Raw genomic sequence first — 120,690 nt, forward strand, 5'->3', positions numbered from 1 at the left:
GATGGCGGGAGGCAGGCGGGCGCGCGGGGCCGGCGGCAGCGCTTTGAACAGGCATTACAGGGAAAAACTCAACAAAATGGCACAGCCGCGGCGGCTCGGCAGCGTCGTGTTTTCCCAAAGCAGGAATAAAACAGACGCGCCGACAGTACTTTGCAAACAATTTAATTTGCCTGATGCTTTGATATAGATGAGGATGCGGCGAGGCAGGCGCGGCGAGAGATGAAAAGCTCTGTCGGATGCGGGGGGGGGTGCGTGTGTGTGTGGGGGGTGTCTGCTCGGTGTTGCGATGTGGCGGTGCACGGCGTGTGTGACGTGCCGGTGTGCGATGTGGCGGTGCACGGCGTGCGGCACGGGACGGGCAGCTCCGCACATCCCCAGTGTGACACCGGGGGCGATGCCGGGGTGGCCTCAAGCTCTTGCAGGACCAGGGCTGTACCGCGGGAGGTGATGAGCATCACGTCTGGGTGCTGGGGACCCCGCTCCCGCGCCGCCTGGGGACAACATCCGTGTCACCCAGCCCTGCCCGACGCCCACACTGGGCTGGGGCTGTGGGAAACCTCCTCCCCCAGTACCCGGGGAGCTAAAGAGACAGGGCTGGGAGAGCGTGAGGAGCGCGGCTGTCAGATATGGGGCACGCTGAAATATTAATGGAACTAACATTTCAATTACCTTTTATCTGTACAGGCTCAGGCTGCGGCGAGGGGGCTGGGGCGGCCCCCCCCCCCGCGCGCTGTCACCCAGACATTCATGCTGTGCTGGTTCTTTTTATTGGTTTTCATCACTTTTGACATTGCCAACAATGAACCTTGAAGTAAATTTTCAGTAGTGACTGTGTCAGTGGAAAACCGTCTCCCCGTCATTTTTCTAAATTAGGCAATGATTCGAGTCCTTGGGGCTGGAGCGGGAGGAGAAGTGATGGGGCTGGGGAGGAGAAAGGGGGGGCCATGAGGAGACTCTTTCTGACCCCCCTCCCTGAGCCCATGCCCCAGGACCCCATCCCTGGTGGGACGAGGGGGCTGCCACCTCCCCACCACCAACCCCTGACACCCTGCACCGCGATGGGTTCGTGGTGGAGCAAAATCTGCCTTGAGCAGCGCCCAAAAGTGCCCCAGTGCCAGATGTGCTGGGGGGGACACAGCCTGGCACCGGGTCAGGCCACCGGATGCACTGGGGGTGTTTGATCCTGAACTGGGACCTGTCTCCCTTCCCAGCATCCATCGCCCTCCCACCCAGCTCGTGACGCTCCCAGCGCCTCTCCTGGGCACTCACTGGTCCTGGGAGCCCCTCGGCACTTGGGGACAGAGTCCCCCCTCTCCAGCCACACCGATCTCCATCCCACACACCGCAGTGACACCGGGATCAACCTTCCAGCATGGCAGAGCCACTCCAGTTCCCATGCGTGGTGCCGGCACGTGGGCACATCTCCACTGAACCACAGCCCCTCCTCACCCTGGGGGGAGACTAAGCAGAACTTTAATTTTAATGTTCATTGAGCATGTAAAGGGGGAAAAAAAGAAAAAAAAAAAATCAATTTAATAACCTCTCTTCACAAACAGTGCCTGGAGGCTGCTCAGCAAACGCGGCTTTGAGAACTTCAGAAAGTCTTTTGTGCTGTTATTTATCGCGGGGGGATTAAATGGAGCCGTAAGCAGGAGCAGCACCACCGTCACCGCGGCTGAGCCGGGTGTGCTCCAGCCCCACACCACCGGCACGAGGCACCGGAGCTGAAGGGCACAGAGGGGTGCGAGGGTAAATATATATAGCTGGGAAAAAAATCCTGGCTTGGCTTTTTCCAAGGGGATGCTGCTCCTCCACTACCCCCGAGAGCATCTTTGGGGGGCTCTGGGGATGCAGTGGGAGTGGGGAGCTCCAGCAGGAGACACCAGCTTCGCAGACACCCAGGGAAGAATTTACTGTTGAACTCAACGCAATTCCCAAGAGAAATTATCATCAGCAAACTTCGTTCGACGCAGGGCAGGAGATTGGCTGCCACCGCTACGATGAGTGGAAAAAGGGTCTGCTTCTCAAAAAACAGCCCCTGGGTGTCGGGAGGTGGGTGCTGCGGTGGTTGGGTGGGTGCCGTGGTGGTGTGGTGGGTGCCATGGTGGTGGGATGGGTGCCGTGGTGGTAGGATGGGTGCCGTGGTGGTGTGGTGGGTGCCGTGGTGGTGTGACGGATGCCGTGGTGGGTTCCCCTCTTCCTTTCCCCGCCAAGCGCCCGAGCAAAGCACTCAGTTCCTCTGGATATGATCTGGGATGATAACGATTTTGCATTTCAATAATTCCCCTCTCTCAGGGCTGGCTCTGCTGAGTCGGGTGGAAATGTGGCATCTTATTCCCGACTCCGGCACTGCCTCCCCTCTCTGCTCATTAACGCCACTCTCGTCACCGGCACGCTCCTCGCGGCGCGCCTGCCCCAAGCGCACAGTAACAACTGTTTGCCATCAGCTTTTGATTACATTCCTTTTTATCTTTACATTTCAATATCGTTACAAATCCTAGCGTTATTCAAATTACATCAATTATTCAATTTCTGCCGCCGGGAGGAGGGTGAAGGGAAGGCGGCGTGATGGCTGAGCAGCACCCTCCCAGCACCTTCCGAGGGATTCACAATTCCCATGGGATCCGTTGGAGCCCAGTTAACCTGTGCTTTTTGGCTTCTGTGAAACCAGTGAATTGCTCCGGTTGCTTTCAAGTTCGTTTCTTGAGACGATTTGGGGTGGGAATGATTTGAATAAACTTTCTGTTGACCCTGATGGCAATTTTTCCAGCTCGGTGCCTGCCAGCCTTGTTTTGCTGCTCCGACAGTGGGACCAAGTGATGCTTCATCTCTCCCAGGCCAGGATCCGTCCCCCAGCTGCCACCTCCAGTGCTTTCCCGTTGCTTCCATGGGGAAAACCCCACTCCCACCTCTGTCATCCCAAGGGCCTTGACCCCACGGTGCCGCCAGCAAAGGGGGCTGCCATGGATGCTGCCGCCAGCCCCCCCGCACCGCCCCCGCTGGCCCCCGTTTCTGCCCCGGCATTTCAGCACGGGTGACACGCAGATGGATGGTCCCTGTCATCGCCCCCGTCCTGCCCCAAGGAGGTGTCACCATGATTTATGGCACTATCTATGGCGGGCTGTGGTGCGCGCCGGGGGCCGGCAGCCATGCTGCGCCACGGGGTGCCCAGGGGACGCCATGGTCCCGGGGACCCCACCAGGCACTACTTGTCCCCAGGGTTGGGTCCAGGGCCACCAGTGCTGCCACCATGGGTGCTGCGGGGACCGTGGGTGCTGCCAGCTCTTCCCGAAGGGGTGGTGGGTGCTGGGGCCAAGATCCTGCTGTGGCAGGGCAAATAAATCACGTTTTTGGAGGCCTAAATTAGAGGGATCAGCCCTCCTCAGTGCTGCACCCGCCAAGACCGGGCAGTGGCTTCTCTGGTGGCTGCTATGGGGCTGAGCCCACAGCAGCCATCCCTGCGGAGAGGGACAGTCCCTGTCCTCTGTGCAGCCCCTCCATCTCCCCAGCCTTCTCCTCTGCTCTCAGGGCTGAGATTCACGATGGGCTTGAGAAGCAACGGGTGGGAATGCCCCAGGGAGCTGCCAGCTCCGGGACTCACCCAAAGGACCCACAGAGGCTGAAATGTCCCCTTGATGCTTCAGCCTGTGGCTGATCTCGGGGGCCTCACCCGCCACTGCTCTGTACACTTCCCTTTTTATTTTATTTTCAGAGCTGAAACCAGGGGCAGGTTTTGCCCGAGATCTCCGATATTGGTTCTTTCCCACTGGGAGAACATTTTGTATAAAATTCAAGAGGAACGGCTGCAGCCGGCGCTGCCAGCCGCAGACCCAGGGCTACTTAGAAATTGCCTCGCTTAAATAAAATTGAAATAAAATCAGAGACGTGTTTGACATGCAAAGGCGAGCAGCGGCGGCGGCGTGGGGGTCCCCGCTGGTCCCTTCCAGCCCTGCTCCATCCCCACCCCACCGCCCAGCCGTGGGGCAATGCCGGGGTCCCGGGGACCCCGACCCCGGTCCCCACACCTGCCGGCTGCTGCCGCCTCCCCTGCAAAGTGGAGGCCCAGATTTCTTTGCTTTCAGTGATTTTTGCCAGGCACAAGTATGATTAACACATCAAAAGGCTGTTTTGCTTTGCTTAACAATATTATATGCTTAACTGCTTCATTAATTGAATCATGGCAGTGTTTGTTTGTTCAGGTTGAGTTCATTGTAACAAATCTATCTTATTTTGACTACTTTTGTGGTTTATTAGTATTTTTTAATCCTGGCTCTGCCTTGCAGCAGGTCAGCGGGGCTGGGCAGGGAAAGCAGCCGCTGATGAACATGAAGCAGGCCCAGCTTTTTAGCTGTGAAATCCCAGCTCAGGGGTTTGCTGGGACACCTGCGGATGGGACTGGCCCAGCATGGCAGGGCCATGGGTATCCTTGAGCATCCCACTGCCCTTGATGTCCCTGAGTGTCCCACAGCACTGGGAATCCCCAAGCATCCCACTGCCCTTGGTGTCCCTGAGCATCCCACTGCCCTGGGTGTCCTTGAGCATCCCACTGTCCTGGGTGCCCCCAGTCCCACTGCCAGGGAGGTGGTGGCACCCCAGGGCAGGGAGACATTTCAGCCCCTGTGCTGGGTGACAGCGTCCTTCTTTGCCTTCACAGGTGGCAGATTCCCCTCCAGGGCTGGGAGCAGAGATTGGGAGCAATCAGATTGGGAAAATGGCCCCGGCGGTTCTTCTCAAAGCACCCACTGACATTTGCCCCCACAAGGGCACTTCAGCAGGGCCTCTGAGATGTCCCTTAACCCCCCCTCCGGCTCGTTCTCCCCCTCTTCTCCCAAGGATCCCCTCTGCAGGGCTGCGTTCCTGCCCTGAGCTGCATGAAATCAGATTAAGGGCAGCAGACAAAGCCCCGTGCAGGAACAAACACGGTGGGAGCGGGTCGGGGCCGCCGGGAAGCGGGATAGAGCCCCAGGAGTGGTGTGGCCAGAGCAGGAGCGGAGGTGGCTCAGCCCCACGTCCCCCCGTGGAGTTCCCATCCCACGCCACGCAGCACAGCGACACAAGCAGGAGATGAAGACAGCGTCTGTCTGAGTGGCTAAATCATTTCTGGAGGGTTTCTGGGCCCTTCTGCCGGTGGGAGAAGATGAAGCGATCTTGCAAGAGTGATGGGAGAGGGGGAGCACATCCCCTTGTGCAGGCACGTCCCTGCTGAGCCCCGGGGAGGGCAGCTGGGGACACAGCGTGGGGACAGTGACCCCGGGGCAGGACACAGCGAGCGGGATCACGTCCTCATGCTCCGTAGAGCCCGCAGCGATACCGACTGGATGCTTTATCGTTCTCGTTGCAACCGGTGCCGTTATGTCCCTGCTCCGGTTTTCCTCCCGCCGCTGGCGTTTCAGCCGGGTTGGGGCTGGGGACAGGCTGGGGACAAGCTGGGACGAGGCGCCCGGCCGGGCTGGGCGACCCTGGGAAGCGGGGGGAGCCCCATCCCCATCCCCGGGAGGAGACGGGATCGCTGGAGAATCCAGACGGCAAATAATCTGGATATGAAAAGAGCTGCTGATGCCTCATTAGCAACTTTGAAAAGCATCCGGTGTAAAAAAAAAAACCCTCTGTCCTTGTATTTGGTGTTTTCTGCGCATTCCTCCTCTTGTCCTTGATTAATAAGGACATTTGCATGTAAATTGGCTCCTGGCTCCTGGCTCCTTCAGAGCGGCGCCTCCCGGTCTGTCCCCACCTGAAGGTCCCCCAGCTGCCCTGCCAGGCTGGGGTGCCCGGGGCATGGGATAGGCACGGCATGGGATGGGATGGGATGGGATGGGATGGGATGGGATGGCATGGCATGGCATGGCATGGCATGGGATGGGATGGCATGGCATGGGATGGGATGGCATGGCATGGTCCAGCATGGCACTTCGAGCTGGGACCCTTTGCTCTGCAATGACCAGCTTGATGCCTGAAGGGCTAGGACACAGGACAGGAATGCAGGGCAGGGACGCAGGGCCACAGCACGGGGCTTGGGACACGGGGTAGGGACACAAGGACAGAGACACAGAGCTGGGATACGGCCCAGGGACCCAAGAACAGGGACACAGAGCTGGGATCCAGGGCAGGCACACAGGGCGGAACAAGGAGCTGGGACACGGAGCAGGGACAGGGAGCTGGGATGCGGGGCAGGGACGCGGGGCCACGGCACGGGGCTTGGGACACGGGGTAGGGACACAAGGACAGGGACACAGAGCTGGGATACGGCCCAGGGACCCAAGAACAGGGACACAGAGCTGGGATCCAGGGCAGGCACACAGGGCGGAACAAGGAGCTGGGACACGGAGCAGGGACAGGGAGCTGGGATGCAGGGCAGGGACGCGGGGCCACGGCACGGGGCTTGGGACACGGGGTAGGGACACAAGGACAGGGACACAGAGCTGGGATACGGCCCAGGGACCCAAGAACAGGGACACAGAGCTGGGATCCAGGGCAGGCACACAGGGCGGAACAAGGAGCTGGGACACGGAGCAGGGACAGGGAGCTGGGATGCGGGGCAGGGACGCGGGGCCACGGCACGGGGCTTGGGACACGGGGTAGGGACACAAGGACAGGGACACAGAGCTGGGATACGGCCCAGGGACCCAAGAACAGGGACACAGAGCTGGGATCCAGGGCAGGCACACAGGGCGGAACAAGGAGCTGGGACACGGAGCAGGGACAGGGAGCTGGGATGCGGGGCAGGGACGCGGGGCCACGGCACGGGGCTTGGGACACGGGGTAGGGACACAAGGACAGGGACACAGAGCTGGGATACGGCCCAGGGACCCAAGAACAGGGACACAGAGCTGGGATCCAGGGCAGGCACACAGGGTGGAACAAGGAGCTGGGACACGGAGCAGGGACAGGGAGCTGGGACACGGGGCACGTCGGGGAAGCCACCGGCCCCTCGGTGCCTGGCATCCGGCATGTCGCTGTCGTGTGTCGCCCGTCGGCTCCGCACCGCTACCCTGTCAGAGTGCGAGCGGCTCCGCAACGCAGGCTCCGCTGCTGTTTATCGTACAAAGGCATTTACAATTGTTTGAACAAGTTCCCTGCTCCGCGCCTGCGCTCCCCCGGGACTTCATTTTCAAAAACAAATGCATTTGCGGAATGCATATGGAAAAGTGCCTCTCAGTCGGGCAATCCGTCTGGCTGTTTGATGTCTCGTTCCCACAGCGTGTCATTTTAAAAGGTAACGTTTTTGTTAATGGAAAACATTTCGTGGCTTTTCCCACTCCTCTTTCCCAGCCTCGGCGGATGCGGGATGGGAGAGGGGACAGGCCGTGTGCCACCGCCGCTGCCCATGTGCCACCGCCGCTGCTGTCCTCACCGTCGCTAGGTGCTCTCGCCGTTCACACCGGTTTTGCCGGGTGGCGAGGTGGTGGGTATTTGTGGGGACCGGTGGCACCGTTGTCCCTGCAGGTGGTGGGACCCCTGCACCGTGCCACTTGGGGAACACTGCTCCTCCCTGTGCCCTACCTGGCAGCAAAGTGATGGGGGACAGTGAGCTTTTTAAATGTTTAACAGTGAACAGGAGCATAAATTTCCAACGAGGAGCAGCAGCGTGAGAAAGAGGAGGAGGAGGAGAGGAAGCATGGTCCTGACCATGGGTGTTGCAGGGAGCCATGCCTGTCCCCCCAGCCATGGCGGGGAAGGGGGGTAGCGTGGGCTCCCAATGGACAAGGGTGACACCTGCACCCTCCCACTGGGTAAGTACGAGCCCCCAGGGTATGTCCAGGGCACCCCAGGGTGGGAGGCTACTCCATAGAGCTGAGGGGGGGGTCCTGCACATGTTGACCCCCGCTGAAGCATGGCCAGACCCTATCTGCAGCCCAATTCAGTCTTGGGGACCCCGATACCCCCCTGGGACAACACAACCAGCTGCTGAGAAGGCAAAGCCAAGCCCGTGAGGAGCTGGAGCACCACCAACTCCGTGTCAGTGGTGACAGTAGGCACTGGAGATATTCAAACATCTCCAAACTTGAAGGAGGAGGTTATATTTAGCTGGGCACGGTGTGCCACCGCTGCCACCTGCCAGCCCCTTGCCGATGGAGGGAGCTGGCACCAGGCATGGAGCCGCTGGCCATGGGGATGACCAAGTGCTGGCACTGCCATGGCTCGGACAATGCTGATTTTAAAAACACAGCATGTAGCAGAGGGCGACGCTCTCCCAGCACAATGACTTCCCCCAGTCCCTGTTAATCAGGAGCGATTGCTTAATTGGCACATTTCTGCCTGGCTGGGGTGTCTGCCAAAGAAGGAGCCTCGCTGCTCCCAGCAGCCACGACCCAAAACCTCCCGTACCCTTGGCCGGCAGAGCAGCCTGGGGTGGGAATGGGGACACGCAGGGACAGGCAGGGTGACTGGGAGGGCTGGGGCCACCCATGCTGCCTGGCCTTGGTCACATCACTTAGCCTTGGAAGGGTCCCCATAGCAGTGTCCCCAGCGCTCACCCTCTCTGTCCCCCAAACCCACCCATCCTCAGACTGATCGATGCTGTGGATGGGGGTGCCGCTGGCGCGAGCCCCCGTTTGTGTCGTTCCCAACCTGCCACCGCGAATCAAAGGAGCTGCCACGCACGCTGCAGCCCTTTCTTCTCATATCACTCACACCACTTCCATGCTACATTGTGACAATGGGGTATAATTAAGGTGTCAGCATATCATTTAGCCTTTTCAATATAAAACCAGGAGACAGGCTGGGAAATCTGTAGTCTTCTTTAATGAGGAATGCAGGGAAAAAAATAGAGAGGAGGAGAAGAGGAGATAGTGGCTTGGCATGGGTGAGACAAAAGACCCCTTGACGGCGCGGGGCTTTGGAGGACACGGTGCCACTGCCGGGCGCTGCCACATCCCTGATCCACGGGACAGCAGGCTGGCATGTTGCTGCGGTCACCTCCACGCCACTAGGACCACCCAGTCCCATGGCTGGAGGGGAGAGGGAACCCCACTGGGACTGGGCACCCCCAAGGCTCCGGGAGCATCCTGGGGTGGCTGCAGGACCCACCAGCACTCGGAGAAGGGAGGGTGGCAGTGCCACGCAAGGCACCAGCGGTTCCTAGGAGTTCCCACCTGGAAGTCATGTTCAAACGCTACTCCCAGCCCACGAGGATCCTGCAGAGATGCGTGGGACGTGCAACGAGCTCATGGTATAATAAAGTGCAACCAGTTATATGACAAAGGACGCAGCCATGCATGCCACAAGCTCACACTGGTGCTGCTGCGGCACCACGAACACAGACGCGGCACCAAACGGTGAGAGATGCTGTGTCCACCACGTTGCCAACCATTTCCACAACAGCCGTCGTGGCCCCATTAATATTTTTCCCAAGTCCCAGCAGCTGATTCCCAGCCGTCGTTACGTGGGGTCATCCTGGCTGCATCACCGTGCCAAAAGCAGGGTGTCCCGTCTCCCCCGCACCATCCCGCGGGCACCGCACCGCACCGGGGGGACGGTTGCGACTGAGAGGGCAGCGAGGAGTTCAATGCCATCAATAATCCCTTGATGGCTATAGAAAGCGCTTTCCCGAGGAATAAATTCTTGCCGCATCAAAAGGAAGCTACAAATCAATGCGCGAGTCGCCCATTCCTAACGATGGGAACTCGTCTCGCTACAGTGGGAAGCATTAGCAGGGCGCGGGGGGGGGGGGGGGAGGGAGAGTGGGGCCAGCACTGTGCCTCCACACTCGCCCCATGGCTGTGAGCAACAGATGCCCCATAAGCCAAGGACCAAAATTAACGATGGGGTGAAACGAGAGCAGGACGAGCCGCTCTGGCCAGCACAGTGGCCACCTCACCCCGGCTGCTGTGCCAGCTCTGGGAGCCACGTGCCAGGGACACATCTGCAAACACCTTGTCCTGTGGCTAGCTGGAGCTGGGAGATGGCTAGGGGATTTTTAATTTTATTTTTATTTTCTAAATTATTTTTATTTCTTTTTCTTGTATAATGATCCCTCTCAACTTTTCTGTACGGTACATCCCTGCACAGCTGGCTGGGATGGCTGGGCCCCCTCTGGTGCCCGGCTGCCGTTCAAAGCAGGGCTGTGTCACCACGGTGCTGCCACCGCGGCGGTGGCCCCCGCGCAGCCTCCCGCCTCCATCCCGGCCTTTGTCTGCGCCGGCTCCGGCTTTCAGGGCAGTTTCGTCGAGATGGATGTGCAGCCCCGCAGAGGCAGACATGTTCCAGGCGAGATCCCGGGAAGAGGTTTCCTTAGCAACAATAATGAAGTGCAAGCAAGAGAAAAGCTCTCCTGGCTCCGCTCCCTCCTCCGGGGGGACTCCTGAGCGGGTTTGGGAACCTCCAATGGCAGAATCATAGAGTATTTATGGCTGGAAAGGACCTTTAAAGTCCATCTAGTCCAACCCCCCTGCAACAAGCAGGGACATCTTCAACTCGATCAGGTTGCTCAGAGCCCCATCCAACCTGACATGGAACGTTTCCAGGGATGGAGCATCCACCACCTCTCTGGGCAACCTGGGCCAGCGTCTCACCACCCTCAGTGTAAAAAATTTCCTTATATCTAGCCTAAATCTCCCTTCTTTTAGTTTAAAGCCATTACCCCTTGTCCTATCGCAACAGGCCCTATTAAAAACTTGTCACCATCTTTCTTATAAGTCCCCTTTAGGGACTGGAAGGGGCTCTAAGCTCTCCCCGGAGCCTTCTCTTCTCCAGGCTGAACCCCCCCAACTCTCTCAGCCTGTCCTCACAGCAGAGGGGCTCCAGCCCTCCCAGCATCTCCGTGGCCTCCTCTGGCCCCGCTCCAACAGGTCCATGTCCTTCTGATGTTGGTGGCCCCAGAGCTGCAGGCAGCACTGGGGAGCGGGGGGGGTCTCCCCAGAGCAGAGCAGAGGGGTAGAATCCCACCCCCCCTCACCCTGCTGGCCACACTACTTGTGCATTACGAGTGCCCGGGCTGAGAGCCATGTGTACCGGGCAACCAAACCACACGGAAGAGCATCCCCTGAGCATCCCTCCGGCCAGGGAGCAGCTCTTGCCTCCCAAATCTCCAAGCTGCCTCTGCTCGGGAGGATGGAAATGTGACCATCTCCAGCAGGAAACCCCAAAATGCGATGGGTGACCCCGTCCCCTGGCAACGCGATGCTAAACTGAACAAGAGCCCAAAGTGGTTGTTTTTCCTCCCAAAAGCTGGGAAGGTGCTTGAAGGGTGGGGGGGGGGGGTTAGGGGGCTGAGGGAGCGTGGTGCTAATGAGGTGCTGATTGACTTCCCTGCAGCTCCTGGCGGGATGCTCGGGAAAGGGACATGCACTGGAGCATCCCTCCGGCTTCGGGGGGGTCCAACAGCCCCCGCTGCCGGCCACCAGCATGGGATGAGCGGCTGCGATGGGGGGTGCCGGGGGGGGGGCGTCCCCGGGGAGGACGGGCCGGCAGCACACCGTGCCGCCTGTAATTGCTAATCCGAGTTTTTAATTATCTCCTTTGAATTGTATTTCTCCCCTTTCACCCCTCCCTTAATGAAATCACAGGTGAGCCGCTCTCCGACGGGATAAATCGGTGGTGGTAGGAGCTGGGAAAGGTGGGTGGGGGCCGAAGCTCCGTGCAAATCCCCCCCAACAGCCTGGGGGGGGGTGTTTAATGGGGCTCAGCCAGTGCCTGCCCCACCTCAATACTTAGTCTTGCAGGGAAGTCAATCAGCACCTCATTAGCACCTCGCTCCCTCCGTCCCCCCACCCCTCCTTGCAACACCCTCCTGGCTTTGAGGGGGAAAAAAACCAACCCAAATCGGGCACTTGTTCAGTTTGGCATCGCTGGGCCAGTGTCCATCCTCCAGGAAACCTCTGTCGGAGCGAGGGACAGGGGGTGGCTCTTCAGGGACATCCCCTACCCCTTGCCCTGGGGACGGTGGGACCCCCCCAGGATCCCTTGGGTCCCCCCCAGGATCCCTTGGGTCCCCCGGGAGCCTTACCCCCTCTGGGTTGGGGCAGTTTTCCAGCCTCGCCGCAGAGCGGTGGCGATGCCCCTTCCTCCCCGGCCCCGCCGGCACACCGGGCGATGGCACTGTGCCTCGAATCACAATTACAGTAAATAAATCCTATTAGAAGGACTTTTACTACCGCATGCGTCTCATTACAATACGCCCAAACCCCCGGCTCCTGGGATCGCCACTGTAATGAGGCCGGGATGGATGGATGCTGGAAAATTAATGCTTATACAAGTTAATTTGTTTTTATTAGCACGCGTCGGCTGGCAGAGGGGATGGAGGGGGGGGACGGGACCGGGTGCTGCCCCACCAGAGCGGCACAGGGATGGGGACATCCCCATGGCCACCTTCGTGAGAGCAGCACCCGGGCAGCGAGCTGGAGCGCTGCCTGCCAGCGTCCCCCCAAAGCCACCACCCGGCTGCCCTTGGCCTTGGGGACACCCCTGTCCCATGCCGGGGTGGGCATCCTCCCACAGATGGTGGCAAGGAACCAGCACACCGGACGAGGTCACGTCTCATTAATGAAAGCTAATTAAGAGGAAATCATCAAAAAGAGAGGACGGGAGCCACGCTAAATAATCCACGCCGGTGCTAGCTGGTAATTAACTCGTTAGGGCTGTGATGGCTCCTCCGGCTAGTGTGGCACCGAGGGGTCACCAAGAGCATCCCCATCCCCTGTCCCGTGGCCACCAAGTGTCCCCTCGCCCAGCCCCAAGGCACAAATATTGACAGCCGTACCTGCGGGAACAGCTGGGCCTTCCTCCGGCTTGGAAAATATAGATCGCACCGTTAATAATACATACATTTATTAAAATTAAAGCACCAGCAGATATTACATCCAGCGGCACTAAATTATGGATAGACCTCATCCCCAACCTTTGTTTTTAATTAAAAAGCCCCTTTCAGTAATTCCATTAAAGCAGCAGCTTATGTTTTCTTTCTCTTCCCCTCTTTCAACCGCGCGATCCGGCAGCATTCGGGTTGCGCTGATGAAACGCCTTTGAAGTTTCATGAATTGCTGATGTAATTGAATAAAAATAATATTAAGGGGAGAGCGAGAGAGAGAGAGAGAGAGAGAGAGACTTTTCTCTAAACCTAAATCCTAATGAAATCACCTTACCGTGCCGAGCAGAGTGACAGCGAGACGCTGGATTTGTGCATATTCCCATAATCCTAAACCCATTAGCCAGGAGGCTCCGTGAGAACCACATGTTGCGGATTACGGCTGGAAAAAAAAAGCTCTGACAAAAACCTGAACCTCCCTTAATTGCTGCGGGGAGGTGCAAAGACGAGGGACACCACTCCAACCTCCCCCCCCCCCCAACTTCGTGATGGCGGGAGGTGCACCGAGCACGCTGGGGCTCAGAGCCCTCGACCTCCCCCCTCGCCCTACTAACGAGCCCCTCGCAAGCACTTCGTTAGCGCTTTCCTCACGGATCATGCGGCCCGCAATTAAGGTGGAGGGCTTTCCAATTATTTTGCTGCGCGCCGTTATTAATGGAAATATTAATTTTGCATAAGTGCATCTTTCCACCCCTTAAACACCAGAAGATTATCTTAAAAGCAGCTGGAAGGCAACAGCGGGGGACGGTGACGGTGCTACTGGTTCCACCGGTCCCCGCTGCCCCCCGGACCCTCTCGGCAGCGCTGGGCTGCCTTTCCTTATCCAAGGCCAATGGATCCAGGGATCGGCTACGCTCCAAGGATGCTCCTGCTAAAAGAGAACGTGTCGGGAGGGCTGAGCTCGGTTCCCCCGTCAGGTGTAATTGCAGCTTCCATCTTGCGAGGCGACGGCCCAGCGCCTTCCTGCTCTTTAATTATAATTGCCCTTAATGCATTGTACCAGCCGCCGTTAACCAAATGATAATTGCAACATCGATCTTGCGAAAAATCACAGCAGGAAACCCAAGCGGCCGCATCTCAGCGCGGAGGTGAAGGGCAGTTCAGCCCCACGCCGGCAGCCGGGGACGGCAGTGCCGTGATGCCATCGGGACCCCCGGCCGTGCCCCTGTCTGGGCTCTGCCCTGCTCTGCCCCCCAGCCCCAAGCAGGGATGCCCGGCCGGAGGTGATGCTCGGGAAGGAGCTGGTGCTCCGGGAGTCACTGGTGGCTCCAGTCGGCAGAGCCCAGGTCCCACAGCACATGTCCCCATGCCGGGAAGGGGACCATGCTCAACGGGACTAGGAGGACCAAGTCGCCTTTCCTTTCTTCTCTCTCTCCTAATTTCTTTCTTCCCAATTTAAACTCCTCTCCAGGATAATGCAATAAAGACATGAAGCACCTAATTTTCATTGGGGGACAACAGACGCAATGGTATATTTACCCAGTCATACCATTATGAAATCCTACAATTAAGGCTTCAATCAGATAAATGCAATTACATAATACGATCTTATACGATATAATTAAAAACATCTGCAATCAAACTGAAGCCGATGGTACAGTAATCCTTAATCAGAAATTACCCACCAGCAGCTCCAGTGGAGAGGCTCCATCCTGGAATCTGGTGGGATGCGGTGGCAGCATCATGGTTCCCCTGGGGCACAGCCACTGCGGGAGGATGATGGGTGGCCATGGGTGACCCCAGGTGGCCATGCGGAGCCACTGGGACCCTCTGGGTCATCCTATCCCATCCCGTCCCATTCCATCCCAGCCTCGCTCTGCCCCCAAATCCATGCTTGTCTCCCATTTAATCCCGTGAGCCCAGAGCCACGAGGGCTCGATGTTCCCCACTCCCCAGTTGAGACCCAGACCAAAATCCCATCGGAGCTGGGCTGGGACATTGGCATAGCCAGCACCATGGCACAGAGAGGTGCAGGTTGGATGGCAGACAGGGGGGGGAGTTCACCTGCGGGTACCCCCAGCCCTGCCGGGGTCTGGGGCTGGCAGCCCCACACCTGCAAAGCGACTGGGGATGCTCCCTGGGATGTGCAGGTGGGAACGGGCCAGGCATGGTCGGCTGGTTTCGGTTGCACCGGCCACGCCAGCGCCAACGTGCCGGTGTCGGTGCCGGGACGGGCTGAGCCGTGCCGGGAGCCGCGCAGGCAGCCAGGCTGCGTGCCCGGCCCTGGCTGCATCTCCGCTTGCCGCCGGCTGGCACCAAATGAAGACAAATGGGCTGGGTGACACATTAGCATCCATTATCGGAAGCGCCGGGGAGTCGCGCCGGCGCTGGCAGGAGCAGCAGCTGCTCCCAGGCCGGTGCGCAGAGCACCCCAGCCCAGGTCTTGGCACCCCCTCCTCAGGGTTCAGGGGTGCTGGAGGGCTCTGTGGGGCTGGCACAGCCTTGGGGGTTCCAGCACCAACTCCTTGGCTCTGCCCACAGCCAGAGCCCCCCCAGGGCTCTTGGCAAAGGCAGCGGGAGACGGATGGGGTCCAGCCCCGTGCGGGGTCCCCATCCTCTCGGCTCACACCTCGGCGCCAGCATCGCTACTAAGTTTTGCTTCTGGAGGCTGAAGCGAGCATCGGCTCCCCCTTGTTATTTCGGGGCACAACACACCTCTCCCCACCCCGGGGAAGCTGCAGAAATCCCACGTTTTGCTGGGAGATGGGACCGGGGTGACAGAGCTGTCCTCAGGCGGAGAGGGAGAAGCAGGGTTTTAAAAAGCCCACAGAGCGAGTGTTGCTCCTTTGGCTTTTGCATCAGAGCGTCCCCCACACGGGAGGATGCCCACGGTCCCATCCGAGCAGCCGTGCTGGCTCCCCTCTGCTCCCCAGCAGCACCAATCCAGCAGCGTCGTGCCCAAACCAGGCTCCCACCCAGCAAAGCCGAGTCCCCGGTGGGCTGGGGGCGGCCAGGATCTGCCGTGGGTCCCCCTCATGACTCCAAGCCCCTCATCCTTCACACCTGGCTGGATGTTAGTCCAGCTAATAAAAAAGATGGAGAAAGAGCGTTAGGGCTCTTCCTGCCTTATCGCAGCATCAGGGACAGGATACTTCATACCTCCTGGGGGCATTTCCCAAGCTGCCACCCAGCTCTGCTCCCAAGGTGCCAGGCGCTGGAGGTCCCCATGACCCACCTCCGCCCCGAGACCCCACAGCACCCCCCTGGCACCCGCGCCCACCCGCTGGGTGCTATGGCCACTCGCCCACCGCCCCAGCCCCTGCCCTCCGCATCCCACAGGGATGCTTTCCAGGGGTGCTGACATGACCCCCCCCGTACATGCTGATCTATTTCTCCGGTGGCATCCCCGGGACAGCATGTGGAGCTTCCCAGCGTGCTGGCACTGGCCACCGGCAGCCGATATTCTGCTGATGCGGTGTCTGCACGGCAGCTGCCCGGGGGGGGTCAGGAGGAGCCGCGGGGCGAGGCGGGAGCACCGACCCTGCCAACCTTTTCCACCCCCTGACCTTTCCCGAGCCCCTCTCGGAAATGCCACGGAGCTCCTCGCCCGGCTGGATTAAATGTCAGGGAAGGTGCATTGAATATTTCCAGCCGCCACGCCGGGCGCTTGCGGGTGGGTTTCCCCAGCGCGACTGGCATCGGGGGCACGAGAGCCTGTCCCCGTCCCTGTCCCCATCCCCATGTCACCCTGGCAGAGGGCTGAGCCGGCCGTGCTGCCGGGACGATCCGCGCTCGGCTGGCTGCGAGCGTTTAAGCAGAATTGAGTGTGTGTTCAGGCACTTTCAAACACAAGTAATCTTCATCTGCGAGACGGAAAGTGAAATATGTTATTGCCGGCCGCAGTAAATTACCCGTGCCAGCCCTCGCGTATAAAACATTGCAGTTGCCGGCCAGTGCACTCACTCACCCGCGCTGTGCTGCCTGCCGCCCCCCATCAATTACAAAATAAATGGCTGGTGGTCAGCCCCGACGTGGTGCTGGGGTTTGCTCGGCCACCCCGGCACCGGCACCCACCCCAGCAGTGGTTCTGGCGCGTCCCGCTGGGGCAGGTGGGGACAGGGGGGACACCGGTGTCGGGGGACGGATTCCCCCTGGAAAGCACCGGGTCCTGCCGGCAAAGCCAGTGGGAGCTGGGGAGAGACCGGCAGCAGCGCAGAGCGTCGGCTGGTTTGTCTCCTACTCCCCGGGAACAGCCCCCCGTGTCTGGGCATCCTCAGCATCGCGGCGATGGTGCGTGTTCGCCTGCTTCGTCAAGGCTAACGAGCTGCAGCGGCGGAAGCGCCCGAGGAAGGCAGGAGGTGAGCACACAGCTCCTGCTCATTTTTTCCTTTTTCTTTCCGGGAAAGCCAAGCCCAAACCCGCAAAATAAATAAAATAAATTTCTGCAACTTTAACAATCATTGTGTTGGATTTGGGAGATGTTATTCCTCGTGACAGACAAGGGCAATTATCTGCTATCCGCCAGCAGTTTTAGCCTAATTTCATTACTGCAGTGCAATTCTTCCCGAGCCGCTAGTCTATCACTGTCTCACAGAAAGGATTAGCCGGCACTTTCTTCATCTTCAAATGAATTTTAGCTGTCATGCCCTTGATGAATAGAAGAGGGAGGACTGCTAACCCACGCCAGCGAGCGTGGCAGCACCGGCACCGGCGCTCACCGCCAAGCATCGCCTGTGCCGGGCACGCCGGAGCTGCTGGCAGCGGGCAGACGGGGATGCTGCTGCCAGCGTGCCGTGGCGAGCGGGGCTGTCCTCCGCGCTGGCCTGCTGCCTGCAGGAGGAACTGGCCACCGGCCGCTCTTCGGAGACCACATTTGGGAAGTGAGGAGGGCTCAAAGCCGGTGCCCAGGAGCTGCCTTTCTCCCAGCATCCGGGAGGGATTACAATGACGGCATCTGTAATACAAGGAAATAATGAACACGCCATCTTTCTCCCTCTCCAGAAGATGCTTATCTGTCAGTCCCGGCCACCGAGGAATAGAGAAAAGCAATTTAAACTTCAGAGCTGAAACCGCAGAGGATGCTGCGGGGAGAGATGTCCAGGCGACGGCATCCCACGGGGACCCGCAGCGGCCCCGCAGCCAACGGGCAAATTGATGCTTTGCTCTCCTGGCCAAGCTGGAAAAAGGCATGTGGAACCCGGCTCAACGGCCCCACGCTTGTGTGGCAGGAGGACACCTGCAGTCGGGATGTGCCGGGGGGGTCCCACCCCCACCAGAGCCCCCTCCCCAAATAACGGGGGACAGGGCTGAGCTCACCAGCGTCGAGCCCGGGCGCACCCCAGGATGCCCGGGGCAGGACAACGGGAGAGGGTCCCAGGGACCTCCCCGGGGATGTGGGATGTCACCTTGCGTAAATGAGAAGCTCCGGAGCCAATTGCCGGTGCCAGGGGCTGGCGACAGCCCAGGGGCTCCGTTATTTTTGTAAATGTTAATTCCCAACCGGCGCATGGTCCCGGCGGAATATTTTAGCACCTTTAATGCAATTTCCTACTCTCTCTGCAATACCATTTTAATACAACCCAGCCGCACCGTGTACCTGCTCCCTAATAAACCTCTGCGACTTTAATGAACTAAATAGCAAATTACTTTTTTATTCAAGAATGAAATTTCATCATATTCATAATTCATATTTTATTTCAGACATCTGCTGCTGATTACATTACATTTAACTAAAATTAGATGATGCTCAGAATGTAATTAAGCCCCTGCCAAATTCTCTGGCCCACCAATACCAGCCTCGCTCAGCGGGGGCCGCTTGGAACCTAATATGTAATTAGGAGCTATTTTCTAGCTGTTTTTAAAGTCTGAAAATTAGCTGCCTTTATTAATCACACAGACAAATATAAAGCGGAGCCAACGCTTGCTGAAATTTCTAAAAAGGATTTTTTTTTAATTATACACCACATAGCGCTGAGACTCATTTTGAATGTTGATTTGTTGTGCACTGACATTTTGACAACTAGTTCTCAATTTGTCTGTCGTAGTTAGGCAACAACAAAGCAGACGGTAATACTTAACTTTCAAAACCTTCAGCGTGCCGGGAGGGGAGCGGGAAGGGAGAGACGGGAGGGGGACAGGCTCCCCGCGGGCGCTCACCTCGCCGGGGAGCAGCCGGGCACCCCAAATTCCCACTGCCAAGCCCCGGCCAGAGCCCAGGAAGGAGGGAGCCCCAAAATCCCTATCATCGGGGCGGCAGAGGGCACGGGGAACCCTTCTGCAGCGAGAGATGCAAGAATCGTCCTTGAAATGGCACTGGGGGGGGTCCTGGCTCACCAAGACGCCCCTTGGGACACCCCCAGCCCCAGGGGTGACCCCCAGATGCCCCGAGCCCTCCAGGCTCCCTGCACAGAGCTGAGCACACAGTGCTGAGCGTTCAGGGGGGTCCCCCTGCCCCATCCCATCCCCAGGATGGACCCCAGGGAGCCCCAAGGGCCCCGAGCAGCCCCCCACCCCCTCGGTGGCTGCGCGCTGACATTTCCTCTCTCTCACTGACCCTTTTTCTGTTCTCTCTGTTATCTCAAATAATGTCACTGCCTCTTCAGCATCTATTCACCGGAGCAGAAAGAAGCCACTGCTGACATGGATTTTTTAAAAAAAATAATACCATCTGTGCCTGGCACCCAGCCGGCCCCAACCCGCAGCGAGTGGCGCTGTCTGGGGACAGGGGGGAGGACCCACTGGGTGAGGGACAGGAGACCCCCAGGGTGGTGAGAGACACCCCAGCACTGCCCACTTGCTGGGGACACCGTAGCAGCGATGCTGCCCCGTGCACCAGGAGCATCCACAGGCAGTGAAGGAAAATAAAGATTTTGAAAGTTGGGTTTTTTTTTTTCTTTTCTTTTTATACAAAACGTTTTCCTTTTTGTTGTCAAGAAAGGGCCAGTGTCCCCCGGTGGGGAGAAGTCCCCCTGTCCCTTCCTGCCAGGCCACCATAGTCCCCCACACTCCCCCATGCATCCGTGCATCCCTTTTTTCGCAAAAGGATGGAGCACAGCCTCCTCTCCCCGCTCCCGCGCTGGCTATTAGAGGCAAACCCAAGATCGTTAGTCTTTCTGCAAAGCTCATAATGTGAAAAATGAAGCTCAAGAAAAATTAGCCAAATTACCAGGCTAATCCTTCAGCAGCAATCGCTGCTCCGCTGCACATCCGTAAAACCGGAACGGAGAGAGCAGACGGGGCAATGCAGACGGAAAAGCACTCGTGTTTGTGGGGTGGCCGGAGGAGAGGAGGGGATGAGTCTGGGGGAAGAACAGGCTCGTTAGGCTTAATTTGCTCCCCACAAAACGAGCTGAAGGGAGGGACAGGGCCGTGTCCCCTCCTGCACGCACCGTGCCCCCGCGGGGCATGAGGGTCCTGGGGGAGGAGGCGCAGGGATGGGGTTCCCTACATCCGCGCTGCAAAGTGGGTGTGAGAAGCTCGAGGAATTTCAGGAGGTGGTTGCAAGTTGGTGCGACCAAAGAGGTGATTCCCCCTGCAAAAGTTGAAGCTGGACACGTGCCAAATATCCCCCCCTGGCCCCTCCCTGGTTATTACAGTGCTGGGACCCTGGGAAGAAGGCTCTGAATGAGCCAGGGAGGGAGGAATAGGGAACAGAGGGAGCGGGCACTCCCGTGCTTGCAGATGGATGTGGAATCCACGCTTCCTTCTAACAAATTGGGACTGGCTCCAGTTGCTGACTCCGGCAGTTCTGGCTCCTATGGCACAGGGAAGGCACAGCCCGGCTCTGGCAAAGCCGTGGCATCAGGGTGGGGAGCACCTTCCCGGGGGCATTTCCACTGCCCCCCTGGAGCAGGAGCTTCCCCCAGAGGGGTCTCACAGACCCCAGCCCAAACCCTCACTCAGCCTGGGAACATCACCCACCTCCGCCCCGGCAGGGAGCGGTGGGATGAGCAGAGGCTGGAGGAAACCTCGGGATGCGGCCGGAGCCTTCCCAGAAAGGGGAAGCTGCACCCACCGAACGTGCCGCAACGCTGCGTCCCACAACTCACATCACTCACACCTCAGCTGCCAGGCTCGGCCACCGCCTTTCCCCGTGTCACCTCTGCGTCTCCATCACACCACAAACCAGAGGGCAGGAGGAGAAGGCTGGACGTTTGAAGGCAAAAGCATCCCAGGCTGCAGGATCCCACGGCGAGGAGATGGAAACCAAAGCGGGACAACACTCGCCACACTCAGCTGCCCGTTGAAGGACACGGGGAGGCGGGGGGCTCAGCAGGACACCCCCCCCCGACCTGAGTTGGTCTATTTAAAATCACCGTTTTTAATTATGATTTAAACCAACAAATCAAAACATTGTGGTTTTTTTTCTTCCCTCTCCCACCCCGACTGCAGGGCTGCCTTCCGAGGGAAGCCGCTAACGAGGATCAAACCCCAGACATCTCGTTTTGAAGCGAAGTTTCTTCGCCCTGAATTTGGCATTTCTTTGTGTGAACCAGCAGAAAGTACAGACACATTTAAGCGGTTATAGAGGCAACAAACACGCTTCCAGAGACTCACATTGATTACACTGTATTAGAAAATGGTAAATTATTTATCAGGCTTTCTGACTTGTGATTAGTGTAAAGCCGTTCTTGGATGCAAATTGGAATTGTAATTAGACATGTAGGAACCCAGCATCTGAGACCTGTTTTTATTGAAGCAGTGTAAGGTACTTTTTTTTTTCCCTTTTGTACCCAGCATAATTATCAAAGAACACTTTGCACATATAAAACCATCAATTTATTAAAACCAGAGACAGTTTTACATCTGAGCAGTGATGTAAAGCTGGTCATCGTGACGCCGGGATTTCAGAGTTAGTACATCTCAACCTCTCGCACTTGATTATTGTTTTTAATTCCTGCCCTGGAAGGGGAAGGCAGGCTCCCCCCACCGCTGCCAATTTATTACTCAGCTTTGACTGAAGCAATTCTTGAACAGAGCTACACTTAAAAAAAAAAAAAAAAAGAAATAAAAATAGCCTAGACAAACAGAACAATGATAAAATCTCTTTGGCAGGTACCAAAGAGCCCACAGCCACTAAGAGTCAGCTCATTACTTCAAGACACTCTGGCCTCAGACACTTACCTGCCAATTCCCTTTAGTTTCGTGGTCCAACTCATTAAAATTTTACAAGTTAAAAAAACCCCTGCATTTACATTTGTAGTAAGTTTAAATGCATTTAAGGTTTTATAGTTTGCCAACTGTAAGTTACAGTCAGCTTTGGAGGAGGTGGGTTTTAATTTTTTTTTTTCCTACTTCCAACGAAAACAAATTTGTGTTTGCTCTGCCCCTGACCCCCCTTCAGCCCCAGTTTCTCCACCTGCCCTGGACCCTGACAGTCGTGCGTTTTACACACCCAAGGACAGGCAGGGTCAAGGCTGGGCTCGTTTAAGTGTGAGAGATCCCAGAAGAGCTATGGCAAGTAGGAATGTTAAGGCTGCCCTTGCCTCTGGCCACCCTCCTCGCAGGTGACAGTTGCTGTTTGAACCAGACCTCGAGCACGTGAACAGAAGCCAGAGTCTGGCTACAGACCCTGCTTATCAGAGATTAGAGTGAAAACAGTGATAATACCATTAAAAATGTGCTTTTTTTTTTTTTTCATTTTCGTTATCCAACTCTTAATTAGTATCAGGTAAGAGCTGTATTTAAAGGTTTCCTCTCCACCGTGAATTGCAGTCCAGGAGAAATGGAGACCTGAGTGTCAAGCCCTGAGCTGCCAAAGATGCTTTTCACCCAAAAATGTCAAAAGCTCTCTGCACATCCACCTCACCAGCCTCGCTGCCCGCCCTCGCAGGACGCCAGGGGAGAAAGGGAGAGACACCGCACGCATCTGAAGCAGCAGAACCAAGCAAAGTGTCATTATCCGCGCTGGAATCCAGCCAAGACCCTTCTCCTCCTGCCCCTTGGGATCAGCACAGCAGTTGAGTAAATAAATTCAAAACAGGATTTTGAGAGCCTGGGTCAAACTCGCACCAAGCCCAAGTCACAAGCAGTTGCTCCCGGATCCTCATCGCAGCCCCCACTCCCAGTGACACCAGACCCAAAACTGGCTCCGCAGCCGCGTCTCGAGGCCCACGGCCACACAGGAGAGCAGGAGAGAAGTTTCCAGGCACAGCGATCGCTCTGAGGACGCATTGCCAAGAGCTTGGGTCTTGCCAGAGGCAGAAGCTTAACTCTGGGAGAGCGCCTGCAGCACTTCGGCGTCTAAAGACGAGGAGGAGTGCAGGGTCACGCCGGGGGCCCCGATATTGGTCTCCCAGCATTCAAACCCACAGGCACACAAGTCTCGCTTGGCTGCTTCCACGGCCAGCGGGGAGGTGTCTGCCAAGAGGAAGGCAAGAGCGGCCAGTTAGTCGGATAGGCCACTGCAGGGAGACCGAAACGGGCCACTGCACGTTTCAACACATGTCCCCTGGAGCAGGGCCAATGCCCAGAAGATCCAACACACATAAATGAAGGCACTGCGTCACCCCTGTATGGAACGCTGCAAAAAACACACCATCCCACACTCGTGACACGGCTTCACAACACACCACAGCGGGTTGTGAACCCTCTACTTCCAAACCTGACCCCACCGGGAGGGCCACACGGAACTGGGGAAGGATGCCCAGGGCGAGCAGAGGGTTACTGACCTGGTCTCAGCAGGGTAATGCCACAGCCGCCCCCGCCAGCCCCGGTCAGCTTGCTGTGCAGGCCATGGGACGCCGTCACCCGGCACAGCCTGTCCAGGGAGGGATGGCCGACTCCAATCACGTTTAAGTGGTGTTGGTTTATATCAAAGAGTTCCTAAAAGCAATGGCACATGCATGAGATGAGCTCAGGTGGTGACAGAGGCTCTTCAAAGCCATGGCTCCCTCCCCAGCGAGGTCCAGGGGAGCTGCCCTGCCTTCCCAGTTACCCCATTTCTCCAGGGAGTTTGGCCAGCAGCACGTCTTGGGGCTGGTGGACCAAGGTCAAGGCTGGGGTCTGAGCCCTGGGCTGCTCATCTGTCCCCATCTTCCTCATGGTTTGTGCTGCTGCTGGCCACCACAGTGACAGCAGTACAACACCCTCCAGACCTCCTTGCTCAGGGAGGATGGAGAAAATCCTGGTCACTGCAAGCTGCCAACAGGCATTTATTTCAGGTGCTAAATCAGTGCTCCCTGATGCCTCCCAACTGCTTCACCTCTCCCCTGTCACAGGAGTGTTGAGCAGGAGACTGTGCAAGCCCCCTCGCTGGCCGTGGGAAGGGCACTAAGCCAGCATCCCTCATTCCTGGCTGTCACCTTGCCCTGCTCTGCAATCCATCCAGCATAACTAGATCCAGGGGACTTCTGACACAGCTGAGTTCGAAATGGCATTGCTGCAGAGGGGACATGGAGTTACCTCCCCTTGTTTGCATTGTGCAGCTCTTCTCCCTCCCCATGGGCATGGCCTGGGCTGGGAGCCAAGGGGCCTCTCACCAGCGCCTCGCTGGGAATCTGGCACCCAGCACAAAGTGGGGTCGAGAGGGTCCTCCCTTTCGGGGGAGAGCAGCACAAGCCACTCACCAAGCCAGGCTGCCCTCCAAGCAGAGCTACAACTGCCTCTCTGCCATGCTGTCCCACCCAGCCACAAATGCCACTGCTCCTGGAAAACACTGCCATGGCAGCAAAGACCAAAGGGCCCAAGCGACAGACAACACTACATAGAGGTGGGAATTACAGCTTCTCACCTCCCAGTACGAGAGGTGAGGAATTAAGGAACAGAGGGAAGGGCTTTGACTGTACTCAGAGCAAGCCTAGAGCAGGACCAGAAACTGACACCTGGCCCCCAAGGACGGCAGTGCCCTCCCAGCTCATCAGTGCCACCAGTGGAGGAAGCTCATTCTCAACAACGCTGGTCTGAGACCCCAAATCTATCACCTCCCTGATGTGTGGCTGCTGTTCCCATCACTGTCCCAGAGGGTGTCACAAGCAGGGAGCCAGCTGAGGTGGGACCAGTCCCAGAGAGGCTCCCTAATAACAGGAGCCCCGCGCTTCTCTCTCCAGTCCGTGCCACCAAATACTTCCCTCCTGCAGCTTCCTGCGAGCGGGAGGGATGCTTTGCATTGAGCCAGGAGGGATGCTGCACACAGGGAGCAGTGGGAGCCACGGTACAGCGTGGCAGGTGTCAGTCACATCACCCTCCCTCAGCTCCTGCCAATGCCACACAGGAGGGGACGATGCAGAAATAGTCCCTCTCCCCCGCCTCCGGAGCGTGTCTGTACCGCATTTAAACAAATGCGGGGAGAGGAATTAGCCAGTCGCACGCAGAGCGCATATATCACAAGTCCTGCGCTGGGCTGGACAGACATCCATCTAGAGGCCTCTTTATATGCCTGAGTGAGGGCACAGCACTGTCTATGATGATCCCAGACACCTGTCATCTCCTGATCCAAAATCTGCCAGGAATCAGATGACAGCTTATGACACACCAGACTAGTTCGATGGTTCAAATACAATGCTGTCCAGAACTGCACATTTCAGAAACAGCCAAATATATATATATATATATGCAGTGCATATAATCAACTGTGCCTCTGTGGGCTCTTCAAGCACAAGACAAACCCAACAGATTCAAGACAGAAATCTGCTCATTGCAGTGCTGCTTCCTGAGGATCGTATACAAGGCTGCTCCGGCATCTTCCACGTGAGGATCTCAAAGCACGCTTCAAATTAATCCTCCTCTTCCCTGTCCCCCGATACTTCTGACAGCCTGAGCAATGTGGAGAGGAGTCGTCTGAAGTTGTACTGCAAACAGACTCCAGATCTCCTGCAGCCCAGCCCTCGTGAGGGTCAGTTCACCCTAATGGGTGCAGAAACCCACCATCCTCTTGGTGCAAAGGGAGCAGAAGGACTTTGCTACGAATCCCATGGGAGACCCTTCCGTGCTTGCTGCTGTCCCAGTGGCAGCTCACCCACATATAGTGAGGTGCAACATGGCCTGAAGCAAAGAGAAGGCTGTACCCACCATCTGCTAACAGCGTGGCCCTGCACTGCTGCCACCATCTGAGGTGGGACAGCAGCTCTCTGTCCCATCCCAGAGCTGGGACAGCACCTCTGGAGCACACTCACAGCTGTGGTGGGGACAACCTGCCAGCGAGAGCAAGGACAAGCAGAGGTCCTCAACATGAGGGATCCAGATGCCAACAAGGAACTGCACTGTTGGTACCAAATGCTTCTTGACCATCCAAGTCACTTGGCACCCAGGGCCGGGCCAGGTTTGCCTCAGCTGGGACACTGCCACACATCCTTACCCCACGGTTGCATGAATCCGTATTACAGTGCTCTCAGCACTGCAAAAAAACCCAACTTCTTCCACTTGGAAGCGTGTTTCCCCCCACCACAGCAGCTTCTCCTACTTCGAACACAGCCAAGACAAACACAGATCTTTGTATGCACCTCATGCATCAATGTCAGGTCAGCTCTGGGCACAACTCTGTTCCTTATCCTCTGGAGCCAGGATGAGCGCAGAGCAATGGGAGCTGGCTCGTAACCAGTCCATCACAAACCAGTGGCTGCTGGGCTCCCTGCTCCTCGCTCCAGCCTTGGCAGTGACAAAGCAATCGCTTCACGGGTAGCGACTGCCAGAACGAGCGTGGCTGGCCCCCGGCACAGGGAGGCAGCGTCTCAGCCTCAACTCACTCAACGTTTCTCAGCAAAGGGAAACAAAACCTCTGAAGCTACAGGTCCAAAAAGCACCAGGCCCGCTCCCTCCCTCCCTGTGCACCCCTGGGGAGAGACACCAGCAGCATTTTCTGTCTCTCGGCTCCAGGAAGGGCATTAAAAGCAGCACACACAGACCATGGTTTCACTCGGAACTGAACATTTCCTGCTATCAAATTTTTTCTTAGACCTAATGTTCTTTAAATGACATTTTGATGTTTAACAGTAACAGTGTCTAAAAATACTGGCGAACAAGCCCCTTACCTCCAGCACAAGGTAATACTCAGGTGATGGATTTGCAGGCATCGCTTCCAGAACACTTTGGCATTCCTGAGAAATTGCATCGATGGAGTCCAGCACTGGGTTCATTATAGCAGGGAACTGAGAAGGGGGGGGGGGAAGGCAAGATATGAGAAGACTGCTCTGTAGCCTTCTAATACCACTGCGATAAAACTGGCCCCAGTCTCTTTGAGTTGGGCAATTCCTCACCCCACTCAGGGCTACTCATTTGTGGACATCTCCCCCCCGCCCCCCCCCCCCCCCACCTTGCAGGGCACCACGGGCAGAAACTGGAGGAAGAGAGTGAAACTGGTGGAAGGAACTGGTGATTTTTGTGGCAAACCCTGTTAATGCTGGAGAGAGGAAGGAGTTGAGCTGAACCCCCATTCCCAGGGCAGCTGGCTGTTAGCCACCAGCAGGTAGGAATGCAGTGACTACAGGTAGGATCCCAAGAGATCCCCAGGAGATCTGCAGTCCCACGTGAGGAGATCTGAGCTCTTGAGGGTTATCTCCCCACCCCACATCTCCATTCCTGCAACCACACAGGTGCTGCACCTTCAGGATCTTCTCCTTGACGCCAGCCACCAGGACCTTGGTGCTTCGAGGGACTTTTGTGTTGGTCAGCAAGATCCTCAGTGTCGGCACCCTGGAAGCAACAGGAGACATCCCCTCACCTCTTTCCTTCACAGTCCCCCAGCAGCTTCCAAGGCCCAGACAGATACAGTTTGTTCTGCCTCAAAAGGCCTATTTGAGCAAGACACCCAAGATAAGGAGTCTCATTAGTTTTAAAAAAAAAGTTAATTGCGTGCTTCAGTGCTAGCAGGGTTCAGGCTTGTTCCTCTTAGATTCAAGGAAGAACTGTACAAGCGCTATAAATAGGACTGTAATGTATTTACTGAAATCCATGTTTTTCAAGCAAATTTTTTCCTTTGAAATACTATCTGCGAGACTAGCCAGCAGTAGCCATTAACTGCTAATAGAGCAATTTCATGCACTGTGAAAGATTTTAATGGAGTCAGATTATACTTCATTGGCAGGAGGCAGAGGGAACACACAGGACCTGGATTTGTCTCTGCAGCTTGGTTTTCATGCCGTCCTACCACCAGGTAAGCAAAAAGTTCCCCCTCCCCTCAATGTCATTTGCTGCCAGGAGCAGATCAGTTCCTGCTGCCCATAATGCCATGAAATTAATATTGATCCTTCGTGCTGTATTCATCTAATGTCAGATAATGACCAAACATTTCATTGTTCCTGTCCACCTCAACAGCACTCGAGACAACATTCGAGCTACCCACACCCAGAGCAAAATCAGGCTACGAAGCCCTTGTGCCATGCTGGTAGTGATCTCCCATCAATCCACCCAATGCCTCTCTGACATATTCCACCCACCGTACGTAAGCGATATTTTTAAACTCGAATATTACCTCTTTAATGGTGTGATTTTTCCTGATTGGTATCTCAGGGCTCCACCTAAAGTAAAATACATGCATTGTCTCAGTACACAGTGAGCTGAGAGATAACACAGCGTCGTAAGAGACAGAAGGTCTTTCATCTTTAGAACCTCACCCAGAGCATATGACAGTAATTGCAAGAAACACCAGCTAAATGAACCATGTTCCCAGACAGCATGAATCTGCCTAACCCTGCTGACTTAATGAGAGGGTCTGGCTGGACATAGTTAACCCAATGCCTTTCCCTTTGCTCTCTTCTACTCTGGGATCACATTAAATATGTTTAAAAGGCAAAGAGTTTGGCCAGCATTAAATCTTTAATAAAAAAAAAAAAAAGAATCAAGCAATGATTCCCCAGGGCAGAGCCAAGCACGCAGGTTTCAAACTGGACTGAACGTGCACACTCATGTCAGCAGCAACCCCTCAGTGTAGAATTTCATTGTCCGGAAGGAATGTCTCACTTGGCTCCTACTTTTACAGAGGCATTGCGATTAGGTCTCATTAGAAAGATTATTAAAAGTCTCCAAGGATACTTCCAAAACACTTGGAAGTCTCTGCTAATTGAAGCTAAATGACAGCTGTCCAACTGCATTTTCTACTGCTTTATCTTTGGGACAGGATCAGGTTTCTTTGTTCACGCCAGAATGTTTAAATATCAGTTATTTGCAACACAGCCTCTGCCCCACGGCACTTGCCTGAGGGCTGCAGATCTCTGATGTTACTGCAGCGAGTCCCCAACAGCCCAGCTGGCTCCAGTCCCAGTTTACAGATGGGGCAAACCAAGATGGAAAAGGATTCCCTCCACTCAAATAAAAAAAAAGGACCTGAATTTGAGAGTTTCTTGTCCCTCTGTTGTACCTCAGTACAAGGAGACAACCTGCTCCGTCCAGTGTCCCTGCAGCAATCCCAACCAAGCCTTAGTACTTGCAGAAATGCAGCTTGTGGCATCTGCTCACCCCCTTCCCACAGCTGATGCACACTCTGCAGCGGAGAATGGAAACGTGGCTGCTGCTCTACGTCCCCATCAGCCTCTCCTCAACATCCACACTCAGTGCTGGGGAGCAGCAAACACACACGTACCCCAAGTACCGACAGCATTATCCACACCCGAGGGATTGCCATGGATCACCCGCTCTCCCTGGAAGGCCCAGCTGTTAATCAGAGTCAGCTCCTCTTCTGTCCACCTGAAAGGCAAGAAAATGACTCCAATATACATCGAAACCAGCGCACATGCAGTGACAGAGAGAAGCACCAGAGGCCACAGGAGATACAAAAGCAGCAGGAACCATACAAGGCACCCCGTTGCTGGGGGAAGCCCCATCACTGTGAAGTCCCTCTGTGCACTGCACTCTTTTGGCAGAGACCGGATATTGTCATTTACAGCACTTAACTGGGACTGGAAACACAGCCAGCCCATGAGGGAAACTGGTGCTGCTCCACAGAGACGGCACAACCACTGCCCAGCGCTCCCGCTGCAGGCCAGTGGCGAGGGAGGGAGCAGATTCAGGGAGCAGACCCTAGCCCTGGCCTAGCGAAGCTCCAGTTTAATGGAATACAAGTCCAGACCTCTCCACACCTCCCCGACACCATGTGTTACCACACGTCTTGGCCCGAGATCCTGCTCCCCAACAGGCAGGATGGTGTATTTATAGACACAGAAGGCACAACGTGAGAAGAGAATAGTAAAAGTCGCATTTCACACGTGCAGCTTCAGCCTCTAATTGCCAGCTCCTCAGCTGCAGAAGCCTCATAAATTGGGTCAAAAGGTGCAGTTCGAACTGATTTACTATCTCCAGCAAAGACTTTGATTTTTAGCGATTAACTCCTAACGCTTTGAGCTGCACCGGGTGCTGGTACTGAGAGCACAGAAGGGAACCAAATGCAGATCTAGGAGGTGTTATGCTAAACAGAAAGACCTGGGTTTGTGGTTTTGTCTTAAAAGCAGTCACATAAATTGGTAAGGCCTTTGAGAGTTTAAATGCTGGCACAAAGAGTTTGGTGCTGGGTCAGACTCAGCAAGGATCAAGGCCCCTGACTGAACATACTAATTAATGGGCTGTAGCAATACAAAAAGCAAACACAGAGCTGCCACTTACAAAGCATTTGCTGGCGGCAACCTCACCGCAATTCTACCACAGTGATGTCTCTCCCAGCACCTCTCAAAAATCCCTGGCCCTGCTTGGGGCTTGCTTCTGCAAGGCACAGACCCACACAACCACCTTCAGAACCCACCAGTCTGTTTCAAACCCACTCGCTCACCCCACACTGAAGGGCTGTCTCAAACCCGGGCACCCCAAGGGAAGCCTGACACCCCCAGGGAGCCAAATACCCCTCCTGCACCCCGCTGTAACACACTCAGACTCACAGAGGGACACAAACACACATTTCTACCCCACCCCCGGCGCACTCCAGACACACCGCACACATCCCAAGCCACGATTCCAAACAGCCTAATGCACAGCGGTATCAGACACCCCAGCACCAGTGATGCTCTGGTGAGTTCAGAGCTGGCGTTTGGTGCAGTGAGAACGTACATTCCACAGGTTTTTAGGCTATAGGGTCCAGAACAGGTATTACATGATGGAGCAGAGGCACAAACATGGATTTTGGAAAAGCATCAGTGTCTTACACGAAATAAGAAGAACCGCTAAGGCAAGGCAGAAATTCTGAGAGCCACCTGCTATCTGGAAGCCGCTTCCTTTAACTCCCCACTTCCCTGGGCCTCAGCTGAATGTCTTTATCCGGCTCCACACACCTTTCATTTCACTTGCCAATATTTAATCTGTGAAGCATTCAGGAAAACAGCTCACACCACCGCTACTCAAAATAGAAGCGCAGTTTGCTGTAAACCACTTGTTTTTAATCCTCTTTGAGAGGCTGCGATTCTTCTCTACACAGGAGTCATTATATCACGCTGTTCTTTTCTTGCGATGTTAAGCAAAAACCTTCTGAAGTCTGACACCCCCATCTCTCACTTACCCCTCTGCATGCCAGCTGGAAGGAAAAAAAATATAAAAATAAATACGCTGTATTCAAGCTGAAGCTAAGACGTGTGAGCAGAGAATGAAGACATCCTCGCTGCCTGGTTTGGAACCGGCCTTTCATTTCTCACGCCGTGTGACTATTCGGGAGATTTACCCCAGCACAGCGTACAAACTGCTCCGCTCCAGGAACACGTTTCTGGGTCAGGCTGCAAACTCTTTGTTTTTGAAGCAGAGCACAGTCCCTGTTGCTCTCTCACTTTCAGTCCCACGCAAAAACGCACAGAAGCCAAGCGTAAAAGGTTGCACCTGGCAGCGGGCGCACAATGGAGGGTTCTGCCACTCCAGCTGCGATCCGCATCTTTAAACAGAGCCTCCTCACACACACAGCAGAGCAGACCAGTTTTTCAAGACCGAACTCCAAGGGAAAGCAACCCAAGGGCAGAAGGAAAGAAACTCCCTTTCACCAGCCACTGATAAAGGGGAAGCTCAGGCAAGAGATCAGAAGGAAATGTACCACACATGGAAAAAAAATTCCTGTGAAAATGCAGAAAAACCAGAAAGTATCCTTGACTCCTTGAGGACTCAAAAGAAAAACCTGGAAGACACTCAGGGACAGAGAGGAAATAGAGGTTAAAAAAAATTCACCACATTATAGTGTGTGTTTTATTTGCTTGGTAAAATAAAGCTCTTTTTTTTTGTATGCATATCTTAGACTAGACAAGGGAAATGGTGCAAGTTTTACCAAGTCTCTGCATCCAGTTGCTTTTATCAGAAGTGAATTGCAAACACACTATTCACAGGTCAGAGCCCAGGGACAGGGCATGTCTCTGCTGCTGGGAGCACAGGGCAGCAACAGGAGAGGAAGGAAAGGAACTGGTCTCAGGGTGCCACTGCTGCGGCCACAGCCGTAGCCCAGGGGTTGGCCAGAGAGACCAAGAGAGGTGCCAGTATCTGTGCAGGCAAAAGAGAGAGAGCAGAGCTGCCCCAGGCCGTGCATCCAAGGCAGGGAGGCTTCCCTGATGGGAGGTGTTACCTGGCTGTGGATTCTCCATCCTTCAGAGGGCAGGAAATAGCTCCACATGCTGTTAGCAGGGCAGCTGCCAGGCAGACAGCGTAGGCAGCACTCGATCCCAGCCCAGCTCCCGTGGGCAGCTCAGACCACACCAGTATGTCCACACTGGGAACATCTCTGAAACACAAACACACGCGGATGTAACGCAAAAGCCTTGAATTCCATCTTGAGACAACATTTCAAAGGCAAAAAGACGTCAATTAGGACTGATCACAGGAAAAGCTGGTTGAAAACTGGCAACATCAGCACATATACACACATCCGGCACACACACACACACAGGCTCAACGAGTGCTCAGTTTGCGCAGCTGAGTGGCCTCCCTAAAGGCATTGTACCAGAACAAAGCCTGGCTGAATCGGATCTATGATTAGCACAGCTTGTCAAGCTGCTAGCGGGGCACTTAGTAACTAAATACTTGAGTAGCACCCTAAAGAGACCCTTCAAAGATTGCTGTAAACAGGATTTTAAACATGTTTCTAAGTAAAGCCTAAATATCCCAAATCTATAACTGCGTAGTTACATCCCACTGGAGCAACAAGCTGATGGGGAAGATGAAATACGCACTTATGTGTGCCCACATGCCCCATTTCTCCACTGAATGCACCCGGGTTGTGTTACAGACCCTAACATCGAACCCAGGAGCTTTTCACTGGCTGGTGAGTGACATGAACTATGAACTGATGGTTTCAGAACAGGCTGATGACAGCCCCGGAGCTATCACCACGCAGCTCAGAGACCGCAAAGCAAATTGTGATGCGGCTACACATCATCATTCTTTAACCTTTGATTCTTTTGCTGTGAATATTGAAGTCAGGTTCTGACTTGCTTTAACACAGCAGGCAGTGCTGCATCAGACACTGCCCTGAGCACCCATCCAGTAACTTACACCGGTATCATCAACAGCTTTGGTCAAGTTCAGAAGATAGAACAGCCCTGAGCTGTGATTACCCCGAGTTCTTACAGTTTTAGGGAGATTCAGCCCAGAAAAGGGATCAGATTTAGCTCAGACAATGAATTCACAGCTCATTTCTGTTATTTTTCTATAAGCCGGGATGAAGGGAGCTGCCTGCTGGAGGGAGGGATGTGTCTGCTTTTGTGCAGGAAGGGTGGGATGAACTGCTCCGACTTGAGCACCTCAAAGCTTAGATGAGAGCAGATGATTCCCAGCCCCCCTGCTTGGGACACCCCACCCACCAAACAGCTCAGCTCTGAAGAGTGTCTCCTGAGGCGCTCAGAAGTGAGATTTCCTGTCATTTCTTATTTTGCCTCAAAGATTTGGTTTCTTCCCGTGACCTTGCAGAAACAATTAATGGTGAACGACACTCGAGACAGCATGTTTATTTGAGGGCAGGAAGAACAGCCTTACCCATACTTAGCCGAAATAGCCAGGCACATATACAGAAAGGCAAGAGTAGCAAGGCTCTCGGGAGCTGAGGCTCCGGCAGCAATTCCAGCAAACTCTCTCAGTGTATCCAGCTGTTCTACGCTGGGGGATTTAGATTCATCAAAGTCAGCTATGGAAGCAAGGAAGGGAGAATTCAAACACTTAGAAACCAGGGAACTGTTAAACTTGAAAGCAGTATTTACAAGAACAATATCTCCTGTTATAGTATGCAAAACCAGATTGAGCCAATTTCAGATTTCACCTACAAACTTTCTACCTGAGGATTCATGATGAAATAAAAGCAAAATCTCCAGCAGCCACTTTGAACACCTAGTGTTTCCACACCCCACACCTGCATTGTGCTACAGCAACTGTCTCCTTGCCTACATTTTCCAGTGTGCCCATCCATCACTATGTAGAACTTGGCAAATCACAAACTCTGTATTAAAAACATGGATATTCTGATGCGCTTCATACCAGTCTGGTCTCCAAATGGCCAGGAGCAAGTATCAGTGTAAGAGACCTTTTGGCCAACGCTGAGAAAGGTCACCCAACGCTCTGACTCAGCAGGCTTTGATCCGCTTTCTGCTAAGCAAACAGTGCTCAGGAGGGTCACAGGAATTAACACCGGGTACTCCAGAGGGAAGTGGCACAAACACCAGTGAGGGGCTTCATCCAGTACAAGATGCTGCAGAAATTCAAGTGAGGCTGGCACGGGGCAGAGAGGCAGGAAAACAGGCCCCATATCCCTGCCTTCCCCAAGAGCCCTCAACTCAGACCAGCTTCAGAGAGACTCCTTTTGCCCCCCCCCATCAGTAATACACCTGGATGTGGTTCCTGGCTGGCTTCAGGTGGTACTACAACACCACCTGAGCAGCAACAGCACTAGAACAGGCCCCTGGGAACCTGAAACAGGAGGACACAGCCACAGCAAGGGCCACTCACAAATACCAGAGCACCAGGCAGGCCACAAGAGGCACATAGAGGGTGTGCAGGTGTCTGAGCTGGGGGTATGCAGGGACACAGTAGTGTTTAACACACACAGAGCATGGTCACAGATGACAAGGCCCAGCAACACTCTGCAGGGGGAACAAATCACCCCGTGGGGGTCCCAGCGCAGTCACCGGACAGAATGTGCCAAGCAGGACTGAGAGCCCCACGCGATGCACAAGGGAGCGTTTTCCTCCTCCCAGCGCTTGCCTGTAAATCCCTTCTGCAGGTCCTGGAGGCAGGAGGTGTCCCAGCTCCTCCTGACACTGACACCGGGCAGGTGGATGCACACCCTGCTGTCACCGCAGGGCCGCAAGCGGAGGAAGGTCCTCAGGTTCAGCGCCACGGCCAAGGCCACCTGTGGACGAGGAAAAGCAGCGTGAGGCAAGGCTTCTTCGTTCTGAGCGTGGTGAGAGCCTGGCCCAGGTTGCCCAGAGAAGCTGTGGCTGCCCCATCCCTGGAGGGGTTCAAGGCCAGGTTGGACGGGGCTTGGAGCAACCTGGTCTGGTGGGAGATGTCCCTGCCCAGGGCAGGGGGTGGCACTAGATGGGCTTTAAGGTCCCTTCCAACCCAAACCACCCTGTGATTCAATGAAGTGAGGTGAGGCGAGGAGGGCCAGAGCCCCGGGAGCCCCCGGCGGCAGCAGGCCCCTTACCTTGCCGTGCACCACAGCGTGCTCCCCGTGGAGGATGACCTTCCCCGGGGCGGACAACACCAGGCTCCGCTCCCACATCTCCCACAGCGGGACGCGGCCCCTCAGGAACCCCCCTCCTCCACCGCCGCCTCCGCTGCCCGACTCCAACGGCGAGGACTGACAGCGCCGCTCACCAATAGGAGCCGCGCTCCGCCCCGCCCTCCTTGCCCTCAAACCAATAGCCGGGATCCCTACGGGGGCGGGACTTGGGGAAGGCCAATGGGCGTTGAGTGGCGCGGCGCTGGGGTGACAGAGCGCGTGGGCGAAGGGAGGGACGGCGGCCGCTGAGGGTCAAGGGGCGGGGGCGGCGGCCGGCGGCTACGGTGGCCGGGAGGGATGCTGGGGCGGGCGGCGGTGGCGGCGGGCCGGGGCCTGCGGGGGCCGCTGGGGGCGGCGGCGCGGCGGCAGCGGAGCGGGGCGGGCAGGTGAGGGCGGGGATGGGGCCGGGGGCTGGGCAGGGCAGGGCAGGGCAGGGCAGGGCAGGGTAGGGCTCGGCTCAACGTCCACCCTCACGGCCTGTTCCTCCGCAGCCCCGATGGTGGCTCCCGCAGCGACCGGGCCCCGAAGATCTACACGAAGACGGGAGACGCAGGTAGTGCCCGGGGACGGTGGGGGGGAGGGTGGACGGACACACACACACGCACGCACACACACACCGAGGGAGCTCCGGGCCTGGCCTCTGAGCGCCTCCCCCGGGCCTTTCCCAAAGGCTTCTCCAGCACCTTCACCGGGGAGCGGAGGCCGAAGGGTGACCGGATCTTCGAAGCCCTGGGAGCCACCGATGAACTGAGCTCGGCTATCGGGTAACCCCCTGCCCCAGGACCCTCTCCCGCTGCCGGCCGTGTCCTGCCAGGCTGGACGTGCTCTCCGGGGAACTCGCCACCAGCCCAGGGAGCTGTGGCCCTGGGCAGGCCGAACCCAGGCCCTCCGCATGCACAAAGGCCTAAGGACACTGTCCCAAACCCCCTCTGTGGGGCTCTTCTGGGCATCCTCTTCCATTAAGGACTTCTCTCCCAGCCCCACCGCCCAGCAGGAGGGAAGGGGACACACTGGGGACCAAATTTCTCGGAGGGTTGCACTGACAAACAGCCAGGAGTGTCCAACCATTCTGTGTTTTTCATGTGGAAAAACATATGCACAATTGTGGTAATTTTTTCATTTCCAGCTAACTCTGTGTTTTGTTTTGTTTTTAAACCTAGGCTTGCTGGTGAATTTAGCAGCGAAAAGGGCCACACATTTGTTGAACAACTTCACAAAGTGAGTATTAATGATAATCCTCAGCCAGGGCAGTCACTTTGTGGTATTGAAACGTAGTCTTAAGCTCTTTAATTTTAGACACAGTACTCCCACTGACACACGGGAATTTAATAAATTTAGTATTAAAAAAAAATAAATACTTAAGACTCTGACCCTTGATCTACCAGTTTCCTTCTTGGTTATAGAAATGTATTTCTTGGAGAGTAATCGAGTGATTAGTACTGTTACTTTACACAGTCACAGACACAAGTCTTGTCGTCACAGAGCCTCAGATTTGAAATCGGGGCAAAGTAACCACGTGGGCATGGTGGTGGGAGACAGCTCCCACCATGGCAGTCTGTGAGTTTTGCTAATTAGCTTCACTGTGCACAAGAACATTAGCAGAAGGAGCTAATGAGAGACTTTAAAAAGCTTTCCCAGTCTGCCTCTCGAGTATCCCGGGCTGTGGAGAGGTGCCCCTCTTGGAAGCGGACGTGACATCAAGTAAGCGCTGTCTGCGGCTGTTTGTCACTGCCTTTTCTCCAGAGGTTACTGGTTCGGTGTCCTACCAGCAAAAGGGATTATATGAGCACTCCCCAGTCTGCTTTCTGCAAAGTCAGCCAGGGTGGTTTAATGTGCCAGTGAAAACAAGTACACACGCTAATCTGGCTTCTCATAAAGCAATTAGGGAGCACTTATCTGATCCCCCCTGCCAGCAGGCTGGGGGATGATGAACAACAAGGGTAGGATCTTCTTTAATCAGCACAACCAGCTGTCGCCTCCCAGAGCTCGCCGCAGTTGTACCGGAGCATCAAAGGCTGGTTAATGAAAGCGCTTCTTATTTTTGTCCTGATTGCCACATCTAGGTCCAGTGCATGCTGCAGGATGTGGGCTCCAACATCGCCACGCCTCTCTCCTCGGCCAGGGAGGCTCACTTAAGTAAGATCCATGGTACCTTTCCTGGGATAATGGTTCTTGAATCACAGTTATCCTTCTAGAGTGGCGCTGGGGAGGCTGCTCTGGTATGTGGTGGTTGGAGCTTGCCCAAGGGCTGCGTGTCTAGGCGCTGAATGAAGTCACACACGGTCCCACAAACCGCTGCCTTTGTGTGACCCCAGCGATGTAAGCTGCCCTGAGGCGCTGCCCCAACACTGACACCCAGCCCTGCTCCAGCAGGAGGACTTTCTTGGGATGCTTCCTAGAACTTACTGATCCAAGAAGTATGAAAGCAGAGCTCTGTCTGAGGACTGAATCACTTCTGCATTTCTTTTAGTTGATTCTTCTTTTCCCCTCTGTAGAGCGAACGTCTTTTAGTGAGAAGCCTGTTCTGGAGCTGGAGCAGTGGATTGACAGCTACTCGGAGCAGCTTCCTCCACTCAGAGCTTTCATCTTGCCAGTAGGTACTGCTTATGCCTCTCACCGCCTGGAGAAGCCTCGCTTTGTTAGGGCAAATCTGCTCTGCCACTCACTGGGGGAAAACAGGTTGTGAGGCCGTTATTTGCATGGAAAATACCAAAAGAAAAGCAGTGGGAAGAACCCAGTTGAGTGAAATTTCCGCATCCTACTGCATTCAGATATCTCTTCTCAGTTGCCTCACTGTAACGTAGGGTTCCGTTGCGTGTGTGTGTGAGATGCGATAAGCTTTGCTGCAGTTACACAATAAGGTGGATGCTGTATCTGCCGTTGGCAGACACTGACGCGCTGTTTCATTGTTGTTTCAGTCGGGAGGTAAAAGCAGCGCTGCTCTCCATTTCTCCCGAGCTGTCTGCCGCAGAGCTGAAAGGTGGTGAGTGTTGGCTGGAGTGTAACAGAATAAAATTGATAAGAGGTGATCAGAATGCTACAATGAGAGCAAATCCTTGCAGTCGGAGCAATCAACCGTAGCTCTATCGCGTTCGGCTGGAGCTTGAGTCAAGCTTCGTATGTTTGTGTTAATCAAATTCCAGGAGTGCAGTCGGCAAAAGGCAAGTCTCTCTTCCCTCCCCTGATCTGGGTCATCCGAGCTAAGGACTTCAGAAGGAACAGACAGGTTTATGTTGAGATGCATCTATGTGTTCAGCTCGTTTCTGGTTTGCTAAATGGAGCACATGGAAGCTGGGGCACTGGCAGGTGTGAGATCCAGGGAAGCCTTTAGCAGCTTAAGATGTTGCTGCCCACACCTACCTTGTCCCACTTCTCTATTGGAGATGAAAACTCCCCTGGTAAGGTCCGTAGGAAAAAAAACACCCTCATTATGTAAATCACTTCCCTGCAAAGTCTCCTGTGTTAGCCTGAACCTCCTCATCGGCAGTTCTAACTTGCTGGGGGTTCTTTCTTGAAGCCGCTGATGTGCAGGAAGATGTTTTTGTGGACGTGCTGTGCTGTGAGGATTGCTGCTCTGACGAGATGCACTGAAGCAGCCTGATCTTCAAAAAACTAACATCGCAGTCGGTGGTTTCTTGTCAAAAGAAAGGTAGAAAGGGCTGTGCATCAGCCAGGAGGCAAGAACAGCTCTGTTCCCTCAACAAAAGAAGGGTCCCTGTTTACCTGCAGAAAAGGGTAATGATCCTGCGAACCATTCAGCGATACCCACCGATGAGTGTCCTTTAGAGGAGTGGAGCTGCAGCTGCAGCCCTCCAGAACGGTTACAACTGTTATTTGCATCCTTTAGCCCTCACAGATTCCTCTTGGGGAAGGGGACAGTGTTCGCAGGTGCTGTGGGGAGTTAGAACGGGGACTCCAGGTGAGGTTGGGGTGTGAAGTCGGTGCTGCAGCAAATCGCAGTCCTTTGCATTCAAAGCTAGACATTTTCCTTTTCTTTTTCTAGCGTTGTTCCTTTGGTACAAGCAGGGGAAGCAGATCCAAACGTGGCCAAATATTTAAACAGGTAAAAAAAAAAATGAAATCCCAAACCCTTACTCTGTACTACCGGAGTGTGCCTGGTGGCGTTCCCTTAGTCTTGGGATAAAACTGTGGGGTTTTGCCTCTCAAGAAGCTTTCCTTCTAGAATAAGATTTCTGAAGTTTCAAGAAGCAGCTCGTTAAAAAGTATTCTTGCGAGGCCTGTGTGTTTGCAGACCCTGCTGGGGTGCGGAGGGAGCGGTCGCTTTACTTATGGAAGGTCATTCTGGAAACCTCTTCTCGTGTGTGTGGTCTCCCTTTGCCTTTTTTTACCTGCTGTTCTTGCTCTGTAACCGGCTGTGCTTTGCTGGGTAGTTGTGCGTTGCACAAACACTCAGAGTGAGAAGTGATTTCACGGCTTTTCCCTTGGTTTCCAGACTGAGCGACTACCTCTTCGTTTTGGCACGTTACGCTGCAATGAAGGAAGGGAAGGAAGAGAAAATATATATAAAGCCTGAAGCGTAACTGGGAGGTGGAATGTTTGTTTCCTTGATCACGGGAAGCTAAATCCAGCGGACTGCTCTCCCCCATCAAGGAAGGGAAAGAGAACGAGCTTGGATTGGAAATGGGAGCTGCCAAGAACTTCCAGCTTAAATAACTGGGACCTTGTTCATAAATACTGTGAGGAACACAGCTGTTCTGTTCACTGGGCCTTGCGTAACACCGCGGCGATGGCACCAGAGGCACTGTGTGCCCTGGGTTGGAGTTGAGGCAGGAGACTTCAAAGAGCTACAGCTGATTTCTAGAGAGGTCTTCATTTCCCTGGGCAGCGGCAGGTGCTGTGGAAGGGATTTGACAGGACTCTGAGGAATGAAGAGGAGAAAACAATCAGCTTCTCTTTGTAAGTCATAACGCTGGTACAGAACAGCGACCGTGTAGAGATTCAAGAACTCTGTCCGCAAGCTTTAGAATAATAAATGTGATTTACTTGTACCAAAGGGCCCTTAACTGTCATACTTTAATACTGAGCCCAGCGTGCTTTTCTTTTTTTAAGTTGCTTTCAATCCATCAGCCCCAGCTGAAGCTGAGCTGTGTAGATTTACAGGAATGCAGGAAGAATTCTTTGGCTCTGGCTGCTTCTCTTTATGCACGTGAAGAATGTCTCTGTGCAAACAGCCCAGCGCGTTCCCTGCCAGGAACGGGGCTCACGCAGGACAGAGGGATTAAAGGAGGAAGGGCCAAATCCTCCAGGTCATGTGCAGGTGAGATGATTCCGTGATTCCAAGCTCTCTTTAGGGAGCCGGGGGTTAACTCCACGCAGAGCTGCCCCTCGGAGCACAGGGTTTGTGTGAGTTTGGTCACAGCATCCCCCTCTGGCTGCAGGCACCAGCTGAAGGAGCAGAGCCCTCCTTTAGCTGTAGTATCTCTCTCCTGGGGACCACTCAAGCCACCGAGTTTGCAGATAAGGAGGTTGTGATGAGTGGCAGGGGCCTGGCGCCTCCTCAGCTGACAGCCAGAGGTGGGAGAGAGAGGCCAACACCTAAAGGGGTTCGTATCTCACAGGCGTTAACGTCTGCGTCCACCTTGGGAGCGTCACTGTCACGGAGCCCTCAGCAGAGCAGATTAGAGCGTGTCCCACAGCCTGGGGAATCTGGCCAGAAACACCAGGATAGCAGAATGCAGACCTCCAATGGAGAAGACACCCTCTGTTCAGCCTCCCGATGGGCTGAAAACTGCCCAAAAAACATCGCCAGTGTGTAAATATGTGCGCTAATGGCCAGCGGAACGAGTTAACACCTTCCTACCCACGTTGCACAGAGAATACAGACAATTAGAGCTTTACAGTTAAGTCCAAGCCGCTTACAGCTTGGAGATATAATTGGAAAGACACGTCCGACATGGTGGTTTAAGTCTTCCCCTCCTCATATGGAGGAGCAGCACGGAAACCTGTGGGCTGGGAGGTGATAACACCTCAAGGTGCTTGTCCGGCGCCGAGGGTGTGACTTTTAGTGGTGGGAGCTCTCAAGTCAGTCATGCAGCTTCCTCTCCTCAATTATTTCAGTAGAAACAACCTTAAACTTGCTTCCCAAAAGATTCTCGGGCTTTTGTGTTAACTTTTTAATCAGAGTGGGGTGAGAGTGAAGAATGCCTAGCGCTAATAGACACCGTTGTCTCATTATTCACCCCTTCTTTTTTTTTTTTTTTTTTTTCCAAACAGATATTTCATGGCTATTGTTAATGCACATTTTTCACAGAGTAATTTTCCGAGCCTTAGCCTGTAACACATCCCAATGACAAATGCTCTTGATTTGGACTGTACCGTCAGCTGCAATGTCACATCAGACATTTGCTCAATGCCTGCTCCAGACAGGCCATCCAGTTTTATGATAGCTCTGTCTCAGTGATCACTACTGAACCTTAAGAATCGCGAGGCTTTTCAAGTTTAATTGAATAAAATTCTTTGCAATATAAATTCTTCATGAATGCTATATAAATCAGGTCCAGGATGGATTTATAGTATTTTTTTTTTTTTTTTCCAGCTGGGGGGAAGAAATCTCACTACTGTTTTGGGACCAAAGCTAGTATTGTTTTGATTGCAAGGAGAAATAAATTTAGCCACTACGCTTTAACATGATGTAGAGATTAAAATTTATTAGGGCACGCTCTGCTTCCAGCTCCCTTCCCTCCCCTGTGCGGTCGTTTCTGCAGGGCTAAGGCAAAGGGAGGCTGGTGCCAGGGGTGACCCAGTTGTCCCAGTTAAGCAGGGACAGTGGGACAGGGTTTGAATTTAGGAGCAGAGATGGGACTGAGTGTGGTCCCAGCCTCATGGGACCTTTCCATCCCCAGGGGAGCTGCTGGCCATTGAGCTGCAGCAAGATTTGGGAGCAGAGATGGGGCTGAGTGTGGTCCCAGCCTCATGGGACCTTTCCATCCCCAGGGGAGCTGCTGGCCATTGAGCTGCAGCAAGATTTGGGTCCTCAGGCCCCAGCGCATCCTCCGCACTGTGCTGGGAGCAGGGGGACAGTGGTGGGGGGGACACTGGGGCTGCAGCAAGGACCTTGTGCACCGAAGAAGTTGAGGTGGCATCTGCTGCCGGTCAGGGGGCAGCGTGCAGTAACACATGAGAGGCTGACCAGACGGCGGGCAGGAGGGAAGCGTCCCTGAAATGAAATACAGGCTTTAAAACAAATAAAGCTCCGTTGCTGTGGGTTAGCAGTTGTTTTTCCGAGTCCTTTGTCCCCACCCAGCAAATCCAGCCGTACAGCATAGGGATTCCGGTGCCTGCACCTCATTAATATAATGGGAGGAAGGCAGATGCTTTGTCCGTGCTGACCGTATGCAGAGCCCAGATACATTCCTGCCTCGCAGGGTTCCTTATTTATGATTACGTGGGAGCTGCCAGCACAGACATATGTTGCTAAGGGTCGTTTATTCTTGTTTGTAAAATGTATGGCTGCTCCTAGCTTACACACTGTCAAAACTGGAAGAACTGGCCCCAAAATCTCTTGCTGCATGATTGGATCAGATGCCTGTACATCTGTTAACGCTGTAGGAGCTGTAAAATGAAATAAGTTTCACTATAACTCAAGCACCTCTATTACCGCCACGATGTGTAAGCAGCAGAGCCGGCTGCTGCTCTTGCAGAAATGACACAAACATACATTTTGCCAAGTCATATGTAAATTTATACAAGGCAGCGTTTCCTCCACAAACGCACAGAAGGGAGGACTCGTGCCTGTGTGCCCCCACCTCAAAAGGATGCTCTGGGCACCCCCCCAGCCCGGGTGCTGCAGCTGAAGGGTGAGTTTTGGGGTGCAGGGCCCCAGCTATGGGGAGCCAGCAGCAGTCCTGCGCTCCTCCTCTCAAGCTGGAGGAGCAGAAGGGACCGCATCTGCCAGTAGGTCAAGTCCTCTGCGGTCGCAGGCCCCTGGAATACCCATTTTGCCTGGAAGGGCTCAAAAAAAAAAAAAAAACCCTTCCCCACCCAAATCAGTGCGGTCAGACCTGGTTAGAAAAGGGTGGGTGTGCAGTTAAGGGTGCCCCAGGGTAAAAGCCACCATCCCTGCATCAGACAAAGCAGATTCAGCCCATTTCATAGAATCATAGAGTGGTTTGGGTTGGAAGGGACCTTAAAGATCATCCAGTCCCAACCCTTGCCCTGGGCAGGGACACCTCCCACCACACCAGGTTGCTCCAAGCCCCCTCCAACCTGGCCTTGAACCCCTCCAGGGATGGGGCAGCCACAGCTTCTCTGGGCAACCTGGGCCAGGGTCTCCCCACCCTCACAGCAAAGAATTTCCTCCTGAGATCTCATCTAAATCTCCCCTCTTTCAGTTTGAAGCCATTACCCCTCATCCTATCGCTCCACTCCCTGATAAAGAATCCCTCCCCAACTCTCCTGTAGGCCCCCTTTAGGTACTATAAGGCCGCTATAAGGTCTCCCTGAGGGGGGAGGAAAGGGCTGTCTTGGTCCCCTCAGCTCTACCTTTGCTGCATCCAGCAGAAAGTACCCACCTCTGCCCTGTCCCCACTACAGCTGCTCCACAGGGCATGCAGAGATGGATGGTACAGCTGGTGCTCCAACCACCCCAGGGTGAAGGTAAAGCTGCACAGGGTCAGTATCGAAGAACTTGACCTTAAAAACAGCCGAAAAAGCACGTTTCTGAACATCCAGTTAAGTACCACTCACCCAGGAGGCGGCAGGGCCAAGCCAGTGCCACGCAAGCCTGACCACTCCATCACCCGTTCAGGTCACCATCGCGCTGCAGGAGCTGCCGCGTGTCTCGGTAAACGTGAGCAAATGCGAAAATAAGCTGCAGGATTAACCTTTTCTCCTTCTGCTCAGGGATGCAGAGAGCTCTCCGTGTTCTTCTCCTTCTCCATCCGAACCTGCAACAAGCCCTGGCATGGAGGGCCGTGGCTGGGACATCACCACTGAGGAAGCACCAGCCTCCGGCGACGTCTCCCGGCTCCACATCCAGCCTGTGCGTAGTCCAAGCACCTCAGCCACCATCGAGACCTCACCCTCAGACAGCCCCGAGCGTAGAGCCGGCCCCGGCAAGACCGTTGCCATCCTGGCTGGCCACACGGTGACGGAGAAGCAGGCATTTTGCAGGCCTGGCTGTTCGCTGCCAGCTTTCTGCCTTGGCAGCATCTGCTGTGGGGTTTCTTTTTGCTGTTTCTGACAGCGCCATATGCCTCCGTGTCAAAACAATGGCGCTTGCACACTGACTGGGAGCCCTCTCCCACGGGGCTGGCCCCAAGCACCGCGTTCCCGTGCACCGTCGGCACGGCAAGACGGGGCAGGGAGGGCTGCGGCACGGCTCCGAAGCTGGAGGGGTGACCGGTCAGCAAAGGGCTACGCTGCCAGGCACCAAAGCTGAGGCACAGGCACAGCTCCTCACCCCTACAAGGGTGCTCCCAGAGCCAGGCGAGGGGAGAAACGCGATGCCCTTATTATTATAATATTATTATTAACAACAGACTCCATAGAATCATAGAATGGTTAGAGTTGGAAGGGACCTTAAAGATCATCGAGTTCCAACCCCCTGCCCTGGGCAGGGACACCTCCACTAGAGCAGGTTGCTCAAAGCCCCATCCAGCCTGGCCTTGAACCCCTCCAGGGATGGGGCATCCACAACTTCCCTGGGCAACCTGTCCCAGTGTCTCACCACCCTCACAGGAAAGAATTTCCTCCTAATATCTAACCTAAATCTCCCCTCTTCCAATTTAAAACCATTACCCCTTGTCCTGTCACTACATCTCCTGACAAAGAGTCCCTCTCCGGCTCTCCTGGAGGCTCCCTTCAGATATTGGAAGGCCGCTATGAGGTCTCCCCGGAGCCTTCTCTTCTCCAGGCTGACCAACCCCAGCTCCCTCAGCCTGTCTTCATAGGAGAGGTGCTCCATCCCTCTGATCATCTTTGTGGCCCTCTGCTGGACCCGTTCCAACAGGTCCATGTCCTTCCTGTGTTGAGGACTCCAAAGCTGGACACAGTATTCCAGGTGGGGTCTCATGAGCGCAGAGTAGAGGGGTAGAGCCATGTCGGCTCCAGTCCTCATTAGAACTTAGAGCAGCTTCTAAAATGCCAAACTCAGCCTTGCCCCACAAACCCACCTCTCCCCGTGCCTCTTCTTCCCCAAACCAAGAGGTGCCAGATTCCTTGGGGCAAAGATGCCACATTGGCCCCACTTGCCATCCAAACCTAGTCCTGGCCCTTGCAGCAGAGCCTCTGAAGGCTTTGCTACCAACTTCCAGCTTCTGCCTGCAGCAGAGCTCCTGGGAAAGAGCCCTCACTTGATGGGACATCTGCATTAAGTGCATGGAGACAGGGGCTGCCCTGCTCTCCTGTGCTGGGGGATCTTGCTTGGCTTTCCAGTCTGGTTTCCTTTCCACCAGTGGCCCAAGCTGCCAGTCCCAGTCAAGCAGAGACATGCACAGAGCCCTGCAAACCCCAGGCCCTGTCCTGGGCCGGGCTCAACACCCCCGGCATCTAAGGAGCACCTATGTTCTCATGAAGGACCAAAGTCACAGGTCCCTGCATACCCAAACAGGACTTTCTTCAAGCATATTCCAAGATGCCAAGAACAAATCCTGCTTCAAACCACCCCACCAGGTCCCTCGGCGCTCAGAGGCACTTGTGTCACCATCAGTAGTGCCCCAAAGAGCCCATCTTTCAGGGGCACCTGAGCACATGTGCCAGGAACCAGCCTGATGAAAGGGATTTCCAAGGGACCAGCAGCCTCCAGCCTCCATCCCCGGCCTCACAGTGTCCTGGCAGAGGTACCCCAAAGCTCTGCTCTCCCCTCTACCACCTGCTTTGAGGGAAAGGAAGAGGAGACACCCAATCATCTTACTCACACCAGGTTTATTTTTTCTCTTCCCTGCATTTCTGATGCAAGGGATGTAACCAAGGTCTCCAGAGCAGCGAGTCTTCTATAGAAAAAATAGTCATTAATCTCCCGTGGCAAAACCATCCCTGCCCTACAAAGAACACCCGCGCAGAATCCAGCAGTGCAGGCAGGGACCCGTACGCCCTCGCAGCCTTCTGCTCAGGTAAAAACGTATTAAAGCCTCCCAGTCGTACAGAAATCAGCTACCCGAGAGAAATGTTGGTGCATACCCAGCCACCAGGGCGTTTACCAGACAATCACATTTTATACATCAGCTACAAAATCGGATGTAGTGTCTCAAAGTGCAATATTTCCAGGTTTGGAGGGCCCCGGCTAAGTCTGCATTAAGATCTTTTCTAGGAATTGTACTCCTGAGGAATAAAGGAAAAAAAAAAAAAAAAAGGGGGGGGGGAACAAAGGTTTTATTTCATTGTGTTCAACAACTCATTTCATTGAACAATCTGTTCAGACACTGCGTTGCCCTAGAAGTAAAAAAGAGACCTTGTGTAGTATTTTAAACTACGATTGGTACAAGTCAGTGCCTAAACCTCTCAGCTACAGTCAACAACTGGTTAATGCTGAAATGCTCTACATAAAAAAAAAAAAAAAAAGAAATCATTAAAAAAAAATAATTTACCGTTACCTTTAATTTCTCTGGACTCACTTAGTCCAGTACCTGGAATCCTGTCCTCACTAACACTTCTGATCCCTCCTGTTTAATGTTACTGAGCTGACACACAAAAAGGATCCCGACGTTGCTTTCCAGATGCATTTCCAGGCACTGGTTCTAAAAAAAAGGTTACTTCTCTGAAAACCAGCTGAAGCAAGACAGAAGAGACAGACGAAGCAAAGGCCATCTCTAAACTCTTGGATGAACAGTGCCAAATATTTTCCAACCTGTTTGAAATGTGCAACGTATCATGGCTAAGAGGGTCTTCCAAGGAGCCTCCTCCGTGTGGAGACCTGTCCTATGCTGAGCGTGCCAGGGGCTGCCAACCCCTGCGAGATGGACCACGAAGAGCCAGAGGATGAGGAAGGGCACGACAGTGTCACATCCTGCTGTGAATTGACAGCAAGGGCTCTGAGCCATCTGCCTACAGGGGCCAGAGAGCAGGGTGAGGACCATCAGTGCCACAGGAAGGCCAGGAGGGGAAAGGAAAACCAGGGGAGATACCAGCAGCCTCCGTGGGAGCTTGTTTTATTACTGAGCAGCAACAGGGGAAGGGAAGATGATGACTGGTTTTTAATCCTGTCCCAAACAGGAGAACTTTGTGCCAGAAACCCCGCAAGGACAGAGCAGCCCAGGAGGTGACAGTCTCTCCTCTCCCCTGTCCCAGGCCAGGCATCAAGGCTGGGAAGCTGCAGAGACACTTTCCAAGTCAGGCTCTGGACTTCACTAGAAACGGGAGGAAGGATCCACACCTTCCCAACACACCCCCACTCACACCCTTCCTTTCAGAACAACCTGAAAAAGCTGCCTGCTACAGGCAAACATCAACTGTTAAAAAAATAAGGCCGGAAAGAGACAAAGCGACCAAAATAAATAGTTTGGCAACAAAGCAAATGTGGCTGTTACACAGAGGCCAAGCCTTGGTGCGAAACACTACATCTCCTTAACAAAAGGGGCTGCAAACAAAGTGAAACTTCTGTCCAAGTAAGAGGAATTTTGCCAGCGGAGGTTTCCAGAGGGCTCTCAGCAGCTCAACATGTTCCCCTTCCAGAGAGTGCCGGGGGCACCTGCCCCACTTCAACACTGTGCTGGGGAGCGAGGGCTGCCCGAGCTGTGTGCCAAGCTCCTGTCCTCTGGAAACTAAATAAAATGAAACCTTTTCTGCTCCTGAGCAAATTCAGACAACAACCACGTTCGTCCAAAGCACAGGCTCTGGCAAGAGCTTGGCAGAGGCACAGCTGGCTCAGCACGCTGACCCCCATGCCTGCTGCTTGAGCTCTTAACCTACAGCACTCCGAAACCTTTCCGAGAATGGCAGGGTCCATCTGCTTGCGTTTAACCTGCTGCTTCTTGAGTCCTGGGCCAGTGGTTCCTTCTCTGAGACAAACGCCAAGGGGCTCGCACAGAGCAAGGACCTCAGGAAGCCCCCGTGCGGTACGTGCCCTGAGTAAACAGTGCCCATTCGTGGCACATCCAATGCTGCGGCCTCACGCTCATCTCCTTGTGGGCTCTGTCACGTTTCTGCCTTTGTGCAGCTTCCCACAGGCTGACTTCCACCCAGTAAGAAACTGGATCATCTCCTGGGAAAGGAAAAAGAAACACTCCCGCAGCAGCAGCTGCCCAGACTGCAGAGCCTGCTGGGGGGTATTACGGTCACTAATCTGACTGGCACTTTTAATGTTCCTTTTACGCTCCCCCGGGGTTTGCTTTTAAAGACGATTTACGTGGGTGTCAAGTGAAGTGTATTGGGTCAGGCCCATCACCTCCTTCATCCTGGAGAAGTGCCCAAGAAGAGCCAAGCCCTGTCTGGCCCAGCAGCTCTTCCCTGCAAACCTTTATTATCAGCTGCATCTCTCCAGCCCTCGAGCGAGCAGTCGGCTCCGGCGGAGCTGATCCACCCTCCGTGCGTGAAGGCCTCCACCTCCAGCAGCAGTCAGCAGCTCTGAAGAGCCCCCATCGCAGAGTCCAGGGCCACAGCAACTAGGACAGCTCGAAGCCGGTGTTCATGCTGATGGCATAGCGCAGCTTCTCCCGCAGGATGCTCTTCTTGCTGTAGTTGGGAAGCTTGAGGAGGTTGAAACAGGTAGAGGAGGTTGGGAGACGCCCACCCGGCTCTTTCTTGCGGATTGTGAAGAAGCCCCGTAGCACGCTGCCCAGCGTGTCACCCGTGTCCTGGAACAGGGCAGAAATACATCACCCTTGCATTTCTCTGCTGTGCTCCTTCCAAGCAAAACCCGTCTGCTGGGAACGGGGAGAGCCAAACCTCAAAGCACTGTCCCCCCCGCCAACAGCTAGAAAGGAGCTTCTCTTGGAACCCCAACTGCCATTACACACGCAGGGTCCCTTTGCAGGCTGCAGAAGGGAAGAGGATCAGAGGCACAGAGAAATCCCGAGGAGAAAACACAACCGTGGAGTCAGGCAGTAAGAGCCCAAGTGCTGCTGTGTGTGGGAGGAGGTAGATGCAGCCACGTGCATCCTGTTAGCCTAAGGTTGTTTTCATCTTGCCCTATACAGCACCTATCTTTAGGCCTTAGAGTCTCCTAGCTGAAGACAAGGACGCTGGGCAGGGCAGGAGGCCTCCAAAAGCCCAGCAGGGAACGCAGGAGACACGAGCAAACAGGGTGCCTACCTGATCATCAGAGACTTCCACGCAGCGGATGGAAAAAGGAGGCTTGAGGTAGGCAAAGCCCAAAAGTGGAGGCCTGGAGCAGCTGGTAACAAACTGAAAAAGTGACGGAGAGTGAAAGACAGGCGCAGCGAGAGCAGCCGGGCTGTAACAGACACGCGGCTAACGCAGTCACGGCAGGCAGCTGCTTGGACTGGCATCTGAACACCCCACCGCACAACACTGCTGAGCTTTAGTGCACAGCTCTGCTGGCCTTTGAAAACAGGACTATTCATGGTGACACAAGAGCATTTAGAGGAACTCTGCTTCCATGGCTGCCCCTCTGCAGGGGAGCAGGATGTTGATTTTGAGGCATCAAGCGTTCTGACACTCCTCCTATTAGCGCAGAAAGCACCCAGCCAACAGCAGGAGAACAGCACTGGCCCAACTACCCCAAATTATTGTATTTACCTTGAGAAACATGGCTCTCTCCTCAGGGCTGAAGTCATTGGCTAAGATGTCCCACAGCCAAATAATGACCCGGTGACTCCCGTGGAAGCCCCCGTAATAAACCGTATGTTTTCTGGGGAGAGAAAGGTTGTGACAGGCTTGTGTCCCACTGCAGCAGGAGGGTCACAGCTGCAAGTGCTGGAAGGATCGATACCCACCACAAGTCAGGGCTCACTGCTACAGCCCACACTGAGCCCCCACCGATGCCTACGGGGCATTTGATCAGAGAAAAGGAAAGGGCAAAGAGAAATTCTGCACTCAGGAACCAGTGGAATAAAGGGCCTTCCCCATTCATTAGTACTTTGTCCATATTAGCTTTAAGGGACGTGTTCTTTGGCTCCATTCGTTTCTGTCTGCTCTCAAATTTCCATTAGAAGCTGAAGGTTGAGAAGGAGTCAAGTCTCCTGCAAACCTCCAAAGAGCTATGCAATAAAATGGCTGGGTTTGCCGAGTGAGAAGACCAGCAGACCGAGTTGCTCACTTACTTCAAGTCCTCGAGGTCAATCTCAGCGTTGTCACCCGAGATCAGCCGCTGCAACTCTGGTGCAGAAAACATACGAATCCATTCAGGCTTAATGATCGACCTGAATCCACTGATGAGCGCTGCCGTCTGACTCTTGATTTGTGTGTGCATCCGGAAGTGAGCCATGAGATGGATGTAGCTGATCCTGTGTGTGACAGGGAAGGTGGCAGTGAGGGAGCATGAGCAGCAAGGGACAAACACCTCATCAGTACAGGAACAAGCCTGCTGACCTGTCTCTCCAGCCCAACAGGGACTAGCACTGCCTGGAAATACAATATACTTTCCCCTCCGGGGCCCTGCTCTTTATTTAAAACGGAAAAAGCTGTTCTTCTGCCCAGACTTTTCCCCCCACATCCTGCCTCTGGGACTGTCTGCTCTTTTCTTAGAGCTTCTTTCCAACCAGGGACTTACTGGCTTTAATAATCACTTGATCAACTTTGGCCGGACACTCTTCTTTAAAGGATCAGATTCCCAGTCACAGGCACTTCTCTAGGTTTGAAAGAACAACTCTCTGGGCTCTGATGCCGCCTGCACTGAAACTCATGGCTGGAGAATCAACACACCAAAAAAAAAACCACTTAGGAGATTTCCACCTTCATCCCAGGAGTACAGAAGATTGGATATTAGATTTAGATTAGATACTAGAAAGAAATTCTCTGCTGTGAGGGTGGTGAGACCCTGACCCAGGTTGCCCAGAGAAGCTGTGGCTGCCCCATCCCTGGAGGGGTTCAAGGCCAGGTTGGATGGGGCTTTGAGCAACCTGGTCTGGTGGGAGGTGTCCCTGCCCAGGGCATGGGGTGGGACTGGATGATCTTTAAGGTCCCTTCCAACCCAAACCATTCTATGGTTCCATGGAAGAGGTGCACTGTTTATTAGAGGGAGGCACCATCAGGCTTCCTCTTCTCACCAACAGTCAAAACAGCTAAGCTTGCTGATTCTCCTCCACCAGCTCCTAGGCAGACACCACCACAGTCACATCGACTGGGTTTTCAGCCAGAGAACTTCACTCCACCATTAACAGACAGAACTGTTTCCAGATTGCTTCTCCTGCTCCCACCCAACTACCAATTTGTTTGCACATCGGCACAAAAGCTTCAAAGCTCCTCCTGTAAGCGAGTCGAGCAACACACAGGACTTTCAACTTTCTCCCTGAGCTGACTTCTGACAAGCCAGAGAAAGATCCTTTCAGATGCAAACTCCCTGGTCAGAGCTCAAGGAGGGGAAAAGACTGAGAACATCGGATTGCAAAGCACGACTAACAAAGACAAATCCTCAGGTAGGATCCAGCTTTCACTTGCCATTAAAGAGAACAACCCCCAGATTACCAGCTCAAACACACATCTGCTTAATAGATATTTTATCCCGCTTTTATGATCACTGAAGGGTATAGAGAAGAAAAAAAAAATGAAGGGAACAAAAAGGTGGGTTTGGTTTTCAGGCTCCGGAGTTGACATTTACGATAACTATCTAAAAGCCGGTTATCTGTGAAAATAGCTACAGGGCTCAGTGTCTCCTCTGATTTCCTGTGTCTAAAGTACGACTGTCGACTACATTTGAATTCACCACTGTCTCTTCTGAAGAACAGTGCTTTATACAACTGCCACATGTTATCATTCTGAGAAGATCTGTCTGCTCCAAGGTGTCTTTGAGCATCTGTGCCCTCTATGTTCACGACTGTGTGCCTGAATTGCTTTGAATCCATCTGTCTGTATCTATCACCATCATTAAATCCTGCAGAATCTCACAGACTGTGTGCCTTTGACCTCAGAAGCGCTGTTTCAAGAAGTAAATTGTCAATTTTTATTTTGCAAATCGAATTTAATACAATTTCTGCCGATGAACTGTAACCAGTAAATTCTATTAAGATATTTATGTGCTCCTTCTACTCCAATCTATCTCAATTCATTCCAGATGCAAGCCCAAGGAACTAGAATAAAGTATTTTGCAGTGGTGACCTTAAAAATCTAATTGCTGTACTTACTTATTTTCATTGGTAACGGGAATGGTCTTCCCTCCAGGAACAAGTTCATGGCAAACAAGCTGAGGGAAGAAATGATTGTATTGCTAATTACTGCCTGGAACCACAATGGAAAGAAATGCCACGCTAAGCTCTTACCTCCCCATAAAACATTTATTTTTACAATAAAACAGTAGGATTTAAAATTTAAGTAATAATCCCGCTTCTGCCTTGAACCGGTTTCACTTAGCTATTAACATAGTAATTGAACAGTAGGGAACTCTGACTCTCCCACCAGTGGAGCCTGCCCTTCTTCGAAGAAGCCTCCTCTCCAGCCCAATCCATCACCGCTGAACTGCACACAAATCAATTCCAGGAGCCCTGAGGGACTGTCACAATTCCAGAATCCAGAGGCTGAACAAACTCAGAGCCTTCGGACAGCTCAAACAGCACAATCCAGAGCTGTCTGCTCCACAGGTCTCATCTGGGGCCACCCCAGTGACAGAGCTCCCTGGAATTCACTGTCCCTCAAGCTGGGCACTCAAGGCATGAAGAGGAGAACGCTCAGACAGTGGGACAGCGGGGAAGCATCTCCTCCCTGCCCGGCCAGGGCCTGGTGCTCAACCGACAGCGCTGCTCGGAGACAGTGGCAGGGACCCTCTGGGTGCTTCCTACAGCGACAGTCATGACTCATCTTTGCACCAACAGGCAGAAAGCCATTATTCACATATTACAGTGGCCTCTGTGCTCCAGCTCCAGGTGACTTCCAAGGTCAGAACGGACCTTGGGAATGAGCTCAGCTCCCCTGCACCCAACACAGAGCCATACCTAGTAGGGATGCACAAGTTCATTCAGGAACCGCAGGGCTACTCCACCTGGCTGCTTCAGCACGGCCAAAGCACAAGGCAGACAGGAGTCCCCTAATCTCTTATTCCTGGGCTCTCATATGCTGTTTCCTACCTTCATTTTTAAGGTGGAAAAAACCTCAAGGCTGAAACCTCAGCAGCCCTGAGGCAACACAAGGTGTTGAGCCCACTGTGCAGTGGACACAGGCATGTAGAGCAGGGCTGTAGAAGAAGACTTGGCTGTAGAAGACAACTTAGATGTCCTCCCATTCACCCTCACAGCTTTGCAGGCGCAATTACGCTGCTATTGCTGCTCTCAGACGTATGCAACCCAGGTCCAAACTAGCCAGGCTTAGGAATAAGAAACTGCAGCACACAAAGCTCTCAAGGACAAGCTGCCCCAGATAAACACTCCATAACTTAGTGGTCTCTGAGCTCCATGCCACCGGATCTACACCGCTAACAGTGCTCGCGCTCAGTGCCAGCTGGGGTCTCCCCACAGAATTTGCAGCAGCAACAGCACACACAGACAGCAAAGGCATTTTTATCTTATCTATCCGTATTTGCCAGCTATGCACACATCACAGAACCCAAAGGCACGAGCGCAACCAAGAACGTTCAAGCCTTCATAAGGGACTGACAAACGGCCTTTTCTTTTCAAGGCCAAGAGGCCTCCTCACACGTTTTCAAGTTTCTCTGATGGAAACAGCTACCTTTAAAGAAAAGGAATTCCTCCCTACTCACACAGATTCTTCTTTTCAAAAAGAGGGGAAAACCAGTTATGCAGGAAAGTGCACAACGTTTTTCAACTAGAAAAGAAAAAATCCTGGCACTAGAAAAATTAAGGGTCAGAGGGCAACCTTTTTATGGAAAAAGCTGTTCTCTTGCTCACAGCTAAATATCGAACGAAGCCGCAGAATCCTATGGCTGAGTTCAGAGAACCTCTGAAGCTGAGCCAGCCTTTCAGCACAGGCTTTTTTTTTTTTTTGTAAATGGAGAGCAGAGCTAAGCCCTAACCACAATCAAACACAAGGTCATTTACTAGTCAGCCCCCTCAGGACTCTTGTTCAGACGGGCCACATGGAACACTCACCTGACATACTCAAATGCAAGCACCAGAGTAAAAAACACTCTGTAGCATGAGCTTGGGTAGGTCGCCTGACTTCTAGATGCTCAAGACCAGCTCTCAGAAAGCTCAGCAGAGAAGAAGAGCTGTCTTCTGCCGGCAAGTCAGGCTGCAAGTGTATCTCAACAAAGCAGAGATAAGGTCCAACACAGTCATTGAATAAAAACCTACCTGACCCATCACATCTTCATCATAGGACAGCGTTAAGCCCAGGTCACTGATATCACCATCGTAACGCTAAAGGAACAACACAGAAAGGGAAAGAAGGTCAGTGTTCAGCAGCAGGAACAGCAGCTCTGCATTTATTACTCTTCTACTAAGCGATTCCCAGCAGGCACGAGGCACCAAAGCATAATAAATACATGAGTTCCTCTAGGTTATGGGGAGACTGCACAAGAGCTGAGGCTAAAAGTTGGGATTTCCTGATTGCCAGTCCCGGTTTACACCTTCAGACTTGTTTCTCATCCCTTTTGCCCCAGTAAAAACACTGGGCAGCCACCTGCCAACCTGCCTCAGAATCACTAAAGGTGCTTTTAAAGATGACCAGTACCCCAAAGGCATTTGCAATTCTAGTATCTCTAGCAGCAGCCAGTGATAAGGCAGTTGAACAACAGGAAAAGTAACACACGAACCTTAATTGAAGTGAGATTTTTATAGAACTCAGAGTCCAAGGAGGGAAGTTCATCTACGGAGCTGTAGAAGACACTGTGGTGGTGCCCAAGCAGCTGACTCAAAAAGAAGGAAGCAAACGGTACATCCACAACTATTCCCTAAGGACAACAAGAATGTATAGGTAAGGTCCCGATGCATACTTGTTATGTGCGACATCTTTGGTCACTTATGAGACCTGCAGGCAGATCAGGAGTTGTGGAACAAGATGCAAGACTTGAAAAGCAGCTGATTGAAATCAGCTAAGAAAACTACATCCTCCTAAAATCCATTAATTATTGGAGCAGGTGCCAAAAGGCAACAGGGAAATTCCATGTTTCCTTTAAAAGAACTACCTTATGTGGAAAGGGTCTCAAAGACAAGGGGCACCACCACGGAACCGTCTCTGAACAGAGTTACACCAGCGGTGACAGTAACCTAACGCGATCCTTTTGGCTCACCTCATACACAGCCTTCCCAAGCATCTTCCCCACAAACTCGAAGAGCTGTAGGTAGTTCTCATGAATATAGGACGTTGGGGATGGATAAAGCCTCTCATCACCGCTGGTTGTCTGCACACAAACAGAAATAACAGCACAGTGAGTCATCTTCTCTCTGCAATGGGTCATCATGGCCAACCTCTGCAGCCCCGTGTCCCACCTTGAACAAGTTGAGTGCAGGGTCAAACACCTTCTTTATTATCTCTTCCAGAAACTCTTTGAAGACACCATCTTGATCGATACCAGCCTCATCGACACCCAGATCATTCACAAACTTCACTCTGATCACTCCCTTCATGGCATTCTGGGAAAGCTGCCGTAGCTGTTCATACCCGTCCTACACAGACCAGAAGAGGCAGAGGACAATCAAGACACGTGAAACACCCCCACAGACTTGCGGCAGAGACAGGTGACAGAAACACCACAGATATCTGCATTTGTCATTGAATTTTGTGCCCCAAAATACTGGTATTTTTCCTGGTCAAAACTCCAGGTTTGTAGCAGTCAGAACTGAACTAAGGTCCAGCGTTTTCCTGTAACATCAAGCAGACAGAACTGGCACTGGGTCCCTCAGCACCCACAGAGAAGAAGAAAACCCAACATATTCACACCCCGCTCTTCTCAGGTCAAGTTACTGGCTTGTTGGTTGACCTCTGCAAGCCAAGTCCCTCACCTCCAGCATACGTGAGCGGCGGATAGTGATGTGTGTGACATGAGGTGATGCTGAGCTGGTTTCAACCAGCCCAAGCTTCTCCTTCTCCTTTGTAACCATATTTCGGAAAAGCAGCACCCTCTGAAAAAGAAAACAAATGTAAGCCTTCATCCACAAGGAGCCTTAACCCCCAGAGCAGCAGGGCTTTCAGATGCTCCCGATGCACACCCAGAACTAGCTCTTGGTTGTCCTGTTCCCAGCTGGGCCCAATGACACCACTGTCACCTACTCGCTAGAAATAGTGGGATCTGACTCCTTGTTTCCCAGCGGGGTAGAGAAATCCCTGAAGCTCTGCTTTGGGAGGGACAGGGTACTGACAATACCGAGAACAAAAACATCTTTCCTATCACCGCATAAAATTCTGTCATCTCTGCAGATTTACTACCAGCAAGACATTCTGCTTCCTGCATCAAAGCCCCATCATACGCTGCTGGCTGACTCCGTGCAGCTGCCCACACGCATAAGCTCTCTCCCAAGGAGAGAAATCAAGACAGTTTAACGGAAACATATTGGGAGAGTGCAGGGAAGGAGAAGACTTTTGTTTAACCGGCATCTCAATCACAAGCTCCACGTCACAAAATGCTCAAGACACACGTCTCTTCCATCCCAGGTCACCAACTTTTCAGCCTCCATCCTCGGCCCCTGTCCCACTCACATTTTTGTGGGGAATGACGTGCGGGATGTACTGCAGGAGCAGCTGGGCTCGTTTCTTGTCCTTGTCCAGCTCCTGGAAGAGCACGCTGGGTTTGAGGTCCCTTACAAAGAAAGGCAGAGATTCAGAGATCCCTGAGAAATGCTCAGGTGTGGTAAATAGCTAAGGGTAGGAGAGAGAGGAAACCTGTAATGATTTCAAAGACGATTTAAGTCTTTGTATAGACTTGAGTGTATACAATCTAAGAAGGCCAGAGACACGCAAGCTGTCGGGTGCTGAGTCAGATTTCAAAGCATCACCCTTCATCATCAGCAGCTAATCCCGACATCACAGAAGAGAAGCACAATTCTCTTGCTTTTTTGAAGAGAGGTGTCCTTAAATGCAGCCACAGGGAGCAGTTCTGACCTTGATCTCACAGGTAGAACGAGAGATACTCAATCTAAAGTAAGGGATCCCAAACCAGCCACCCACAGGGATGCTGGAGCACTGGGACAAGGACACAGCTGCGCACAATCCTTGCCTTGAGCCAGGCACTTACTTGCGTAACCAGTGGTCCTCGGGAGCAAACCGCCTGCGGCAGTCCCGTTCGTACAAGACCATGAGCCAGCCGTGGACAGAATGAAACAGCTCCAGGGTCTCCCCTCTGGCGTTCTCTGAACAAAAGGAACAAACCGGCAATGCCCAGGCACCCTGGAAATCCGAGTGTCCGAGAGCAATGTGTTCATCACCTGCCCCACACTAACAGGACAGGTTTCTCTCTCCTAACCTCCACTGCCCTCAGAGGGAAGGAAGAGATTTTGTGCCTTCTAGAAGACAATTTTCTTAGCCACATCAAAGCCATCTCAGCCAGCTCCAAGTGAGCCATACCACCAGAAATGGACTATCTCATCTAATTGCTGGAATTGAGCTGAACCCAAATTACACCAGCAAAAAAATCAATGCTAGATATCTACGTAGACCCTCAGCAAGACTGTTCTGCTTTCTCAAAGCACTACATTACATTCTTGTCCATGCATGGCCCAATCATGCTAAACTTAAGTCTCTGGCAAAAACCAACGTGCCCATCATGTCTGTTACAGAAATTCTTCTTGGAAATAGGAAAAGTGCACTGTATTTTGTGCCAAGCATAAGAGCAGTGCCTGGACACCAAAAGATTGGGATATATTCTCATGCCACACAACGTAGTATGTTTTTTGTGCAAAGTAATAATTAGCAGAAGCTTCAAATTCTAAAATGAATGCCATTTGTTGTTCTAATAGTAACTCAACTAACCTACTGAAACCACTCACCTACAATTCCATCCCAGATCATCTTAAATACAAAGGAATTCAGAAAAGATGAGATGGTAACAAGCTCTTCCAGTTTGAATGAAATTTGCTCTTCATAGACTTCTATGTCGTCAAGAATCCTATCAGAGAAAACAAATGCAAATGCACAAATGCAAATTTAATTCCCTTTTGAAATTTTCATAAAGGCACATCATCCTTTAGCAGCAACTCTTATTTCTATGACAACTGACACCCAGGAGGATCTGAAGTCATAAACAGCTAAACCTTATTTATTGATTTCGATCGATATCTGATCCTCACGGAAGAGCGTGAAAGGTCTGAGATACAAGCAAAGCCAGTATTTCATAGTTTAGGACCTGTGCACTCATCAAGAAAACTTTTTCGTCATTAAAGCTAAGAAAACTGTCTCTGCTGACCAGCAAAGGCGATTTTCCACCCCTTCTCCCACCTTTTGTGTTGTGTAAGTTTACGAGCAAGACAATGCAGGAGTTCTAAACAGAAGCACATAAGCTGGGGACTTTCTTAAAGCAGTGTTATAAGATTGTTCCTCAAAGCTTATCTGGACTCATCAATGCATTTGCTTTGGACTGACACAATTGTTGACCATAAGGAATAGAAGAAATGGTTCCTCCGCCTCCATAGACGGTGCTGTATATTCCTGAAGCTGCATGTGGCTGAGGGGGAAAGCCCTTTTGAAGTTCTTTATTTCTCAGGACTATCTGCAACACTTACTCCTTTACTCTCCCTCGTTATCTTTATGCAAAGGCAGCAATACCTTAACTATTCCTCTTGAAACTTGAGGAACACACCAGCTTCACATTACAAATCCAGGGAGCACCCTCTGCTTGCTACCTACGTGATAAGGTGGCGGGAGCAGTCACAGAAGAGCATCAACATGGCCAGGAGCCTCTTGGATTCCTCCGTATCATTATTCAAGCACTCCAAGAAGAGTTTTAACCCGCCCTGTGGTCCCAGCTCACAGATAAAAGCCCATAATTTGGGCAACAGATCATCCAGGTAAGTGAGGCCTGGCAAAAGAAAAATACAAAGCGCACTCAGAGAAGCTCTTTCTGCTGTTTGTTCATGCAGGCTCAGGGAGACAAATGTGAGTCGGGGCTGAAAGATCCTTTTGCAAAGCACCACTTTACTTGAAGGGAAAATAAGCATCACATTTGGCTCCCAAAGCCTGTCTGCATTAACGGGAAATGTAAAATCACCAGGAAAGCAGAAAGAAGTTTTTAACGAGGCATTAATCATTTGCACATCTGAAGCCCTTTCCCACTAATTATTTTGCAGCTTTAGAAAATAATTAATTCCTGTGATCCCATCACCATTACAGCCATCTTAAAGGAAGGGATTTACCTGTGGTCACCACTATAGCCACAAACAAAGCATCTAATGCTCCGGACTCATTCCTCTGCTCTAGCCACTAGACCAAAAGAGCGCTTATCTCCTCCTCCATCCATCCCCAGGACAGGCAATTTGTTCTTAAGATGTATGAAAGCATTCAGTGTTTGCACCACCTAAAGATTAATATTGCCAGGCTTCTCAAAAACACTGACTCAGTCTTAAGTTTGATATGGAGTAAGCAAGGTTTCATTATAGGAAAACTCGCTTCAATTTGTATTCTGGAGAGTTAATGCTTGATAAAGAAGTGATGAATGTTATTGATCAGATGTATGATTCAGGATGGAACAAGCCTTCCACCCAGCCAGTCAATAAACCGTTGTCAGTAATAAAACTACCAACAAGTCAACAGAATTTAATAAGAAAAATCTATTTTTTTTCTCCACGTTTTAAGTGATTTGAAAAGCACAGATGTGGCCCTGACCTGTGAGTATCTGCAGGCGGATCTGCGTGAGGGTTGTGAGCGTGGTTTGGTACAGGACGCAGATACTGCACACCTTCTGCACTTCTGCCGAGTCCACTCGCTTGCCCCCAACAGGCTTGAGGATGTTGCGGACAGATGCAGATTTCTGGAAAGCTCTCTTGAAAAGATCTGGTGACAGAAACGCAAGTGAGATGTTGGCTCAAGAGATGTAAGTGCTATTCTAAACCATTTCTTATTCTCAGCCACTTGGCAGCCAGACAATAAAGAGGATTTTAAGCAGACTAAGTCACTCCACAAGACAGGAGGTTTTGGTGGACTTTTCTGGCAGAACACTGTACAGCTGCCAGTAACACAGAATATTTCAGTGGGGGCATTACTCTAGAGCTTAAAACCTTACCAGAACTGCAGTAACTAATGACCACAGGATCTACGCTATGGGCTGCAGCTAGAAAAATCGCTAGATTATAGCTGTCTTATTCCAAATACTCTTCTGCAGAATCACCATGCATCACAGGTCTGTGAGCCAGCTTCACCTTGCTTTTCACCTGGGAAGCTGGGCTCCCATCTTGCCTTGGGAAGTACTAATTTATGCAGTAAGCACTTCAGCTATGTGAGAAACAATGAAAAAAAAAAACCTGCTAAAATAAGCAAATATTTTCCCAGCACCAAAGTAAGAGACTTGCCCGAGGTCACAGAGGCATTTTGAGCAGGAATCACAAGTAGGAGAGACCATATTCCCACCTAAGCAGCAGCTGCTGCTGCAAGTAATTACTCAAAGCTTTTAGTGCAAGAGGAAAAGTCAAAGCCCTGTGAGTCTGCAGGAGAGAGACACGTGTACACACACACATGGAGACACAAAAAAAAGCAACCCTCCTGAACTGACTCTTCATAGGTAGGCTGTTCTGAGGGGAAACCGGCTGTGTCGGCAGCGGAGCTATTTCCTGATTCTCCAGCAATTTCTTGCTGAGCACATCACTGAAAAGGATGCGGATCATGTGGACTCCCCAGAGATGCTGCAGCTGCTTTGTCAGCAGAGGCATGGACTCGTTCAATCTAAAAGACAAGTCAGAGAGACACGTTAGAAGGCAGGCTGGAATAAAACACCACCCTACAGATGGTCCTCATAGGAAGAGCTGATATGCAAGTCCTATATCGAGTGTACCAGTACGGCCACTGGTTACCAGTTTAACTATACTAATCGAATTTCCTCAGGTAATAGTCTGTACATGAATGCAGCAGTTTATATTGTGCAGATATTAGCTGAAATATCCAAGTTATTCTGAATAGGGTCACACTGTTTAACTCAAAACATAAACCACATTGCAGTAACTAATGACCAGCATTAAAAAAAAAAAGGAAAAAAATAATAAAAAAAAAAGAGAGGCTTAGTCATCTATCACCATTAGTCCTCCCCACTTACCCATAATCCACAGTCTGTGAAAACCAGCCTAGAACGGGATGCCAGTGGGTGAGGTTGGATTTCTTTTGTGAAACGTACTTCTGGCAGTAGGAGAGCATGTGGATGAGCACACCCACAAAGTGAGCTGTCTCCTCCTCAAGAACTTTATCATTCAAGGAGCCCAAGTAGACAAGGTTACCTGGTGGAACGACCAGAACAGCAAGACTTAAAAGAAGAACAGATGCTGCACAGACACGATACACGAAATGAACTCACACCCCTTTTCAAGCCCAGGAGAGGATTTCTGTGAATAACAACTATTAGAGGCCACCCTGCAGCAAGCCATTTCCAGCACACATCAGTCACTAAGGTGGTGTGTCACTTTGTCACCCTCCTGCAGCCTTCTCGTCTGTATCCCACCAACGTCTTCTACAAAGTACTATAAGCTAGGATGAGCCATGGTTACTCCCGAGTTCCAACTGTTCCTCTTGTTACTTTTACAGTAACGTGAACTCAAATATTTCAGGAGCACAGTCATTTAGGGAAGTTTGATTCAAGTCTGCTACACGGCAAGACTTTCTCAGATTCCAAGTGAAAAGCTGGTGGAGATAATACTTCACGGTTTAGACATGATGACATGTACACAAGAGCAAGTCTCTGACCCTTCCTCCATTTGCAAGGGCCTTAAAACACGTTTGCAATATCCCAAAATATATCTCAGTTATTATTTAGAAACTATCTAAATAAGGATAAAAAAAGGATGAGTTGGAGAAAGATCTGACTCAAGATTCTTCCAAGCACAGTAAAAAAAAAATAAAAAAAATAAAAAAAAATAAGTGTTACAGGTGCTTACCCAACAAACAAAGAGTGTGACTCCCTTCCAGGCACACGCAGACGTCCCGGCATTGTGCTTCACGACTTAAATATAGGATGAACTTGCGGAAAAGATCATGAGATTCTACCACCACCAGACGCTGAAAGACAGAATTTAAGTGCAGTGAGGCTGAGAAGCGCCACACGGAACAACCACACCTGATCCGCCAGCAGCAATTTGCATTCTCTTTTCTTTCCAAAATAAAGCAGCAAGTAGAGACTGTTGCACTGAAGAAAGAGTTTAACAGGAAGCTGGTCTAGGAAATAAAAACCCTTGCAGGCGAACAGGCCATCTTCTAGCCATAGACAAACCTTTGCAACTGTCTGTCTGCAAGAACACTGAATGCCCGTTTGGCACCAAACGTCTGCACCAAGCTACACAGAGGAGCTGTCAAATTAAATTAATTAGTGGACAGCTTACTAGCTACCATCACAGATCCTTTGCCATGCAATGGCCTGATTTTTGCTTTGGCTCTGCCTATGGTTACACAAATGGAAGAATAAGGACATATAAAAATTCAAGCTGTGTGTCACATATGCCTTTATTTTTATTTTATTTATGGAGGTAGTTTAGGGCAGTTCAGCCCATCATCCCACTGGTGTTAATACTGTCTGCGATATTAGAAACTCAAAGTATCCAGGGAGTGTAAGAATCAAATGCTTTCTCAAGAGAGAGTTGAAACTGGCAAAGAGGAATACCAGTGCTCTGTTCCAAGAGCTGATAAAACGGAATAACAAGTGGCCTTATGTGATATTCAGCAGGTTTTTGGTACTATTACATCACCCACTTACCTCAGGTGTTAGAGTAGCAAGATGAGTCATTATAGCAGGCACAGACATGATATGGATCAGAAACGACCTCAACAGATTGTCTGAAAACTGCGCAGCAACCACGGGGCTACAGAGAGAAGAATAACTTCAGTGCAAGGAACCCGACCTCGCAAAGTACGATGCAGCCTTTAAGTGGGCCGTTGAGAACTGGCAGCTGATTTTACCCTCATCAGAAGCATCACCGGAAAAAGAACTTCTTCACTTGCACGTCTGTTATCACAGCAAGTTCACAAAGTTGCTTATGACTCAAAGAAATATAAGCCAAACAGATCCACACCACCCAGCGCACTGTAAGTGTTATGTGGTTCATCTCCTAAATTCCTCTTCTCCCCATTACCATAAAGTCAGTGATTAAATGGTTGTTTTCCTTAGGAAATGTTAAGTGACATTCAAGGATATCCACTACTACTCTACCGAACATCACCACCCCATCATCCCAGCAGTGACAGCTACAGAAGGGAAGATGCACACAACTAACAACTGAAGTCTTAAAAGACCACTCGTTAGTGGCTGCAGATTCCCAAAGTGAAGAGACGTGGGCTCTGCGGAGGCGAGGGCAGGGTAGCAACGTATTTTTCTTATTTTTAAGAGAGCAGACTGAACCATTAGAAAAATCTGCAACCAACTTTTGTTTCCGGGACAAACTTTGCCCCAGCAAACTGAGTAACAGGAACATCTGCATCAGCAGTTCATCATGAGGAGGCACAACCGAACTTCTCTAGAGAACTCCAACCCCTTCTGAGGGTTCAACAGAAAAGAGACACAGATGCTGTACTCTGAACTGGAACTGCCCTCTGAAGTCTAGGCTCATACTAACACTAATTACTGACTTAAGAGCGTTCTGATCTGAAAATGGATCAGAAAAGTGAGTTATTTGCCTAAAGCAACTTCCTTCATCAGGGTGAAACTCTCAATGGCACAGAGAGATTGGCAGAATGAGAAATCTTCAAAAATACCCCACAATGAATACACATTTGGCTGCGTATCATCCCAAGCAGCTCTGACACCTTACCGCAATGCGAGAGAGAAGACGGCAGTCAAAGAGCCTTTGGACAAGGAAGGTCTGGATCTTGCCAAGCCATTAGTTAGCAAAATCTGGAATTAAAAAACAAAACAAAACAAAAACCACCCAAAACCCCTGCAGTACTCAGAAAGATATTATGATTACCCCTGAAAGAGCTTATGTTTATTTTCAGAGCAGAGAAAAAGAACACCACCAAAGCAATCTAAAAACCAGTTACCACAAGTCATTTGGCAGAACTAGAAGGGCTTCAGCTTAATAACGGCATAACAGAGAAACCGCAATCAAGTCACTCTACAGTGCTTATTTCTCTAGGACCTGCATTCAGACAGTTCCCAGGCCTTTTAAAACGAACAGGCAGGGCTCAGAGATGCCTGGTAATATCATCCTCATTTAAAAGATCAAGAAAAATTACATCAGTTCCTTTCCCGCACAGAACAGTAAACAAATCAAATACGTACAAAATGGCAGCAGCAAAGTTTGGAAAAATAGTCAAGAGTCCTTGCTGTCCATCTCATCAGAAGACAATTAAGTAGGATTTTGATTCAGCAACAGTGACAAAAAGGAGATGGTGTATTTGGACTCTGCTTTACTGCTTTGAAGAAAAGTATGACCACATAGAAGTCACCAGTGCTCCACAACCAGCTTCTCCCCGACACATCGCCACAGAGGTCATAAAAGCTTCCTCAGAACAAGGAGCACAGCGCAGGACTGGGGCTTGTTTCGACTAAAGAGAAGACATAACCATATCAGCTGGAGACTGACCTGCAGCACAGAATAAAATCCTTTCTGATTTAGATGTCCCATGATGTTTGCGCAGATGTGGTTCATGGCAGGCCTCAGGGTTTCACCTTCCGAGTTAAAACACCAGTGTTACTAAATCAGCATCACAGCTCCACTCTTCACTTCCTTACACCCCATAAAACAGTCTGTCAATTCATAAGCCCTTCCTGCACAAAGTCCTTGCCCTTATATGCAAAACCATCATTTTAGCAGCATTTCACATCAAATCTTGTTTAAGTTGTAAGACTCAGATTTCCTCACGATCTTTGTCTATCTTTCCATGTGTCCTTTCTATAAAATCCCAGAGCTTAAATCATATTCCATTATTCTCTGAACATTTCTTGTGTGTGAGATTTTGGAGCATTATAAAAATGTAACCGTTGCTGTTGCAAGGGGAAAAGCCTGTCTAATCCCAAGGGAATCCTCACTACCCTTTCTATGCTTTATGCAAGCACAGAAGCATAATGAATCTTTGCGGTAAGCACAGGGAAAAGACAGGGCACAGAAACAGCATTCCGTAGATTTTAATAGCAAGCCCCAGATCAGTAGCTTAAAGTATTGAATTGGATGCACCAACCTTTTCCCCGAAGGATTTTCCACGTAGAAGTGTCTGTGAAGGTGACAAGCATCGTGAGGTGCAAATTGACCAGTCTGGAGTCTTGTAAGATGTCAGGCTGTGATAACAACCACCAACGTTAATAAATCAAATTAGCTTTGTGCCAAACTACAGAACTGTTAAATGCAGGGAGACAGAACACAAAGAAAATGTTTCTTACCTTAAGCTGCTTGAGAAATTCACAGCAAAACCACAAAATGTCTTTGATCTGTTTGATCCATAAGAGCGTGAGATCCTTAGAGAGCGCCAGGGACACGTACCACACCTGAGAAAGGCAGGATACGAAGGGGAGCAGAGATTAGTAATCGTGCTACAGCCTGGCAAAATACACCACGAAGCTCCGTAACAAAACCACCTCCTCCTCAGTGCCCTGCTGAACCCAGCAGCGGAACCAAGTTATTTCTCTCCCCAGAGTTCATGGGTCGATCACCCACCACAGAAAGAAATTGTCCTTTAACTCCTCTAGCTGTATATAGGAAAGAGGAATACTAAAAATCTTGTCCAGATGTTCAACATGGAATCTCAGCAGTGTTCAGGGGCTTTTGAAAGCTAAATTCCAAACACCACCAACCTAAATCCCTACAAGTAGAATTAAAAAAAAAAAACGAACCAAACAACCTTCCCACCCCCAAACTAAAAAAACAAGCCACCCTGCTGACCTTGGGCTCATTCTCAACATCCATACTATTCAGGATACACCGGCACAGCTTTTCAAACCTCTGGGAGAAAAAAAAAAAGAAAAAGAAAGAAAAAGGTGGCATTAGTTCTAACTACAGGAAGGGCTATTCTGGAAGAGCACTAGGAACAGCTCAGCAGAGGGAGCAAGATACCTCCGTTTCAACACAACAAACGTTCCAAACACATTCCCTAGAGATAGTGCCGATGGCTCCTTCCCAGAGAGCGCATCTACACATCATACTAGAACTATGCAGACGAGTTCCCTCCCTGAACCCAGTGCTCATCAACAGGAGGAATTTCTCAGCCTTCTCTGCTAACCTGCCTCCCTCAACAGCATGGGCTGAAGTCAGGAAAAGCAAAAAAGTTGGGGTTCAGCTACAAGAGCTTAATGCTAACGAGCGCAGCAGTGTGTTCCAAACTCCCAACCATCACAGCTCTCAGCAGAACCTGGCAATCACATCCAGAACTCCTTAATTATTATTTCAGTCCAGCTGTATTTGTCACATGCTTTCAAGTTATAAAGCCATTCCGAGCTACAGAATTGGCTGCTGTGGTTATCCAAACTGAGCGGTGTCCAGAAAGAGAGTGGAAAGGAGCACAGCCTAGTCCTCAGCCCAGCAAGGGACTGACTCGCTACTGGAAGGGGGAGAGAAGAGGAAGCAGAACAAACAGGCGGAGAGAGTTGGGGGTGCTCAGCCTGGAGAAGAGAGAGCTCCAGGGAGACCTTCTAACGGCCTTACAGTACCTGAAGGGGCCTGTAGGAGAGATGGGGAGAGACTCTTTACCAGGGAGTGGAGCAGTAACACGAGGGGTAATGGTTTTAAACTGAAAGAGGGGAGATTTAGATTAAATCTCAGGAAGAAATTCTTTGCTGTGAGGGTGGTGAGAGCCTGGCCCAGGTTGCCCAGAGAAGCTGTGGCTGCCCCATCCCTGGAGGGGTTCAAGACCAGGCTGGACGGGGCTTGGAGCAACCTGGTCTGGTGGGAGGTGTCCCTGCCCAGGGCAGGGGGTTGGAACTCAATGATCTTTAAGGTCCCTTCCAACTCTAACCATTCTATGATTGTATTCTACGATTCTAAACATTTTTCAGCAATGCACCCAATTACTGTAATGCAGAACTTCAAATGGATGCCAGACACTTAAAAAATTTGTACGCAATATCCACATTTTTTGGATGTAAATACAGAAAACTGCACTTGCAGTACTTGCACCATCATCAACAGAAGTTTGATGAAACAGCAATTAAGTCACTCACTGCCGCTACAATTTAAACACAACCTTTCATTTTCCAATTGTTTTCATTATAATTAGCCCCGACAGTTTCCTGGGGCAAATATCATTTCATAGATGCTACAGGAAAGGGCTTCGCTCTGAGACCACAAATTGAGGGCACGGTCAGAAAAGCAGTTGCGATACAAACAGCCTGCCCGCTACCCTCTGCCAGCACAGCTCTTTGTGAGCTTCCCCCAATGTACCTGCCAGAGGAGGGGACCGACGCAGCTGACAAAATCACAAGGCACCGCTTAATTACTGAAGTTGGCACGGCCACCAGGAAAAACATCCATTAAACTCTGTCCTGAATACGGAACCGCTACTAAAAAATTCAAGGCTTCTCCTATTTCATTCCTACAGGCAGATCTCTCCAAGAAGGACTAGGAGACAGAGGTCACATTTCTGAAGACAAAATACATCGCAGGAACCTACAAGATCACTAGATAACTAATTAAACAAATTTAACATGTTAAAATACGTCCTCAAAAAAAGAAAAATGTGTCAGAGTAGCAACCTTACCTCTTTGTCCTCTTTATGATTAAATACAAACAGTAGTTTCCTAGCAATTCTGAATATAGAAAGAGCACTTCTTTTACTTGAGCCAGATTCATTTGCTCCAAAGAAATCCTCCACTTCTTTCCTAGCAAAGTGATAAAAATGAGCGTTGGTAATTAAAAATCAAGCACATCTCTCCAGATGAGAGCAAACCACAGAAGGTAGAATTTCACACACCTTATCTCCCTCTGCAGGTGGCATCGACAGAGAAATCTCCTGATCAAAGCCTGGATCTGGACAGCCGCACGCTCCCTCTCCTTCAGCTCCCTCCGCTCCTCCCGAGCCTGACGTGCTTTGTCGAGGAACTGGGCTTTGGAGGACTGGCTGGCACTGAACATTTTTGTAACCTACCAACACGTGAATTTAAGGAAACAAAGAACGATTGCAGCAAACACCCGGGGAGCTAACTAGGAGCAGAGTGGACAAAACGCACAGGCAAGGGTAATTCTTTCCATTACTTCTGAGCTGACTACCCGCATCCAATGTTTTCATAGGGGGAGGGAAGTACCCAACAGCATAGAAAGTGCGTGCAAAATACATCGCAGGCAAAGCCAAAGTTACTTGTTAATAGGAGTGCAATAAGAGAACACATTGTTATCCGAATCATTCCAGCAAAGCCTGCAACCTAATGCAGGCAAGTAGATTTTAAGAGAAAAAAACCCAACAATTAGCATGTTGTCATTGTGTTCCACTCCCTGTACTCCAACTCCCCTTCCCAGTCTTGGTTGTTTTCATTTTCTTGTTTAGACGAACAATTCTATAGGCAAGGATATGACAGAAAGGGCACAAGGGATGCTTGGAAGCTAATTCACTGCCACTCAACAAGCCAAAATGCACAGAGTCAATGAGAGCTTTATAAATGCTTGACAATGAACTCACCTGAGGGCTTACTTCTTGGAAAGAAGTGTATGATATTCATTTATACACAAACATGATCCTCACCCACTGGCTTCAGGCAGCTCCTGCACAGATAAGCACATTACCTGCAGATGATGTGGGGATTTAGTCTTTACCTTTCCAGTTCTAAACCCTTTTGACCAGACCTACCCGTCACTACACCCTCAAGAAAATGTTAAGTCAGAAAAGCTTCAGGAGAGGAGAAGCATCATGACTAAGCAGAGGTTCTCAGTAGCACAGGCAGCTCCTCACACTTCGGAGGGGGGGGGGGGGGGGGAAGAAACAATTCCACGTGTGACAAAAGCGCAGGCCAGCCTCCAGCGAGCCATGGGCCTGGCAACCGGCGAGACCTGAGCAGCAGCGAGCACCTCCCCCTTCACCAGCGCCGGGGGCAGGACCCATGAGCCACCCCCACAGCCCCGCAACTGGGCTCCAACGCTTCGGGTCTCGTCCAAGCCAGCAGCAAAACAGCCAGCAGGGACCCCCCTCAGCCCCAAACGCCCGTCTCACAGCCCTCGAGCCCGCCCGGGGCCCAAAGCGCCTGCCCCGCAGCCCCTCCCGGGCCCTAGATGCCTGCCCCACAGCCCCTCCCGGGCCCTAGATGCCTGCCCCACAAACTCCCCCCCTCCAAGGCCTAAGGCGCCTGCCCCGACGGCCGCCCCCCCGGGCCCAAGCCTCGCCCCCGCCACCTACGGAAGCAGAGCCAGGCCGAGCGACCCCGGAGCAGCTCCCTCGCCGCCGAGGCTGAGGCCCGCAGTCCCGTTGCCCGGCAGCCCCCACCTCGTAGCCCCGTTGTCCCCGCTCCGGCCGGCAACCCGCACTGCCGCCACCGCCGTTCCGCTCGCCCGCCGCTGTCTCCGCCCGGCTCGGCACCGGAGAGGGTAGTCGGCTCCGGGTCTCGCTGCCGCCGGAAGGGTCCGGACGGACCGGACCGAGCCGAGCCGAGCCGGGTCCGCGGGGCGGGAGCGCGGCTGGACCCCGGGAGGGCGAACGGGAGACCGGAAAGGTTTGGTGGCGCACCCGGGCCGTGGCGGAAGTGACGCCAGGGGGGCGGAAGTTCCCCCCGCCCCGGCGCTGCCCGCTCGCTCGGTCCGTGGGGCTGCGCGGCGCTGTTCATGGTGAGGGGGCTGGGGGGCAAGCGGGGCCGGGGAGGGGCTCGGGACCGCGGGGGTAGGGGTCTGGGGGTGGCCGGGGAGTGTGAGGGGGGCGGTCAGCTGCAGTGGGAGGGCGCGGGTGGGCGCGGGTGGGGGGCCTTCCCCGGTGGGGGGGGCGCTGGCCTGAGGGGGGTTGGGGTGAGGCGGGATTTGGGGATCCGGCTCCCAGGGTGGGGTGCACGGATAGCTCGGGGTTTGGGTGGTTTCAGTCCCCAAGGGGGGGGAGGTTGTGGGGTGCTGGGAAGTGTGTGGGGGGGAGAGGGGTTGTGGGCTGGGGGGATCCTTGCAGGATGGGGGTGGTTGTGGGGTTGGAATGTACTGGGAAGAAGGGGGAGGCTGCAGAGTAGAGAGGAGGGTCCAACCCCCGAGGTTGGGGTGGCTAGAGAGTGGGGAGCAGGTAGAGGAGTCTGGCTCCCAGGAGTTGGGGTGCCCACGGGCTGGTTTTCAGGTGTGTGGGGAGGGTCTGGTCCTCCCAGGCCAGCCCTTGGCCAGAGGCTGGTGTGGTTTGGGGAGGGCAGGCCCGGGGTGCACCCCATGTGGGTGTCAGCGTGCTGGCATGGGTGCTGCTGCAGCACAGGGTCCTGCGCTGGGAGCCCTGGCGCGGTTCCTGGGGCCTTCAGCTGCGGGAGGGAACCTGAGCGAGGGGCTGAGGGTGTTGCCTTTGCACTCCAGAGAGCCCAGGGCAGGCTCCGTGGGAGAGGGAATGGTCCCTTCTGGCCATCTCTGCCCGTTCTGCTGCCTCGCTTTGTGAAACGCAGTCAGGACGTGCAGCTGCGTTTCTGAACTACCGCTTGGATTTGCCGTCTGGTAGTTCTGCTTTTTGTGACAGCTGAGCAAAAATCATTCAATCAGCCACTGCGCTCTGGAAGGCGTAGGACCTGGGTCCCTCTGAGGTGGCGGGGTGTTAATCATCCCGCCCCGTCCCATTGGGAGGGAAAACAGTTAACTGCAGGGACGCGGCTTGATTAAGGGTTTATCGTTAGCGGCTCTCAGAGCATTTGTGGTGCTAAGCTAACGTGTTGCTGTTACAGCGTGTGACCTCGTTAGCTGGCCGGAGCCCGCTTTGTTGGGGGGCTGCGGGCAGAGGTAGTGGGGGATGTTGGATGAGGGGTTCTGGTGTGCTGAGAAACGTGGGAGGGCAGGGAAGAGAGCGGGAAGGTTGTGTGTGCTCCCTGTGGCGGCGCGTATGCCTTAAGGGGAAAAAAAGCTTCAAGAAAATCCGTGGATAGTCTGCATTTTAACCCAGGAATCATCTGTTCAAGCTTTGTGTATTGGGAATTGCCCAGTTACATACCGGTTTATTCGTGATGTAAGAGCTTAAGCTTTACAAGTTTTGAAAGAAACGAACGCAGTTTTGTGGGAAAGTACTGGCTTTTGCGGTGTGAAACGCTCAGCTTCCACAGCGTTCTTCACTGGCTGAGTCGATTTACATTCTTTGGCTGGTTTATGTCACTGTCAGAAAAAAAGACAAACGTCTAAAACATTTGAGAACTTTGCAAAGAGGCAGAGAGGAGCCGAGGCCGATAGTGCCCAGCCCGTCTATGACTGCTTTTGGGTCAAATAACCGACGGTAACACGGAATTGGGTGTCACGCAGTGGAACTGCAAGTCTAACCCACAGCTCCTTGCCTGCAGGAAGAGATGTCGGGAGAAAGTGTGGTGAGCTCAGCGGTGCCAGCGGCTGCCACTCGCACTACCTCCTTCAAAGGGACGAGTCCCAGCTCCAAGTATGTCAAGCTGAACGTTGGCGGTGCCCTCTATTACACCACCATGCAGACCCTGACCAAGCAGGACACCATGCTCAAGGCCATGTTCAGTGGCCGAATGGAGGTCCTCACGGACAGCGAAGGTAAGGGGCTGCTCCCCGCGTCCCTCGCGCCGGCGTCCTTCCTCTTCGGTGGAAAAAAAAAAAAAAAAAAGTCAGAAAAATTGGAGAAAATTGGAGTTGGAATAAAAGTATTAGAGAGCAGAGAGGAACATCTGATCATAGGCCCAGATATTTCTGCATCTTATTAGTGGTAAAACTTGTAGCTTATACAAGTGAGAAAAGATGTGGAACAAAAGATACGTAGGACTTGAATAGTTGCCTAAACAACAGAAGGGACAGTAACGAGTCCCCGAGGCTGCTCTCAGGCCCAGATAGCACAGACTATCTGTTTCTTTTGAAATACTAATGCTAAAGCCTATGGAAAATGGTGGGGATAGTGACTAAGAAACTATGAGTCAGAACTTGCGTGTTTACTTTGAAGCTCAGAAGGCAGTTCCCTCACCTCGAATCCAAGTCTAAAATTTGCTCTGAAGATTGGGAGGGGGGGAGTTATGAGCTAAAAGCCAATTTTTTAATTGAAACTGTTTTCTTGTGAAAGTACTGATTGTTAGCTTCACTAACACAGAACCAGCTGTAAATTTTTGAGAAAATTTGCTGTGACATTACTAACAATAAAAGGAGAGAGCTAGCAAATGTTGTGTTAGAAGTCTCTGGGAAGAAGAAACGTGCAAGATGTCAAACTGCAGTTCTTCTAAAGGAGCAGCACTCAAATACTTCCCTTTCTTACCAGATGCATTGCTTTTATCTTCTACTGAGATTCTTGAAAACATTTCTGTTTAAATTAATATTCCATCTAAAATGTGTTTGTGATAACTGCAGCTGGTAGCGTGGTTTTATGAGTGTTCTCACGTTGTGGGAGTGCCACGAAGTTTAACTGGAAGCACAACTTTCTATTTAGGTGCTGACGTTTTGCCCATAACTATGTTTATAGACTTAGAGACCTCGTCTTTAACAATAGCTACTGCCCAAACCACAACAATTGCTGAGCCTAAAGGTTCAAAATACCTTTATTGTGACTAGTTAATTATTTGAAATTGTTGTTTGAACTTGCTGAAAGCATAGAAAATGTAGTACATGGTTAGATGAGTTGGACTTGGTTTTGAGTGCTTTAGAATACTCTGTATTTAGAGGTCATGTGGAACAAGCGAGGGATTGAGTAGGGCTCTTGTGATAAGCTTTTTTAAGATAGGAGGAAGTGGATTTGGAGAAAAAAATTGTAAAAAATACAACCTAATTATCTGAATATTCCTGTTTTAGCTAGAAGTCCTTCTATTCAAGCTGGGGGAAAAAAGCTGTGTTGTTCCGGGTGTTACACCCTGCCTTTTGTGAGTTCCAGCTACTGTAAATCAGTAACATTGGTGCTGTGGTTTGTGGGCTCCCGATCAAAGGGGTGCTGAGCTCCCTCTCATGGGTCTGTGCAGGTTGCATAAAAAAGCCAGCCTATGGGTCAAACAGGAAAAAAAACAACCCATCAAATGGGAATCAGCACCCTTTCTGGGAAGACTGGAAGGGTGTTCTGGTTGTGAACCAGTTCATTGGAGACCCTCTCCCCTTCTAAACTTCAGACAGCTCCAAAACCATCCTCCCGTCCCTCCCAAAAGCTGCTCTGTGTTTTATAAAATTTAATAAATCGATGCTTCTCAAGTCCATCGGTTTGGAAATGAATCGGAAATTCCACATTAATTTTGGAAGCCCCCCCTGGCGTGGTCTCGGCGCTTCCTCCGGGCGTCCTGGGCAGGTACCGCAGCGGGGCTGGTACGTCGCGTTCCCAGGGCTCAGAGTCCGTCTAAGACCAGGTTCTTTTTGCTGAAGAGCAGCAGCTGACAATATTATTGTTAATATGAAGGTAACCAGAGTTTAATCTGCTAAAATATCATGCTTGAGACATAAAATCACAAGTTTATTTTGCTGTGAATCCCACAGTGTCTGTGTGGGATTGTTCCATTTAGCCAGTTTGTGTTTTAATAGGAATTTGATACTTCCTGTATGTTGTAACCGAGACACTCCCTTTGCAGTAGCTCTTGCTTTATCTCCCCTCGCCTGGCCTGATGCTGGAAACTGGGACAATGGCATTAGAGCTGTTAAAGGAAACTCTTTTTATCTGAAATTCTTCAAAATGCTGCTAATTGGTCACACCCAAAATCTGGCACAAAACAATGTGTTTCTTCGGAAAAGAAGCCAGACTTGGGGAGAAACTGGAAGGAGTCAAGTTTTTAAACAGTCCGTGGAATGTGTCACACACGGGGGTCCATCCTCTTTGTTTCGGTGCATTCTTCTGACCCCGGCACCATCTCCCCAGCTCCTTCCCAAAGCTTAACAATTGCACGGCGCTGCTGGTCGGGCAGGGGGAGAAAAGGCTGGAGTTCTCTGGCGGTGGGTGGCAGATGATTATTTTGGGCTTAGAAATTGTTCATGAACTGTAGCAAATCGGCATATTTTGAAAATTTGATTTTGATGGTAATGAGCAGATAGAAGGATGTGAGTTTTCCAGGTGCATCCATCTGTTTCCAATTTTCTTTTCTGCAGTGTGATTTATGGTTTGTTTTTTTTTTTTTTCCCTCGCTCCCCACCTCTTTTAACCAGTTGATTGAGATGCCCGTTTTTTGTTCAGCTGCTCGTAAGACTGTTGGGCATCAGGCAGTCTGCGGTGTCAGGCTACTATTTCATCTGTCAAGGCTTGGTCAGAAAACGTAGCTTGGCTTCGTTTGAGTGTTTGGATGCTGTCCCTGAGACTGCTTGTAAAACAAAAGATTAATTTCCTGAAAGTCTGATGTGTGTGCGTGCAGTTCATGGATTATGTATTGCTACCTCAGTAAATGGATCACGGGACACTGCAATTAAAAAATGGCTTTGAAAGGCTATAGCTGAAACCCACTTCTTGGGCTCTGCACAGCCGTGACTGAGTGGCAGCAGGGTCGTTTTCCTGTGAGTCATCTCGCTTGGCTGTTTGGGTAAAACAGACGGTTTTTTGAAAGCTGTTTTAGCAGTCACTTGTATTTTGCAATGCTGCTCCAAATATTTTCTCAGCTCCCCCACCCCCCTCCACATGAAAATGAGCAATTCGGCTTGGGTTTCACCATCTGTAAACAGAAAGTTAAACAGATTTTTACAGCCTACAGAGGGAATCGCGGCGGAGAGGCTAACAAAGAAGTTTGGGGATCATAATTCTGCTCTCGGCCTGCCCTTTACCTCCCTCCACCTCGGTGTACTCCAGTAAACTCTGTCCTTTGTGGAATATGGGTGTCCTTGTTTACCACCATGTCTTGTGCTCCCTCTTCTCTTTAAGACGGGAGCTCTTGCTGTACATACCTGCGCACTGACAAATGGGCTCTTTTCTGTTCTGGTTGCTTAGGTATATACTGTATTCATTAGCCTCGATCAGTCTTTTGTTCTTTGATTTCTCTGTCTCTAGTTCTCCTGCCTCCAGCTTTCTCGTTTGTTATTACAGTCGGTAAAATTACATTTGGGAGCACACATTGTGTTTTATGTAGACAACAGGGTAACGAGGGAGATGGAAAGCCTGCAGTAAACTGCTGGAGAGTGTCTGGGTTTTCCACAGAACAGCATGAAAGGGCTGTGTTCGCTTTCCAAATTGAACCAAATGTTCAGACTTTACTAGTAATTCCATTCATGCAGAACATACAGGGTCTGCTTTAACCTACTTTCCTTATTTGTCCAAAATATGACTCCTTCCCCACAAGCGTTTCCTCGCTGCATTCCTGAGCTGCAGCCTGTAAGAGTGGCCATCTGTTCATTTATGGAAACTCAAGCCTCCACGTTGCCTAATGTTTCTCAGGGTCCGGCCGGATTCAGGCAATGGACTGGGAACAAGAGGTGAAGGAGGGAATCCTGTGATTGCCAGCTGACGGGCGAGCGTTTCGGTTGTAGCTCTGTTTTCTTTTCTTCACACCGTTGTCGGTCCATGGTGGACTGACACCATGGAGCTCCAGGGCAGGGGCCGTACTTCACATTCTGCTTACACGTGCTGTCACGTCTTGTCTTTCAGCAGTTTAAGACTTTGTTCTACCAAATCAATGCACTTTGGGAATGTAGAAGGTGAAACAGTGTTTCATAGAATAGAATCATAGAATGGTTTGGGTTGGAAGGGACCTTAAAGATCATTCAGTTCCAACCCCCTGCCCTGGGCAGGGACACCTCCCACCAGATCAGGTTGCTCCAAGCCCCGTCCAACCTGGCCTTGAACCCCTCCAGGGATGGGACAGCCACAGCTTCTCTGGGCAACCTGGGCCAGTGTCTCACCACCCTCACAGCAAAGAATTTCTTCCTGAGATCTAATCTAAATCTCCCCTCTTTCAGTTTAAAACCATTACCCCTCGACCTGTCGTGGCTATGACACTGCCAAAGTCTGTGCTGCGTTTCTCATCCCGACCTTTTCGCACATTGACTGGAGATGGTGGATCGTGGTGGGTCCCCGTGTTGTGTTCAGGTGCAGCAATCTTTAGGCGGTCAAGTCTGTTTGGCTCTACTGAGCTGTCTGTAAGAAACAGCCACGCGTACGTGTAACAGGGCCCTAAGATAGAAGGCAAGAAAATAATATGTCAGGGCTTCGGGAGCAGAGGGAGAACAGAGCTGGGTCGTTTGAGAATGAGAACTATTCATTCCTCTTTTTCAGTTAATCGTTTGTCAATAACTGGGTAACTCAGAGAAACAAGTGAGCTTCCCGCCTCACTCCCACGTACTCTGCACTTGAAACGCAGAGGGAGACGATAAATTCCCTGTGCTTTCTCCTGCTCCGCTTGCCAGCTCGAGCAAGGAACTGGAGTTAGTCTCCCTTGGCGGGAACCTGCTTGGTACAGCAGTCCCAGACCAGCGTCAAGGCCTTTTGCCAGGTTTACCTCCCCTTTTCCTGTACTGTGCTCTCCTTCTGTCCCCAGGCTGGATCCTCATCGACCGCTGTGGAAAACATTTTGGGACAATACTGAACTACCTGCGGGATGGGGCGGTGCCACTCCCGGAGAGCCGCAGGGAGATAGAAGAGTTGTTGGCTGAAGCAAAGTACTACCTGGTCCAGGGGCTGGTGGATGAGTGCCAGGCAGCCTTGCAGGTAGGTCACAGGGCTGAGGAGGAGTCCAATCGCTCTGGCTGCAATGAGGGGTCAAAAAGAGGAGGCTGCTCTGGGTGGGAAGCAGCATCTGGGCAGAGCAAGATTTTCTGCTGGCCTCCACTTGGTGTCTTTGTGAGCCTGGGAGGGAATTGAAATACTTCATGTCGTTGATCTGCTGCAGTCTGGTGACATCCAGAAAAACGTACTGAGTTGTTCTCAACATTTAGCGCTCCCCAGTTACAGGGAGGGATAAACTGTTGCTCAGTTTCCCTTTGCCGGCTCCTGGGAGCCTGCAGGGAGCAGCAGCCCGGCTCCTCTGCAGTGTTCTCTGCTGCTGCCAGGGTGAAATGACCCGCTACAGAATCACAGAATGATGTGGGGTTGGAAGGGACCTCTGGAGATCATCTAGTCCAACCCCCTGCCAAAGCAGGTCCACCCAGAGCAGGTTGCACAGGAACGTGTCCAGCTGGGTTTTGAATGTCTCCAGAGAAGGAGACTCCACCACATCCCTGGGCAGCTTGTTCCAGGGCTCTGCCACCCTGAAAGTAAAGAAGTTCCTCCTCATGTTTAGATGGAACTTGCTATGTTCACGTTTGTGCCTGTTACCTCTTGTCCCTCATCAGCATGAGCTCTGAGACAAAAGTTAATACTTCCAGCATTGACCAGAATGGGGTAGGTCCTTTGGCCAGACCAGAGCAGCTCCTTGTAGCCACAGGCTGCTGGGAGTCCCGATTTGTTCTTTGTTTTCTTCTGAGGTGCTCGGGTGAGGTTTGAAGCCACCGTTACTGTCTGAGTGAAGCCACATTCCAGATCCTGCCATGTAAATAGGTACATGATGTCGAGTCCCTGTGTTTGCAGAGTGACAGAGAGCAGAAATGAGTCTCTCGGGTGGTCCCAGAGGGACACTGCCCTGTCACTGGAGTGCCAGCCTGGTTCAGAGCATGGACCACAAACAGCCACTCAGTAGGACAGATTCCACTCGGAACTTGTATCTCTTCAGCTCAGAATACGCAGGACCTTCCCAGTTAATATGAGTGTGCCCTAGGGCCCGTTTACATTCAGCTGCTGTTTGACTCTTGTTTCAGCAGAACAAAGATGCGTATGAACCGTTCTGCAAGGTACCGGTCATCACATCTTCCAAAGAAGAGCAAAAACTTATAGCCACTTCTAACAAGGTAAGAGAGGCCGGGCTGTGCCGGGGGCTGGGAGGGGGCAGCCTTGATCAAGGGCACCTTGTGGGACCTTGACCAAGTATTCTTTTGAAAATTCTTTAGTTTGCAACAATAGGCGTACCCTAAAATCCACACACTTCAACTGTTGAGCTGCAAAGCACTGAAAATCTACAGCAGACTAAACATTTCTTCTGAATTAAAAGTCAAATGTTGCTCAGGCTGGGCCTGGCCGTTTATTTCTCCACATGAGGTATTAAAATAGAGGGTGTAGGTGGTATCGAGCTGATCGAGCAGATCCTCAGGGATATTAGATCTTCCATTTATTTGTCCACTCTGGTTATTAATGACAGACGCTTTCTTTAGCTGAAGTGAATCAATGACTCCTGTTTCTGGGAGGCTGCTCGCTGTGGCAGGTAGAGGGGAGGGTGCTGGTGGTAGTGATTAACCTCGGCAAAAAGGCAGAGAGCGGGTAAGAATAGATTGTGATCTAGTCACAGAAGGGGTCAGAAGGGGCTGCAGCCCCATTGCTAGCCCGTGTGTGACAGTTTTGCAGCAACAACAAAATCCCACTGGGCTTGGGCCTGACGGTGTCGTGTCATACTGGGGCTCCTCTCCTGTGGGGTCTTGGACTGAGCTGAGCTTCCAGCTCGTACTGCGCTTCCTGTAACTCATCTGTGGTTTGTTTCTTACAGCCAGCAGTGAAGTTGCTGTATAACAGAAGCAACAACAAATATTCCTATACCAGGTAAATGACTTCAGCTAGACTTCTTTGAAGTTTTTCGTAGACTAAAATCCATGATAAGCGTTTGCTTTTTCTTCACTCGGAACCATTGAGAAATTGGTGTTGGCAAGCACTCAATTTTTTCCCAATTAATTTCAGACTTGAGTCAGAAGGGAGCCTGCCGTCATCAGTGGAAGGCTCAGCGTGTGCTATTTCTGTGGCAGAGGAGTTCCTTTTACACTTGGGTGCAGCTGGCAGAGCCTCTTGGCCATTAGTTGAATACAGGAAGCCTTTCATAGAGTCATAGAATGGTTGGAGTTGGAAGGCACCTTAAAGATCATGGAGTTCCAACCCCCTGCCCTGGGCAGGGACACCTCCCACCAGACCAGGTTGCTCAAAGCCCCGTCCAGCCTGGCCTTGAACCCCTCCAGGGATGGGGCAGCCACAGCTTCTCCGGGCAACCTGTTCCAGGGTCTCACCGCCCTCACAGCAAAGAATTTCTTTCTAGTGTCTAATCTAAATCTCCCCTCTTTCAATTCAGAACCATTACCTCTCGTCCTATGGCTACGCTCCCTGGTAAAGAGTCCCTCCCCATCTCTCCTACAGGCCCCTTCAGGGACTGGAAAGCCATTATAAGGTCTCCCTGGAGCCTTCTCTTCTCGAGGCTGAACAACCTCAACTCTCTCAGTCTGTCTTCACAGCAGAGGGGCTCCAGCCCTCTGATCATTTTCGTGGCCCTCCGCTGGACCCGTTCCAACAGGTCCATGGTGCAATGTTCTCAATAAGCAGTAAAATCAAGTCTTGGACCTTGTCCCCCTTTCTTTATGTGTGTATGTGTTTTGTGACATAATGCTGTTTCCATCCAGCTGGTGCAGAGCTTGAGCTTAGGAATGGTTTCATTTGGGTGATAGAATTTGGTACACGCTGAAATGACCTTAGAGAGTATTATTCCCAGTACTGTTGATGTATTACTGCTTCTTCAGCAGCAGGTTTTCCTGCTTGTACTAGTCATACGAGTTACCCGCTGCAGCCCTGGGTACCAACTAAACACTACCTTGGTAGAGACACAGTAAGTCAAAAGAAACTGGTGTACGGGGCTGTAAACGCTCACTGCCTGAACCCCCTTCTGTTCCGTGTGTTCTCTTAATGACCCTGCTGTGACTGCTGCCTTCCTTCGCCTCTCGCAGCAACTCTGACGACAACATGCTGAAGAACATCGAGCTATTCGATAAGCTGTCCTTGAGGTTTAATGGGAGAGTCCTCTTTATAAAAGACGTGATTGGAGACGAGATCTGCTGCTGGTCTTTTTACGGGCAGGGGCGGAAGATTGCCGAAGTCTGCTGCACTTCCATCGTTTATGCTACTGAGAAAAAACAGACCAAGGTACGAGCAAACCCCTGAAAGCTTCCAGCAACGGGCCCGGCTGCTGTCAGACTGTCACCCTGACTTCTGTTCCTTCTTAAATACACCTTTCATTGTTTGGTATCGCTATAGAATAATCAATGCCATTCGAAGTGGGAGCAGCACGGGGGAGCTCATGCTGTGGGTTCGGTGGGGTGGGGACTTGGCTGTGACACTGCACACAGGGCAGTCGTGATAGTCCGTAATGCAAGTTTAGTCCAGTTCTTTACCTTTAGACAAACTTCCTCATACCTTTAGACAAGCTTCCTCACTGAACCAAGTTTGGGTTATATCCCCGTGTAAAGACAGGTCCTGCTGAGCAATGGCAATGCCTTCCCCGTCCGTGGGGACATCTCTTTCCCAGGAGAAATCTGAGTCTGCCCCATGGGCAGGCTGGTTCTGAAAAAAACCCACCCTGGTTGCTGGGTCTCAAAAGCTGAAAGCAAATAATAGAACAGAAACCATTGTGCAAGAAGGATTTCTGTGGCTAGAGAGCAGTTAAGAAATTTTAAACCAGAATTAGAAATAAGGTAACCTGGTGCCTGAAGTGGCTGGAGTAGGTGAGAGTGACCTTTTTTCTCTCGGGGGCGCAGGTGGAGTTCCCAGAAGCCCGCATTTACGAGGAGACACTGAACATTCTGCTGTATGAGTCCCAGGATGGGAGGGGACCTGACAACGCGCTCTTGGAAGCCACGGGAGGGGCCGCTGGCCGCTCCCATCACTTAGAGGAAGACGAGGAGCGAGAGCGCATCGAACGCGTGCGGAGAATTCACATCAAACGTCCGGATGACAGGGCCCACCTGCATCAGTGACCGACGGCCGCAGACTGCGCAGCTCTGTCCGGAAGGTGCTGCCCTTCGTCCGATGGATCATCTGCAGCAGAGGACCAGGCGGTTTAACTTCTGTCCAACAAAGTCTGTAAATTACTTTTTGTAACAAACTAGTTTATTCGGGGTATTTAAATGCGGTAGTTCTAGGACAAGAATAAATAAGGTTGCTGGGCATACGATAGATACTGTAAGGACTTACTGAGCAGCTGGAGAAATGCCCTGAATTTTTAGCACTCTTGTCTTTGCTATTTTGTGGCTAGAGAGGAAGAGGGCTGGCTTCCTTTGGCTTTAGTTATTATCCTGCACTTTAAAAACAAAACAAAAAAACTCACAAAACAAAAAAAGGTCAGTCAGCCACACACCTTCCCCCCGGGCACTCGGTGACCCTGTCTCCTAGACCTTCAGGCGTAAGAGAAATGCAGTGATTTAAACACACCAGAGCTACTGCAGAGCTCCCTTTCTCCCAGGTCTGTAGGTGACGAGGTTGGTAGCTCAGGAGTGCCTTGGTGACTCCCAGAAGGACAAGTGACACGTGGTAACGATTCCTGCAGCGCTGGGGGGCAGAGGGAGCAGTGGAGCTGCTTGGGCTTGGCTGGCTGTGGCTCCCTGCAGCTCTCAGGACCTGCGCCCTGAAGGGTTCGGTGAAACTCCTCCAGCGCTGAGCTGTAGGGACCCACCTCTGCTTTATCCGTGCGGATCAAGGGTGGAAGATGTTAAAATTCCTCCAAAAGGAGGATTGGGAGCAAATTGTATGCAATTGCTTTTCCTTCGGGTGGTGTTGGTACCAGTGAGTGCTTTTGAGCTTCCGCCTGAGCCCAGGTCTCAGCTGGAGAGTTGATTTCCATCAGCTCGCGGGTCAGGAAGCTCGGCTTTGTGGTCGTCGCCGGGTTCAAACACTCCGTGCCAGGCTGGTGTCGGTAGGAGGCCGGCAGCCGTAGTTCAGTTCTGTAACTGATACAGGAGCATCATCTTGCTTTGAGCGAGGGCAATGCGAGTACCACAAGGAAGAGGAGTAGACAACAGCCCAGAGGCACTTATTCCTTGTTTGACTTTACCCTGAGCATATTCCAAGTCTTTTCAGAAATGGCAGCTGTGTGTGAAAGGGCAAAGCTAAAATGTTGCGTAGAGAAGATCTCTCTAGTCTAGTTTTCTAAGAGTACTTTTCTATTATAAATGAATATTTTATCTACCTCCTCGTCTCTTGTTGCCTGTTGTGGAGTCAAGTAATAATTATAGTGGAAGATCGTGTATTATTCAGTAGGACTGAACGCTAAAGGGTAATGGGCAGAGCCACAGCTGTAATGGTTAATGTAACAAATCCTGAGAGGGAGGAAAACCCCATGGAGGAAGTCTTAAACTCACAACCAGGCTGGCACCTTGGCAGACACCAGAGAACTTTGGCCTGTTCTAGAAGTTTTTGACCCTTCATCTGGAATACGCAGCGCTGGCCTTGATGGCCAGACATCTCACACAGAGCAGCAGCGGCTCCGTGTTCCTCAGTGAGGTGGGTATTTGCCTCTGCCCAACTTCCTGCTGTGAGGATTCCTCCTCCTGCCTCAGGGCTGTTAATGGCATGATAAAGTATTAAAAACCAAAGGTGTTGTCAGCATCACCAGCTGCGTTACTCCAACGCTTCCGTTTCAAAGAGCGGTTACATCCCAAACCGTGAACAGCTTGTCTGTGGAACCTAAAGTAAAGCATTAAGGGTTTGCTCAGTGGTACAATTTCAGATCATCAGGTAAAGCTAAACCGATTCCAGCGTTAGGCTGAGGTCATCTTTCTAGTAACCAAAGACTTTCTGAGTTCCAGACAGCTGGTGTCCGTAACTTGTACCCGTCTCCTCTACTCTTTGTTCTTCAGCTACTGATTTATAAGTAAGAGCTCAACAGTAAACAGCTCTGTCAGTTATACTGTAGTTCGGCAGCTTCAGCTACACCCTAACCTGTTTTAACCTGTTTCAAGCTGTATTTACGTGTGTTTGCAGCACACCTGGGGTGTGTAGACGTCCATAGTGCAGATGGTTGTTGTGAAGGACCCAGTGCCTCTCCCTTCTTACCTTCCTTGTGTGATAAGCCGGGGAGCGGGGAAGGAAAGTCCTCTGGATTGCTGTGTTCCTTCGGCGCTGTGTACTTTGACACTTACTGGCGTGTTACTGGGCTGGTTTTGGGTTTCTGGGCGGCTGTAACAGACCGACTGCCCTTGAAGGGGTCTCGACTCTGGCGCTGTGTGAAGTCAATCAGTCTGACTCCCCTGTCTCGGTGGTCCCGCTGTGCTCCTGCTGGCCGTCAGTGGCCCATTCCTGTCGAATACACCAGTAGTCCTGCAGCAAACCCCGCTCGCTGCATTCATTCAATTCAGCGCGCTGGCTGTCTCCTGGGAGGCAGGAGGGACAGGCCATCTTCATCCTCACTGGGCTGGCGCTCCCTGGGGAGGCTCCAGCCACCCAGACAAAATCCAGTCACGTCCCGTGGTGCGAGAGCAGATTCAGCTCCAGGAGGTGACATGTGGTGACACCAGTGCTAAGCACCTGACAGATCACATCTATGTGATTAACTTCTCTGTAAATAGATTCTTAACTGGCTTCAGGATTTCCTCTTTTAGGTTTTGCAAACTAAGTTCTTAGAAAAAAAAACCCAAACCCAGGGGATGATTATTTTTAATCTTTGTACAGCGGTTTCTGTAGCTATTGGTTTAGTAAGTCACTCCCCCAGAGTTTGAGTAAGTTTCAGTTTTGTTACTGCATTTATGGGCAGACTCTGCCTTAACACACTCCTGACTTAACCCTCTGCGTGCTGTGCTTGTGAAGTTGTGTCGCTGTCACCTTGGCATGTCCTTTACCTACTGCCTGCTTGTCCTTGGAGAGGAGAGTCCTTGTCTGTGGAGAGAGACTTTGTTAATGCCATTGCACAAATGCTCTCAGCTCTCGAGCCTTTTTATTGTAAATGGTTTTGCCTCGGGGTGGGGATGGGGTGAGGATGGGGCCCAGGGCAGCCCTTGGGGGCACAAGCAGCTCTTGAGATTATCTGTGAACGGGGAGCACAGCCTTGTCTGCTCCCATGCTCCGCACCCCACAACAGCCACTAATCGCGACAGTACGGCAGAGCGGAGCTGACTTAAAATCTTGTGGACGTGATTTTGTCCATCAGCATAATGCAGAAGAGCTGGAGTAAAAGCTGCAGCTTGTAAGACAGTTAGAGCCACACAGCAGAGGCAAGAGCGACCACCAGCCCCCTGGCATAAATCTTCCAGAGAGGGGGTTTGCTCCCACACCTCTGTCACTGCCGCTGTAGGACCAAAGCAGCCGCTCCTGTGTTTCCACAAGGCAGGTTTTGGATCCCACCCCGAGCTCCACCTGGTGGAAGGCTCCCGGCTCCGGTCTTACCTTAGAGCAAAGGGGAGGTAGAACCTTTTGTCTTAACGGAGTTGGTCCATAGGGCAAGAGCAGCAAATTCATCTGTTCTGTACAATCATTCCCTCCCACTTTATACTTATGCACAAAAAAAAGCTTAAGCTGGATTTCAGTGTATGGTTGATGTTTGCAATATGTACTTGTTTGGTTTTTTTTAAATATAACACAATAAATTAGAAGATATTTCATATTTACATGTGAGTCACTTTATTACATGTTTGAAGCACGTTGTCCTCGTGGTCCACGGAGCTGGAAGGAACTTTCAGGAAGAAATACCAGACATCATCCTCTCCCCAGGTTGTTTTACCTCCCGGCACCACTGGTGGCAGAGGCTGTACCCGCCTGGCTCTGGGGACCCTGCAGACCCCAGGACTCAAAGGCAGCAAGGTCAGGGATCTCCAGGCTGGATTTCAGCCGAGCCAAGGCAAGCTGGGGCTGGGGCTGCACGAGTTTGCCTCAACGTGAGGCAGCAGAGTAAGGACTACGGGCAGGGATAGTGTCTCCCACCCCCTCCCCTTGTAGCTGCCCCGATACCCACCCCCCCGCAGGGAACAGTGATGCCTACCACACTCTGGAGTGAGCAGCATCTCAGCTCTGTGGATGGAAATGAAGGTTCTTCAGCAGCAGGAGATTGCTTTCTTCTGGATTGCACCAGGCCAGCACATCCCTCACGAAGAGGAGGCATTTTGGTCGTTCTCTGTGGTTTTGCTTCCACTGCACCGTGCAGGGAGAACGCGGACAGTCTGACTCTAAAAGCAAAGATCTCCAACCCCCATCAGAGTAGACAAAAAAAAGCAGCCCATTGCGATTTCCCCACGAGCAGCTTCATGTGCTGATGCACCAACAAAAACACCAGCACCAGCCCTGCTGCTGCGTTTCACCATCTCTCCTCCTGCTGAAGAACGTGCTGCTGCTGGTTTTAAAGGCTTTGCCAGTCTGCCTGAGAGAAAAGGTGTTTTCAGACCAGTTAAACTTCGTTGATCTGCACTCGATGCAGTTCTCTGGTGAGGTGGGACTCAAAGTACAGCCAGAGAAGTCTTTTAGCTTCTATCTTAATCCCTCCTGGCTGGTCAGAGCTCTCAGACGTTTTACATGTGGAACTGCAACTTTTGGTTTAACGAGTTCCCTGTGACGGTGTAACGAGCATCTATGCTCACGGGAACGTTACAGCAACGTAATGGGATTTATTTAACTAGAGTTGAATAGTTTTAAGCTATAAAAAAAAAAAAAAAAAAAAAAAGAGCCTAAAAGATGCAAGCTAACTCTCAAATCACAGCAGCCCTATGGCATCAAAGATTCCCGGGGAGGCACGAGCGCTGGTCTCATCCTGCAGACTCCTTTCTGCTCCTAAACACGACAGTGACCAGGAACAGGAGCTGATTCTCATCAAGACCTTGCCTGGGTTGACACCTGGGACAAGAAAAGGAAGGAATCATTAACTTAAAGTACAAATGTTATTTCCCTGAGGTGTCCTCTCTGTGGGGAAGAGAGGTTGAACCGTTTCTTTTTCAACTCCCTTCATCTCCAGACTGCGAGGATAGGTAACCAGTGTCCGAGGAATGGAATTCTCCCTTGGAGCTGAAGTACCAAATGCATTCAGCTCACCAGTGAAGAAGCAAAGAACCACATCTTTTCCCAGTTCCTCCAGCCACACCTGCCCTTCACAGCCTTACAGCCGGGAGCTGATAAACAGCAGGTTCAGCACCTCCCTGCCTGACCAGGAGCAAGGACAGAAGCAAAGCTCCCCCATTTTCCATACCTACACCCAGAGCCAGAATTCGTTCTCCCCTGCAGAGGCTGCCACTGGGTCAGACAGGTCCTTCCTTCCCAGAGAACCCACTTGGGTGACAAGAAATGGGTTCCCTCCGTCCCCCAACCCATTTCAGAAATAACTTGGTTGAAGGAGGCCCCAGGAGAGGGAGAAAGGAGGACTCGGGTGAAGTTTGCAGGGATTGGATTTGGGCTCAGGCCGGATTCTTTAAGTGCCCAAGCCAGGAGAGAACCTTGCTTCCTGTCCCCACACCACCCTGAGAGAGTAAACAGCAGTGACACTTCATGTGGAAGGTGCATAGCTGCAACTCCCAACACAGTGATGACCATCTATTATGGTTTTAAATTGAAAGAGGGGAGATTTAGATTGGATACTAAAAAGAAATTCTCTGCTGTGAGGGTGGTGAGACCCTGGCCCAGGTTGCCCAGAGAAGCTGTGGCTGCCCCATCCCTGGAGGGGTTCAGGGCCAGGTTGGAGGGGGCTTTGAGCAACCTGGTCTGGTGGGAGGTGTCCCTGCCCAGGGCAGGGGGTGGGACTGGATGGTCTTTAAGGTCCCTTCCAACTCTAACCATTCTATGATTCTATGATTATGTATTACCTTGTGTCAGTAGATACTGCCTGGGTAATTATGTCATGCGTTGCCCTGCCCTGTAAGAGGAATCGAGTCCTCCTGAGCTCATACAGAAGGTCCTTGCCAGAACTTAGCTGTGCTCTCTACAGGGGCTAAGCATCAAACGAGAAAGCACGAGTCACATTCCTGATGCTTAGATGAGGCCTTACCACTGTGAGTTGTCCATTTTTGGCTTTGAAGACCTGAGGCTCCTGCCCAACGGTAAACACCATTGTCCCTTCCTTCCCAGAGCCAATGCGGAACTGAAGACTGCAAACACAGACAGAATTACTCAGGAGATGCTTCCCTCGCAATAGGCTTTACTCTAAGCCCCCTTTATTTTTGTTGCCTTGGCAAATCTCGTTAGATTAGAAGATCAGAGCCCTCAAGCTTAGGTAAATTTCCTAAACAATTGCATTATACCACACAACCCAGAAAGGTTTGATGAATGGAGGATGCCTGCCTGGTCCGGGCATTTGAATTTTCCTGGTGCAATTAAGCACTAGAAGATAAGCAGATCTGACCTGGAGAAAAACCACTGAACACACAGAATCTAATTACAATTGAAATGCGAAGGCCAGAGAGAAAAGCTGGAGCAGAAGCACAGGTTTCACATGCCAGTTCCAATTTATGTAGAGATTTGAGAGACAGACTGCATCCACCTGCCATTAGCTTGGTGGCGTGACTGGGAAGGTTCCTGTGCTCAGCAATCACATTTCAGGGCTTTCTGAATCTTTTAGGGAGAGGAGCATTTATCCCGATGTGACCCGCAGGCTCAGCCCAGCAAGCTTTCCTCAGCGCTGGTGCTAATGAGATCCGCTGTGAAACCCCTAAACCCACAACCTCACAGCTCAGGTCACAGCAGCAGAAGCCTGAAAAAAAAGTGGTTTTTAAAAGTACAGTCACCTATAAACAAGTCGGGGTTTTAAGGCAGATGGGTCATGGGCAGATCTGAGAGCGGAGCAGCACGTTCAGCAAGGTGCAGCCACGACCATCATGGAAACAAGCCTCGTTAGCGTGAGAAATGATTGTAATGATTTTTTACATGATTTTCTTCTTCCAGCGCATCCCGTCTTGTTCCCCCTGCGCCTGAGAGCAAGCCACGGAAACCACCGTGCTACTGCAACAGACCTCACCAGCTGAGGGCACTGTCTGCTGGGGTGATGTTAATAGTTTTGACCTGGGTAGTCCAGGCCTAAAAGTTTTTGAAGCAGGTTCTTCCATTAAATGCAGCCCACAAAAAACTACCCGTTCAACTTTCCCTCCTTACCTTCCCTGCACAACTTTAACGAGGTTTTGCTTATTGGCCAGCATGCAGAGTTTAGTGACCGTCTCAAAGACATGCTCACACTGAAGTATCACATCTCCCTGAAAAGAAAAAAAATAAATAAATAAGAGAGGTATAAAGTCATCAGCACATGGCATCATCCCAGCACATGAACCATCCAGCAGTGGTGTATTCAGAGAAACTCCTTCCTAATGTGCCCTTGGGGCCAAGGTGGCCAATGGCATCCTGGGGTGCATCAGGAAGAGTGTGGCCAGCAGGTGGAGGGAGGTCATCCTGCCCCTCTGCTCTGCCCTGGGGAGGCCACAACTGGAGCACTGTGTCCAGTTCTGGGCTCCCCAGTTCAAGGACAGGGAACTGCTGAAGAGGGTACAGCAGAAGCTACAAAGATGAGGGGCCTGGAGCATCTCTCTGCTGAGGAAAGGCTGAGGGACTTGGGTCTTTTTAGTCTGGAGAAGAGAAGGCTGAGGGGGGATCTGATCAACGCCTATAAATACTTAAAGGGTGGGTGTCAGGAGGGTGGGGCTGGTCTTTTTTCAGTGGTGCCCAGCGACAGGACAAGAGGAAACGGGCACAAACTTGAAAACAAGAAGTTCCACCTAAACATGAGGAGGAACTTCTTTCCTTTGAGGGTGGCAGAGCCCTGGCAGAGGCTGCCCAGAGAGGTGGTGGAGTCTCCTTCACTGAATGTCACTGATATTTTAGAGTTGGAAGGGACCATAAAGATCATCTAGTCCAACTCCCCTGCTGAAGCAGGATTGCCCAGAGCATGTTAGAGCATGTTACTCAGGATTGCATCCAGGCGGGTCTTGAAAATCTCCAAAGAAGGGGACTCCACACCCTCCCTGGGCAGCACAACCTCCCCTTTCCTTCTCTGGAGACATTCAAAACCCGCCTGGACGTGTTCCCATGCAACCTGCTCTGGGTGGACCTGCTTTGGCAGGGGGTCGGACTAGATCTCCAGAGGAACCTTCCAACCCCATGTGATTCTGTGTAATGCTACAGGAGTGACTGCTGCGCAGGAGGGACTGATAACAACACAGCAGTTACAAGAGTCATGTACAAGTTTGGTTTGTTACACAGCCTTTCTAGGGGCTATCAGGATTTATAGTGACTTTGACTCTAAAAAAAAAAAACAAACCACAAACCAAAAATATTAGAATTGTCAGCTACAAGACCTTACTTCTAACCACAAGCTCACAGGAGCTACATTTCAATTTTCTACCTTCTGTTTGTTGTCCTCGGGAACGTGAATGACTACAATCCCATCGCTCAGGTTACTGGTGGAAATGCCTTCAAAAGAAACCCAAGAATTAGAGGAAAAACTACCAAAGACAGTTCCACAACACCGTCATCGTCTTCCCAGTTTGCAAGATACCTTCTGAAGATCACTTTCTCTGTCACCCACTTGTCCCTAACGCATTTCCAACAGTGGTTATTTCAACATGGTGCATTAGCTGTTTGCTCCCTACCTTTCCATGCTGCCTTTGTTTTGGTAAGGGAGGAGGGAGAAAGTAAATATTCTACCCCTGGCCTGTAGTTCAGACAATGGTAGGATAAAAAAATACCTACAAAGTGGGGCAGAAGAGTTGGGGGCTTTTGCCCTCCCCTCTATTTCAGCAGAAGGTGGTGTCCTCCCGCATTTAAGTATTTCGAAGAGCTGTGTGCTCTTACTCAATCTACACTTCAAGGAACTGCACGATGACACACACAGCCTTTATCCATCCCCCAGGAAAAAGTGTTCTTGGGTAGATCATTGCTTCAAATATCTTTGAAAGACCAAGTTTCAGATGTTCATCTTTCCACCCTCGGTGTCACTGGCAGAAAGGGAGGTCCCACGCTGACTTCCCACCTTTACCTTTCAGAGTGGCGTAGTCTATTTTCTGCTTGATCTTGGCCATTTCCACCACATAGGCCGAGGACTGGGTGAGAACGAGCAGCCGGTCTCGTGCTTTGAACCCGTTCCTGTCGTATTTTATCACGGGGGTCACGTACTGAAAACAACGAGGTTGGTGTCAGCATTTTTCCCTCCGGCAGGGTCCAGCGCCGGCAGCAGCTCAGTCGGGAGCAGCGCCGCACACCCCAGCGCACAGCAGCTCCTGCTCACAACCACCCGCTTTCTTTATATTTGGAAATTCAAGACTCAAAGCAGAGTCATGCTTTGAGAAAGACTGTTTACCTGTGCCCTCTATGCCATAACCATGGAAGTGCAGGGCACCCCCCTGCACTTCTCCTGCCCATTACAGCCCAAACAGGGCTAGTGATGCTTTTTAAGCTTTTATTAAAAGGAATCGTAAATAATTTTCGTCTAGGTGTATTTTGAGACCTGTCTCCCATTGAAAAGCAAGGAAATACTCGCTACACTGGTATTCATCAGTTTGCCTGGCCACACAGACAAGCAAGACAGCCTCAGGTGTCATGAATCATTCAATTTGTATGACCAACCAGCTCCAGGACTCCAACCCAGCTGGTCCAAGGGCTGCTGGGCTCCAGCCATCCTTCCCTTACCTTGATCTTCTCTCCCTGGATGAGCTGCAGTACTTTGGGGTTTATATCGTTCTCTTCTGAGGAGCAAACCAGAAAGATAAACTGAGTGTAGGCAACAGACAGCCACCACTCCCACCAGCAAAACAACAGAGCCCTGCATTAAATTGTCTGTATCCCATTAGTCCTTGTCCCCTCGGTACACTCCTTTCTAAACTGACGGTGTTCGCTTCCAGCTACTCCTAAACCCTTTTCAGTGAGTATTCCTGCCTGACGAGTAATTCACACTGGGCGTTACTGGCTGTTCTCTTGGTTCAGGCCCTGGCACAGAAGGACTTGAGCTGAGAACAACCCAGAGCATTTTTCCTTCTGCATGGAGCTGAAGCTCTCTGGGAGCTTCCCATAATGACCCCAGCATTGCACCCACACACCACTGTCACCACACCGGGCCCAGTCTCCCAGATCCCTCGCCCTGCACTAACAGGGCTTCCCTCTCATGCCTTTTATAAAGTGCTTAACACCAACTATATGGATTCCCAGGATCCACATCTCTCCTTCCCAGCAGCTCCAGTCCTTGGGATCCCCTGCAGCTGGCGATGCTGCACCACAACATCCCCACTCAGCCTCCCAGCACAGTGAGGTTGGGTTCCGATCCAGCCCAGCCCACAGGGAATTGTGCTTGGATTTATGGCTCGCTATCCCAAGAGGGATTCCAGGTACCCCCCGCTTGAGGGCAGAGTCTGACAGATTAATCTGTTTAGTGTTACTAGACACGACAGAGGAAGGGAACTCAAACGATAGGACCCAAAGGCAGCAGGTGATGCTGCCTCTGCCAGATGGGAATTTCCCTTAGAAACTGAGTCTGTTTTGTCAAACAGAATTTTCCTGAGCAAGGAGCACGTGGCCGAGTCCTTCAGGGGTTTGTCATTGTGGGAAAGTAACGGAAGATTGGCGAGGAGGACTGTAAATACGCTCAAGTGACTCGCATGTGAGGTGCTGGAAAACACATCTATCACACTAATTGTTGCTTAGTTCTGTGTGCTCAACAAGTAGAACATCTGCACCTAGATAACACAGGCCTGGGATGGAGTCAGGGGCACCTTATCGAACACGCCTGAGATTCCTGCCCTGCTGTTGAAGAGATCAAAGCACAGCGGAAAACTCTGCCTGCCAGAATCCTTGAAATACAGGCCCAAACAGCAAGCGGGAGCTCTCTCTCTCTCTCACTCCCTTGCTAACAAGGACTCTCTTGCTAATGAGGACTCTCGCTGCGCGGTGCCTGCGTCCCCTGCTTGCCTGCCTCTGCCCAGGTGCTGCTTCAGAGGTTCCCCGATCCGTGAGGTATTGAGATTAAATTTGTTCTTTGCCCTTAATCCATGGTTTTGTGGTTGTTCCTGCGTCCTGTCTGCATCGGCTCACACAGTCATGTACTCACTTAGTCGGGTGTCCATGAAAGGCTGGTTTATGCTCTGCAGGTAGCCCTCCTTCTTCCCTCTGAAAACAGCACTCGTTACCACTTTTTGCTGTAACTGTTTTGAGAAGGAAAAGCATTTACCATCTTAGAGTTTCTCCACCAGTAACATCAGCAGTTACAACTTGGGCATCGTTACTACACAGCATCAGCCTTGTCCTCATGCAACATCTACCTGGCTCATCCTGCATTTCTTTCAACATCTTTAGATTATTCCTGTGTTACACCAAATAAAGGGATAGTAGGGACTGAATGGTCTTACGGATCTTTTCTTATTTATGGATCTATCCTTATTATAAGTGCAGTGGTGTGTGAGAAGGTGCAGTCTGAGTTCAGACAGTTCACCCAGAGCAGGTATCACACACGCACAGCGTGTTTTTAACCCACACATTTGCATTCCACATATTAGTTACCTGCACTTTCCTCTCAGCAGTAACACCTCGGCAGTATTTCCTCACTAGGTTCCTAATACAGATTTTCTGTAGCATCTCAGATGTCTACATTAAGAAAAGAAAATAAATAGTGAGGTTGTGCAAACAACTCCTGCTGCAGCCCTCACAAATACTTGCCTGGGACAAGCTGTTTTTAAACATCTAGTCACAACTCATTTGAGCTCCCCCGGCCCAGAGCCCCAAGTACCAAAGAGCTTTGCTACCAGAGAAGGGTTAATGCCCAGCAGCAGCTGAAGGATGAGCAACACCGAGCAGCTGAGTCATTACTAGAGCTACTAAAAGCAGCAAACTCCATCTGTCACCCCCAGACGAGACTGTGGCACCGCACAGGCTGCGTACCGTTAGCGTTGCTCTTCACCGTACCTTCCATCTGAGCTTTCTAATCTGCTGGGCCCACCTCACCCACCAAGCACTGGCCACCACTGGCACGGGAGTGACCTGCTCTGGTCATGAACCAGGCTATGAGCAGGATCAAAGGGGCCACAACAAATGTCAGCAGCTGTTTCTAAATGAGAGTTCTACTGGAAGCAATCAGAGTTTGTCCAATTCATGCGCTGAGGCTACCTGTGCTGCTAAAGCCCAAACAAGATGAAAGGCTACAGGTCTATCTGTGCTTAAAACATTACGGGATTCGTTTCGTCTTTAATAAGGCTCATGAGTTCACTTTTCTGTCAGCGCATCTTCCTTTCTAGTCCTTGAAACAAAAGCACCGAGCTCCCTCTTTTCCCTTGGAAACTTAAAACAGCACCGTTCCTCCCACTCCCATCCTTCCCAAAACACAGAGGGTCCCAGGGTTTTCCAAAGGCTCTGTCATCATGTCTGACCAGAGGACAAACCAGCAGGAGGTTGCTGCTCTTTTCCTACATGAAGTGTGCACACCTGCGACCACGGAACAAAAGCCATCTCCACCTCTCCCAGGACCTGCAGCAACCCTCACCTCTTCCAGGATGGAAGGAGGTTGAAGCCAGCTCTTGTCCAAGACATTTTTTGGAACGTGGTCTCTGAGCTTCATGAAGTAATTGTACTGCACAAGCCGCACAAATTCAATGTTCTCTGGACAAAGGGGTTTCTTCCGATTGATGAAGCCATTTATGAATCTACAGAAAAAATATCCGAACCAGAACTTACACGTTACGTTCAGAAATCAGTGGAAATGAAAGGCAAGTCACACAAGGCACACAACGGGCTAATAAGTCACTGACGTTAACTCAGGTACGCTGTCACCCGCGTTATAGCGATGGAAATCTTAAGCTTTATAATATTCCAAAAATTAAACCTTTTCTTAAGTTTTGTTGACCAAAACCTGTGCTTTGGAGTTAAAAAGGAAGATCAGTGCTACTTCTGATGCAGTATTCAGGAGCTGGGCTTAAGGGAGTGGAGAGGGAGGACCATACATGAAGAGAATGGACAGGCTCACAAAGGATTGGTTTGGAGACCCCTTGTGCTAAACTAAACTGGCAGAACAACAGAAATTGGCACAAATCAGAGAATTCCTGAAGAGGTGATGGGCGTTTCTGATCAGCCCCATCTGGCAACTGTCCTCCTAACAACAACGATAGCTTAGAAATGAGTGTGAAGGAGATGGTTTTGACTCCCTGTACTGTCAGTACTCTGGACTCATCGTCCAGAGACCGTCACCACACTGTGACCCACAACCCTCCCCATGACCACCACACGGTGATAGTTACTTCCTGATGGTCTGAACCGCCCATGTCCTCTTCTTGGCCTCCTTACGTGCCAGTGCTCCTCGCCAACAAGCCTCCAGCTTGATAGCTGCAAGAATTAATCAAGTCCTTGTATTAGTATCAGAGGCCCTGTGCCACACTATCCTTTAAATTCATATAGCAGAAGATATAACTGGCTCTTTTGTAGCTCTTGCCATCAGCTGATCTTTAGAGTAAGAAGTTTAGAACATTTTCTTCTCTGTAATAACTGATCCAGCACTACCTGCACTGTAGAGCTCAACATCAAGGCAGTGACGTACCATACAGAGCCAGCAGCTCATCTCAGAAAGCTGGCCTTTGAGCTTGCAGCATTATTTATCAGCTTGTCCACCGCGATAAGAGGGTTTGTTTCCCCAGCGGTTAATGAGCAATCCCCTCAGTACCCCCCAGAACACCTCCACACACACAGCAGAGGGTGCTGCCGCCGCACAGAGCTGCTCCCACAGCTGATGCCTGGGTGACACCAGGAGCCGCACATGGTGTGAGGAGCTAAACAGACCTCTGTGAACGCTCTTCATACCACTGTCACCTGCATCTGAGCCCAATGCCCACAGCACTGCAGGGAAGCTGCAGGTGATACCTGCAGCTACATGGATTCATAGATTGGTCCAGGCCGGAAGGGACCTCCAAAGGTCATCTAGTCCGACCTCCCCGCAGTCAGCAGGGACACCCACAACTAGACCAGGTTGCCCAGGGCCTCGTCGAGTTTCACCTTGAATATCTCAAGGGAAGGGGCCTCAACCACCTCCCTGGGCAACCTGTTCCAGTGTTCCACCACCCTCATGGTAAAGAATTTTTTCCTAATATCCAATCTAAATCTCCCCTTCTCCAACTTAAAACCATTGCCCCTCGTCCTGTCACTGCAGGCCTTTGTAAACAGACCCTCCCCAGCCTTTCTGTAGGCCCCCCTCAGGTACTGGAAGGCCGCTATGAGGTCTCCCCGGAGCCTCCTCTTCTCCAAGCTAAACAACCCCAGCTCCCTCAGCCTGTCCTCATAGGAGAGGTGCTCCAGCCCCCTGATCATTTTGGTGGCCCTGCTCTGGACCCGCTCCATCAGGTCCAAAGCTCCAGCTCCTATTGGAAAGCATAGCCCTAAGACAGTCCTCAATCCCCGAGCTTATACCTGCTGCTCTCTTCTTCTCATACTCTCTCTTTCCAAGGCATCCTTTGTATTTGGCCTGTAGTCTTGAAACTGGAAAAAAAAAAAAACAAAAAACAAAACAGCAGAGACATTGTTTGTATCTACAGGATCAGAGCATTCAGGAGCTGTGCTCCCAGCAATCAGACACCACGTGCCAAGGCACAGGAGGGTCTGCACAGTCACCGAGGAACAAAGGTGCCAAAACACCAATAGGACCAAAAGTAGCCTGCGCAGGCTAAACGTGCCTTTAGGCAGCCCCAAACAGCTACCACTAGGATGAGACAGGTGGTATATCCCAATTCTAGGGGAAAGATAGACATGGATCAATAGTTACTAGGACCGAGGAGCTCAAAAGGAGATATACACCTGGAACTCAAGCAATATAGCTCATGATTTCTCCCCACCCTGGAAAAGATTACGAAGTTTTCCTCGGACTCTCCCGAGCGATGCAGGCCAGGGGGCTCAGCTCTCACCACGGTGCATCTGCTGCACAAACCTGGGGCCCAGAAACACAGTTCACCCAGGCTCTGCTTCTTAGTCTATAGATAGACAAATGGAACCATACCCAACAGGTGCTTTCTGAATTCAAACGCATCTTCAGTAGCAAACAGAGTCTTTGGGAACCGAATGAATATTTTGGTTCTGAAAGAGAGACCATGAACAGCTTATTCACAGCGAGCCATGGTTTCACAGCTGCCCTAACCAGGCTCAGAGTCCTCCAGCCGGCTGTAAGCTAACAAGTTACATCTCCTTCCATAACCACTCTTCCTTTGTCTACCTGCCACATCCTGAAAGGGTGCAAAGGGCTTGGCAAAGGGCAGCAGGGAGAGGGACGGAAGCAAAACACCAGTTACTGCACAAGGTCCCAAGTGCCCCGGAGGGTGCAGCGTGGAGACTTTTGCCTTTACAAAACTTGTAATTCTCAACGCTGGGATCCCTGCACGTTTTCCCAGGAGCTGTGGAGCTCAGGATAAGCAGCTGAAACCCAGTGAAAACAGGTTTCCTTGTGTTCGATCCTATCCTAGACATTAATTCATGGATTCTGGCATCCACAGGTTGAAGGTGACATTAGAGAGCCCTGCCCTGCCCCGTGCCCTGGCAGGGAGGACACGGTTGTGGTTCAGGAGTGGTTACAAGAGACAGTTAAGAAAAGAACCCAAGCTGAAGACAGGCAAGTTGCTTCTGGCTATGTAAGCAGGGAGACCTGGAGCTGAAGCAAGGCAGCCCATCTCCCCTAATCCAGAGATGGAAGAAACTCAGCTGGATTCCAGCTTCCATGGAAACAAAGGGGAAAATAAAGAGGAAATTTATGCATCCAGGCTTTTTATCTGTCTCCTTGCTCCTGTATTTGTATACCTTCGGGGTGAGGTTACTTTGGCCTCTTTTAAAGAAGTCACTAATCAGAATCCATCAGGTTTGCAGACCCAGGTAGGTCTGCCCAGTTCACATGGTCACGCAGGAGCTCAGCTAAAGGGATCTGTTCACAGCACCAGGTCTTGCAGCTCTCTGGGAAGGGCAGTCACAGACAGGACAAAGGATCAAATATGGCAAGCACCACGCAGCTGACCAGCAGAGATCACAGCCAGAGAAAGGAAATTTACCTTCCTAATTTGTATTCCTCAGGCTTGTAACCAATATGCTTGATGAGCCTCTCCACACCCTCGGCTGCTGGGCCATGCCAATGTGGCCAAGTAGCTGGACAGAGGGATTTATATCTGAAAGATCAGCAAGACATCAACACAAGTGACTTGACGTTTCAGGAACTCCTTCCTGAAACTCTCCCCCAAAATTCCTACTACTTTATTCAAGGCGGAAGATGCCAAAGCGGATCAAAGTGCATACAGACAACACCTGTCTGCTGACACCTCTTATCACTGGGACTTGATATTTAAGCAAACCTTGCTCTGAAGCCCTCACGGGAGGGCAGGTTCACCTGGCTGATGGCAGAACAGCTCTGCTCACCTTTGCAAGAAGAGCTCATACTTCCGCCGATACGCAAAGCCGGCTCGTCTCACCCGCAAGTGCTCCATCAGTCCCAGGTATTTCACCTGGTGTCGGATCAGATAATCATCAAACTTCCCTGTAGTAAGGACATACGTAGTCACTGGAAAACACTGGCTGTGGAAGCTCAACTCACTTGTTCATGTATTGAGACAGATAAGGAAGGGATCAAATCCAGTTACCCAAGGTGATGACTTTGCTGCTAGCTTAACCAAGAAACGTATATTTATTTAATCTCTCTATGTATAATCTGTATATATATAATATATATAAATATATTTTATCTGCTGTGCCTAGCTACAAGCTAAAATCTCCCTCCTTTATCCCAGCTGTGCCTTCAGCCCGACGTCTTACCAGGCTCCTTGTTCTCATTCGGTTTAATGCATCGGACATAAGAAGGCTCCTTGGACATCAGGATGTCTATGAGGCTCATCAGACTGTTTTTGAACTGGGTTGCAACCTAAGACAACATTGAAAGAAGTTTCTTAGCTTTGGAACTCAAGCACTGCAGTAACTGAAGTCAACTTGTTCCCTGCACCCATCTTAAAACTGTTAAGTAAAAGGCTGACATATGCATTAGTAGCACAAAGGTATTGAAGCACAGTTAAATCATAAGTTACCTGGACATTGTGCTTAGCAGGAATATTTGAACCCCTGCCACGCAGCTGGACACGCAAGGCAGCCCTTCAGAAGCTAACTGCTGCTGGATGCTGGGCACAGGGCTCGTTTCAGAAGGATGCATTAATAACAACATTAAGGTATGTCACATCAGTAGCTGCTGCCTCAGCTACATCCCTGTTCAACTACCAGGACACCAGCAGGAGTGTAGCACCAGCAAAAGAAAAATAAACCACTGAATTTAGGACCAAGGACGGGATCAGTAGTTAAATCAAGACTTGGGAAGTTGAGTTTATATATGCAAAGTTCAGACTAAAGATGAAACTCACAGTTTCTGGTCTCCTCCTGTTGTCTAGCTCTGACAGTAAAAAGCAGTCTCTAATGATGCCATTTTTGGAGTTGCACAGCACCTGAAACAGGGTAAATGAAAAGCTGCCTTATTTAGCAGGCAGCTATTCCTACTGTCAGGCTTCTAAGCTCGAGCAGCACAGCTGTAAGGACATGCATGGAGGTGCCTAAAGAACATTGCTAAGGAGAAATACAGGTTGTTGTTTGCTACAGAGATTCAATACACCTGCAAAACACCTCTGCTTCAAGCAAGGTAACTTAGGAGCCTTTTTTGTTCTTACCTCTTTCAGGTTTCTGTACAGGAGATCGTTATTCTTCTCCAGAAATCCTGAAGAAAAATAAAACAACATCCCAAAGTTTAATTCTTTCTGAAGGCTACACGCTTTAACACAAGAGCTGGAAATTTATATCCTCAATTTATATCCACTGCACTCATGGTTTAAGACTTTCGCACCTTCAGAGGGCAGATATTTTGTATTTCATCTTCACACCAAGCTATTATCTACCACGTTGGCTCAAAAGCTCAGGTAACTTCTAGACTGGCACTTTGTTCACACTCACCAACAGCACAGTAAGTGACTTCTCCTGCGTAGTGAAGGAGGCGGAAATCCACCCAGTCAATCGATTTCCGTGTCTTCTGGTCTGCGAGCTTGCGACTGCGGGGGGGGAAAAGAAACCCACCAAGAGAAAAAGCAGCAAATTGGCTTCCTCAGCTTGTCGAAAGTCACCTGCACAAAAAGCAGCCGTAGGAGAGCTGGGAGTCTATTTAATGTCTGTTCTATCAATATGGCTCTCACTACGCAGTTACGGCCCATAATTGAATTATCATCTGTCCATTCGGAACAGCTAACAGCAAAATTACCCTGTCAGCTGAAAAAGCTGAAAAAAGAGTCAGTTACCACAAACTCCTCAAAATACGTGACCCATCCTTGCCATTTGGCAACAACTACCCTTTCCAGAACTGTTAAAATTTCCTCTTATAACATTCATTTAAACACATTCTCACTGCCTACATGAGAAAAAGATCACCAGCTTCCTCAACTTCAAAGGGAAAATGGGGTGGGGAGGGAAGGATTGTTTGAGATATTTTGGCTTAGAACAAGAACCCAAATACAAAGGAGAAATCAAAATTTTCCAGAATAGCAGGAAAAATTTAGAAAGCAAAGACTCCTGGGGAAAAAAAGGAAAAGAAAAAAAATAAAAGAGCAACTTAACAGTTTAAGTTTCAGCTTTGTAAGCACTCACTAACAGCAGAGTTGCGTGTCACAACAGCACATTAGTACATCAAAATTTCCTTCCAAGAGTATTGCCAAGTACAGATCCCATTTAAGTAGCTCTAGCACTTCTATTTAAAGCTTTTAATCAGGCAGAACAGTATTAAGGCACATTGTGGTGACAAGGAAGTTGGCTACAAATTTTCCACTTGGCTGTGATGAACTTCAGAGCTGTAGAAACGGTGACAATTCAGCAGCGTGACTCAGAATTGATGGTTTGTCAAAGCCCTTCAGCAGGCGTCTGCTGGGAACTGCCAGAACAGCTCAGCGCCAACTCATTCATCTGCCACCAAAACCACATCCGAAAATACCACAAATTGAGTATGAACCAAAACACCGCTCATGTGGGACATCTGAGCAGGACCACGTTTTTTCCCTCTTCCTACCCTAAGGCTCTCACATATCCAGATAGACTCTTGAAAAACATTTATGTGCCCCCCACAGCTTAGGGCATTAGGCTCCTCTTCGCAGTATCTTCTGCATCCCCTGGAGTCAGTGGGGGACAAAGCCACCCATGGCCAAAGCCATGGGCCAAAACCATCTAACCTTCAGTCCCTAATTTTAACGTGGAATGAATCAAAGATCAGCATCACACTAGTAAAGAGACAGGAATCCCCACCACCACCACCTCCCCAATATCCTAGAACATACTCCACCAGTGTAGCACATTTCAGCATTAGACAGTGGATGGGCTGCTTGATTTTCTTTGGTATAAAGCAAAATTTGTTCCCTCCCCAGTGCTCTGTTATGGGTAAGAGATGGGAAGAGTTTCATCTGTGATAGGATACAGAGCGTAAATGCATACGTCACGAAGTGGGCATGATCTCCTACTTTCTCTTCCAGCTTTTCCAAGAAGCTGAGATCAGTCGCCTCCCCAGGTCGTAAGCATTCTTCATCCTGAAACAGCAGGCACTCCCTCAAATGCTGCCCTGAACAGACTACTCCCTCCTTGATAATAAATATTACAAGCTTTGTTGTGCAAAACCAAAGAGCTTGGATACAATTTGAGGTGAGTTCTGTTTTATACAGGCAATTTCCTAGTCAAATTTAAAGCTTCGTTTATCTGTTTTCCGTAGAAGTGTTGAAAATCAAGTCAGATCTGCCTTTTTCTTCCAAATTTGGCAATGCCCTGCCTCATCCTTTATTATTTGTAGTTCACTTAAACAAAAACAGTGAGAAAGATGACATCATTAGACACCAAAATTCAGGAGGATCTGCAGGACTCTCAGTTTGGATGAATCACAGAGTTGGAGGGGGGAGACATGCTTAAAGATTACCCTTTTTTGACCCAAGAAACACAACAAGCCCCACTTGAAAGAGCAACCCATTGCAATGGGAAGCCAATGCTGAGCTTCAGCAGCACCTTCTCTGGATTACGATGTACTAATTTCTGTCTCCTGTAACGAGGTGATAAAAATCCTCAGCTTTGTGGACATGTCAGAGCAGTGGCACGGGACAATGCAACTTCAAGTGTGGCTACAGGTCTCTACAGGAAGACTACTAGATTTCTTACTAATTAGAGTTTGCATTCAAGAAAGTATCATCATGGTAGTTAGCTTGCATGCTCAAACTTCTCCCCACTTCTCAAAGCAAGAAGCGTTACACAGCATTGCAGAACAAGCTCCTTGTTCAAGGCTCTGGAAAGAGCTGCCTTCAGCCTCTCCCATTTCTCCTGCCATCCCTTTGAAGGCACAAAGAGGATCTTCTTCAGATTGGTATTTTAGAAGCAGTAACAACTAAAGGGCAAGGAAACAAGAGGAAGACCAGGAGGAGGTAGGTAGCTCTCAGGTTTCCTCTCCTATCTGAGCCCCTTTGAAGTGTCAGACATTAAAACAAGCAAGTCACGTAAGCAGATAGATGGGATGAATTGTCCTCTTTCATCTTTACAAGAGCCTGGAGGTCTCTTGTAAGGCTTCAGGTGGCCATGGAGAAGTACTCCTAGCGCTCTGCAGTCTCCCTAATGGTACTCAGAAGAAGGCTGGGTCCCATCCCTGTTGCTGACTAAAGCCAGCCCGGTTGCTGCAGGTACCTTCCTTCTATCCCTCAGTGCCTCCAGGCAAAGAGTGGAGAGAATGGCCTAGGTCTGCCTTCTCAAGCACTCAGAGTTGCTGTGGAAGCAGCACAGCTCCTTTAAAACCCACAGCTCTTTAGCAAGCAGATCCTCTAATCTTCTGGGTCTTTGTTTATAACATCTATTTGTTTACATTCTGGATAATGCAGACCCTTACATAATTAGAGGAAAAAATACAATTATGGACCATTAGATTCAGGAACAGGCAGGCATTTTAATTTAAGTAGCACAAACTCTTACCAGAATGGAGATTATTCCTTTATGCTTCTGCTCAACCAAGTCGCAGATGATCTTGTTGTTAAAATATGGAATTGGTTCCCACTAGAAATAAAAGAAAAAAAGGATGAAGAGTTTTAGAGGAAGATCTTTTCCTTGAAATTTTTAAGTTGTTTGGAGCCAGGTTCCAATCCCAGTAAAGATCAGTGTTGTGATCTTATCAATTCAAACTAAAAATGAAAAAAGCAGGATGACATCTTCATTGATGATCAAAAGCATTCAGTGTAATGGCAGTTCAAAGAAAAAAAGGGAGGGGGAATATAATAAATTACCTCTATTCCTTCCAGTTCATACTCCTCCTGCTCTGCTTTCAAGGTCATCTCAATCAACAGCTGCTGGAGCTTCTCATTGCAGTAATTAATGCAGAACTGCTCAAAGCTTCACAGTGGTTAAATGAGGATTAGTTTTTATTTATTGCATGGATAGTTTTACCACTGTTACAGTTTACCACTACCATTTTCCAGCCAGCCAGCCCACTTCAACACAGATCAAAGCCACCCATTCCTCCCACACCGTTGTGCCAGTGGCTCAAATCCAGGCAGGCAGCCCAAGCTGAAGCTTTCTCCAGGGGCTTCCGCTAGCCCAGTGTCCTCAGATTTGGCAGCCACCTGTACTGGGATAAGACTGCACTCAAGAAGCCACCTAAGACTTCAGCACATGTCCCCACCAGCACAAGGACAGATCACCCCAAGCCTCAGGAACAGCCCTTACCTGTTTGTGTCCAGCACTTCAAATCCATAGATGTCTAGCAGGCCGATAACTGTTTTCCGAGTCGAATCCTGTTAAAGATATCATTGCTCTGTAATTGCTGCTTCAGCTCATGCTTCTCCCCTGCACGTTTCATGTTACTTCCTTCACTCAAATTTTAAGCTTTCTCTTCGAGAGCTTTGTATCACATGCCAATGGAGCAGCCACTTTAAAGCAGGTAATGAACTGCTAAAACTCTTTAACGCTCCACCTTCCACACCCAACTAAACAGTTTTCCAGTCAATGCTGTGGGATTCCCCTACATCAATTATCAAGCAACCAAGATATTTGGTGGTGAGCGCGGTAGGGCCTCACTGGAGAAACTCTGCTCAGTGTGTCAGGAGCACTCAGTCTCTGAGAAGACACTAGGCAAGAAACCAACCTTGTTGGCTAGAGAGCCGTTAATTTTGTTGACCAGCCAAGTAAAAGTTCGTCCGTAAATCGCCTTTGCTACTGCATCCCGAGCATAGAATGCCAGATCCACATTCAGTGGGCTCAGGACCTAAAAATAAATAAAGATATGCCACAGATGATAAATACCACAGCTGATCAAACTCCTGCAAAGCCAGTTCACACCTGTGGTTGGGGAACCAGCCGTGTTCTCTTATACCACAGCACAGCACTCAGCCTACCTGAACTGTAGCTGCCTACAACTTTATTTACCATCAGTGTCGCCTCAGGCTGGTGTACAGCCACAAGCCAGCAGGACTGTGATACTACATCTTGGAGAGTACTAATTTAGACAAGCAGGGAAAGTATTCTGACTTCCTTTTAGTTTTATTATTGAACTTGGTACGAAGTACTCAAAGAATGGTTTTGACCAGTGCTTTCCTCTGTTTGTGCAGCCAGTTTCCCAGGAAGCACTCCAGGGATGGAACAGAAGGAAGTTGTCTGGCTCAAACACAGGGCTGCCTGCAAGTCCCTCTTCCTAGCTTTTTGAATAGATACTACCTCGTTCAGCAGTAAGCCTCTAATACCGGGAATACGTTTTAATTTAACATCTTGGGCTAGAAGAGGAAGGTGACATGGAGGAGGAGAGAGTGATCTGTTTTTAGTGTAACACTGCTAAGAACAGAGCTCCTCATCAGTCACCACTGGCCGGGGTGGCTCCCAGCTGCCTGGGGTCACAGAAAACTACTCGGTACCTCTTCGGATCTGGCTTCGATCTTTCGATGGGTGAGAGCTTCCTGCAGAATGGACAAGTGCACACCCAGTAGCTGCAGAGAAGGAAATACTTGGACTCAGAGTATGGCCAGCAGGAGACTGTTTAAATAAGCAGCATTGTGTGATCAGTAGAGTATAACCCCCCCAGTCCATTCCCAGTTACACTCATCTTTGAGCAACAATAAGTAAGGAAGTTTCAGAGAGATGTGCTATAGAGAAAAGGGGCCCTACAACTCCAGACAGCTTATAACACCAGCTGGGTATTTATATAGCAATCATTCTGCTTTTAGGAACAGATATTTTTGTCCTTAAAACCCCACAGAAATGTCAAGGCTTTCTTAATAGCATCTGTAATACTGACATTATCTCAGAAAAGTTACCTTTGAAATCCATTTGATCTGCGTGCCATCGCGAATGATGGCATGTCCATTGCTATCCTCTTCAAACTGAATGTTCCCAAGGTGCAGGACGCTAGCAACGATTCCAAAGAGATTCTAATAACGAGAGACACACCATTAGAAAACAGGTTGCCACAGCTCCATGAGATGGTACTAATCTTTCCTACGCGTGCTAATAAACAGAGTGTTGGCTAGGCCGGAGGAGGCGAGTGAGACAACCTGCTTCAGAGATGTGCTGCCACCAGCTGCCATCATGCTGTGCCAAGTGATAGAGCTCTTCACCCACCCACTCCCCCCTCAGTCCCCCCAAAATGATGTCCTATCCCATCCTTAACACCTCTCCAAAGCAAGGCTGCTTCCATCGCTTTTAAGGAAAGACAGCAGTGCACTCTTTACTTCAATTCCCTTTGGTAGGCTCAGTCCCTTTCACATACGTACCTCTGTATCTTTCTCAGTAAAGTCAATGATAGAAAAAGCTTTGCGGACTATTTTCCAGTCGTTTTTGTCATTAATAGAAAACACTTTGGCACATCGACCCTATACAGTAAAAGAAAAGTAAATTAGTACAATAGCAAAGCAATTTTATTATCAACACACACAAGCACATGGGCATGCTACTTTCATTTCCAGTTTCCTCAGCCTGTATAGATGCAGTCTGCGACTAGTTAGCAAGTTTATTTCACCCCTGCTAATCCTCAAAGTGGCTCATTTGATCAGATCTTTCAGCTTATACTTAAATTATCAGATAATTTAAAGCATTGAGCTTGGATAGTGATTACCATAAAACGGCTAAGTCTTGTGAAGAGTTTGAGCTTCCAGCCATCTTCCATATTTACAGTAATATTATCTTTTGCCCAAGCATTCTTCACTACCAAGGAAGAAAGGAAACTGAGTGCACTACCACAAAGTGAACTGTATAGTGTATAACCATACACATGGAGCTCTGTATGAGGTCCATATATCCTGAAAAACTCATTTTATGCCAGGTTCTGACACTTAGAAGAGATGCCTTTATACAAAGCGTAACTTGCAGACAGACACTACTCTGCTGTTTAGCAGCTCAGACCACTCAATGAATCAAGAAGCATCTTGACTGTACCAGAGGGACCAGGGTCATTGAATGGTTTGGCGACACTTGCTTAAGAGCGTTTACACTCTCACAGCAGCAGTAAGGATGGCAGCAGTAAGCCACAGAACAGGGGGAATACAAAATTAATAAAGACCTGGTGAAAGTGACCATTTTCAGCTCTGATGGCCTTGCTGTCACTGGGTCATGTTGCCCAAAAGCTTGTTTCTGCCCCCACAACTATTATCAGCTGATTCAATACGAGATATTATCCCTTATAAGCCACTTATGTGCATCCTTAGGCCATCGCAGCTAGAACAGTTCCTGCTACAAAGGCACCCAGGGTAGAACGGTGTACGACAGCTTCGGGGCAAATATGTGTGCGACCAACTTGCCTGCAAATTTGACTATAAATGTGACACAGTGTGTTCTCTCAGCAGCTCAGCAGCACACTTTGTCTGCGAGGAAAGCTGCATTTACAATCCCTACAATTCTAGGTGTAAGATACAGAGAGAGGGACAAGCTCTCACCGACCTGGATGAGATACGCATACTTTTGGGGGTTGCGCTCCAGCCCAAGCCAGCAAAGAAGATCCTTGTCTCCACCCTCTAATAACTGGTAGAAAATATGGAAATTCCTTTCTCCATGGTTTTGATGGACAACTCGGGATTTCTCAATCAGGTAGCTGAGGATGTGCCCTCCTACGGGAGCTCCCTGGCAGAACAAAGCAGTCAGATCAACACCAGTAGAAATAAACAACATCATTGTGACGGCTGTTCCTCCACACCTAGGAACAAGGAGCAGTGTCAGGAGAAGCACATTCATGTTTCTGCTGTTACTCATCTGCCATCTTGTGTTTAAGAGTTAGTATCCGACAACAGCACAAGCTGTATCTAAAGAGTTTGCTGTCCTCCTGGTGCAACTTGTGCTTTACAACAATCTATATTAGCTTTCTACTGAGCACTAGCAGCATTGCCAGTGATGTAGGAAGCTTTCAGGATGTGTAACTAGTCACTTTACTCACAAAATGCAACGCCTGTAAAAATAGGGTCAGAAAAGTGCAGCGTAAGCCTTAATAAATCCTGTGCTGCCTGGTAAGCATCCAAGAGGTTCACTGACACAACTTGTTTTAATAGCGGTCCATTAAGTTTGTTCTCACCTTAAAATCAAATTGGATATCCATGTATTTCCCAAATCTACTCGAGTTGTCATTGCGCAGAGTTTTTGCATTTCCAAAAGCCTATGGATAAATTGATAGATTAAGTCACTTGTCTTCTTACTGAGAACTTGACACCCACGATAGGACAAAATTCCAGTCACAAAGACTTGCTGCATCAGCTGAGTCCTCCTACAGAATTTAGTGGGATTAAAGAAATACAGACTAATGTATTTCCCTAGCTTTAATGTGGAATTCAGCTAAGCAAACTATCGTTCTTTCTTCTGTGACCTGTAACTGAAGCCACAAGGAACTGTTGTATGGTGTACACTTTCTTCGTACTTCCAGGTTTCAGCTATTCCCCACTACAAAACCCAAGTTTAATTTCTAAACGTTAAATGATGTTAAATCCCAAGCATTCTTTCAGAGAATGCTGCCAAGATGCCAAATGTATATGATTTATGTTATGTATGCAGGCACAAAATCACGTAAAACAAGAGGCCATTCCTGGGTGCAGGTGTGTGGACTTGCATCGAAGTTGTGTGGAGTGAGGTCATCAACACCAACCCTTTGGCAATTTGTACCTTTATTTAGTTTTTACCTCCAGAACAGGATTGGAAAGCAGCAGACGATCACGGACGATCTGCAGCTGCTCCGTAGTTGGACAGGTTACCGCGTAATACTGCAAGATCTTCTTGGATGCTTCTGTCTTCCCAGCTCCGCTCTCCCCAGAGATGAGGATGAAGTGGTTGTTGTACTCACTGCACATCACCCGGTAGGCGTTGTCAGCTATGGCATATCTGAACAAGGACCACAAGAAGTGTTCAGAGGAGAAGCATCCGTTAGAAATGGCAACAGAGGGAGAGGATCAAAGGTTTTTCAGAATTCCTTACTCCTCGTCTGACACTTCAAGTATTGGACATGATGGGAAGGCACAGCTCAAAACATGAGACCGACTTGAGGTCTCATGGAAAAAAAACAGTCTGCATTTGAGGGACAGAAGGGGCTTGTTCTTTTCCCCCACTGTTGCTGTAGGATTTATACAGGTTGCATGTATTCCTGGTGAATACAGTTTATACACAGTAGGGACTGCCAGAGCAGAGGAGTCAGTTTTGATTCCAGGGTAGTTCTCAACTTCTGCTGATAGAGAGATATAAATACAACCAATGGTGGAGCCTTCACCAAGATGCCACTTAAGGAAGTAAAAAAGATAAAAAGAAAAGCCTACTAAAATCTCCACCCAACAGCTTCCAACCACCAAAAAAATTCCAGCTCAGAGTTCAGAAGCTCAGGTTTCTTCCCCTCCTGGGAAGTCCAAGCGGAGGCTGTGCGTGAGCACTCTGCTGGCCCTGTGGTAGCCTGCAGTGACACGGGGCCTCAGAGGACAAGGGGAGACAATCAGAGTGTTCTGAACAACCAAAGGAAGAGATGTTGAGTGGCACATGGACACAGTCAAGTAGTGGTCTGGCTACACCATATGTAATGTGAAAACACACTGAGCACTAGTCTGGACAGTTATCTTCAAGATAACTCTTCCCCTACAGTTTCCACAACACCAACTTCTGCAACCCTTTTGTTCCTCTTTTATTCTCACAGTCAGGTAGAAGCCAGAGACAAATACATCCTTACCAGGAAGATAATATCAGCATTCACCAGACCTAGTGACTGTGGATACACATCCCAGCATTACAGAGAAAACCCAATTTATTGACATAAACTGAAATCCTAAGGGTTCTACTTACAGATGAGGTGGCAGTTCAAAAAAGTTTACCCCTCGATAAAGCTGCATCTGTGTGACTGTGTAGATATCCAGCTCTTTGTAAGGGTTGACAGATACAAGAAGAGTGCCAATATATGTCTGCAGGGAGAGAAAGTGCATATAGGTGGGAAACCTGTTCCATCACTACAATGACAGCTTCCAAAAGAGGAGTCAAGAATATTATGCAAGAACAACTGGAAAAGATGGTACAGAACTTGTTACGAGGGAAAGGAAAAAAAAAATGGCAAACCAAATAAACTCCACAGGTGTCACTACTTCAAAGACAACACCAAACTGAGTAGATTTTGCAAGAAGTTAAGAGTGGAGTTGAACAATAAATGTCAAGCTTAGAACCTTACGTGTTACATACAAGGCTCTGATATCTCATGATGCTTATGGACTTTTTTTCCTACTTAAAGTTAACATAATAATGCATTTACTATCCCAAAAGTCTTCAGAGATGACCTGTAACTGTTGTTGTGAAGGAAAGGCAAGTAGGATGGCTATTCCATAGACAGCTGTTCAACAGAGGAAATTCCTTCTTGACTGTGAAAGGGGATCAAATAACACATTTTGGGACACATCACGTTTTCCCTTATTTATAAGCATTTTCAGCACATCAAAACGCCCTGTTCTACCTTCTTGTAAATTCTTTTCATTAGTGTTATACAAACATGAGTCCTCATTTGACAAAGGACATGTTTAGGTAATACTGGCCACTGCTGTAAGACAAGGTATAACCTTGGGGCTGCTGAGAAAATGGATGTGGCTGTGAGACGATCTTAGTTTGCACCATGAATTACCCAGCACTTCTCAGACAAGCCAGACACCACGTTCAGCACTGCCTTGCCTTCAAAGATAGTGTTTCACTTTCCCATTCCCTCACTATTTATTGCATATCGTTTGAAACTTTGTAAGGCAACTCAGAGCAAGCCGGGACTATTATTTTCATTAGCTAAAGTAGACAAACTACTACTGGGTGATCGCTCTGCTGGGTACTACTGACACCTAGAAAGGTTTATTGTTAGATACACAGACACGTACACAGCTCTTCTTTCTAGATCTGACCAGCAAGGCCACGCTTAGGGACATTTCACCTGCCACAGGCCACATGAATCCACATGACCAGCACTTACGTAGATGAGGTTCTCCTGGTACCGCTTGCGGAGGTTGTTCATGAAAGCAGTCTCACTGGTGTGGGAGTCCAGAAGCACAAAGTCCTGCACCCCAACTCTGTCCCGGGCTATCAGAGCCCCTTCCATGTTCGCGTCAGTGTTATCTTCCACTTCTTCTTTCTGCAACACAAAGGTTGTATGACACAGAATTAGGAGAGAGCAGATAGGCACCCTAAGGGTTGGCTAAATCCTTTCCCATACCCCGGGGCCAAATCAACCTTGCAGAGGTAACACCAAGAGGTTATTATCCAAGGTGTTATAACCACCTTCCCCAAAGATGGCAATTTCATACCATGAGAGTTTGCGCTCCAGCCTCTTTACAATAAAAGAGATCTGAAACTCACTGCTGTGGTCAGAGAAGAACCAAAGTTTCCAGCAGCCCTCACTAACATAATAGTTGTTTGAGACAAACCTAGCTCCGAAGATGCAGTTACGATCTGGGACACTTCACTAACTCAGTCTAGACAAAGTAGTTGCAAGCACAAAGCTGGAAGTTAATGGTGGAAAATACCAGACAAATCGTTAGTTTCTACACCACCTGCAATTACTTTATACAGATATAACCACAAAAATAGAGAATCTCCGGAAAAGGCTACATTGGACTTGACCTTCAGGGGAAAAAAAGATTAATGCTACTCTGAACAAAATGGCTTCATTATCCCTAGTGCCTTCCACGAGCAGATCAAAGTCAACTTTCAGAGTTGGGCAGCAGATGTCTCCACACACCAGCGAGAGACCTGAGCCGGGAGCAGCGAGGCCACCAAGCTGATAAAACTGATCAAAGAGCGATTTGGACAAACAGTCAAACCTTTACTACCACAAACGTCATCCTTCTCAAAAGGCTGAAAGATTCAAAAAGGATGCCACCGACCAATTGTAATTCTTTTCCATGCACCACTGCTGATTCTTTATCGTGGAACTTGGCTTTGTACTGAAAACACTCACCGCTGAGGATCAAGTTCTTGTTTCCCAGGCTATAAGAATAAATTGTACGCTTTTTATTTAATTAAATCAAGCTGATAATTTCATGCTAGCAAATAGACAAACAGGATATTCTGTATTCTGCAGTAAAAAGCGTGCCATATTGATGTTTTCAGGGGTTTTTGTCTGTTTGTTTTTTAAAGACACCAGGATTACACTGTCCAGAGAAAAATTCCTGCCCTGATGTATAAAATACTTCCCTTATGACAGAAATGAGCAGCTTACCTCTTAGGGTTCCCGGGCTTTGCAAATTAGGGGAGAGAAACTTGCTGAGCAGCCGCCAGCTGAAGGCTCAGAGCAGCTCCTCAGACTCGGGGCCGGGTACATAAACCCAGCACCTTCGCTATTCTCACACCGCCCTCCCTGACACGGGCTTTTTACATTTTGCTGCTCCAACGGTCAAGAAGATTGGGGGATTGCGAGCGTCCCGGGTTGAGAGACACAGGACTAACTTTTCTTCTAATGCTGGGCAAAATTGCACTTTTAGAAGACTCTAGCGTCTGAATTTGTGAAAATATTTACTTTATAGCCAGCCAGGCTCTGTGGGACTCAAGGTTTTAGTGTTTTCGAGCCTTGCCAGGGGCAGGGACGAGGAGGAGCAAGGCCTGGGCATTTGACCCAGGCTGGCCAACAGGAGTATTTCATACCATGAACGTCACATCTGATATAAATTAGAGAAGTTTGCTGCCTAGCTCTCTCTCCCCGATGGCAGCGGGTCCAGGCAACTCCTTGCCCCGGTGCCGGAATCCTGAGCCCTTCCCTTCCTCCTGAAGCCATTGCGCTCCCAGTGTCCCACATTTGCTGTCCCTGCTGGGATTGCACGGCTTCTGCTGAGAGAACGGGCTGAGTATCATTCCTGCATATCTTATATCAGTATTGGGACTAATACTGGTTCTTTAGTATTATTGTTAATTATTTAGTCTTAGTCTATTAAATCTATTTATATTTCAACCCTGGTGTTTCTTTGTGTTCCCCGATTCCCCTTTCCGGGTGGGGAGGGGTCATCGGGTGATAGAATAATTGTCTAAACGACGATAGATTGTTAGGGGTTCTCTCAAACCATAACAGCGAGTAAGATTTTGAACAAGCATTGAAATATCATTGGTTTTTATATCATATATCATATCATTGGTTTTGCTGATGTTTTCATTGTTTTATCATTGTTTTCATTTTGTTTTATCATTGGTTTTATCATTATATCAATATCATATCATTGGTTTTGCTTTTTTTTTTGTTTGGCTTTTGGTTTTTTTTTTTTTTTTTTTCTTTGTTTTTGCAGGGTTTGTTTTCTTGTTTGTTTTTTAGCAGGAGTTTTACAAATCTTAAATAGGCACAACGTAAAATGTTTCTGCTAAGCTTCGGCAAACCCTGACTCTGGAGGTGGGTTTTTGGGATGAGCCTGCACAGCACCAGTGGAAGACGATAGCACTTTGGACACTAAGGCTCGGTGGATTTAGGAGCAGGATTTCATTAACATGAAGAGCAAAGGACCCAACCACACAATCTTCTTTATGATGGGGGGAAGCTCAGAACAGTCAGCTCTTAAACAGGAATTTTAATTGCCACGGTAATATTCAAATAAAAGAAAAATAAATCTCCATTCTGCAAAAGTTTTTAGCAGTAAATTTACAAGATTGCAAGTGAGGCAAACGGGCAGCTATAATGCAAATTACCAGAGTAATATTTTTAAATAAGTTTCTAACCTATCTGAGTAGTACTATTTGGCAGTGCAATCTACAGATTTTTTTGTTACCAAAAGATAAGGTGCTTTTAGAGAAAACACACACTTTTACCTACTCCACGTAAGTTGCTGCAAGAATAACATTCTTAATATCAAACAGGTACGTGTTTCATAATTAAAACACCAGAGTTTAGAGATAGATATTTACTTTATTTCTTTTGCCCTAATACTTTCTTGACCATTTAGCAGGGAAACTTTGTCTTAATCATCCTGACTTCCTTGATCTTGCTACAAGGGCAGCTGCCTGACGAGGTTAGAGTTTGTCATTTTACCAGAAAGACGGACTATAAACAACTTAAGGTGGATTTGTCCCGAGAAAGCACTTGGGACGAGCTGGACAAGAGACTTTTACCTTCTCTCCAAGCAGGGAAGCATGAAAGAATAAGCCTGAAACCACAGTGGCCGTCTACCTGATCAGGTTTCCTTAACCCAGTTCTCTCACTCGTATGTTAATTGGTAAGCGACACTCTTCACTGGTTTTTTAGACAAAAATCCCACACGCTTTTCTGGGCTACTTTGTGCTCAGATTTTCTCAGTATTTGGCTGTTTCTGAGGTCAGGCAATTTTATTATCACAGTACCATTTACTGCCCTGTCCCTCTCACCCCATTTCTGGAAGTTTAGAAGAAGTTTTGTGCTTACCTGGTGCGTCAGTAAGAGATACCCCCCCAGGACTCATCAGTGAACATTATCCCAGCAAGACACTGCTCTTTTTAAAGGATTATTTTCCTTTCCTCATCACTTAAGAGTCAGGAGATTTCTTTCTTGCCTACTGAGATGCAAGCTCTATCAGAAAATCTCTCCCTCGCTACAATGAGGGCTTTTTCTTTTCCCACAGGGATTTGTCTGTCAACACTGAAACCACAAGGAACTACAACGGATCGCAACACAAATTCATGAGATGTGCAGTTCTTGAAAAAGGCCTAAATTAAGGTCAGAAGCAACAGACCAGTTCCTTTGACAAAGTTTGTACCAGTTTGTACCAAACAAACAAGACTTGGCAAGAAACAGCTAGAATTTTTTTAAAGAAACTTCACAAAATTATTACTTATCTTTGCCAGAGGCTCAGAACTTCATTTTTCAACAGGCTCCGGAGTTAGTTGTTGCTCTTTCTTTGGTTTAACACCATAGAAGAGAAGAGATTAATGCATAGGGGAAGAGAAGGATCAGTTGTGATGCCACAGCTATTTTGGAAGCACTAGAAGAACTCAAACCGTGCTACCTGCTGCCCATGCAAATTCAAAGAAGAGGTGAGATCCTCAGGTGGGCACCATCTCCCTCAGGGTATCTTTCAAGTAGCCTCTTATACAATTGAGCTATAAGCATCACCCTTATTTACAGCAAGATGCCATACAAAACACCAAAATTCCAAGTTTATTTGGGCCACCCATACCCACCACAAAAGCAGAAAAGTCTTCTCAGGGATCGTCCACACGCCCCCAAACCATCCCAACCTGCCAGAGATGCTGGATTTCTTCACCACCATCCTAAAAATTCTGAAGTGTTTTCATTTCACACACGCCTCCTCCTTTACCTGCGTCCCCCCAGCCGCAGCGTGTCATCTCCTGTCCTGCTCTTCATCCACAAAGAGTTAACAGAGCTGAAGTTAAGGCCCACTGACACCAAGTATCATGTGTCTGGCTGATTGCTCGCCTCCCTCCTTGGGCAGGGATGCTCACACCCTCCTGGTTTAATGAATTATCTAACAGACTGTCAGCACTCGGGCTGTGATGAGGTTTATGCTGGCAGCACCGCTTGATGAGATTTTAGGATCTCGCCCAAAGAGTGAAGTCTGAGTTTGAAGATGAAGTGATGGGCTCTAACCTTTCTGACGGGTAGTTTGAGCAAATCCAGGCACAAAATTTATCACCTCTGAACAGGCTCCTCACCCCTTTCCTGCAGCTCCCAGCTTGGCTCCCCACTAGAGGTCACTGCAAAACCCATTTTTATTTGCAGATTGATTTTTTTGCCGATTATCCCTTTTTTCATGCCCAACAGACAGTTTCTCCCCCAAAAAGTGACTTCTCAGGTTGGGCTCCGATTGGTGCCAACTCCCAGATGATGCCAACCTTTTCTCCCCCTCTGCCCAGCTGTTAAAGACAAAAACAATAAATATTTTCCCATGATTGCTTCTCTGTATAAACAATTGTCAACAGATTAATCCTCCCCCCCCCCCCCCAATTTGGGTAGCCGGTGATCCATGAGCAGCGGCAAATGACCTCTCAGTTCTGTTCAACCATCCTCCAGATGATGCTTTTAATCCTGTAAAGAGCCCCGTATTTAAGAAGCTTCATACCCAAGTCCAACCTCACAGAATAACCAAGTGTCCTCTCCTAAAGGGACTCAGAGCGAGATGAGGGTCTATAGAAGTGGCAGAACCTTTCCTGCACCACAAAATATCTTTGCCTGGTCTTACAGCAACATTAAGAAGATAAGATGTCTTACCCCACGGCTGAGAGTCATTGAGGAAAACAGGCAAACAGCACCATCCAGGAAGCTGAGTCGGGCAAAGGCATTTCTGACTTATCCTTAGCTAATAAATACTAATTATGAACAAGAACATCCAAAACTTAAAATAAAAAACACTCAATAATTTATATTTCCGTGGAGAAGCAGAAAGAAACACTTGTTTAACAGCCAGTTTATTTAGAACCATCTGTTTCCCAACAGCATCAGTTTTTGGTAACGGAAAGATAATTCGTACCAAGCAGCGCACATTTTTGCTACAATCTCTGCAAAAAAGCTTTCTGCTCCCACCCCCAAATTCAGCCTGATCTAACACTGGACACAGCAATCCAAAGCACAGTTCAGTCTGTTTGTTCAGCTCCGTCTCCAGCTGGCACCCTAGGAAATCTGCTGCGATAGCAAACATTTACAACCTTTTTGCCTCTTTTTCTGTTGTTACACCCCTGAGACGTAAGCCAATAAAACTCGTGCCACAGGAACGGGGCACAGCAGGCCCTGGAGCCATCTTTAAAATAGAAACGAGATTTAAAATAAGACATGAGAGTCTCAGGTTTGCTCGGGACAGATGAACTTGGAGCACCACTGCTAGCACAGATTCCTTTAGAAACGTCAGGGCTCTGTTTTGGAAATACTCATTTACTGCAAGAGGCAGCGCTCCTTGACCCAGTCCTGCGCCCCTTGTGCGCAACAGGAATTTGCTCATTAAGAGTCCTGAAAACTGGATGTCGGCGCTGCAAGGATTATAACAAGGAAACCGCTTGGGCTCTGCTCCACCTTCTTCCATCTGTGGCTCTCAAGAGAAGTTGGCCAAAAGGGCCGTGACGGTGCTTGACCGTAAAAAGCGGTAAAGAAAGACGTTCTGCAAGGTGCCGCTTGGCAAGGTCAACGGGAGAGCAAGGACAGGTCCCAGCAATCATGTCTCTTCCTTCAACTCTGGCAGTGACCTCAAGGTCAAGATTACAGCATGCTATAGAGCTGCTGGAAGGGCTCCAGGCAGCTGCCTGCGTAGTATTTGCTCCAGTAGAAGCCAGGACCCCTTCCCTTCATCCCCAAAGAGAACTTGGGTTTGATGACCATCTAAGAGCTGGTACCACTGTCTGCTTGGCAACAGGACTTGGAGCAATACGTCACTGGCCAAGAGTAACAGCAAGTCCAGGGCAACGGGGAAATACTTTCCTCCTACTGTGGCAACTTTGGCATGGCTCGTAAGAACTAATTGGTTCAGGGTAATTCTCAGATAAACTAGAGCCACGCATAAATGAGATTAAAGCAGAGCAGATCTCCATCGAGTGGATGAGTTATGGTCGTCCAATTGCAGCAAAAAAGATGAGACGGTTTTTAGACATTTCAGCGAGACTGGCCCCTAGATCTCTGGAAACCTCTTCCACATTTATAACGAGACCAAAATGCTGTATATTGACTGTGCTTGGAAATACGGTGGCAGCACAACATCTTGGGTCCGTAACGAGGAACTCGGGCCATCCTGCACTACTGTACACACTTTGCAAAGCAAGAGAATTCATAAATACAATTATACTGCGGAAAAAATTTACACATTGTAACCTAATTTCTTTTCAAAAGAATACAGAATAAGAGGGTTTTAAGGTTAATCAACAGCCTAGGGAAACGCCAACAGTTCTTAAGGCCTCTTGTCTGTCTCCAGGGCACAGTCTGCTATAGACTTGTTAAAGGGTGACTGTCTGTCTTTCTCAATAGAGGAGAGGTCGAGGTGAACCACTTCACTTTCATAAATCAAAAGAAAGAAAAAAAGTGAGAAAATCTCCAGAGTTCAAACATTTCTTTAAAACCCAAACTTTAAATACTAAATGGGCTTCATGGCTGCCATTTTGAAAAACATTAGTTTGCCAAAGGACCCTTTTGATTTCTATTTGAAATGCGGGCGCTCACAGATAATCCATTGAGAATCAAACCCCCACAAAAGGCTTCCTGAAACAATCGCGGCGCTGGTGAAGGACAACATTTTTGTGCCCAAAATAAAACATTTTAATGCGCTACAATCCATTACACATATATTCCTACATTTCCTTTCAGTAATTATTCATTAGAAAACATTTAACGTCACTGCAGATTTCACACTGGGCAGTCTGCACACAAAGGAGAAGAGTTGGCCCATTTATAAGGGGCTGAGGCCGCCTTTTCTCATCCGAGAAACTCCAAGGCGGTGGGGGCTGCCGGACACAACGGGCAGGCTAAATTGTGCGGTTAACGGTCAAAGCCCCCCTGCCTACTTTGACACTCATTTAAAGATGACGGGGAACAATAGAGATTTGTTCTTAGCAACTCTTTCTTGTTACGCGGGGTCTCCATCGGCTGCGCCGGGCGGTTCATGGCATGAAACCGGTGCTGATGTTCGGTTCCACCTGCCACGGCTCGCCCCGCTCACTCCTCTCTTCCCCCCGCCTCCCCCCTTCCCCTCTCCCCACTTTAACACAATGAGACAGGTAAAGAATATCATTAAAAAGAGTCCCCATTCAGCACGTCAGCTTTAATAAAACAATCGCCTGTCAGGTTAATATGAGCAGCTCAAATTTTGGGTTCGTGCCAGGAAACCGGTTCTTCTGGGACCAGGTTAGTGAAAACAGCCCTTCTTGCCCCAAAATTCCCAGTTCACCTCCGGGATGCCAGTTTGGACCAGCGCTCCCAGGTTACAGCACTGTCAGTAGGCGACAATGCATTCAGACACCTGATCTAAAGCATAAAACCCTTCTTTATAACCTTATAATTGACAAAGCCATAACAACTGCTGGGAGAGATCCTTTTTTTCCCCTCTATCGGCCCCTTTTGCCCTCAGCAGAGATGCTGCCTGAAACCCTGCTTTTGCCCCTGCACCCCAGAAACGCTGGCGTCACGAGCGAGGACAGCAATGGCACCTCATTCGCAGAATTTAAGACTATAAACTCAAGCTACGAATCCTGTCAGGCCAGAACACAGACACCCACTGCTCTCACTCTCAGTCATTGCTTTTTAGACATAAATGCCAGAGTTTTCTTCCGGACTGACATGCTTAGATTTACTGCTGCTGCACCAGAGGCAGCTCCTTAATGAATCCCAAATACTTATCAATCGCAGGACAGGACATCTTATTAGAAAGCATAAATTACCAATAAGTTCCATAAGATGTATTCCCTACCTAACAAGGCACAAGATTTCCAGATTTCCAGCTAACATTCAGAGCTAAAGCTTCTGGAAAGAAGGGAGAGTAGATTTATTCAACTTCTAGGAAAGAGAAGGACAGTCCTGGTGTATCTGACCGTCCGTACGCTACAGGGGGTAGCATTAAACAACAGTGAGTTCCTGAATTCAAAAGTCTTGCAAATGAACAGAAAAAGGTACCTTGCTAAGACACCTTCTGTGTTGGCCAGAGCTTGGTTTTGCTCCAATAACGACAGCAAACACACGGCAGGACAGGGCCACCCCCAAAAAATGTTCATAATAAACTCCCCAACCAAGCTAGAGGGAAGATGTAAGAATTATTCCCCCTGCCTGGATCAGGCTGCAGTCCCTGTGGATTTACAATCACCGTTTCTTTGGTCTCAACCAGGACTTTGGCTGCTCAGAACAAGCCCAACATTATTCCTACTTGGCATAAGAAAGGGATAGAGCAACCTCTCCCACCGCGTGGTGGTGCGGGCAGGAGGTCCAGCCCTCTGGCTGGGCTGCAGATCTGCACCAGCCCCGCAGAAATCTAAAAAAAACCCAACCTTTCACAGTTTGAACACTCTGGTTTTCACAATCCCAAATCTTCATTCTTACACTAGAAATCCAGATAGAAAAAAACCAGCAAAAATTCATGACTCCTCACTGCAGAGTGAAGTTTTATTAAGTGAACACTTGTATTTACAAGTCTCCAAGACAGTCAGAAGAGAGAACTAGAGGAAAATTGCACCCAAACACACACTTCTGGACACAGCAAAAATAAGTACTGGTATTACATCTCCCATAGAAGCGTTCCAACACAATCCTCCAAAATAAAACCCTTTGGGCTTGAGAAAGCAAAGAGAAGCTGGGCTGTGTAATCACTCCTCTCGAGGGAGGCGACAAGTCAGTGTCAAAACTGAGGGCAGACAAGATGAATGACGCGTAGAACAACAAATTGCCATCCAAAATAAGATTACAACTCCAGTTCCCAGAGCAAAAGCCAGCCTCTATCTCTGTATCGCAGTGTGTGTCCCCCCCCCAACTCCCCTCCCCAAAATCGAGGGCTGCTTCGATAACAACTACAAAAATAGCAACTCGCAGAGGCTGCGGGGCAAGGTCTAATTCACATGAATTACGGCAAAGGTCGCCCGGATGCTCACGTTAATTTAGGACGTGCACTCGCTCTGGGCCCGGTTTGTCAGGCTCGAAGGAGCACCAGATGCCGAGCCTGCAGTTTCGCACGCAGGTAGGAAGGACTCGGAGGGTGCACCCGAAGATGCTGCGAGCACAGCCTCGTCATCTAGTCGCAAATTTACTGACAAGCGTAAATATTTCCACAGAGCCTGGAGAGGCGGCCACAATGGAGCGGGGAATGTTCTTGTGAATAAATAGCAAACCTCCTTCAAATCGATCCAGAAAACATCTTTATCGGACCTTCCTTGTGGTTTTAGTTTTCCTGGACCCCCTTGCGCACAAAGCGTTTCGCTAACAAGCATTTCAATCCCGAAGGTCGAGCACGAAGACATCATCAATAGGTCACATAATTGCTTCGTTCTGGAAGTGACCCACCTGAAGCACCAGCAGAGGCTTTGGCACCCACCACCCAACCCGTCTGGCAGAGGGTGACGGGCTGGATGTGCTCCGTAGCCGCTGCAGCACTGAGCGGCCAACAGTTGGTGAGACTTAATACAGGAGGAATTTGCGGAAATGAAAGGTAGGGTGTTGCCTTCAGAGGACACCCCTTCACTACCCTCACCGTACTTTACACTGCGCAAAAGCTATTTTTGAGGGGAGGAAGGGTCTGGTCGTGGTAGCCATCAGGAACTCCCATTGCTGCCTGCAGCTCCGAAACCAAGTGAGAGAAAAGGTGAGCACCCTGACTCCTTACAGAGATGGAGGCAGAGAAGAAGCAAAAGGAAGAAGCACAGTGATCCCCCTCAGAGCACCCAAGTTATTTTTGTTCCACAGCAAGTGCAAAAGAGGGAGGTGGGGGGTCTCCAGCATTCTGCGTGCGCTGGCACCAAGCCATCAGAGTCACCAAAGGGCAGTTATTCTCATTCTGTTGGCTTAGGTTTTGGGTTTTTTGTTTTTTAAATAAAGGCCAAGACTCCTCAAGCAGTCCTGTCTGAGTCCCCAGATGCTCTGGTATACGTGTATGTTACAAGCCCCCTTCTCCAGTGATCAGAAAAACATCCCTCTCTTCTCTTTCTCCAAGCAGGTGAAAATTAGCTCCTTCCCTCCTCCTTTGGTCACACCGTTCTCTCCAAACAGCTCCAGAACCAGCTCTCCCTCTTTTCCTTTGGGAAGGAAGAAAATCATCGCTACCTACACACTGTGAGTCAGGCACCTGCTTTGCCAAGACAGTTATCCCTCCTCATTTAGCCAGAAATTCTCGTTTTAAAGCACACTTTAGCATAAAAACCTCACAACGAGCTCTGAACTTACCCCCACTTCTTCCATGCCGCTACAAAAAGGTAGCCTAAAGCAAGCCAGGCAGGAAAGAGAAAAAAGTAAAACCACCTCCACCTTCTGAACCACAAAACTGCCCACTCTGAGCGTATGATACACTGCAGGCTGGAAGCAGAGGTGACTCAGCTGCTTGCTCTTATGGTTAAAAGGCTCCTGAAGGGCTGACATGGGGAAACTTAATCATCTGAAACAGGGAAAACCTGTGAAAATAGGTAAAATGGGTAAGTGAAGCAGCACGTTTTAAAGGAGCAACAAAGCTTTAAT

At 50.2% G+C, this 120,690-nt stretch overlaps 5 protein-coding genes across 7 annotated transcripts; 2 read left to right on the forward strand and 3 right to left on the reverse strand.

Moving 5' to 3' along the window:
- Positions 1 to 21,500: 21,500 nt before the first annotated feature.
- MVK (mevalonate kinase) lies at positions 21,501 to 35,429 on the reverse strand. 2 transcript variants are annotated; one of them, XM_074159598.1, is made up of 10 exons: positions 35,262 to 35,429; positions 34,817 to 34,964; positions 33,599 to 33,746; positions 32,193 to 32,348; positions 29,256 to 29,359; positions 28,149 to 28,194; positions 27,280 to 27,370; positions 26,710 to 26,826; positions 23,413 to 23,566; positions 21,501 to 23,101 (listed from the first exon to the last, which is right to left on the reverse strand). In XM_074159598.1, exons 1-10 carry the CDS (start codon positions 35,337 to 35,339, stop codon positions 22,950 to 22,952), a joined length of 1,194 nt encoding a protein of 397 aa, XP_074015699.1. In that variant the 5' UTR covers positions 35,340 to 35,429; the 3' UTR covers positions 21,501 to 22,949. The 2 variants fall into 2 exon arrangements, with proteins under 2 accessions (XP_074015699.1, XP_074015700.1); XM_074159599.1 differs by lacking the exon at positions 32,193 to 32,348 and having other exon boundaries at positions 35,262 to 35,399.
- Positions 35,430 to 35,579: 150 nt separating this feature from the next.
- Positions 35,580 to 40,355, forward strand: MMAB (metabolism of cobalamin associated B). Its single transcript, XM_074159670.1, has 9 exons — positions 35,580 to 35,725; positions 35,831 to 35,892; positions 36,010 to 36,103; positions 36,500 to 36,557; positions 37,403 to 37,475; positions 37,835 to 37,932; positions 38,258 to 38,322; positions 39,343 to 39,402; positions 39,793 to 40,355. Exons 1-9 carry the CDS (start codon positions 35,637 to 35,639, stop codon positions 39,878 to 39,880), a joined length of 687 nt encoding a protein of 228 aa, XP_074015771.1. The 5' UTR covers positions 35,580 to 35,636; the 3' UTR covers positions 39,881 to 40,355.
- Positions 40,356 to 48,898: 8,543 nt separating this feature from the next.
- UBE3B (ubiquitin protein ligase E3B) lies at positions 48,899 to 68,482 on the reverse strand. Its single transcript, XM_074159394.1, has 26 exons — positions 68,322 to 68,482; positions 68,109 to 68,229; positions 66,299 to 66,358; positions 65,800 to 65,904; positions 65,601 to 65,697; positions 65,006 to 65,091; positions 64,232 to 64,314; positions 63,181 to 63,286; positions 62,369 to 62,489; positions 61,537 to 61,714; positions 61,000 to 61,169; positions 60,117 to 60,284; positions 59,142 to 59,313; positions 58,286 to 58,404; positions 57,535 to 57,649; positions 57,000 to 57,099; positions 56,306 to 56,425; positions 55,793 to 55,969; positions 55,594 to 55,704; positions 55,117 to 55,254; positions 54,656 to 54,721; positions 52,538 to 52,596; positions 50,519 to 50,701; positions 49,995 to 50,106; positions 49,548 to 49,640; positions 48,899 to 49,090 (listed from the first exon to the last, which is right to left on the reverse strand). Exons 1-26 carry the CDS (start codon positions 68,480 to 68,482, stop codon positions 48,899 to 48,901), a joined length of 3,213 nt encoding a protein of 1,070 aa, XP_074015495.1.
- A 2,959-nt stretch (positions 68,483 to 71,441) lies between these two features.
- On the forward strand, positions 71,442 to 84,808 carry KCTD10 (potassium channel tetramerization domain containing 10). Of its 2 annotated transcripts, XM_074159549.1 has the most exons (7): positions 71,442 to 71,504; positions 71,830 to 72,043; positions 76,918 to 77,087; positions 78,173 to 78,262; positions 78,952 to 79,004; positions 80,168 to 80,363; positions 80,975 to 84,808. In XM_074159549.1, the coding sequence occupies exons 2-7, from the start codon at positions 71,836 to 71,838 to the stop codon at positions 81,191 to 81,193; spliced, it is 936 nt and encodes a 311-aa protein (XP_074015650.1). In that variant the 5' UTR covers positions 71,442 to 71,504; positions 71,830 to 71,835; the 3' UTR covers positions 81,194 to 84,808. The 2 variants fall into 2 exon arrangements, with proteins under 2 accessions (XP_074015650.1, XP_074015649.1); XM_074159548.1 differs by lacking the exon at positions 71,442 to 71,504 and having other exon boundaries at positions 71,836 to 72,043.
- Positions 84,809 to 86,006: 1,198 nt separating this feature from the next.
- MYO1H (myosin IH) lies at positions 86,007 to 109,725 on the reverse strand. Its single transcript, XM_074159325.1, has 31 exons — positions 109,573 to 109,725; positions 108,420 to 108,535; positions 107,279 to 107,477; positions 106,681 to 106,761; positions 106,056 to 106,235; positions 104,894 to 104,992; positions 104,438 to 104,551; positions 104,039 to 104,110; positions 103,276 to 103,395; positions 102,858 to 102,925; positions 102,419 to 102,524; positions 102,111 to 102,191; positions 100,605 to 100,696; positions 99,087 to 99,181; positions 98,807 to 98,853; positions 98,507 to 98,587; positions 97,914 to 98,019; positions 97,521 to 97,638; positions 97,160 to 97,273; positions 96,124 to 96,200; positions 95,541 to 95,609; positions 94,382 to 94,466; positions 93,631 to 93,790; positions 92,655 to 92,738; positions 92,206 to 92,299; positions 90,795 to 90,850; positions 90,145 to 90,280; positions 89,512 to 89,579; positions 88,272 to 88,369; positions 87,172 to 87,271; positions 86,007 to 86,030 (listed from the first exon to the last, which is right to left on the reverse strand). The coding sequence occupies exons 1-31, from the start codon at positions 109,696 to 109,698 to the stop codon at positions 86,007 to 86,009; spliced, it is 3,066 nt and encodes a 1,021-aa protein (XP_074015426.1). The 5' UTR covers positions 109,699 to 109,725.
- Positions 109,726 to 120,690: the final 10,965 nt, after the last annotated feature.

This window comes from Numenius arquata, chromosome 16 (genome assembly GCF_964106895.1).
Source record: "Numenius arquata chromosome 16, bNumArq3.hap1.1, whole genome shotgun sequence".
Classification (NCBI taxonomy): domain Eukaryota; kingdom Metazoa; phylum Chordata; class Aves; order Charadriiformes; family Scolopacidae; genus Numenius; species Numenius arquata.

Excerpts from the sequence above, each read along its gene's own strand:
- MVK (XM_074159598.1), bottom strand. The coding sequence starts at position 35,339 with ATGTGGGAGCGGAGCCTGGTGTTGTCCGCCCCGGGGAAGGTCATCCTC. Across the intron at positions 27,371-28,148 it reads AAAATCACACCATTAAAGAG|GGTGCCGACACTGAGGATCT; the intron begins GTAATATTCGAG and ends TGTTGCTTCCAG. Across the intron at positions 26,827-27,279 it reads TCAAGGAGAAGATCCTGAAG|TTCCCTGCTATAATGAACCC; the intron begins GTGCAGCACCTG and ends CCCCCTTCTCAG.
- MMAB (XM_074159670.1), top strand. The coding sequence starts at position 35,637 with ATGCTGGGGCGGGCGGCGGTGGCGGCGGGCCGGGGCCTGCGGGGGCCG. Across the intron at positions 36,558-37,402 it reads TTGTTGAACAACTTCACAAA|GTCCAGTGCATGCTGCAGGA; the intron begins GTGAGTATTAAT and ends TGCCACATCTAG. Across the intron at positions 37,476-37,834 it reads GGCCAGGGAGGCTCACTTAA|AGCGAACGTCTTTTAGTGAG; the intron begins GTAAGATCCATG and ends TCCCCTCTGTAG.
- UBE3B (XM_074159394.1), bottom strand. The coding sequence starts at position 68,482 with ATGTTCAGTGCCAGCCAGTCCTCCAAAGCCCAGTTCCTCGACAAAGCA. Across the intron at positions 57,650-58,285 it reads GATCTGGGATGGAATTGTAG|AGAACGCCAGAGGGGAGACC; the intron begins GTGAGTGGTTTC and ends CCTTTTGTTCAG. Across the intron at positions 52,597-54,655 it reads ATGAAGATGTGATGGGTCAG|CTTGTTTGCCATGAACTTGT; the intron begins GTAGGTTTTTAT and ends TTCTTCCCTCAG.
- KCTD10 (XM_074159549.1), top strand. The coding sequence starts at position 71,836 with ATGTCGGGAGAAAGTGTGGTGAGCTCAGCGGTGCCAGCGGCTGCCACT. Across the intron at positions 72,044-76,917 it reads GGTCCTCACGGACAGCGAAG|GCTGGATCCTCATCGACCGC; the intron begins GTAAGGGGCTGC and ends TTCTGTCCCCAG. Across the intron at positions 79,005-80,167 it reads AACAAATATTCCTATACCAG|CAACTCTGACGACAACATGC; the intron begins GTAAATGACTTC and ends CGCCTCTCGCAG.
- MYO1H (XM_074159325.1), bottom strand. The coding sequence starts at position 109,698 with ATGGAAGGGGCTCTGATAGCCCGGGACAGAGTTGGGGTGCAGGACTTT. Across the intron at positions 96,201-97,159 it reads GAGGAATACAAATTAGGAAG|AACCAAAATATTCATTCGGT; the intron begins GTAAATTTCCTT and ends TCTCTCTTTCAG. Across the intron at positions 86,031-87,171 it reads AAAATGGACAACTCACAGTG|GTGTCAACCCAGGCAAGGTC; the intron begins GTAAGGCCTCAT and ends TTCTTGTCCCAG.